The sequence below is a fragment of the Crinia signifera genome, chromosome 9 (assembly GCF_055691185.1).
Source record: "Crinia signifera chromosome 9, ASM5569118v1, whole genome shotgun sequence".
NCBI lineage: Eukaryota > Metazoa > Chordata > Amphibia > Anura > Myobatrachidae > Crinia > Crinia signifera.
Window position 1 is genome coordinate 43,338,973 of NC_139225.1, and position 144,179 is coordinate 43,483,151.

The following is a 144,179-nucleotide window of genomic DNA, read 5'->3' on the forward strand; positions in this document are numbered from 1 at the left end:
GAATACCTTGTGCTGGCCAACCATTCGCAAGGCGGGTTAGATTGACCGGCAAGGATTGAAATTCGCATCCGAGCGAATATCGTATCTATCTATCTTATCTATCTATCTTATCTATCTATAAAAAACTGAATACCTGGTACCGGCCAACCATTCGCAAGGCGGGTTAGATTGACCAGCAAGGATTGGAATTCGCATTCGAGCGAATATCGTATCTATCTATCTTATCTATCTATCTTATCTATCTATAAAAAACTGAATGCCTGGTACCGGCCAACCATTCGCAAGGCGGGTTAGATTGACCGGCAAGGATTGAAATTCGCATCCGAGCGAATATCATATCTATCTATCTTATCTATCTATAAAAAACTGAATGCCTGGTACCGGCCAACCATTCGCAAGGCGGGTTAGATTGACCGGCAAGGATTGAAATTCGCATCCGAGCGAATATCTTATCTATCTATCTTATCTATCTATCTTATCTATCTATAAAAAACTGAATACCTGGTACCGGCCAACCATTCGCAAGGCGGGTTAGATTGACCGGCAAGGATTGAAATTCGCATCCGAGCGAATATCGTATCTAACTATCTTATCTATCTTATCTATCTATAAAAAACTGTATGGCTGGTGCCGGCAAATCATTCGCAAGGCGGGGTTAGGGTGACCGGCAAGGATTCAAATTCACATCCGAGCAAGTCAACCTGAACAAGGGCCTATGGCCTATGGATTGGCTAGACACGTTTTTTAGTGTGAATGTATACCGGGTACATATTATCAGTAATTAATATTATTAATTACCTGTCTTGTGTCTCCTGTGTCGGTACTTCGTCATTGATCGTTGTCTTGAATCGAAGTTTGCAGTTACCTAAAAAAATAAGAAAAGAGGTGTGATAATATGTTCTCGATACACATTGACACAAAAAAAGGCACTATACTGTATCAATCAATCTATCTATCTATCTTATCTATCTTATCTATCTATAAAAAACTGAATACCTTGTGCTGGCCAACCATTCGCAAGGCGGGTTAGATTGACCGGCAAGGATTGAAATTCGCATCCGAGCGAATATCGTATCTATCTATCTTATCTATCTATCTTATCTATCTATAAAAAACTGAATACCTGGTACCGGCCAACCATTCGCAAGGCGGGTTAGATTGACCGGCAAGGATTGAAATTCGCATCCGAGCGAATATCATATCTATCTATCTTATCTATCTATAAAAAACTGAATGCCTGGTACCGGCCAACCATTCGCAAGGCGGGTTAGATTGACCGGCAAGGATTGAAATTCGCATCCGAGCGAATATCTTATCTATCTATCTTATCTATCTTATCTATCTATAAAAAACTGAATACCTGGTACCGGCCAACCATTCGCAAGGCGGGTTAGATTGACCGGCAAGGATTGAAATTCGCATCCGAGCGAATATCGTATCTATCTATCTTATCTATCTATAAAAAACTGTATGGCTGGTGCCGGCAAATCATTCGCAAGGCGGGGTTAGGGTGACCGGCAAGGATTCAAATTCACATCCGAGCAAGTCAACCTGAACAAGGGCCTATGGCCTATGGATTGGCTAGACACGTTTTTTAGTGTGAATGTATACCGGGTACATATTATCAGTAATTAATATTATTAATTACCTTTCTTGTGTCTCCTGTGTCGGTACTTCGTCATTGATCGTTGTCTTGAATCGAAGTTTGCAGTTACCTAAAAAAATAAGAAAAGAGGTGTGATAATATGTTCTCGATACACATTGACACAAAAAAAGGCACTATACTGTATCAATCAATCTATCTATCTATCTTATCTATCTTATCTATCTATAAAAAACTGAATACCTTGTGCTGGCCAACCATTCGCAAGACGGGTTAGATTGACCGGCAAGGATTGAAATTCGCATCCGAGCGAATATCTTATCTATCTATCTTATCTATCTTATCTATCTATAAAAAACTGAATACCTGGTACCGGCCAACCATTCGCAAGGCGGGTTAGATTGACCAGCAAGGATTGAAATTCGCATTCGAGCGAATATCGTATCTATCTATCTTATCTATCTATCTTATCTATCTATAAAAAACTGAATACCTGGTACCGGCCAACCATTCGCAAGGCGGGTTAGATTGACCAGCAAGGATTGGAATTCGCATTCGAGCGAATATCGTATCTATCTATCTTATCTATCTATCTTATCTATCTATAAAAAACTGAATGCCTGGTACCGGCCAACCATTCGCAAGGCGGGTTAGATTGACTGGCAAGGATTGAAATTCGCATCCGAGCGAATATCATATCTATCTATCTTATCTATCTATAAAAAACTGAATGCCTGGTACCGGCCAACCATTCGCAAGGCGGGTTAGATTGACCGGCAAGGATTGAAATTCGCATCCGAGCGAATATCTTATCTATCTATCTTATCTATCTATAAAAAACTGAATACCTGGTACCGGCCAACCATTCGCAAGGCGGGTTAGATTGACCAGCAAGGATTGAAATTCGCATTCGAGCGAATATCGTATCTATCTATCTTATCTATCTATCTTATCTATCTATAAAAAACTGAATACCTGGTACCGGCCAACCATTCGCAAGGCGGGTTAGATTGACCAGCAAGGATTGAAATTCGCATTCGAGCGAATATCGTATCTATCTATCTATCTTATCTATCTATCTTATCTATCTATAAAAAACTGAATGCCTGGTACCGGCCAACCATTCGCAAGGCGGGTTAGATTGACCGGCAAGGATTGAAATTCGCATCCGAGCGAATATCATATCTATCTATCTTATCTATCTATAAAAAACTGAATGCCTGGTACCGGCCAACCATTCGCAAGGCGGGTTAGATTGACCGGCAAGGATTGAAATTCGCATCCGAGCGAATATCTTATCTATCTATCTTATCTATCTATCTTATCTATCTATAAAAAACTGAATACCTGGTACCGGCCAACCATTCGCAAGGCGGGTTAGATTGACCGGCAAGGATTGAAATTCGCATCCGAGCGAATATCGTATCTATCTATCTTATCTATCTTATCTATCTATAAAAAACTGTATGGCTGGTGCCGGCAAATCATTCGCAAGGCGGGGTTAGGGTGACCGGCAAGGATTCAAATTCACATCCGAGCAAGTCAACCTGAACAAGGGCCTATGGCCTATGGATTGGCTAGACACGTTTTTTAGTGTGAATGTATACCGGGTACATATTATCAGTAATTAATATTATTAATTACCTGTCTTGTGTCTCCTGTGTCGGTACTTCGTCATTGATCGTTGTCTTGAATCGAAGTTTGCAGTTACCTAAAAAAATAAGAAAAGAGGTGTGATAATATGTTCTCGATACACATTGACACAAAAAAAGGCACTATACTGTATCAATCAATCTATCTAACTATCTTATCTATCTTATCTATCTATAAAAAACTGAATACCTTGTGCTGGCCAACCATTCGCAAGGCGGGTTAGATTGACCGGCAAGGATTGAAATTCGCATCCGAGCGAATATCTTATCTATCTATCTTATCTATCTATAAAAAACTGAATACCTGGTACCGGCCAACCATTCGCAAGGCGGGTTAGATTGACCAGCAAGGATTGAAATTCGCATTCGAGCGAATATCGTATCTATCTATCTTATTTATCTATCTTATCTATCTATAAAAAACTGAATACCTGGTACCGGCCAACCATTCGCAAGGCGGGTTAGATTGACCAGCAAGGATTGAAATTCGCATTCGAGCGAATATCGTATCTATCTATCTTATCTATCTATAAAAAACTGAATGCCTGGTACCGGCCAACCATTCGCAAGGCGGGTTAGATTGACCGGCAAGGATTGAAATTCGCATCCGAGCGAATATCATATCTATCTATCTTATCTATCTATAAAAAACTGAATGCCTGGTACCGGCCAACCATTCGCAAGGCGGGTTAGATTGACCGGCAAGGATTGAAATTCGCATCCGAGCGAATATCTTATCTATCTATCTTATCTATCTATCTTATCTATCTATAAAAAACTAAATACCTGGTACCGGCCAACCATTCGCAAGGCGGGTTAGATTGACCGGCAAGGATTGAAATTCGCATCCGAGCGAATATTGTATCTATCTATCTTATCTATCTTATCTATCTATAAAAAACTGTATGGCTGGTGCCGGCAAATCATTCGCAAGGCGGGGTTAGGGTGACCGGCAAGGATTCAAATTCACATCCGAGCAAGTCAACCTGAACAAGGGCCTATGGCCTATGGATTGGCTAGACACGTTTTTTAGTGTGAATGTATACCGGGTACATATTATCAGTAATTAATATTATTAATTACCTGTCTTGTGTCTCCTGTGTCGGTACTTCGTCATTGATCGTTGTCTTGAATCGAAGTTTGCAGTTACCTAAAAAAATAAGAAAAGAGGTGTGATAATATGTTCTCGATACACATTGACACAAAAAAAGGCACTATACTGTATCAATCAATCTATCTATCTATCTTATCTATCTTATCTATCTATAAAAAACTGAATACCTTGTGCTGGCCAACCATTCGCAAGACGGGTTAGATTGACCGGCAAGGATTGAAATTCGCATCCGAGCGAATATCTTATCTATCTATCTTATCTATCTTATCTATCTATAAAAAACTGAATACCTGGTACCGGCCAACCATTCGCAAGGCGGGTTAGATTGACCAGCAAGGATTGAAATTCGCATTCGAGCGAATATCGTATCTATCTATCTTATCTATCTATCTTATCTATCTATAAAAAACTGAATACCTGGTACCGGCCAACCATTCGCAAGGCGGGTTAGATTGACCAGCAAGGATTGGAATTCGCATTCGAGCGAATATCGTATCTATCTATCTTATCTATCTATCTTATCTATCTATAAAAAACTGAATGCCTGGTACCGGCCAACCATTCGCAAGGCGGGTTAGATTGACCGGCAAGGATTGAAATTCGCATCCGAGCGAATATCATATCTATCTATCTTATCTATCTATAAAAAACTGAATGCCTGGTACCGGCCAACCATTCGCAAGGCGGGTTAGATTGACCGGCAAGGATTGAAATTCGCATCCGAGCGAATATCTTATCTATCTATCTTATCTATCTATAAAAAACTGAATACCTGGTACCGGCCAACCATTCGCAAGGCGGGTTAGATTGACCAGCAAGGATTGAAATTCGCATTCGAGCGAATATCGTATCTATCTATCTTATCTATCTATCTTATCTATCTATAAAAAACTGAATACCTGGTACCGGCCAACCATTCGCAAGGCGGGTTAGATTGACCAGCAAGGATTGAAATTCGCATTCGAGCGAATATCGTATCTATCTATCTATCTATCTTATCTATCTATCTTATCTATCTATAAAAAACTGAATGCCTGGTACCGGCCAACCATTCGCAAGGCGGGTTAGATTGACCGGCAAGGATTGAAATTCGCATCCGAGCGAATATCATATCTATCTATCTTATCTATCTATAAAAAACTGAATGCCTGGTACCGGCCAACCATTCGCAAGGCGGGTTAGATTGACCGGCAAGGATTGAAATTCGCATCCGAGCGAATATCTTATCTATCTATCTTATCTATCTATCTTATCTATCTATAAAAAACTGAATACCTGGTACCGGCCAACCATTCGCAAGGCGGGTTAGATTGACCGGCAAGGATTGAAATTCGCATCCGAGCGAATATCGTATCTATCTATCTTATCTATCTTATCTATCTATAAAAAACTGTATGGCTGGTGCCGGCAAATCATTCGCAAGGCGGGGTTAGGGTGACCGGCAAGGATTCAAATTCACATCCGAGCAAGTCAACCTGAACAAGGGCCTATGGCCTATGGATTGGCTAGACACGTTTTTTAGTGTGAATGTATACCGGGTACATATTATCAGTAATTAATATTATTAATTACCTGTCTTGTGTCTCCTGTGTCGGTACTTCGTCATTGATCGTTGTCTTGAATCGAAGTTTGCAGTTACCTAAAAAAATAAGAAAAGAGGTGTGATAATATGTTCTCGATACACATTGACACAAAAAAAGGCACTATACTGTATCAATCAATCTATCTAACTATCTTATCTATCTTATCTATCTATAAAAAACTGAATACCTTGTGCTGGCCAACCATTCGCAAGGCGGGTTAGATTGACCGGCAAGGATTGAAATTCGCATCCGAGCGAATATCTTATCTATCTATCTTATCTATCTATAAAAAACTGAATACCTGGTACCGGCCAACCATTCGCAAGGCGGGTTAGATTGACCAGCAAGGATTGAAATTCGCATTCGAGCGAATATCGTATCTATCTATCTTATTTATCTATCTTATCTATCTATAAAAAACTGAATACCTGGTACCGGCCAACCATTCGCAAGGCGGGTTAGATTGACCAGCAAGGATTGAAATTCGCATTCGAGCGAATATCGTATCTATCTATCTTATCTATCTATAAAAAACTGTATGCCTGGTACCGGCCAACCATTCGCAAGGCGGGTTAGATTGACCGGCAAGGATTGAAATTCGCATCCGAGCGAATATCATATCTATCTATCTTATCTATCTATAAAAAACTGAATGCCTGGTACCGGCCAACCATTCGCAAGGCGGGTTAGATTGACCGGCAAGGATTGAAATTCGCATCCGAGCGAATATCTTATCTATCTATCTTATCTATCTATCTTATCTATCTATAAAAAACTAAATACCTGGTACCGGCCAACCATTCGCAAGGCGGGTTAGATTGACCGGCAAGGATTGAAATTCGCATCCGAGCGAATATTGTATCTATCTATCTTATCTATCTTATCTATCTATAAAAAACTGTATGGCTGGTGCCGGCAAATCATTCGCAAGGCGGGGTTAGGGTGACCGGCAAGGATTCAAATTCACATGCGAGCAAGTCAACCTGAACAAGGGCCTATGGCCTATGGATTGGCTAGACACGTTTTTTAGTGTGAATGTATACCGGGTACATATTATCAGTAATTAATATTATTAATTACCTGTCTTGTGTCTCCTGTGTCGGTACTTCGTCATTGATCGTTGTCTTGAATCGAAGTTTGCAGTTACCTAAAAAAATAAGAAAAGAGGTGTGATAATATGTTCTCGATACACATTGACACAAAAAAAGGCACTATACTGTATCAATCAATCTATCTATCTATCTTATCTATCTTATCTATCTATAAAAAACTGAATACCTTGTGCTGGCCAACCATTCGCAAGGCGGGTTAGATTGACCGGCAAGGATTGAAATTCGCATCCGAGCGAATATCTTATCTATCTATCTTATCTATCTATCTTATCTATCTATAAAAAACTGAATACCTGGTACCGGCCAACCATTCGCAAGGCGGGTTAGATTGACCAGCAAGGATTGAAATTCGCATTCGAGCGAATATCGTATCTATCTATCTTATCTATCTTATCTATCTATAAAAAACTGAATGCCTGGTACCGGCCAACCATTCGCAAGGCGGGTTAGATTGACCGGCAAGGATTGAAATTCGCATCCGAGCGAATATCGTATCTATCTTATCTATCTATCTTATCTATCTATAAAAAACTGAATGCCTGGTACCGGACAACCATTCGCAAGGCGGGTTAGATTGACCGGCAAGGATTGAAATTCGCATCCGAGCGAATATCATATCTATCTATCTTATCTATCTATAAAAAACTGAATGCCTGGTACCGGCCAACCATTCGCAAGGCGGGTTAGATTGACCGGCAATGATTGAAATTCGCATCCGAGCGAATATCTTATCTATCTGTCTTATCTATCTATCTTATCTATCTATAAAAAACTGAATACCTGGTACCGGCCAACCATTCGCAAGGCGGGTTAGATTGACCGGCAAGGATTGAAATTCGCATCCGAGCAAATATCGTATCTATCTATCTTATCTATCTTATCTATCTATAAAAAACTGTATGGCTGGTGCCGGCAAATCATTCGCAAGGCGGGGTTAGGGTGACCGGCAAGGATTCAAATTCACATCCGAGCAAGTCAACCTGAACAAGGGCCTATGGCCTATGGATTGGCTAGACACGTTTTTTAGTGTGAATGTATACCGGGTACATATTATCAGTAATTAATATTATTAATTACCTGTCTTGTGTCTCCTGTGTCGGTACTTCGTCATTGATCGTTGTCTTGAATCGAAGTTTGCAGTTACCTAAAAAAATAAGAAAAGAGGTGTGATAATATGTTCTCGATACACATTGACACAAAAAAAGGCACTATACTGTATCAATCAATCTATCTATCTTATCTATCTTATCTATCTATAAAAAACTGAATACCTTGTGCTGGCCAACCATTCGCAAGGCGGGTTAGATTGACCGGCAAGGATTGAAATTCGCATCCGAGCGAATATCTTATCTATCTATCTTATCTATCTTATCTATCTATAAAAAAGAGGATTTTGGTACTTACCGGTAAATCCATTTCTCTGAGATCAGCAGGGACCACTGGAATCACATCGGGTATTAGAGCTGGGAATGCTGGGAGCTAGGCACTTCTTAATAATAATTAGGGGATACTGGCTCCTCCCCTCTAAGACCCACAATCCCCCAGTGAGGAAATTGGCCCACCAGAGGAAAGGGTTACAGAACAAAACCATAATACAACCATACATACAACACGCAGATATCGGACCGGGCTGCAACAGCAACCACAACAGGCAGAATCCAACAGCCGGGCGGGTGTCCAGTGGTCCCTGCTGATCTCAGAGAAATGGATTTACCGGTAAGTACCAAAATCCTCTTTTCTCTGACATGCAGCAGGGACCACTGGAATCACATCGGGGAGGTTCCAAAGACCAAGCCACGGGAGGGAGAGTGCTGGGGATTCTGTAAGACCAGACGACCAAAAGCTGAATCTGAAGTTGCAAAAGTATCGAACTGGTAAAACTTAACAAACGTGTTCTGAGACGACCAAGTGGCCGCTCTGCACAACTGAGAGATGGTAGCCCCTCTCTCAGCAGCCCACGACGTACTCACCGATCTGGTAGAGTGAGCTGTTACGGAGACAGGAGGCACCTGTCCCGCATGAAGATAAGCACTACGGATCGTCCACTTGATCCATCGTGCAATTGTCTGTTTTGACGCAGGCCACCCCCTGCGGAATGCGTCATAGAGAACAAATAAAGAATCCGATTTGCGTATAGACCTGGTTCTCTTGACGTAAATCCGAAGAGCCCTGACCACGTCCAAGGAGGATTGCTCCGGTGATTCTCCTTGAAAAGCTGGAACCACGATAGGCTGGTTTATGTGGTATGAGGATACCACCTTCTGAAGGAACCCTGCCTGGGTACGCAGCTCTGCTCTGTCCTCGTGGAAAATTAGATACGGGGGCTTGCTTGACAGAGCACCCAGCTCTGAAACTCTGCGAGCTGAGGCCAGGGCCAGTAAAAGAACTGTTTTCCAGCACAAGAACTTCAGTTCCACCCTGTTCAGTGGCTCAAATGTCTCAGACCTCAAGAAGGCTAGTACCAAGTCCAGATCCCAAGGAGCTGTGGGAGACACGAAGGGAGGCTGAACTCGGAGAACCCCTTGAAAAAATGTTTGTACCTCAGGAATGAGGGCCAATCTCCTCTGAAAGAGAATAGACAAGGCCGAGACCTGGACCTTGAGAGAACCCAGTCTCAGACCCCCATCCAACCCCTTCTGTAAGAACAACAGAAGGCGGGACAATTTGAATACCCGGAATGGCCAGCCCTTACCCTCGCACCAACCCGCATATGAGCGCCATATTCTGTGATAATGCGCTGCTGAGGCGGGCTTCCGGGCCCTTAACATCGTAGGGATTACAGCTCTTGGAATTCCCCTCTCCCGCAAGACCTCGGTCTCAACAGCCACGCCGTCAAATGTAGCTGTGGCAGATTCTGATGAAAGAAGGGTCCTTGAAGGAGCAGATCCGGTCTGAGGGGCAACCGAACTGGCTCGTCTGCCAGTAACATCTGGATGTCTGAGAACCACGTCCTGCGAGGCCACCAGGGTGCTATGAGAATAGCCTGCACTGGCTCCCTCTTGAGTCTCTTCAGTACTTGGCCCAGAAGTGGAAGTGGCGGGAACAGGTAGACAAAGCTGAACTCCCACGGGGTCGACAGAGCGTCCGCCGCTATGGCCTGAGGGTCTCTTGTACGAGCCACGTACGTTGGTAGTTGGTGGTTCTTTCGAGACGCCATCAGGTCCACCTCGGGAACTCCCCACCTGTCGGTGAGTTCCCGAAACACCTCGGGGTTGAGAGACCACTCGCCTGGGTGAAGGTCCTCCCTGCTGAGGAAGTCGGCCTCTAGATTTTCCCGACCTGGAAGGAACACTGCTAGCAGAACTACTCCTGATCGTTCTGCCCACTGAAGAACCTTCTTTACCTCCTTCATGGCCATGCTGCTCCTCGTGCCGCCCTGCCTGTTCACATAGGCGACTGCCGTGGCATTGTCCGACCTTATCTTTATGTGTTGACCCTGAAGGAACTCCTGAGCCTCCAACAGAGCATTGTAGATGGCTCTGATCTCCAACACATTGATGGACAAGCGCCTCTCCTGCAGGTCCCACCTGCCCTGGAGGCAGAGATGAAGTACTACGGCACCCCAGCCGCGTAGACTTGCGTCCGTTGTCAATACAATCCAGTCCTGGACTGCAAACCGACGACCCTCTATTAGATTCCTTCTGTGTCTCCACCACAGTAGTGAATGTCTTGCCTCGGCCGACAAGAGGATTCTTTTGTGCAGATTCAGGTGCGAGCCCGCACCCTTTCTGAGAAGATCCAACTGAAACGGTCTTGAGTGGAAACGTCCCCACGTCAGAGCTGGGAAGGCTGACACCATCTTCCCTAGCAGCTGAGTGCACAGATGGAGGCTGATCCTCTGTGGAAGTAAGATCCTCTGCACTAGGTGCAAGATAGCCTGGATCTTGTCTTCCGGCAGGAAGATTCTCAGAGACTCCGTGTCTAGCCAAAGGCCTAGGAACAAGATCCTCCTGGATGGAACTAAAGAGGATTTCTTGAAATTCATTATCCACCCCAGGCTGGTGAGCGCCTGAGTGGTTAACCTCGCATGACTCTCCAGTAACTCCCTCGATGGGGCCTTGATTAGGAGGTCGTCGAGATAGGGAATTATTGTCACCCCTTGACATCTGAGGTATGCGACTGCTACTGATAGAGTCTTGGTGAATACTCTGGGCGCTGAAGATAATCCGAAGGGCAGAGCCCTGAACTGAAAATTATCCCGACCGATGGCAAAACGAAGAAAGGCCTGGTGAGGGATGCAAATCGGGATGTGTAGGTAAGCATCCTTGATATCCAATGATATCATGTACTCCCCTGGCTCCAAAGAAGCAATCACTGAGTGGATTGATTCCATCTTGAATGGTTGATACGAGACTAACAGATTCAAAGGCTTCAGGTTGAGAATGGGCCTGACTGACCCATCCGGCTTGGGGACTACAAAGAGGGTTGAGTAGAACCCTGTGTTCCTTTGAGTTGCTGGGACCGGCATGATGACCTGAGCCTCCAGCAAGATCCGAATGGCTTCTAGCAGGCTCGTTCTCTTTTCCTGAGATGTTGGCAGAGTCGTTGTGAAGAATCGAACCGGAGGAGTGGAGTCGAACTGAATCCGGTACCCTTCTGATACCACTCTGCGAACCCAAGGATCCTCCGAAAGGGAGAACCATTGGGTTCCGAAGGCCAACAGACGGGCACCTACTGGTAAACTGTTGACTGAAGCTGGTAAACCGTCATGCCACCGGCTTCTGCTGGGGCTTAGGTTCCTGGGCTCTTGGAGCAGCCTGAGGGCGGGCTCTGGCTCTGGACCCTCTAGAGGACTGGAAACCTCTTCCTCTACCCCGAAAGGTGCGCTGAGTCCGAAAGGACTGAAAAGACGGACCTGCGAACTGTCTTCTGGGAGGAGGAGGAGCAGCCGACGGTAAAAATGCCGACTTCCCTCCCGTCGCCTGTGAGATCCATTTGTCTAATTCAGGCCCGAAAAGGATGTCCCCGGAAAAGGGAAGACCCTCCACAGCCCTTTTAGACTCCGCGTCCGCCTGCCAAGAGCGAAGCCAGAGGGCCCGCCGTGCAGAAATGGCGCTAGCTGATATTCTGGAAGAGATTAAGGATACATCCTTAGCCGCCTCTCCTAAGAACATAGCAGACTCCTTAACATGTTCAGCCAAGCAACGAATCTCATCTATAGGCATACCTGATTCCAATCCTTCAATGATTAGCTCCGCCCATTTAACATTTGCCCTATTTACCCAGGCCGAGACTATTGCCGGTCTGAGTTGAGTCCCTGCTGCTACATAAATGGCCTTGAGAGTAGCCTCCAATTTTCTATCTGAGGGATCTTTCAAGGCTGAAGCCCCTGGGACTGGCAGAGTTGTTTTCTTGGACAGACGGGAAACTGAGGTGTCCACCGGAGGTGGAGTCTCCCACTTGCTTAGGGCCGCAGGCTCAAAAGGATACAGAGAAGGGAAGCGTCTGGGAATCTGAAAACGTTTGTCCGGATTCCTCCATGCAGCCAGAAGCTGATCCTGATTTGGACAAGGAAAGACCACTGATGTCTTCTGAACCCCTCCAAACAGATCAAACTCCTGTGGCTCTGGTCTGGGATCCTCCGGTAAACGAAGAACCTCCTTTACCGCCATAATGAGAGCCTCTATCCCTAAAGGAGTCGGCTCTCCCTCAGGAATGACATCCTGAACCTCTTCCCATTCACCATCCTCCATTTCGTGAAATGGATCTTGTTCCTCCTCTAAATCATCTTCCACAATAATAGCCTGATAAGGTCGCTTATTGCTAGATGTAGAAGGCCTCTCTGGTCTGGACATGGAGTTAGCTAACCCCTCCACCGACCTTGCTAGGGCTGTAGCCCAAGATGGCTCCGCTCTGCGAGCCAGCGCCAATTCAGAAGTGAGCTTTGACATAGTACCCACTAAGGTAGAGGCCCACTGGGGCGCCTGAGACCCCGCCAGTGATGCAGATTCAGCACCTGAACATGACTGACAAACAGTGGCATTACCCTCAGCTGTGTATTGAGAAAACTTAGCTGTACAGACAGTACAAGCAAAAACCTTCTGAGAGGCTTTGGATTTGCCCGTCATGATCCCTGCTCGCCCGGTCCAACACCAGCGCGCGATACAGGTGCAAACACACACACACACTGAGTACAGATACACCTCTCACAAGCCGAAAACCTCAGGGTTCTGTGAGACCTGGAGGAGAATGAGCCCTATTAGTGACAATACAGCGCAAAACACTGTGTCAGTAATAAAACTTTTAGAGCCTTCCAAGCTGCAGTAACCTGTGAACAGGAAAGAGTCAGCTTACTGTGTATCTGTGTAATGGCCGCGCCATGCCGGCCTCCGTTTTACAGCGTGTCCCCTCTCCCTCTGCTTAGCCAACCTGTGGCGTTCTGACAACGTCCAGAGACACCCGCTTGCTAGCGCTCACCCCTGCAATACCTCCGGCACTTATTACAGCCGCGTGGTATAGTACAGCGATACGCGCCTTGCAAGATGGCGGCGCCTCACTCGCTGCAGAGACCCGCGCACAGCGCGGCTGACGGAGAAGCAGGGGACGGCGTGTGGCAAGTGCGCTCAGCGCTCTACTCACCACCGGAGGCTTCCTTCGTGACTGGCGTCCCCTTTGCTGGAGGGGCGGCAGGAGCACGGAACCCGTGCAGGCAGGCACCTTTAGTGAGGTCCTGACTGACGACCTGGAACTCCAGGGGCGCTGAATGCCCGGACCCACACCTTTCAGTAGGTGGGGAAGGGATTCTATCAAGTAAAGATGAAAAAATTCTATTGAAAAGCCAAAGCTAGAAAAATGTGCAGGAGCAGAAAAAACTGTGACCTAACTCCCTGGCACAATTTTCTCACTGGGGGATTGTGGGTCTTAGAGGGGAGGAGCCAGTATCCCCTAATTATTATTAAGAAATGCCTAGCTCCCAGCATTCCCAGCTCTAATACCCGATGTGATTCCAGTGGTCCCTGCTGCATGTCAGAGAAAAACTGAATACCTGGTACCGGCCAACCATTCGCAAGGCGGGTTAGATTGACCAGCAAGGATTGAAATTCGCATTCGAGCGAATATCGTATCTATCTATCTTATCTATCTATCTTATCTATCTATAAAAAACTGAATACCTGGTACCGGCCAACCATTCGCAAGGCGGGTTAGATTGACCAGCAAGGATTGAAATTCGCATTCGAGCGAATATCGTATCTATCTATCTATCTTATCTATCTATCTTATCTATCTATAAAAAACTGAATGCCTGGTACCGGCCAACCATTCGCAAGGCGGGTTAGATTGACCGGCAAGGATTGAAATTCGCATCCGAGCGAATATCATATCTATCTATCTTATCTATCTATAAAAAACTGAATGCCTGGTAGCGGCCAACCATTCGCAAGGCGGGTTAGATTGACCGGCAAGGATTGAAATTCGCATCCAAGCGAATATCTTATCTATCTATCTTATCTATCTATCTTATCTATCTATAAAAAACTGAATACCTGGTACCGGCCAACCATTCGCAAGGCGGGTTAGATTGACCGGCAAGGATTGAAATTCGCATCCGAGCGAATATCGTATCTATCTATCTTATCTATCTTATCTATCTATAAAAAACTGTATGGCTGGTGCCGGCAAATCATTCGCAAGGCGGGGTTAGGGTGACCGGCAAGGATTCAAATTCACATCCGAGCAAGTCAACCTGAACAAGGGCCTATGGCCTATGGATTGGCTAGACACGTTTTTTAGTGTGAATGTATACCGGGTACATATTATCAGTAATTAATATTATTAATTACCTGTCTTGTGTCTCCTGTGTCGGTACTTCGTCATTGATCGTTGTCTTGAATCGAAGTTTGTAGTTACCTAAAAAAATAAGAAAAGAGGTGTGATAATATGTTCTCGATACACATTGACACAAAAAAAGGCACTATACTGTATCAATCAATCTATCTATCTATCTTATCTATCTTATCTATCTATAAAAAACTGAATACCTTGTGCTGGCCAACCATTCGCAAGGCGGGTTAGATTGACCGGCAAGGATTGAAATTCGCATCCGAGCGAATATCTTATCTATCTATCTTATCTATCTTATCTATCTATAAAAAACTGAATACCTGGTACCGGCCAACCATTCGCAAGGCGGGTTAGATTGACCAGCAAGGATTGAAATTCGCATTCGAGCGAATATCGTATCTATCTATCTTATCTATCTATCTTATCTATCTATAAAAAACTGAATACCTGGTACCGGCCAACCATTCGCAAGGCGGGTTAGATTGACCAGCAAGGATTGAAATTCGCATTCGAGCGAATATCGTATCTATCTATCTTATCTATCTATCTTATCTATCTATAAAAAACTGAATGCCTGGTACCGGCCAACCATTCGCAAGGCGGGTTAGATTGACCGGCAAGGATTGAAATTCGCATCCGAGCGAATATCATATCTATCTATCTTATCTATCTATAAAAAACTGAATGCCTGGTACCGGCCAACCATTCGCAAGGCGGGTTAGATTGACCGGCAAGGATTGAAATTCGCATCCGAGCGAATATCTTATCTATCTATCTTATCTATCTATCTTATCTATCTATAAAAAACTTAATACCTGGTACCGGCCAACCATTCGCAAGGCGGGTTAGATTGACCGGCAAGGATTGAAATTCGCATCCGAGCGAATATCGTATCTATCTATCTTATCTATCTTATCTATCTATAAAAAACTATATGGCTGGTGCCGGCAAATCATTCGCAAGGCGGGGTTAGGGTGACCGGCAAGGATTCAAATTCACATCCGAGCAAGTCAACCTGAACAAGGGCCTATGGCCTATGGATTGGCTAGACACGTTTTTTAGTGTGAATGTATACCGGGTACATATTATCAGTAATTAATATTATTAATTACCTGTCTTGTGTCTCCTGTGTCGGTACTTCGTCATTGATCGTTGTCTTGAATCGAAGTTTGTAGTTACCTAAAAAAATAAGAAAAGAGGTGTGATAATATGTTCTCGATACACATTGACACAAAAAAAGGCACTATACTGTATCAATCAATCTATCTATCTATCTTATCTATCTATAAAAAACTGAATACCTTGTGCTGGCCAACCATTCGCAAGGCGGGTTAGATTGACCGGCAAGGATTGAAATTCGCATCCGAGCGAATATCTTATCTATCTATCTTATCTATCTTATCTATCTATAAAAAACTGAATACCTGGTACCGGCCAACCATTCGCAAGGCGGGTTAGATTGACCAGCAAGGATTGAAATTCGCATTCGAGCGAATATCGTATCTATCTATCTTATCTATCTATCTTATCTATCTATAAAAAACTGAATACCTGGTACCGGCCAACCATTCGCAAGGCGGGTTAGATTGACCAGCAAGGATTGAAATTCGCATTCGAGCGAATATCGTATCTATCTATCTTATCTATCTTATCTGTCTATAAAAAACTGAATGCCTGGTACCGGCCAACCATTCGCAAGGCGGGTTAGATTGACCGGCAAGGATTGAAATTCGCATCCGAGCGAATATCATATCTATCTATCTTATCTATCTTATCTATCTATAAAAAACTGAATACCTGGTACCGGCCAACCATTCGCAAGGCGGGTTAGATTGACCGGCAAGGATTGAAATTCGCATCCGAGCGAATATCGTATCTATCTATCTTATCTATCTTATCTATCTATAAAAAACTGTATGGCTGGTGCCGGCAAATCATTCGCAAGGCGGGGTTAGGGTGACCGGCAAGGATTCAAATTCACATCCGAGCAAGTCAACCTGAACAAGGGCCTATGGCCTATGGATTGGCTAGACACGTTTTTTAGTGTGAATGTATACCGGGTACATATTATCAGTAATTAATATTATTAATTACCTGTCTTGTGTCTCCTGTGTCGGTACTTCGTCATTGATCGTTGTCTTGAATCGAAGTTTGCAGTTACCTAAAAAAATAAGAAAAGAGGTGTGATAATATGTTCTCGATACACATTGACACAAAAAAAGGCACTATACTGTATCAATCAATCTATCTATCTTATCTATCTTATCTATCTATAAAAAACTGAATACCTTGTGCTGGCCAACCATTCGCAAGGCGGGTTAGATTGACCGGCAAGGATTGAAATTCGCATCCGAGCGAATATCTTATCTATCTATCTTATCTATCTTATCTATCTATAAAAAACTGAATACCTGGTACCGGCCAACCATTCGCAAGGCGGGTTAGATTGACCAGCAAGGATTGAAATTCGCATTCGAGCGAATATCGTATCTATCTATCTTATCTATCTATAAAAAACTGAATACCTGGTACCGGCCAACCATTCGCAAGGCGGGTTAGATTGACCAGCAAGGATTGAAATTCGCATTCGAGCGAATATCGTATCTATCTATCTTATCTATCTTATCTATCTATAAAAAACTGAATGCCTGGTACGGCCAACCATTCGCAAGGCGGGTTAGATTGACCGGCAAGGATTGAAATTCGCATCCGAGCGAATATCATATCTATCTATCTTATCTATCTATAAAAAACTGAATGCCTGGTACCGGCCAACCATTCGCAAGGCGGGTTAGATTGACCGGTAAGGATTGAAATTCGCATCCGAGCGAATATCATATCTATCTATCTTATCTATCTTATCTGTCTATAAAAAACTGAATGCCTGGTACCGGCCAACCATTCGCAAGGCGGGTTAGATTGACCGGCAAGGATTAAAATTCGCATCCGAGCGAATATCTTATCTATCTATCTTATCTATCTATCTTATCTATCTATAAAAAACTGAATACCTGGTACCGGCCAACCATTCGCAAGGCGGGTTAGATTGACCGGCAAGGATTGAAATTCGCATCCGAGCGAATATCGTATCTATCTATCTTGTCTATCTTATCTATCTATAAAATACTGTATGGCTGGTGCCGGCAAATCATTCGCAAGGCGGGGTTAGGGTGACCGGCAAGGATTCAAATTCACATCCGAGCAAGTCAACCTGAACAAGGGCCTATGGCCTATGGATTGGCTAGACACGTTTTTTAGTGTGAATGTATACCGGGTACATATTATCAGTAATTAATATTATTAATTACCTGTCTTGTGTCTCCTGTGTCGGTACTTCGTCATTGATCGTTGTCTTGAATCGAAGTTTGCAGTTACCTAAAAAAATAAGAAAAGAGGTGTGATAATATGTTCTCGATACACATTGACACAAAAAAGGCACTATACTGTATCAATCAATCTATCTATCTATCTTATCTATCTTATCTATCTATAAAAAACTGAATACCTTGTGCTGGCCAACCATTCGCAAGGCGGGTTAGATTGACCGGCAAGGATTGAAATTCGCATCCGAGCGAATATCTTATCTATCTATCTTATCTATCTTATCTATCTATAAAAAACTGAATACCTGGTACCGGCCAACCATTCGCAAGGCGGGTTAGATTGACCAGCAAGGATTGAAATTCGCATTCGAGCGAATATCGTATCTATCTATCTTATCTATCTATCTTATCTATCTATAAAAAACTGAATACCTGGTACCGGCCAACCATTCGCAAGGCGGGTTAGATTGACCAGCAAGGATTGAAATTCGCATTCGAGCGAATATCGTATCTATCTATCTTATCTATCTATCTTATCTATCTATAAAAAACTGAATGCCTGGTACCGGCCAACCATTCGCAAGGCGGGTTAGATTGACCGGCAAGGATTGAAATTCGCATCCGAGCGAATATCATATCTATCTATCTTATCTATCTATAAAAAACTGAATGCCTGGTAGCGGCCAACCATTCGCAAGGCGGGTTAGATTGACCGGCAAGGATTGAAATTCGCATCCGAGCGAATATCTTATCTATCTATCTTATCTATCTATCTTATCTATCTATAAAAAACTGAATACCTGGTACCGGCCAACCATTCGCAAGGCGGGTTAGATTGACCGGCAAGGATTGAAATTCGCATCCGAGCGAATATCGTATCTATCTATCTTATCTATCTTATCTATCTATAAAAAACTGTATGGCTGGTGCCGGCAAATCATTCGCAAGGCGGGGTTAGGGTGACCGGCAAGGATTCAAATTCACATCCGAGCAAGTCAACCTGAACAAGGGCCTATGGCCTATGGATTGGCTAGACACGTTTTTTAGTGTGAATGTATACCGGGTACATATTATCAGTAATTAATATTATTAATTACCTGTCTTGTGTCTCCTGTGTCGGTACTTCGTCATTGATCGTTGTCTTGAATCGAAGTTTGTAGTTACCTAAAAAAATAAGAAAAGAGGTGTGATAATATGTTCTCGATACACATTGACACAAAAAAAGGCACTATACTGTATCAATCAATCTATCTATCTATCTTATCTATCTTATCTATCTATAAAAAACTGAATACCTTGTGCTGGCCAACCATTCGCAAGGCGGGTTAGATTGACCAGCAAGGATTGAAATTCGCATCCGAGCGAATATCTTATCTAACTATCTTATCTATCTTATCTATCTATAAAAAACTGAATACCTGGTACCGGCCAACCATTCGCAAGGCGGGTTAGATTGACCAGCAAGGATTGAAATTCGCATTCGAGCGAATATCGTATCTATCTATCTTATCTATCTATCTTATCTATCTATAAAAAACTGAATACCTGGTACCGGCCAACCATTCGCAAGGCGGGTTAGATTGACCAGCAAGGATTGAAATTCGCATTCGAGCGAATATCGTATCTATCTATCTTATCTATCTTATCTGTCTATAAAAAACTGAATGCCTGGTACCGGCCAACCATTCGCAAGGCGGGTTAGATTGACCGGCAAGGATTGAAATTCGCATCCGAGCGAATATCATATCTATCTATCTTATCTATCTATAAAAAACTGAATGCCTGGTACCGGCCAACCATTCGCAAGGCGGGTTAGATTGACCGGCAAGGATTGAAATTCGCATCCGAGCGAATATCATATCTATCTATCTTATCTATAAAAAACTGAATGCCTGGTACCGGCCAACCATTCGCAAGGCGGGTTAGATTGACCGGCAAGGATTGAAATTCGCATTCGAGCGAATATCGTATCTATCTATCTTATCTATCTTATCTATCTATAAAAAACTGTATGGCTGGTGCCGGCAAATCATTCGCAAGGCGGGGTTAGGGTGACCGGCAAGGATTCAAATTCACATCCGAGCAAGTCAACCTGAACAAGGGCCTATGGCCTATGGATTGGCTAGACACGTTTTTTTAGTGTGAATGTATACCGGGTACATATTATCAGTAATTAATATTATTAATTACCTGTCTTGTGTCTCCTGTGTCGGTACTTCGTCATTGATCGTTGTCTTGAATCGAAGTTTGCAGTTACCTAAAAAAATAAGAAAAGAGGTGTGATAATATGTTCTCGATACACATTGACACAAAAAAAGGCACTATACTGTATCAATCAATCTATCTATCTATCTTATCTATCTATAAAAAACTGAATACCTTGTGCTGGCCAACCATTCGCAAGGCGGGTTAGATTGACCGGCAAGGACTGAAATTCGCATCCGAGCGAATATCGTATCTATCTATCTTATCTATCTATCTTATCTATCTATAAAAAACTGAATACCTGGTACCGGCCAACCATTCGCAAGGCGGGTTAGATTGACCAGCAAGGATTGGAATTCGCATTCGAGCGAATATCGTATCTATCTATCTTATCTATCTATCTTATCTATCTATAAAAAACTGAATGCCTGGTACCGGCCAACCATTCGCAAGGCGGGTTAGATTGACCGGCAAGGATTGAAATTCGCATCCGAGCGAATATCATATCTATCTATCTTATCTATCTATAAAAAACTGAATGCCTGGTACCGGCCAACCATTCGCAAGGCGGGTTAGATTGACCGGCAAGGATTGAAATTCGCATCCGAGCGAATATCTTATCTATCTATCTTATCTATCTATCTTATCTATCTATAAAAAACTGAATACCTGGTACCGGCCAACCATTCGCAAGGCGGGTTAGATTGACCGGCAAGGATTGAAATTCGCATCCGAGCGAATATCGTATCTATCTTATCTATCTTATCTATCTATAAAAAACTGTATGGCTGGTGCAGGCAAATCATTCGCAAGGCGGGGTTAGGGTGACCGGCAAGGATTCAAATTCACATCCGAGCAAGTCAACCTGAACAAGGGCCTCTGGCCTATGGATTGGCTAGACACGTTTTTTAGTGTGAATGTATACCGGGTACATATTATCAGTAATTAATATTATTAATTACCTGTCTTGTGTCTCCTGTGTCGGTACTTCGGCATTGATCGTTGTCTTGAATCGAAGTTTGCAGTTACCTAAAAAAATAAGAAAAGAGGTGTGATAATATGTTCTCGATACACATTGACACAAAAAAAGGCACTATACTGTATCAATCAATCTATCTATCTATCTTATCTATCTTATCTATCTATAAAAAACTGAATACCTTGTGCTGGCCAACCATTCGCAAGGCGGGTTAGATTGACCGGCAAGGATTGAAATTCGCATCCGAGCGAATATCGTATCTATCTATCTTATCTATCTTATCTATCTATAAAAAACTGTATGGCTGGTGCCGGCAAATCATTCGCAAGGCGGGGTTAGGGTGACCGGCAAGGATTCAAATTCACATCCGAGCAAGTCAACCTGAACAAGGGCCTATGGCCTATGGATTGGCTAGACACGTTTTTTAGTGTGAATGTATACCGGGTACATATTATCAGTAATTAATATTATTAATTACCTGTCTTGTGTCTCCTGTGTCGGTACTTCGTCATTGATCGTTGTCTTGAATCGAAGTTTGCAGTTACCTAAAAAAATAAGAAAAGAGGTGTGATAATATGTTCTCGATACACATTGACACAAAAAAAGGCACTATACTGTATCAATCAATCTATCTATCTATCTTATCTATCTATAAAAAACTGAATACCTTGTGCTGGCCAACCATTCGCAAGGCGGGTTAGATTGACCGGCAAGGATTGAAATTCGCATCCGAGCGAATATCTTATCTATCTATCTTATCTATCTATAAAAAACTGAATACCTGGTACCGGCCAACCATTCGCAAGGCGGGTTAGATTGACCAGCAAGGATTGAAATTCGCATTCGAGCGAATATCGTATCTATCTATCTTATCTATCTATCTTATCTATCTATAAAAAACTGAATACCTGGTACCGGCCAACCATTCGCAAGGCGGGTTAGATTGACCAGCAAGGATTGGAATTCGCATTCGAGCGAATATCGTATCTATCTATCTTATCTATCTATCTTATCTATCTATAAAAAACTGAATGCCTGGTACCGGCCAACCATTCGCAAGGCGGGTTAGATTGACCGGCAAGGATTGAAATTCGCATCCGAGCGAATATCATATCTATCTATCTTCTCTATCTATAAAAAACTGAATGCCTGGTACCGGCCAACCATTCGCAAGGCGGGTTAGATTGACCGGCAAGGATTGAAATTCGCATCCGAGCGAATATCTTATCTATCTATCTTATCTATCTATCTTATCTATCTATAAAAAACTGAATACCTGGTACCGGCCAACCATTCGCAAGGCGGGTTAGATTGACCGGCAAGGATTGAAATTCGCATCCGAGCGAATATCGTATCTATCTATCTTATCTATCTTATCTATCTATAAAAAACTGTATGGCTGGTGCCGGCAAATCATTCGCAAGGCGGGGTTAGGGTGACCGGCAAGGATTCAAATTCACATCCGAGCAAGTCAACCTGAACAAGGGCCTATGGCCTATGGATTGGCTAGACACGTTTTTTAGTGTGAATGTATACCGGGTACATATTATCAGTAATTAATATTATTAATTACCTGTCTTGTGTCTCCTGTGTCGGTACTTCGTCATTGATCGTTGTCTTGAATCGAAGTTTGCAGTTACCTAAAAAAATAAGAAAAGAGGTGTGATAATATGTTCTCGATACACATTGACACAAAAAAAGGCACTATACTGTATCAATCAATCTATCTATCTATCTTATCTATCTTATCTATCTATAAAAAACTGAATACCTTGTGCTGGCCAACCATTCGCAAGGTGGGTTAGATTGACCGGCAAGGATTGAAATTCGGATCCGAGCGAATATCTTATCTATCTATCTTATCTATCTTATCTATCTATAAAAAACTAAATACCTGGTACCGGCCAACCATTCGCAAGGCGGGTTAGATTGACCAGCAAGGATTGAAATTCGCATTAGAGCGAATATCGTATCTATCTATCTTATCTATCTATCTTATCTATCTATAAAAAACTGAATACCTGGTACCGGCCAACCATTCGCAAGGCGGGTTAGATTGACCAGCAAGGATTGAAATTCGCATTCGAGCGAATATCTTATCTATCTATCTTATCTATCTATCTTATCTATCTATAAAAAACTGAATACCTGGTACCGGCCAACCATTCGCAAGGCGGGTAAGATTGACCGGCAAGGATTGAAATTCGCATCCGAGCGAATATCATATCTATCTATCTTATCTGTGAGGTTATCAGATTCACTGTAAATCTGTAATTACTATATTTTATTAGGTGTAGTAATTAATGTACTATTTTAGTCCGTCGGTACCCTCTTGTTCTCCATATATGTCTATATACCCCTATATGTGTGTGTAGTTCCAGATCATATATTATTAGGCTGTATAATCCCACCTCAAATGTAATGTCTGTATTTCCCAGGACTTTATTCATGTAAGCATTGTACCATTGGCAATCTCCCCAGGGGGGTTTACAATTCTTTGTAAACCTCTGGGCTCTAGCAGACTTTGTGGAACCGGCCACCACAGGGGGTGATCAGCCCATAATGTAATCAGCCGATTATTGTTCCTGCTGTTTACATGAGGGGGATAGCTGAAGGACAATCACCACAGGGGGTGATCAAATTCCCCTACTATCAACAGGAGGGTTGTCCACAGGGGGTGACCACCACATAATGTAATCAGACTGTGTTTTATATCTTGGGTTGACTCTGCTATGCATATCTTGGCCACTTCCAGACTTTCTGGAACCGACCCCAGCAGGGGGCAGAAGCAGATGGGCAGCAGCAGTACCTGGGAGGGGGGATAAACCTGACTTGAATCCACCAATAGGGATTGAGTGCAAGCCCACTGATGGTATGGAGAAGCGTGGGAAATTGGAAGTTTTTAAAATGACTGGCACACAAGCCAGGAGGAGAATTTGATGGACTGTCCTGGACTAAGAGGTTATGCTCTGTCTGGGTATCGTGTGGACTTTCTGCTATCACAGCTGTGTGGATAAGTGATAGTTTGCCCTGTGGAACTGATCTGGGACTGTGACTATACAAGGACTGGCTGTTTGGGCCTGCTACCTGAATATCTTTCTACTCTGCAATTTACATTTGCCACTGTTTATTGTCTATTTGTGCGTGCTGTGGAAAATAAACCATTCTTCTGGTTTCATCTGCTCGGTGTCTGAGTGATTGAGGAACTCGTACCCTCACATTATCTATCTATAAAAAACTGAATGCCTGGTACCGGCCAACCATTCGCAAGGCGGGTTAGATTGACCGGCAAGGATTGAAATTCGCATCCGAGCGAATATCGTATCTATCTATCTTATCTATCTTATCTATCTATAAAAAACTGTATGGCTGGTGCCGGCAAATCATTCGCAAGGCGGGGTTAGGGTGACCGGCAAGGATTCAAATTCACATCCGAGCAAGTCAACCTGAACAAGGGCCTATGGCCTATGGATTGGCTAGACACGTTTTTTAGTGTGAATGTATACCGGGTACATATTATCAGTAATTAATATTATTAATTACCTGTCTTGTGTCTCCTGTGTCGGTACTTCGTCATTGATCGTTGTCTTGAATCGAAGTTTGCAGTTACCTAAAAAAATAAGAAAAGGTGTGATAATATGTTCTCGATACACATTGACACAAAAAAAGGCACTATACTGTATCAATCAATCTATCTATCTATCTTATCTATCTTATCTATCTATAAAAAACTGAATACCTTGTGCTGGCCAACCATTCGCAAGGCGGGTTAGATTGACCGGCAAGGATTGAAATACGCATCCGAGCGAATATCTTATCTATCTATCTTATCTATCTATAAAAAACTGAATACCTGGTACCGGCCAACCATTCGCAAGGCGGGTTAGATTGACCAGCAAGGTTTGAAATTCGCATTCGAGCGAATATCGTATCTATCTATCTTATCTATCTATCTTATCTATCTATAAAAAACTGAATACCTGGTACCGGCCAACCATTCGCAAGGCGGGTTAGATTGACCAGCAAGGATTGGAATTCGCATTCGAGCGAATATCGTATCTATCTATCTTATCTATCTATCTTATCTATCTATAAAAAACTGAATGCCTGGTACCGGCCAACCATTCTCAAGGCGGGTTAGATTGACCGGCAAGGATTGAAATTCGCATCCGAGCGAATATCATATCTATCTATCTTATCTATCTATAAAAAACTGAATGCCTGGTACCGGCCAACCATTCGCAAGGCGGGTTAGATTGACCGGCAAGGATTGAAATTCGCATCCGAGCGAATATCTTATCTATCTATCTTATCTATCTATCTTATCTATCTATAAAAAACTGAATACCTGGTACCGGCCAACCATTCGCAAGGCGGGTTAGATTGACCGGCAAGGATTGAAATTCGCATCCGAGCGAATATCGTATCTATCTATCTTATCTATCTTATCTATCAATAAAAAACTGTATGGCTGGTGCCGGCAAATCATTCGCAAGGCGGGGTTAGGGTGACCGGCAAGGATTCAAATTCACATCCGAGCAAGTGAACCTGAACAAGGGCCTATGGCCTATGGATTGGCTAGACACGTTTTTTAGTGTGAATGTATACCGGGTACATATTATCAGTAATTAATATTATTAATTACCTGTCTTGTGTCTCCTGTGTCGGTACTTCGTCATTGATCGTTGTCTTGAATCGAAGTTTGCAGTTACCTAAAAAAATAAGAAAAGAGGTGTGATAATATGTTCTCGATACACATTGACACAAAAAAAGGCACTATACTGTATCAATCAATATATCTATCTATCTTATCTATCTTATCTATCTATAAAAAACTGAATACCTTGTGCTGGCCAACCATTCGCAAGGCGGGTTAGATTGACCGGCAAGGATTGAAATTCGCATCCGAGCGAATATCTTATCTATCTATCTTATCTATCTTATCTATCTATAAAAAACTGAATACCTGGTACCGGCCAACCATTCGCAAGGCGGGTTAGATTGACCAGCAAGGATTGAAATTCGCATTCGAGCGAATATCGTATCTATCTATCTTATCTATCTATCTTATCTATCTATAAAAAACTGAATACCTGGTACCGGCCAACCATTCGCAAGGCGGGTTAGATTGACCAGCAAGGATTGGAATTCGCATTCGAGCGAATATCGTATCTATCTATCTTATCTATCTATAAAAAACTGAATGCCTGGTACCGGCCAACCATTCGCAAGGCGGGTTAGATTGACCGGCAAGGATTGAAATTCGCATCCGAGCGAATATCATATCTATCTATCTTATCTAACTATAAAAAACTGAATGCCTGGTACCGGCCAACCATTCGCAAGGCGGGTTAGATTGACCGGCAAGGATTGAAATTCGCATCCGAGCGAATATCGTATCTATCTATCTTATCTATCTATCTTATCTATCTATAAAAAACTGAATACCTGGTACCGGCCAACCATTCGCAAGGCGGATTAGATTGACCGGCAAGGATTGAAATTCGCATCCGAGCGAATATCGTATCTATCTATCTTATCTATCTTATCTATCTATAAAAAACTATATGGCTGGTGCCGGCAAATCATTCGCAAGGCGGGGTTAGGGTGACCGGCAAGGATTCAAATTCACATCCGAGCAAGTCAACCTGAACAAGGGCCTATGGCCTATGGATTGGCTAGACACGTTTTTTAGTGTGAATGTATACCGGGTACATATTATCAGTAATTAATATTATTAATTACCTGTCTTGTGTCTCCTGTGTCGGTACTTCGTCATTGATCGTTGTCTTGAATCGAAGTTTGCAGTTACCTAAAAAAATAAGAAAAGAGGTGTGATAATATGTTCTCGATACACATTGACACAAAAAAAGGCACTATACTGTATCAATCAATCTATCTATCTTATCTATCTTATCTATCTATAAAAAACTGAATACCTGGTACCGGCCAACCATTCGCAAGGCGGGTTAGATTGACCAGCAAGGATTGAAATTCGCATTCGAGCGAATATCGTATCTATCTATCTTATCTATCTATAAAAAACTGAATACCTGGTACCGGCCAACCATTCGCAAGGCGGGTTAGATTGACCAGCAAGGATTGAAATTCGCATTCGAGCGAATATCGTATCTATCTATCTTATCTATCTATCTTATCTATCTATAAAAAACTGAATGCCTGGTACCGGCCAACCATTCGCAAGGCGGGTTAGATTGACCGGCAAGGATTGAAATTCGCATCCGAGCGAATATCATATCTATCTATCTTATCTATCTATAAAAAACTGAATGCCTGGTACCGGCCAACCATTCGCAAGGCGGGTTAGATTGACCGGCAAGGATTGAAATTCGCATCCGAGCGAATATCTTATCTATCTATCTTATCTATCTATCTTATCTATCTATAAAAAACTGAATACCTGGAACCGGCCAACCATTCGCAAGGCGGGTTAGATTGACCGGCAAGGATTGAAATTCGCATCCGAGCGAATATCGTATCTATCTATCTTATCTATCTTATCTATCTATAAAAAACTGTATGGCTGGTGCCGGCAAATCATTCGCAAGGCGGGGTTAGGGTGACCGGCAAGGATTCAAATTCACATCCGAGCAAGTCAACCTGAACAAGGGCCTATGGCCTATGGATTGGCTAGACACGTTTTTTAGTGTGAATGTATACCGGGTACATATTATCAGTAATTAATATTATTAATTACCTGTCTTGTGTCTCCTGTGTCGGTACTTCGTCATTGATCGTTGTCTTGAATCGAAGTTTGCAGTTACCTAAAAAAATAAGAAAAGAGGTGTGATAATATGTTCTCGATACACATTGACACAAAAAAAGGCACTATACTGTATCAATCAATCTATCTATCTATCTTATCTATCTATAAAAAACTGAATACCTTGTGCTGGCCAACCATTCGCAAGGCGGGTTAGATTGACCGGCAAGGATTGAAATTCGCATCCGAGCGAATATCTTATCTATCTATCTTATCTATCTATAAAAAACTGAATACCTGGTACCGGCCAACCATTCGCAAGGCGGGTTAGATTGACCAGCAAGGATTGAAATTCGCATTCGAGCGAATATCGTATCTATCTATCTTATCTATCTATCTTATCTATCTATAAAAAACTGAATACCTGGTACCGGCCAACCATTCGCAAGGCGGGTTAGATTGACCAGCAAGGATTGGAATTCGCATTCGAGCGAATATCGTATCTATCTATCTTATCTATCTATCTTATCTATCTATAAAAAACTGAATGCCTGGTACCGGCCAACCATTCGCAAGGCGGGTAAGATTGACCGGCAAGGATTGAAATTCGCATCCGAGCGAATATCATATCTATCTATCTTATCTATCTATAAAAAACTGAATGCCTGGTACCGGCCAACCATTCGCAAGGCGGGTTAGATTGACCGGCAAGGATTGAAATTCGCATCCGAGCGAATATCTTATCTATCTATCTTATCTATCTATCTTATCTATCTATAAAAAACTGAATACCTGGTACCGGCCAACCATTCGCAAGGCGGGTTAGATTGACCGGCAAGGATTGAAATTCGCATCCGATCGAATATCGTATCTATCTATCTTATCTATCTTATCTATCTATAAAAAACTGTATGGCTGGTGCCGGCAAATCATTCGCAAGGCGGGGTTAGGGTGACCGGCAAGGATTCAAATTCACATCCGAGCAAGTGAACCTGAACAAGGGCCTATGGCCTATGGATTGGCTAGACACGTTTTTTAGTGTGAATGTATACCGGGTACATATTATCAGTAATTAATATTATTAATTACCTGTCTTGTGTCTCCTGTGTCGGTACTTCGTCATTGATCGTTGTCTTGAATCGAAGTTTGCAGTTACCTAAAAAAATAAGAAAAGAGGTGTGATAATATGTTCTCGATACACATTGACACAAAAAAAGGCACTATACTGTATCAATCAATATATCTATCTATCTTATCTATCTTATCTATCTATAAAAAACTGAATACCTTGTGCTGGCCAACCATTCGCAAGGCGGGTTAGATTGACCGGCAAGGATTGAAATTCGCATCCGAGCGAATATCTTATCTATCTATCTTATCTATCTTATCTATCTATAAAAAACTGAATACCTGGTACCGGCCAACCATTCGCAAGGCGGGTTAGATTGACCAGCAAGGATTGAAATTCGCATTCGAGCGAATATCGTATCTATCTATCTTATCTATCTATCTTATCTATCTATAAAAAACTGAATACCTGGTACCGGCCAACCATTCGCAAGGCGGGTTAGATTGACCAGCAAGGATTGGAATTCGCATTCGAGCGAATATCGTATCTATCTATCTTATCTATCTATCTTAGCTATCTATAAAAAACTGAATGCCTGGTACCGGCCAACCATTCGCAAGGCGGGTTAGATTGACCGGCAAGGATTGAAATTCGCATCCGAGCGAATATCATATCTATCTATCTTATCTAACTATAAAAAACTGAATGCCTGGTACCGGCCAACCATTCGCAAGGCGGGTTAGATTGACCGGCAAGGATTGAAATTCGCATCCGAGCGAATATCGTATCTATCTATCTTATCTATCTATCTTATCTATCTATAAAAAACTGAATACCTGGTACCGGCCAACCATTCGCAAGGCGGATTAGATTGACCGGCAAGGATTGAAATTCGCATCCGAGCGAATATCGTATCTATCTATCTTATCTATCTTATCTATCTATAAAAAACTATATGGCTGGTGCCGGCAAATCATTCGCAAGGCGGGGTTAGGGTGACCGGCAAGGATTCAAATTCACATCCGAGCAAGTCAACCTGAACAAGGGCCTATGGCCTATGGATTGGCTAGACACGTTTTTTAGTGTGAATGTATACCGGGTACATATTATCAGTAATTAATATTATTAATTACCTGTCTTGTGTCTCCTGTGTCGGTACTTCGTCATTGATCGTTGTCTTGAATCGAAGTTTGCAGTTACCTAAAAAAATAAGAAAAGAGGTGTGATAATATGTTCTCGATACACATTGACACAAAAAAAGGCACTATACTGTATCAATCAATCTATCTATCTTATCTATCTTATCTATCTATAAAAAACTGAATACCTGGTACCGGCCAACCATTCGCAAGGCGGGTTAGATTGACCAGCAAGGATTGAAATTCGCATTCGAGCGAATATCGTATCTATCTATCTTATCTATCTATAAAAAACTGAATACCTGGTACCGGCCAACCATTCGCAAGGCGGGTTAGATTGACCAGCAAGGATTGAAATTCGCATTCGAGCGAATATCGTATCTATCTATCTTATCTATCTATCTTATCTATCTATAAAAAACTGAATGCCTGGTACCGGCCAACCATTCGCAAGGCGGGTTAGATTGACCGGCAAGGATTGAAATTCGCATCCGAGCGAATATCATATCTATCTATCTTATCTATCTATAAAAAACTGAATGCCTGGTACCGGCCAACCATTCGCAAGGCGGGTTAGATTGACCGGCAAGGATTGAAATTCGCATCCGAGCGAATATCTTATCTATCTATCTTATCTATCTATCTTATCTATCTATAAAAAACTGAATACCTGGTACCGGCCAACCATTCGCAAGGCGGGTTAGATTGACCGGCAAGGATTGAAATTCGCATCCGAGCGAATATCGTATCTATCTATCTTATCTATCTTATCTATCTATAAAAAACTGTATGGCTGGTGCCGGCAAATCATTCGCAAGGCGGGGTTAGGGTGACCGGCAAGGATTCAAATTCACATCCGAGCAAGTCAACCTGAACAAGGGCCTATGGCCTATGGATTGGCTAGACACGTTTTTTAGTGTGAATGTATACCGGGTACATATTATCAGTAATTAATATTATTAATTACCTGTCTTGTGTCTCCTGTGTCGGTACTTCGTCATTGATCGTTGTCTTGAATCGAAGTTTGCAGTTACCTAAAAAAATAAGAAAAGAGGTGTGATAATATGTTCTCGATACACATTGACACAAAAAAAGGCACTATACTGTATCAATCAATCTATCTATCTATCTTATCTATCTATAAAAAACTGAATACCTTGTGCTGGCCAACCATTCGCAAGGCGGGTTAGATTGACCGGCAAGGATTGAAATTCGCATCCGAGCGAATATCTTATCTATCTATCTTATCTATCTATAAAAAACTGAATACCTGGTACCGGCCAACCATTCGCAAGGCGGGTTAGATTGACCAGCAAGGATTGAAATTCGCATTCGAGCGAATATCGTATCTATCTATCTTATCTATCTATCTTATCTATCTATAAAAAACTGAATACCTGGTACCGGCCAACCATTCGCAAGGCGGGTTAGATTGACCAGCAAGGATTGGAATTCGCATTCGAGCGAATATCGTATCTATCTATCTTATCTATCTATCTTATCTATCTATAAAAAACTGAATGCCTGGTACCGGCCAACCATTCGCAAGGCGGGTTAGATTGACCGGCAAGGATTGAAATTCGCATCCGAGCGAATATCATATCTATCTATCTTATCTATCTATAAAAAACTGAATGCCTGGTACCGGCCAACCATTCGCAAGGCGGGTTAGATTGACCGGCAAGGATTGAAATTCGCATCCGAGCGAATAACTTATCTATCTATCTTATCTATCTATCTTATCTATCTATAAAAAACTGAATACCTGGTACCGGCCAACCATTCGCAAGGCGGGTTAGATTGACCGGCAAGGATTGAAATTCGCATCCGAGCGAATATCGTATCTATCTATCTTATCTATCTTATCTATCTATAAAAAACTGTATGGCTGGTGCCGGCAAATCATTCGCAAGGCGGGGTTAGGGTGACCGGCAAGGATTCAAATTCACATCCGAGCAAGTCAACCTGAACAAGGGCCTATGGCCTATGGATTGGCTAGACACGTTTTTTAGTGTGAATGTATACCGGGTACATATTATCAGTAATTAATATTATTAATTACCTGTCTTGTGTCTCCTGTGTCGGTACTTCGTCATTGATCGTTGTCTTGAATCGAAGTTTGCAGTTACCTAAAAAAATAAGAAAAGAGGTGTGATAATATGTTCTCGATACACATTGACACAAAAAAAGGCACTATACTGTATCAATCAATCTATCTATCTATCTTATCTATCTTATCTATCTATAAAAAACTGAATACCTTGTGCTGGCCAACCATTCGCAAGGCGGGTTAGATTGACCGGCAAGGATTGAAATTCGCATCCGAGCGAATATCTTATCTATCTATCTTATCTATCTTATCTATCTATAAAAAACTGAATACCTGGTACCGGCCAACCATTCGCAAGGCGGGTTAGATTGACCAGCAAGGATTGAAATTCGCATTCGAGCGAATATCGTATCTATCTATCTTATCTATCTATCTTATCTATCTATAAAAAACTGAATACCTGGTACCGGCCAACCATTCGCAAGGCGGGTTAGATTGACCAGCAAGGATTGAAATTCGCATTCGAGCGAATATCGTATCTATCTATCTTATCTATCTATCTTATCTATCTATAAAAAACTGAATGCCTGGTACCGGCCAACCATTCGCAAGGCGGGTTAGATTGACCGGCAAGGATTGAAATTCGCATCCGAGCGAATATCATATCTATCTATCTTATCTATCTATAAAAAACGGAATGCCTGGTAGCGGCCAACCATTCGCAAGGCGGGTTAGATTGACCGGCAAGGATTGAAATTCGCATCCGAGCGAATATCTTATCTATCTATCTTATCTATCTAACTTATCTATCTATAAAAAACTGAATACCTGGTACCGGCCAACCATTCGCAAGGCGGGTTAGATTGACCGGCAAGGATTGAAATTCGCATCCGAGCGAATATCGTATCTATCTATCTTATCTATCTTATCTATCTATAAAAAACTGTATGGCTGGTGCCGGCAAATCATTCGCAAGGCGGGGTTAGGGTGACCGGCAAGGATTCAAATTCACATCCGAGCAAGTCAACCTGAACAAGGGCCTATGGCCTATGGATTGGCTAGACACGTTTTTTAGTGTGAATGTATACCGGGTACATATTATCAGTAATTAATATTATTAATTACCTGTCTTGTGTCTCCTGTGTCGGTACTTCGTCATTGATCGTTGTCTTGAATCGAAGTTTGTAGTTACCTAGAAAAATAAGAAAAGAGGTGTGATAATATGTTCTCGATACACATTGACACAAAAAAAGGCACTATACTGTATCAATCAATCTATCTATGTATCTTATCTATCTTATCTATCTATAAAAAACTGAATACCTTGTGCTGGCCAACCATTCGCAAGGCGGGTTAGATTGACCGGCAAGGATTGAAATTCGCATCCGAGCGAATATCTTATCTAACTATCTTATCTATCTTATCTATCTATAAAAAACTGAATACCTGGTACCGGCCAACCATTCGCAAGGCGGGTTAGATTGACCAGCAAGGATTGAAATTCGCATTCGAGCGAATATCGTATCTATCTATCTTATCTATCTATCTTATCTATCTATAAAAAACTGAATACCTGGTACCGGCCAACCATTCGCAAGGCGGGTTAGATTGACCAGCAAGGATTGAAATTCGCATTCGAGCGAATATCGTATCTATCTATCTTATCTATCTTATCTGTCTATAAAAAACTGAATGCCTGGTACCGGCCAACCATTCGCAAGGCGGGTTAGATTGACCGGCAAGGATTGAAATTCGCATCCGAGCGAATATCATATCTATCTATCTTATCTATCTTATCTATCTATAAAAAACTGAATACCTGGTACCGGCCAACCATTCGCAAGGCGGGTTAGATTGACCGGCAAGGATTGAAATTCGCATCCGAGCGAATATCGTATCTATCTATCTTATCTATCTTATCTATCTATAAAAAACTGTATGGCTGGTGCCGGCAAATCATTCGCAAGGCGGGGTTAGGGTGACCGGCAAGGATTCAAATTCACATCCGAGCAAGTCAACCTGAACAAGGGCCTATGGCCTATGGATTGGCTAGACACGTTTTTTAGTGTGAATGTATACCGGGTACATATTATCAGTAATTAATATTATTAATTACCTGTCTTGTGTCTCCTGTGTCGGTACTTCGTCATTGATCGTTGTCTTGAATCGAAGTTTGCAGTTACCTAAAAAAATAAGAAAAGAGGTGTGATAATATGTTCTCGATACACATTGACACAAAAAAAGGCACTATACTGTATCAATCAATCTATCTATCTTATCTATCTTATCTATCTATAAAAAACTGAATACCTTGTGCTGGCCAACCATTCGCAAGGCGGGTTAGATTGACCGGCAAGGATTGAAATTCGCATCCGAGCGAATATCTTATCTATCTATCTTATCTATCTTATCTATCTATAAAAAACTGAATACCTGGTACCGGCCAACCATTCGCAAGGCGGGTTAGATTGACCAGCAAGGATTGAAATTCGCATTCGAGCGAATATCGTATCTATCTATCTTATCTATCTATAAAAAACTGAATACCTGGTACCGGCCAACCATTCGCAAGGCGGGTTAGATTGACCAGCAAGGATTGAAATTCGCATTCGAGCGAATATCGTATCTATCTTATCTATCTTATCTATCTATAAAAAACTGAATGCCTGGTACGGCCAACCATTCGCAAGGCGGGTTAGATTGACCGGCAAGGATTGAAATTCGCATCCGAGCGAATATCATATCTATCTATCTTATCTATCTATAAAAAACTGAATGCCTGGTACCGGCCAACCATTCGCAAGGCGGGTTAGATTGACCGGTAAGGATTGAAATTCGCATCCGAGCGAATATCATATCTATCTATCTTATCTATCTTATCTGTCTATAAAAAACTGAATGCCTGGTACCGGCCAACCATTCGCAAGGCGGGTTAGATTGACCGGCAAGGATTGAAATTCGCATCCGAGCGAATATCTTATCTATCTATCTTATCTATCTATCTTATCTATCTATAAAAAACTGAATACCTGGTACCGGCCAACCATTCGCAAGGCGGGTTAGATTGACCGGCAAGGATTGAAATTCGCATCCGAGCGAATATCGTATCTATCTATCTTGTCTATCTTATCTATCTATAAAATACTGTATGGCTGGTGCCGGCAAATCATTCGCAAGGCGGGGTTAGGGTGACCGGCAAGGATTCAAATTCACATCCGAGCAAGTCAACCTGAACAAGGGCCTATGGCCTATGGATTGGCTAGACACGTTTTTTAGTGTGAATGTATACCGGGTACATATTATCAGTAATTAATATTATTAATTACCTGTCTTGTGTCTCCTGTGTCGGTACTTCGTCATTGATCGTTGTCTTGAATCGAAGTTTGCAGTTACCTAAAAAAATAAGAAAAGAGGTGTGATAATATGTTCTCGATACACATTGACACAAAAAAAGGCACTATACTGTATCAATCAATCTATCTATCTATCTTATCTATCTTATCTATCTATAAAAAACTGAATACCTTGTGCTGGCCAACCATTCGCAAGGCGGGTTAGATTGACCGGCAAGGATTGAAATTCGCATCCGAGCGAATATCTTATCTATCTATCTTATCTATCTTATCTATCTATAAAAAACTGAATACCTGGTACCGGCCAACCATTCGCAAGGCGGGTTAGATTGACCAGCAAGGATTGAAATTCGCATTCGAGCGAATATCGTATCTATCTATCTTATCTATCTATCTTATCTATCTATAAAAAACTGAATACCTGGTACCGGCCAACCATTCGCAAGGCGGGTTAGATTGACCAGCAAGGATTGAAATTCGCATTCGAGCGAATATCGTATCTATCTATCTTATCTATCTATCTTATCTATCTATAAAAAACTGAATGCCTGGTACCGGCCAACCATTCGCAAGGCGGGTTAGATTGACCGGCAAGGATTGAAATTCGCATCCGAGCGAATATCATATCTATCTATCTTATCTATCTATAAAAAACTGAATGCCTGGTAGCGGCCAACCATTCGCAAGGCGGGTTAGATTGACCGGCAAGGATTGAAATTCGCATCCGAGCGAATATCTTATCTATCTTATCTATCTATCTTATCTATCTATAAAAAACTGAATACCTGGTACCGGCCAACCATTCGCAAGGCGGGTTAGATTGACCGGCAAGGATTGAAATTCGCATCCGAGCGAATATCGTATCTATCTATCTTATCTATCTTATCTATCTATAAAAAACTGTATGGCTGGTGCCGGCAAATCATTCGCAAGGCGGGGTTAGGGTGACCGGCAAGGATTCAAATTCACATCCGAGCAAGTCAACCTGAACAAGGGCCTATGGCCTATGGATTGGCTAGACACGTTTTTTAGTGTGAATGTATACCGGGTACATATTATCAGTAATTAATATTATTAATTACCTGTCTTGTGTCTCCTGTGTCGGTACTTCGTCATTGATCGTTGTCTTGAATCGAAGTTTGTAGTTACCTAAAAAAATAAGAAAAGAGGTGTGATAATATGTTCTCGATACACATTGACACAAAAAAAGGCACTATACTGTATCAATCAATCTATCTATCTATCTTATCTATCTTATCTATCTATAAAAAACTGAATACCTTGTGCTGGCCAACCATTCGCAAGGCGGGTTAGATTGACCAGCAAGGATTGAAATTCGCATCCGAGCGAATATCTTATCTAACTATCTTATCTATCTTATCTATCTATAAAAAACTGAATACCTGGTACCGGCCAACCATTCGCAAGGCGGGTTAGATTGACCAGCAAGGATTGAAATTCGCATTCGAGCGAATATCGTATCTATCTATCTTATCTATCTATCTTATCTATCTATAAAAAACTGAATACCTGGTACCGGCCAACCATTCGCAAGGCGGGTTAGATTGACCAGCAAGGATTGAAATTCGCATTCGAGCGAATATCGTATCTATCTATCTTATCTATCTTATCTGTCTATAAAAAACTGAATGCCTGGTACCGGCCAACCATTCGCAAGGCGGGTTAGATTGACCGGCAAGGATTGAAATTCGCATCCGAGCGAATATCATATCTATCTATCTTATCTATCTATAAAAAACTGAATGCCTGGTACCGGCCAACCATTCGCAAGGCGGGTTAGATTGACCGGCAAGGATTGAAATTCGCATCCGAGCGAATATCATATCTATCTATCTTATCTATAAAAAACTGAATGCCTGGTACCGGCCAACCATTCGCAAGGCGGGTTAGATTGACCGGCAAGGATTGAAATTCGCATTCGAGCGAATATCGTATCTATCTATCTTATCTATCTTATCTATCTATAAAAAACTGTATGGCTGGTGCCGGCAAATCATTCGCAAGGCGGGGTTAGGGTGACCGGCAAGGATTCAAATTCACATCCGAGCAAGTCAACCTGAACAAGGGCCTATGGCCTATGGATTGGCTAGACACGTTTTTTTAGTGTGAATGTATACCGGGTACATATTATCAGTAATTAATATTATTAATTACCTGTCTTGTGTCTCCTGTGTCGGTACTTCGTCATTGATCGTTGTCTTGAATCGAAGTTTGCAGTTACCTAAAAAAATAAGAAAAGAGGTGTGATAATATGTTCTCGATACACATTGACACAAAAAAAGCACTATACTGTATCAATCAATCTATCTATCTATCTTATCTATCTATAAAAAACTGAATACCTTGTGCTGGCCAACCATTCGCAAGGCGGGTTAGATTGACCGGCAAGGACTGAAATTCGCATCCGAGCGAATATCGTATCTATCTATCTTATCTATCTATCTTATCTATCTATAAAAAACTGAATACCTGGTACCGGCCAACCATTCGCAAGGCGGGTTAGATTGACCAGCAAGGATTGGAATTCGCATTCGAGCGAATATCGTATCTATCTATCTTATCTATCTATCTTATCTATCTATAAAAAACTGAATGCCTGGTACCGGCCAACCATTCGCAAGGCGGGTTAGATTGACCGGCAAGGATTGAAATTCGCATCCGAGCGAATATCATATCTATCTATCTTATCTATCTATAAAAAACTGAATGCCTGGTACCGGCCAACCATTCGCAAGGCGGGTTAGATTGACCGGCAAGGATTGAAATTCGCATCCGAGCGAATATCTTATCTATCTATCTTATCTATCTATCTTATCTATCTATAAAAAACTGAATACCTGGTACCGGCCAACCATTCGCAAGGCGGGTTAGATTGACCGGCAAGGATTGAAATTCGCATCCGAGCGAATATCGTATCTATCTTATCTATCTTATCTATCTATAAAAAACTGTATGGCTGGTGCAGGCAAATCATTCGCAAGGCGGGGTTAGGGTGACCGGCAAGGATTCAAATTCACATCCGAGCAAGTCAACCTGAACAAGGGCCTCTGGCCTATGGATTGGCTAGACACGTTTTTTAGTGTGAATGTATACCGGGTACATATTATCAGTAATTAATATTATTAATTACCTGTCTTGTGTCTCCTGTGTCGGTACTTCGGCATTGATCGTTGTCTTGAATCGAAGTTTGCAGTTACCTAAAAAAATAAGAAAAGAGGTGTGATAATATGTTCTCGATACACATTGACACAAAAAAAGGCACTATACTGTATCAATCAATCTATCTATCTATCTTATCTATCTTATCTATCTATAAAAAACTGAATACCTTGTGCTGGCCAACCATTCGCAAGGCGGGTTAGATTGACCGGCAAGGATTGAAATTCGCATCCGAGCGAATATCGTATCTATCTATCTTATCTATCTTATCTATCTATAAAAAACTGTATGGCTGGTGCCGGCAAATCATTCGCAAGGCGGGGTTAGGGTGACCGGCAAGGATTCAAATTCACATCCGAGCAAGTCAACCTGAACAAGGGCCTATGGCCTATGGATTGGCTAGACACGTTTTTTAGTGTGAATGTATACCGGGTACATATTATCAGTAATTAATATTATTAATTACCTGTCTTGTGTCTCCTGTGTCGGTACTTCGTCATTGATCGTTGTCTTGAATCGAAGTTTGCAGTTACCTAAAAAAATAAGAAAAGAGGTGTGATAATATGTTCTCGATACACATTGACACAAAAAAAGGCACTATACTGTATCAATCAATCTATCTATCTATCTTATCTATCTATAAAAAACTGAATACCTTGTGCTGGCCAACCATTCGCAAGGCGGGTTAGATTGACCGGCAAGGATTGAAATTCGCATCCGAGCGAATATCTTATCTATCTATCTTATCTATCTATAAAAAACTGAATACCTGGTACCGGCCAACCATTCGCAAGGCGGGTTAGATTGACCAGCAAGGATTGAAATTCGCATTCGAGCGAATATCGTATCTATCTATCTTATCTATCTATCTTATCTATCTATAAAAAACTGAATACCTGGTACCGGCCAACCATTCGCAAGGCGGGTTAGATTGACCAGCAAGGATTGGAATTCGCATTCGAGCGAATATCGTATCTATCTATCTTATCTATCTATCTTATCTATCTATAAAAAACTGAATGCCTGGTACCGGCCAACCATTCGCAAGGCGGGTTAGATTGACCGGCAAGGATTGAAATTCGCATCCGAGCGAATATCATATCTATCTATCTTCTCTATCTATAAAAAACTGAATGCCTGATACCGGCCAACCATTCGCAAGGCGGGTTAGATTGACCGGCAAGGATTGAAATTCGCATCCGAGCGAATATCTTATCTATCTATCTTATCTATCTATCTTATCTATCTATAAAAAACTGAATACCTGGTACCGGCCAACCATTCGCAAGGCGGGTTAGATTGACCGGCAAGGATTGAAATTCGCATCCGAGCGAATATCGTATCTATCTATCTTATCTATCTTATCTATCTATAAAAAACTGTATGGCTGGTGCCGGCAAATCATTCGCAAGGCGGGGTTAGGGTGACCGGCAAGGATTCAAATTCACATCCGAGCAAGTCAACCTGAACAAGGGCCTATGGCCTATGGATTGGCTAGACACGTTTTTTAGTGTGAATGTATACCGGGTACATATTATCAGTAATTAATATTATTAATTACCTGTCTTGTGTCTCCTGTGTCGGTACTTCGTCATTGATCGTTGTCTTGAATCGAAGTTTGCAGTTACCTAAAAAAATAAGAAAAGAGGTGTGATAATATGTTCTCGATACACATTGACACAAAAAAAGGCACTATACTGTATCAATCAATCTATCTATCTATCTTATCTATCTTATCTATCTATAAAAAACTGAATACCTTGTGCTGGCCAACCATTCGCAAGGTGGGTTAGATTGACCGGCAAGGATTGAAATTCGGATCCGAGCGAATATCTTATCTATCTATCTTATCTATCTTATCTATCTATAAAAAACTGAATACCTGGTACCGGCCAACCATTCGCAAGGCGGGTTAGATTGACCAGCAAGGATTGAAATTCGCATTAGAGCGAATATCGTATCTATCTATCTTATCTATCTATCTTATCTATCTATAAAAAACTGAATACCTGGTACCGGCCAACCATTCGCAAGGCGGGTTAGATTGACCAGCAAGGATTGAAATTCGCATTCGAGCGAATATCTTATCTATCTATCTTATCTATCTATCTTATCTATCTATAAAAAACTGAATACCTGGTACCGGCCAACCATTCGCAAGGCGGGTAAGATTGACCGGCAAGGATTGAAATTCGCATCCGAGCGAATATCATATCTATCTATCTTATCTGTGAGGTTATCAGATTCACTGTAAATCTGTAATTACTATATTTTATTAGGTGTAGTAATTAATGTACTATTTTAGTCCGTCGGTACCCTCTTGTTCTCCATATATGTCTATATACCCCTATATGTGTGTGTAGTTCCAGATCATATATTATTAGGCTGTATAATCCCACCTCAAATGTAATGTCTGTATTTCCCAGGACTTTATTCATGTAAGCATTGTACCATTGGCAATCTCCCCAGGGGGGTTTACAATTCTTTGTAAACCTCTGGGCTCTAGCAGACTTTGTGGAACCGGCCACCACAGGGGGTGATCAGCCCATAATGTAATCAGCCGATTATTGTTCCTGCTGTTTACATGAGGGGGATAGCTGAAGGACAATCACCACAGGGGGTGATCAAATTCCCCTACTATCAACAGGAGGGTTGTCCACAGGGGGTGACCACCACATAATGTAATCAGACTGTGTTTTATATCTTGGGTTGACTCTGCTATGCATATCTTGGCCACTTCCAGACTTTCTGGAACCGACCCCAGCAGGGGGCAGAAGCAGATGGGCAGCAGCAGTACCTGGGAGGGGGGATAAACCTGACTTGAATCCACCAATAGGGATTGAGTGCAAGCCCACTGATGGTATGGAGAAGCGTGGGAAATTGGAAGTTTTTAAAATGACTGGCACACAAGCCAGGAGGAGAATTTGATGGACTGTCCTGGACTAAGAGGTTATGCTCTGTCTGGGTATCGTGTGGACTTTCTGCTATCACAGCTGTGTGGATAAGTGATAGTTTGCCCTGTGGAACTGATCTGGGACTGTGACTATACAAGGACTGGCTGTTTGGGCCTGCTACCTGAATATCTTTCTACTCTGCAATTTACATTTGCCACTGTTTATTGTCTATTTGTGCGTGCTGTGGAAAATAAACCATTCTTCTGGTTTCATCTGCTCGGTGTCTGAGTGATTGAGGAACTCGTACCCTCACATTATCTATCTATAAAAAACTGAATGCCTGGTACCGGCCAACCATTCGCAAGGCGGGTTAGATTGACCGGCAAGGATTGAAATTCGCATCCGAGCGAATATCGTATCTATCTATCTTATCTATCTTATCTATCTATAAAAAACTGTATGGCTGGTGCCGGCAAATCATTCGCAAGGCGGGGTTAGGGTGACCGGCAAGGATTCAAATTCACATCCGAGCAAGTCAACCTGAACAAGGGCCTATGGCCTATGGATTGGCTAGACACGTTTTTTAGTGTGAATGTATACCGGGTACATATTATCAGTAATTAATATTATTAATTACCTGTCTTGTGTCTCCTGTGTCGGTACTTCGTCATTGATCGTTGTCTTGAATCGAAGTTTGCAGTTACCTAAAAAAATAAGAAAAGGTGTGATAATATGTTCTCGATACACATTGACACAAAAAAAGGCACTATACTGTATCAATCAATCTATCTATCTATCTTATCTATCTTATCTATCTATAAAAAACTGAATACCTTGTGCTGGCCAACCATTCGCAAGGCGGGTTAGATTGACCGGCAAGGATTGAAATACGCATCCGAGCGAATATCTTATCTATCTATCTTATCTATCTATAAAAAACTGAATACCTGGTACCGGCCAACCATTCGCAAGGCGGGTTAGATTGACCAGCAAGGATTGAAATTCGCATTCGAGCGAATATCGTATCTATCTATCTTATCTATCTATCTTATCTATCTATAAAAAACTGAATACCTGGTACCGGCCAACCATTCGCAAGGCGGGTTAGATTGACCAGCAAGGATTGGAATTCGCATTCGAGCGAATATCGTATCTATCTATCTTATCTATCTATCTTATCTATCTATAAAAAACTGAATGCCTGGTACCGGCCAACCATTCGCAAGGCGGGTTAGATTGACCGGCAAGGATTGAAATTCGCATCCGAGCGAATATCATATCTATCTATCTTATCTATCTATAAAAAACTGAATGCCTGGTACCGGCCAACCATTCGCAAGGCGGGTTAGATTGACCGGCAAGGATTGAAATTCGCATCCGAGCGAATATCTTATCTATCTATCTTATCTATCTATCTTATCTATCTATAAAAAACTGAATACCTGGTACCGGCCAACCATTCGCAAGGCGGGTTAGATTGACCGGCAAGGATTGAAATTCGCATCCGAGCGAATATCGTATCTATCTATCTTATCTATCTTATCTATCTATAAAAAACTGTATGGCTGGTGCCGGCAAATCATTCGCAAGGCGGGGTTAGGGTGACCGGCAAGGATTCAAATTCACATCCGAGCAAGTGAACCTGAACAAGGGCCTATGGCCTATGGATTGGCTAGACACGTTTTTTAGTGTGAATGTATACCGGGTACATATTATCAGTAATTAATATTATTAATTACCTGTCTTGTGTCTCCTGTGTCGGTACTTCGTCATTGATCGTTGTCTTGAATCGAAGTTTGCAGTTACCTAAAAAAATAAGAAAAGAGGTGTGATAATATGTTCTCGATACACATTGACACAAAAAAAGGCACTATACTGTATCAATCAATATATCTATCTATCTTATCTATCTTATCTATCTATAAAAAACTGAATACCTTGTGCTGGCCAACCATTCGCAAGGCGGGTTAGATTGACCGGCAAGGATTGAAATTCGCATCCGAGCGAATATCTTATCTATCTATCTTATCTATCTTATCTATCTATAAAAAACTGAATACCTGGTACCGGCCAACCATTCGCAAGGCGGGTTAGATTGACCAGCAAGGATTGAAATTCGCATTCGAGCGAATATCGTATCTATCTATCTTATCTATCTATCTTATCTATCTATAAAAAACTGAATACCTGGTACCGGCCAACCATTCGCAAGGCGGGTTAGATTGACCAGCAAGGATTGGAATTCGCATTCGAGCGAATATCGTATCTATCTATCTTATCTATCTATCTTAGCTATCTATAAAAAACTGAATGCCTGGTACCGGCCAACCATTCGCAAGGCGGGTTAGATTGACCGGCAAGGATTGAAATTCGCATCCGAGCGAATATCATATCTATCTATCTTATCTAACTATAAAAAACTGAATGCCTGGTACCGGCCAACCATTCGCAAGGCGGGTTAGATTGACCGGCAAGGATTGAAATTCGCATCCGAGCGAATATCGTATCTATCTATCTTATCTATCTATCTTATCTATCTATAAAAAACTGAATACCTGGTACCGGCCAACCATTCGCAAGGCGGATTAGATTGACCGGCAAGGATTGAAATTCGCATCCGAGCGAATATCGTATCTATCTATCTTATCTATCTTATCTATCTATAAAAAACTATATGGCTGGTGCCGGCAAATCATTCGCAAGGCGGGGTTAGGGTGACCGGCAAGGATTCAAATTCACATCCGAGCAAGTCAACCTGAACAAGGGCCTATGGCCTATGGATTGGCTAGACACGTTTTTTAGTGTGAATGTATACCGGGTACATATTATCAGTAATTAATATTATTAATTACCTGTCTTGTGTCTCCTGTGTCGGTACTTCGTCATTGATCGTTGTCTTGAATCGAAGTTTGCAGTTACCTAAAAAAATAAGAAAAGAGGTGTGATAATATGTTCTCGATACACATTGACACAAAAAAAGGCACTATACTGTATCAATCAATCTATCTATCTTATCTATCTTATCTATCTATAAAAAACTGAATACCTGGTACCGGCCAACCATTCGCAAGGCGGGTTAGATTGACCAGCAAGGATTGAAATTCGCATTCGAGCGAATATCGTATCTATCTATCTTATCTATCTATAAAAAACTGAATACCTGGTACCGGCCAACCATTCGCAAGGCGGGTTAGATTGACCAGCAAGGATTGAAATTCGCATTCGAGCGAATATCGTATCTATCTATCTTATCTATCTATCTTATCTATCTATAAAAAACTGAATGCCTGGTACCGGCCAACCATTCGCAAGGCGGGTTAGATTGACCGGCAAGGATTGAAATTCGCATCCGAGCGAATATCATATCTATCTATCTTATCTATCTATAAAAAACTGAATGCCTGGTACCGGCCAACCATTCGCAAGGCGGGTTAGATTGACCGGCAAGGATTGAAATTCGCATCCGAGCGAATATCTTATCTATCTATCTTATCTATCTATCTTATCTATCTATAAAAAACTGAATACCTGGTACCGGCCAACCATTCGCAAGGCGGGTTAGATTGACCGGCAAGGATTGAAATTCGCATCCGAGCGAATATCGTATCTATCTATCTTATCTATCTTATCTATCTATAAAAAACTGTATGGCTGGTGCCGGCAAATCATTCGCAAGGCGGGGTTAGGGTGACCGGCAAGGATTCAAATTCACATCCGAGCAAGTCAACCTGAACAAGGGCCTATGGCCTATGGATTGGCTAGACACGTTTTTTAGTGTGAATGTATACCGGGTACATATTATCAGTAATTAATATTATTAATTACCTGTCTTGTGTCTCCTGTGTCGGTACTTCGTCATTGATCGTTGTCTTGAATCGAAGTTTGCAGTTACCTAAAAAAATAAGAAAAGAGGTGTGATAATATGTTCTCGATACACATTGACACAAAAAAAGGCACTATACTGTATCAATCAATCTATCTATCTATCTTATCTATCTATAAAAAACTGAATACCTTGTGCTGGCCAACCATTCGCAAGGCGGGTTAGATTGACCGGCAAGGATTGAAATTCGCATCCGAGCGAATATCTTATCTATCTATCTTATCTATCTATAAAAAACTGAATACCTGGTACCGGCCAACCATTCGCAAGGCGGGTTAGATTGACCAGCAAGGATTGAAATTCGCATTCGAGCGAATATCGTATCTATCTATCTTATCTATCTATCTTATCTATCTATAAAAAACTGAATACCTGGTACCGGCCAACCATTCGCAAGGCGGGTTAGATTGACCAGCAAGGATTGGAATTCGCATTCGAGCGAATATCGTATCTATCTATCTTATCTATCTATCTTATCTATCTATAAAAAACTGAATGCCTGGTACCGGCCAACCATTCGCAAGGCGGGTTAGATTGACCGGCAAGGATTGAAATTCGCATCCGAGCGAATATCATATCTATCTATCTTATCTATCTATAAAAAACTGAATGCCTGGTACCGGCCAACCATTCGCAAGGCGGGTTAGATTGACCGGCAAGGATTGAAATTCGCATCCGAGCGAATATCTTATCTATCTATCTTATCTATCTATCTTATCTATCTATAAAAAACTGAATACCTGGTACCGGCCAACCATTCGCAAGGCGGGTTAGATTGACCGGCAAGGATTGAAATTCGCATCCGATCGAATATCGTATCTATCTATCTTATCTATCTTATCTATCTATAAAAAACTGTATGGCTGGTGCCGGCAAATCATTCGCAAGGCGGGGTTAGGGTGACCGGCAAGGATTCAAATTCACATCCGAGCAAGTGAACCTGAACAAGGGCCTATGGCCTATGGATTGGCTAGACACGTTTTTTAGTGTGAATGTATACCGGGTACATATTATCAGTAATTAATATTATTAATTACCTGTCTTGTGTCTCCTGTGTCGGTACTTCGTCATTGATCGTTGTCTTGAATCGAAGTTTGCAGTTACCTAAAAAAATAAGAAAAGAGGTGTGATAATATGTTCTCGATACACATTGACACAAAAAAAGGCACTATACTGTATCAATCAATATATCTATCTATCTTATCTATCTTATCTATCTATAAAAAACTGAATACCTTGTGCTGGCCAACCATTCGCAAGGCGGGTTAGATTGACCGGCAAGGATTGAAATTCGCATCCGAGCGAATATCTTATCTATCTATCTTATCTATCTTATCTATCTATAAAAAACTGAATACCTGGTACCGGCCAACCATTCGCAAGGCGGGTTAGATTGACCAGCAAGGATTGAAATTCGCATTCGAGCGAATATCGTATCTATCTATCTTATCTATCTATCTTATCTATCTATAAAAAACTGAATACCTGGTACCGGCCAACCATTCGCAAGGCGGGTTAGATTGACCAGCAAGGATTGGAATTCGCATTCGAGCGAATATCGTATCTATCTATCTTATCTATCTATCTTAGCTATCTATAAAAAACTGAATGCCTGGTACCGGCCAACCATTCGCAAGGCGGGTTAGATTGACCGGCAAGGATTGAAATTCGCATCCGAGCGAATATCATATCTATCTATCTTATCTAACTATAAAAAACTGAATGCCTGGTACCGGCCAACCATTCGCAAGGCGGGTTAGATTGACCGGCAAGGATTGAAATTCGCATCCGAGCGAATATCGTATCTATCTATCTTATCTATCTATCTTATCTATCTATAAAAAACTGAATACCTGGTACCGGCCAACCATTCGCAAGGCGGATTAGATTGACCGGCAAGGATTGAAATTCGCATCCGAGCGAATATCGTATCTATCTATCTTATCTATCTTATCTATCTATAAAAAACTATATGGCTGGTGCCGGCAAATCATTCGCAAGGCGGGGTTAGGGTGACCGGCAAGGATTCAAATTCACATCCGAGCAAGTCAACCTGAACAAGGGCCTATGGCCTATGGATTGGCTAGACACGTTTTTTAGTGTGAATGTATACCGGGTACATATTATCAGTAATTAATATTATTAATTACCTGTCTTGTGTCTCCTGTGTCGGTACTTCGTCATTGATCGTTGTCTTGAATCGAAGTTTGCAGTTACCTAAAAAAATAAGAAAAGAGGTGTGATAATATGTTCTCGATACACATTGACACAAAAAAAGGCACTATACTGTATCAATCAATCTATCTATCTTATCTATCTTATCTATCTATAAAAAACTGAATACCTGGTACCGGCCAACCATTCGCAAGGCGGGTTAGATTGACCAGCAAGGATTGAAATTCGCATTCGAGCGAATATCGTATCTATCTATCTTATCTATCTATAAAAAACTGAATACCTGGTACCGGCCAACCATTCGCAAGGCGGGTTAGATTGACCAGCAAGGATTGAAATTCGCATTCGAGCGAATATCGTATCTATCTATCTTATCTATCTATCTTATCTATCTATAAAAAACTGAATGCCTGGTACCGGCCAACCATTCGCAAGGCGGGTTAGATTGACCGGCAAGGATTGAAATTCGCATCCGAGCGAATATCATATCTATCTATCTTATCTATCTATAAAAAACTGAATGCCTGGTACCGGCCAACCATTCGCAAGGCGGGTTAGATTGACCGGCAAGGATTGAAATTCGCATCCGAGCGAATATCTTATCTATCTATCTTATCTATCTATCTTATCTATCTATAAAAAACTGAATACCTGGTACCGGCCAACCATTCGCAAGGCGGGTTAGATTGACCGGCAAGGATTGAAATTCGCATCCGAGCGAATATCGTATCTATCTATCTTATCTATCTTATCTATCTATAAAAAACTGTATGGCTGGTGCCGGCAAATCATTCGCAAGGCGGGGTTAGGGTGACCGGCAAGGATTCAAATTCACATCCGAGCAAGTCAACCTGAACAAGGGCCTATGGCCTATGGATTGGCTAGACACGTTTTTTAGTGTGAATGTATACCGGGTACATATTATCAGTAATTAATATTATTAATTACCTGTCTTGTGTCTCCTGTGTCGGTACTTCGTCATTGATCGTTGTCTTGAATCGAAGTTTGCAGTTACCTAAAAAAATAAGAAAAGAGGTGTGATAATATGTTCTCGATACACATTGACACAAAAAAAGGCACTATACTGTATCAATCAATCTATCTATCTATCTTATCTATCTATAAAAAACTGAATACCTTGTGCTGGCCAACCATTCGCAAGGCGGGTTAGATTGACCGGCAAGGATTGAAATTCGCATCCGAGCGAATATCTTATCTATCTATCTTATCTATCTATAAAAAACTGAATACCTGGTACCGGCCAACCATTCGCAAGGCGGGTTAGATTGACCAGCAAGGATTGAAATTCGCATTCGAGCGAATATCGTATCTATCTATCTTATCTATCTATCTTATCTATCTATAAAAAACTGAATACCTGGTACCGGCCAACCATTCGCAAGGCGGGTTAGATTGACCAGCAAGGATTGGAATTCGCATTCGAGCGAATATCGTATCTATCTATCTTATCTATCTATCTTATCTATCTATAAAAAACTGAATGCCTGGTACCGGCCAACCATTCGCAAGGCGGGTTAGATTGACCGGCAAGGATTGAAATTCGCATCCGAGCGAATATCATATCTATCTATCTTATCTATCTATAAAAAACTGAATGCCTGGTACCGGCCAACCATTCGCAAGGCGGGTTAGATTGACCGGCAAGGATTGAAATTCGCATCCGAGCGAATAACTTATCTATCTATCTTATCTATCTATCTTATCTATCTATAAAAAACTGAATACCTGGTACCGGCCAACCATTCGCAAGGCGGGTTAGATTGACCGGCAAGGATTGAAATTCGCATCCGAGCGAATATCGTATCTATCTATCTTATCTATCTTATCTATCTATAAAAAACTGTATGGCTGGTGCCGGCAAATCATTCGCAAGGCGGGGTTAGGGTGACCGGCAAGGATTCAAATTCACATCCGAGCAAGTCAACCTGAACAAGGGCCTATGGCCTATGGATTGGCTAGACACGTTTTTTAGTGTGAATGTATACCGGGTACATATTATCAGTAATTAATATTATTAATTACCTGTCTTGTGTCTCCTGTGTCGGTACTTCGTCATTGATCGTTGTCTTGAATCGAAGTTTGCAGTTACCTAAAAAAATAAGAAAAGAGGTGTGATAATATGTTCTCGATACACATTGACACAAAAAAAGGCACTATACTGTATCAATCAATCTATCTATCTATCTTATCTATCTTATCTATCTATAAAAAACTGAATACCTTGTGCTGGCCAACCATTCGCAAGGCGGGTTAGATTGACCGGCAAGGATTGAAATTCGCATCCGAGCGAATATCTTATCTATCTATCTTATCTATCTTATCTATCTATAAAAAACTGAATACCTGGTACCGGCCAACCATTCGCAAGGCGGGTTAGATTGACCAGCAAGGATTGAAATTCGCATTCGAGCGAATATCGTATCTATCTATCTTATCTATCTATCTTATCTATCTATAAAAAACTGAATACCTGGTACCGGCCAACCATTCGCAAGGCGGGTTAGATTGACCAGCAAGGATTGAAATTCGCATTCGAGCGAATATCGTATCTATCTATCTTATCTATCTATCTTATCTATCTATAAAAAACTGAATGCCTGATACCGGCCAACCATTCGCAAGGCGGGTTAGATTGACCGGCAAGGATTGAAATTCGCATCCGAGCGAATATCATATCTATCTATCTTATCTATCTATAAAAAACGGAATGCCTGGTAGCGGCCAACCATTCGCAAGGCGGGTTAGATTGACCGGCAAGGATTGAAATTCGCATCCGAGCGAATATCTTATCTATCTATCTTATCTATCTAACTTATCTATCTATAAAAAACTGAATACCTGGTACCGGCCAACCATTCGCAAGGCGGGTTAGATTGACCGGCAAGGATTGAAATTCGCATCCGAGCGAATATCGTATCTATCTATCTTATCTATCTTATCTATCTATAAAAAACTGTATGGCTGGTGCCGGCAAATCATTCGCAAGGCGGGGTTAGGGTGACCGGCAAGGATTCAAATTCACATCCGAGCAAGTCAACCTGAACAAGGGCCTATGGCCTATGGATTGGCTAGACACGTTTTTTAGTGTGAATGTATACCGGGTACATATTATCAGTAATTAATATTATTAATTACCTGTCTTGTGTCTCCTGTGTCGGTACTTCGTCATTGATCGTTGTCTTGAATCGAAGTTTGTAGTTACCTAGAAAAATAAGAAAAGAGGTGTGATAATATGTTCTCGATACACATTGACACAAAAAAAGGCACTATACTGTATCAATCAATCTATCTATGTATCTTATCTATCTTATCTATCTATAAAAAACTGAATACCTTGTGCTGGCCAACCATTCGCAAGGCGGGTTAGATTGACCGGCAAGGATTGAAATTCGCATCCGAGCGAATATCTTATCTAACTATCTTATCTATCTTATCTATCTATAAAAAACTGAATACCTGGTACCGGCCAACCATTCGCAAGGCGGGTTAGATTGACCAGCAAGGATTGAAATTCGCATTCGAGCGAATATCGTATCTATCTATCTTATCTATCTATCTTATCTATCTATAAAAAACTGAATACCTGGTACCGGCCAACCATTCGCAAGGCGGGTTAGATTGACCAGCAAGGATTGAAATTCGCATTCGAGCGAATATCGTATCTATCTATCTTATCTATCTTATCTGTCTATAAAAAACTGAATGCCTGGTACCGGCCAACCATTCGCAAGGCGGGTTAGATTGACCGGCAAGGATTGAAATTCGCATCCGAGCGAATATCATATCTATCTATCTTATCTATCTATAAAAAACTGAATGCCTGGTACCGGCCAACCATTCGCAAGGCGGGTTAGATTGACCGGCAAGGATTGAAATTCGCATCCGAGCGAATATCATATCTATCTATCTTATCTATAAAAAACTGAATGCCTGGTACCGGCCAACCATTCGCAAGGCGGGTTAGATTGACCGGCAAGGATTGAAATTCGCATTCGAGCGAATATCGTATCTATCTATCTTATCTATCTTATCTATCTATAAAAAACTGTATGGCTGGTGCCGGCAAATCATTCGCAAGGCGGGGTTAGGGTGACCGGCAAGGATTCAAATTCACATCCGAGCAAGTCAACCTGAACAAGGGCCTATGGCCTATGGATTGGCTAGACACGTTTTTTAGTGTGAATGTATACCGGGTACATATTATCAGTAATTAATATTATTAATTACCTGTCTTGTGTCTCCTGTGTCGGTACTTCGTCATTGATCGTTGTCTTGAATCGAAGTTTGCAGTTACCTAAAAAAATAAGAAAAGAGGTGTGATAATATGTTCTCGATACACATTGACACAAAAAAAGGCACTATACTGTATCAATCAATCTATCTATCTATCTTATCTATCTATAAAAAACTGAATACCTTGTGCTGGCCAACCATTCGCAAGGCGGGTTAGATTGACCGGCAAGGATTGAAATTCGCATCCGAGCGAATATCGTATCTATCTATCTTATCTATCTATCTTATCTATCTATAAAAAACTGAATACCTGGTACCGGCCAACCATTCGCAAGGCGGGTTAGATTGACCAGCAAGGACTGGAATTCGCATTCGAGCGAATATCGTATCTATCTATCTTATCTATCTATCTTATCTATCTATAAAAAACTGAATGCCTGGTACCGGCCAACCATTCGCAAGGCGGGTTAGATTGACCGGCAAGGATTGAAATTCGCATCCGAGCGAATATCTTATCTATCTATCTTATCTATCTATCTTATCTATCTATAAAAAACTGAATACCTGGTACCGGCCAACCATTCGCAAGGCGGGTTAGATTGACCGGCAAGGATTGAAATTCGCATCCGAGCGAATATCGTATCTATCTTATCTATCTATAAAAAACTGTATGGCTGGTGCCGGCAAATCATTCGCAAGGCGGGGTTAGGGTGACCGGCAAGGATTCAAATTCACATCCGAGCAAGTCAACCTGAACAAGGGCCTATGGCCTATGGATTGGCTAGACACGTTTTTTAGTGTGAATGTATACCGGGTACATATTATCAGTAATTAATATTATTAATTACCTGTCTTGTGTCTCCTGTGTCGGTACTTCGTCATTGATCGTTGTCTTGAATCGAAGTTTGCAGTTACCTAAAAAAATAAGAAAAGAGGTGTGATAATATGTTCTCGATACACATTGACACAAAAAAAGGCACTATACTGTATCAATCAATCTATCTATCTATCTTATCTATCTATAAAAAACTGAATACCTTGTGCTGGCCAACCATTCGCAAGGCGGGTTAGATTGACCGGCAAGGATTGAAATTCGCATCCGAGCGAATATCTTATCTATCTATCTTATCTATCTATAAAAAACTGAATACCTGGTACCGGCCAACCATTCGCAAGGCGGGTTAGATTGACCAGCAAGGATTGAAATTCGCATTCGAGCGAATATCGTATCTATCTATCTTATCTATCTATCTTATCTATCTATAAAAAACTGAATACCTGGTACCGGCCAACCATTCGCAAGGCGGGATAGATTGACCAGCAAGGATTGGAATTCGCATTCGAGCGAATATCGTATCTATCTATCTTATCTATCTATCTTATCTATCTATAAAAAACTGAATGCCTGGTACCGGCCAACCATTCGCAAGGCGGGTTAGATTGACCGGCAAGGATTGAAATTCGCATCCGAGCGAATATCATATCTATCTATCTTATCTATCTATAAAAAACTGAATGCCTGGTACCGGCCAACCATTCGCAAGGCGGGTTAGATTGACCGGCAAGGATTGAAATTCGCATCCGAGCGAATATCTTATCTATCTATCTTATCTATCTATCTTATCTATCTATAAAAAACTGAATACCTGGTACCGGCCAACCATTCGCAAGGCGGGTTAGATTGACCGGCAAGGATTGAAATTCGCATCCGAGCGAATATCGTATCTATCTATCTTATCTATCTTATCTATCTATAAAAAACTGTATGGCTGGTGCCGGCAAATCATTCGCAAGGCGGGGTTAGGGTGACCGGCAAGGATTCAAATTCACATCCGAGCAAGTCAACCTGAACAAGGGCCTATGGCCTATGGATTGGCTAGACACGTTTTTTAGTGTGAATGTATACCGGGTACATATTATCAGTAATTAATATTATTAATTACCTGTCTTGTGTCTCCTGTGTCGGTACTTCGTCATTGATCGTTGTCTTGAATCGAAGTTTGCAGTTACCTAAAAAAATAAGAAAAGAGGTGTGATAATATGTTCTCGATACACATTGACACAAAAAAAGGCACTATACTGTATCAATCAATCTATCTATCTTATCTATCTTATCTATCTATAAAAAACTGAATACCTTGTGCTGGCCAACCATTCGCAAGGTGGGTTAGATTGACCGGCAAGGATTGAAATTCGCATCCGAGCGAATATCTTATCTATCTATCTTATCTATCTTATCTATCTATAAAAAACTGAATACCTGGTACCGGCCAACCATTCGCAAGGCGGGTTAGATTGACCAGCAAGGATTGAAATTCGCATTCGAGCGAATATCGTATCTATCTATCTATCTTATCTATCTATCTTATCTATCTATAAAAAACTGAATACCTGGTACCGGCCAACCATTCGCAAGGCGGGTTAGATTGACCAGCAAGGATTGGAATTCGCATTCGAGCGAATATCGTATCTATCTATCTTATCTATCTATCTTATCTATCTATAAAAAACTGAATGCCTGGTACCGGCCAACCATTCGCAAGGCGGGTTAGATTGACCGGCAAGGATTGAAATTCGCATCCGAGCGAATATCATATCTATCTATCTTATCTATCTATAAAAAACTGAATGCCTGGTACCGGCCAACCATTCGCAAGGCGGGTTAGATTGACCGGCAAGGATTGAAATTCGCATCCGAGCGAATATCTTATCTATCTTATCTATCTATCTTATCTATCTATAAAAAACTGAATACCTGGTACCGGCCAACCATTCGCAAGGCGGGTTAGATTGACCGGCAAGGATTGAAATTCGCATCCGAGCGAATATCGTATCTATCTATCTTATCTATCTTATCTATCTATAAAAAACTGTATGGCTGGTGCCGGCAAATCATTCGCAAGGCGGGGTTAGGGTGACCGGCAAGGATTCAAATTCACATCCGAGCAAGTCAACCTGAACAAGGGCCTATGGCCTATGGATTGGCTAGACACGTTTTTTAGTGTGAATGTATACCGGGTACATATTATCAGTAATTAATATTATTAATTACCTGTCTTGTGTCTCCTGTGTCGGTACTTCGTCATTGATCGTTGTCTTGAATCGAAGTTTGCAGTTACCTAAAAAAATAAGAAAAGAGGTGTGATAATATGTTCTCGATACACATTGACACAAAAAAAAAAAAACTATACTGTATCAATCAATCTATCTATCTATCTTATCTATCTTATCTATCTATAAAAAACTGAATACCTTGTGCTGGCCAACCATTCGCAAGGCGGGTTAGATTGACCGGCAAGGATTGAAATTCGCATCCGAGCGAATATCTTATCTATCTATCTTATCTATCTTATCTATCTATAAAAAACTGAATACCTGGTACCGGCCAACCATTCGCAAGGCGGGTTAGATTGACCAGCAAGGATTGAAATTCGCATTCGAGCGAATATCGTATCTATCTTATCTATCTATCTTATCTATCTATAAAAAACTGAATACCTGGTACCGGCCAACCATTCGCAAGGCAGGTTAGATTGACCAGCAAGGATTGAAATTCGCATTCGAGCGAATATCGTATCTATCTATCTTATCTATCTATAAAAAACTGAATGCCTGGTACCGGCCAACCATTCGCAAGGCGGGTTAGATTGACCGGCAAGGATTGAAATTCGCATCCGAGCGAATATCATATCTATCTATCTTCTCTATCTATAAAAAACTGAATGCCTGGTACCGGCCAACCATTCGCAAGGCGGGTTAGATTGACCGGCAAGGATTGAAATTCGCATCCGAGCGAATATCTTATCTTTCTATCTTATCTATCTTATCTATCTATAAAAAACTGAATGCCTGGTACCGGCCAACCATTCGCAAGGCGGGTTAGATTGACCGGCAAGGATTGAAATTCGCATCCGAGCGAATATCATATCTATCTATCTTCTCTATCTATAAAAAACTGAATGCCTGGTACCGGCCAACCATTCGCAAGGCGGGTTAGATTGACCGGCAAGGATTGAAATTCGCATCCGAGCGAATATCTTATCTATCTATCTTATCTATCTATCTTATCTATCTATAAAAAACTGAATACCTGGTACCGGCCAACCATTCGCAAGGCGGGTTAGATTGACCGGCAAGGATTGAAATTCGCATCCGAGCGAATATCATATCTATCTATCTTATCTATCTTATCTATCTATAAAAAACTGTATGGCTGGTGCCGGCAAATCATTCGCAAGGCGGGGTTAGGGTGACCGGCAAGGATTCAAATTCACATCCGAGCAAGTCAACCTGAACAAGGGCCTATGGCCTATGGATTGGCTAGACACGTTTTTTAGTGTGAATGTATACCGGGTACATATTATCAGTAATTAATATTATTAATTACCTGTCTTGTGTCTCCTGTGTCGGTACTTCGTCATTGATCGTTGTCTTGAATCGAAGTTTGCAGTTACCTAAAAAAATAAGAAAAGAGGTGTGATAATATGTTCTCGATACACATTGACACAAAAAAAGGCACTATACTGTATCAATCAATCTATCTATCTATCTATCTTATCTATCTTATCTATCTATAAAAAACTGAATACCTTGTGCTGGCCAACCATTCGCAAGGTGGGTTAGATTGACCGGCAAGGATTGAAATTCGCGTCCGAGCGAATATCTTATCTATCTATCTTATCTATCTTATCTATCTATAAAAAACTGAATACCTGGTACCGGCCAACCATTCGCAAGGCGGGTTAGATTGACCAGCAAGGATTGAAATTCGCATTCGAGCGAATATCGTATCTATCTATCTTATCTATCTATCTTATCTATCTATAAAAAAACTGAATACCTGGTACCGGCCAACCATTCGCAAGGCGGGTTAGATTGACCAGCAAGGATTGAAATTCGCATTCGAGCGAATATCGTATCTATCTATCTTATCTATCTATCTTATCTATCTATAAAAAACTGAATGCCTGGTACCGGCCAACCATTCGCAAGGCGGGTTAGATTGACCGGCAAGGATTGAAATTCGCATCCGAGCGAATATCTTATCTATCTATCTTATCTATCTATCTTATCTATCTATAAAAAACTGAATACCTGGTACCGGCCAACCATTCGCAAGGCGGGTTAGATTGACCGGCAAGGATTGAAATTCGCATCCGAGCAAATATCGTATCTAACTATCTTATCTATCTTATCTATCTATAAAAAACTGTATGGCTGGTGCCGGCAAATCATTCGCAAGGCGGGGTTAGGGTGACCGGCAAGGATTCAAATTCACATCCGAGCAAGTCAACCTGAACAAGGGCCGATGGCCTATGGATTGGCTAGACACGTTTTTTAGTGTGAATGTATACCGGGTACATATTATCAGTAATTAATATTATTAATTACCTGTCTTGTGTCTCCTGTGTCGGTACTTCGTCATTGATCGTTGTCTTGAATCGAAGTTTGCAGTTACCTAAAAAAATAAGAAAAGAGGTGTGATAATATGTTCTCGATACACATTGACACAAAAAAAGGCACTATACTGTATCAATCAATCTATCTATCTATCTTATCTATCTTATCTATCTATAAAAAACTGAATACCTTGTGCTGGCCAACCATTCGCAAGGCGGGTTAGATTGACCGGCAAGGATTGAAATTCGCATCCGAGCGAATATCGTATCTATCTATCTTATCTATCTATCTTATCTATCTATAAAAAACTGAATACCTGGTACCGGCCAACCATTCGCAAGGCGGGTTAGATTGACCAGCAAGGATTGGAATTCGCATTCGAGCGAATATCGTATCTATCTATCTTATCTATCTATCTTATCTATCTATAAAAAACTGAATGCCTGGTACCGGCCAACCATTCGCAAGGCGGGTTAGATTGACCGGCAAGGATTGAAATTCGCATCCGAGCGAATATCATATCTATCTATCTTATCTATCTATAAAAAACTGAATGCCTGGTACCGGCCAACCATTCGCAAGGCGGGTTAGATTGACCGGCAAGGATTGAAATTCGCATCCGAGCGAATATCTTATCTATCTATCTTATCTATCTATCTTATCTATCTATAAAAAACTGAATACCTGGTACCGGCCAACCATTTGCAAGGCGGGTTAGATTGACCGGCAAGGATTGAAATTCGCATCCGAGCGAATATCGTATCTATCTATCTTATCTATCTTATCTATCTATAAAAAACTGTATGGCTGGTGCCGGCAAATTATTCGCAAGGCGGGGTTAGGGTGACCGGCAAGGATTCAAATTCACATCCGAGCAAGTCAACCTGAACAAGGGCCTCTGGCCTATGGATTGGCTAGACATGTTTTTTAGTGTGAATGTATACCGGGTACATATTATCAGTAATTAATATTATTAATTACCTGTCTTGTGTCTCCTGTGTCGGTACTTCGTCATTGATCGTTGTCTTGAATCGAAGTTTGCAGTTACCTAAAAAAATAAGAAAAGAGGTGTGATAATATGTTCTCGATACACATTGACACAAAAAAGGCACTATACTGTATCAATCAATCTATCTATCTATCTTATCTATCTTATCTATCTATAAAAAACTGAATACCTTGTGCTGGCCAACCATTCGCAAGGCGGGTTAGATTGACCGGCAAGGATTGAAATTCGCATCCGAGCGAATATCTTATCTATCTATCTTATCTATCTTATCTATCTATAAAAAACTGAATACCTGGTACCGGCCAACCATTCGCAAGGCGGGTTAGATTGACCAGCAAGGATTGAAATTCGCATTCGAGCGAATATCGTATCTATCTTATCTATCTATCTTATCTATCTATAAAAAACTGAATACCTGGTACCGGCCAACCATTCGCAAGGCAGGTTAGATTGACCAGCAAGGATTGAAATTCGCATTCGAGCGAATATCGTATCTATCTATCTTATCTAACTTATCTATCTATAAAAAACTGAATGCCTGGTACCGGCCAACCATTCGCAAGGCGGGTTAGATTGACCGGCAAGGATTGAAATTCGCATCCGAGCGAATATCATATCTATCTATCTTATCTATCTATAAAAAACTGAATGCCTGGTACCGGCCAACCATTCGCAAGGCGGGTTAGATTGACCGGCAAGGATTGAAATTCGCATCCGAGCGAATATCTTATCTATCTATCTTATCTATCTATCTTATCTATCTATAAAAAACTGAATACCTGGTACCGGCCAACCATTCGCAAGGCGGGTTAGATTGACCGGCAAGGATTGAAATTCGCATCCGAGCGAATATCGTATCTATCTATCTTATCTATCTTATCTATCTATAAAAAACTGTATGGCTGGTGCTGGCAAATCATTCGCAAGGCGGGGTTAGGGTGACCGGCAAGGATTCAAATTCACATCCGAGCAAGTCAACCTGAACAAGGGCCTATGGCCTATGGATTGGCTAGACACGTTTTTTAGTGTGAATGTATACCGGGTACATATTATCAGTAATTAATATTATTAATTACCTGTCTTGTGTCTCCTGTGTCGGTACTTCGTCATTGATCGTTGTCTTGAATCGAAGTTTGCAGTTACCTAAAAAAATAAGAAAAGAGGTGTGATAATATGTTCTCGATACACATTGACACAAAAAAAGGCACTATACTGTATCAATCAATCTATCTATCTATCTTATCTATCTTATCTATCTTATCTATCTATAAAAAACTGAATACCTTGTGCTGGCCAACCATTCGCAAGGTGGGTTAGATTAACCGGCAAGGATTGAAATTCGCGTCCGAGCGAATATCTTATCTATCTATCTATCTTATCTATCTTATCTATCTATAAAAAACTGAATACCTGGTACCGGCCAACCATTCGCAAGGCGGGTTAGATTGACCAGCAAGGATTGAAATTCGCATTCGAGCGAATATCGTATCTATCTATCTTATCTATCTATCTTATCTATCTATAAAAAAACTGAATACCTGGTACCGGCCAACCATTCGCAAGGCGGGTTAGATTGACCAGCAAGGATTGAAATTCGCATTCGAGCGAATATCGTATCTATCTATCTTATCTATCTATCTTATCTATCTATAAAAAACTGAATGCCTGGTACCGGCCAACCATTCGCAAGGCGGGTTAGATTGACCGGCAAGGATTGAAATTCGCATCCGAGCGAATATCTTATCTATCTATCTTATCTATCTATCTTATCTATCTATAAAAAACTGAATACCTGGTACTGGCCAACCATTCGCAAGGCGGGTTAGATTGACCGGCAAGGATTGAAATTCGCATCCGAGCGAATATCGTATCTAACTATCTTATCTATCTTATCTATCTATAAAAAACTGTATGGCTGGTGCCGGCAAATCATTCGCAAGGCGGGGTTAGGGTGACCGGCAAGGATTCAAATTCACATCCGAGCAAGTCAACCTGAACAAGGGCCTATGGCCTATGGATTGGCTAGACACGTTTTTTAGTGTGAATGTATACCGGGTACATATTATCAGTAATTAATATTATTAATTACCTGTCTTGTGTCTCCTGTGTCGGTACTTCGTCATTGATCGTTGTCTTGAATCGAAGTTTGCAGTTACCTAAAAAAATAAGAAAAGAGGTGTGATAATATGTTCTCGATACACATTGACACAAAAAAAGGCACTATACTGTATCAATCAATCTATCTATCTATCTTATCTATCTTATCTATCTATAAAAAACTGAATACCTTGTGCTGGCCAACCATTCGCAAGGCGGGTTAGATTGACCGGCAAGGATTGAAATTCGCATCCGAGCGAATATCGTATCTATCTATCTTATCTATCTATCTTATCTATCTATAAAAAACTGAATACCTGGTACCGGCCAACCATTCGCAAGGCGGGTTAGATTGACCAGCAAGGATTGGAATTCGCATTCGAGCGAATATCGTATCTATCTATCTTATCTATCTATCTTATCTATCTATAAAAAACTGAATGCCTGGTACCGGCCAACCATTCGCAAGGCGGGTTAGATTGACCGGCAAGGATTGAAATTCGCATCCGAGCGAATATCATATCTATCTATCTTATCTATCTATAAAAAACTGAATGCCTGGTACCGGCCAACCATTCGCAAGGCGGGTTAGATTGACCGGCAAGGATTGAAATTCGCATCCGAGCGAATATCTTATCTATCTATCTTATCTATCTATCTATAAAAAACTGAATACCTGGTACCGGCCAACCATTTGCAAGGCGGGTTAGATTGACCGGCAAGGATTGAAATTCGCATCCGAGCGAATATCGTATCTATCTATCTTATCTATCTTATCTATCTATAAAAAACTGTATGGCTGGTGCCGGCAAATCATTCGCAAGGCGGGGTTAGGGTGACCGGCAAGGATTCAAATTCACATCCGAGCAAGTCAACCTGAACAAGGGCCTCTGGCCTATGGATTGGCTAGACACGTTTTTTAGTGTGAATGTATACCGGGTACATATTATCAGTAATTAATATTATTAATTACCTGTCTTGTGTCTCCTGTGTCGGTACTTCGTCATTGATCGTTGTCTTGAATCGAAGTTTGCAGTTACCTAAAAAAATAAGAAAAGAGGTGTGATAATATGTTCTCGATACACATTGACACAAAAAAAGGCACTATACTGTATCAATCAATCTATCTATCTATCTTATCTATCTTATCTATCTATAAAAAACTGAATACCTTGTGCTGGCCAACCATTCGCAAGGCGGGTTAGATTGACCGGCAAGGATTGAAATTCGCATCCGAGCGAATATCTTATCTATCTATCTTATCTATCTATAAAAAACTGAATACCTGGTACCGGCCAACCATTCGCAAGGCGGGTTAGATTGACCAGCAAGGATTGAAATTCGCATTCGAGCGAATATCGTATCTATCTTATCTATCTATCTTATCTATCTATAAAAAACTGAATACCTGGTACCGGCCAACCATTCGCAAGGCAGGTTAGATTGACCAGCAAGGATTGAAATTCGCATTCGAGCGAATATCGTATCTATCTATCTTATCTAACTTATCTATCTATAAAAAACTGAATGCCTGGTACCGGCCAACCATTCGCAAGGCGGGTTAGATTGACCGGCAAGGATTGAAATTCGCATCCGAGCGAATATCATATCTATCTATCTTATCTATCTATAAAAAACTGAATGCCTGGTACCGGCCAACCATTCGCAAGGCAGGTTAGATTGACCGGCAAGGATTGAAATTCGCATCCGAGCGAATATCTTATCTATCTATCTTATCTATCTATCTTATCTATCTATAAAAAACTGAATACCTGGTACCGGCCAACCATTCGCAAGGCGGGTTAGATTGACCGGCAAGGATTGAAATTCGCATCCGAGCGAATATCGTATCTATCTATCTTATCTATCTTATCTATCTATAAAAAACTGTATGGCTGGTGCCGGCAAATCATTCGCAAGGCGGGGTTAGGGTGACCGGCAAGGATTCAAATTCACATCCGAGCAAGTCAACCTGAACAAGGGCCTATGGCCTATGGATTGGCTAGACACGTTTTTTAGTGTGAATGTATACCGGGTACATATTATCAGTAATTAATATTATTAATTACCTGTCTTGTGTCTCCTGTGTCGGTACTTCGTCATTGATCGTTGTCTTGAATCGAAGTTTGCAGTTACCTAAAAAAATAAGAAAAGAGGTGTGATAATATGTTCTCGATACACATTGACACAAAAAAAGGCACTATACTGTATCAATCAATCTATCTATCTATCTTATCTATCTTATCTATCTATAAAAAACTGAATACCTTGTGCTGGCCAACCATTCGCAAGGCGGGTTAGATTGACCGGCAAGGATTGAAATTCGCATCCGAGCGAATATCTTATCTATCTATCTTATCTATCTATAAAAAACTGAATACCTGGTACCGGCCAACCATTCGCAAGGCGGGTTAGATTGACCAGCAAGGATTGAAATTCGCATTCGAGCGAATATCGTATCTATCTATCTTATCTATCTATCTTATCTATCTATAAAAAACTGAATGCCTGGTACCGGCCAACCATTCGCAAGGCGGGTTAGATTGACCGGCAAGGATTGAAATTCGCATCCGAGCGAATATCATATCTATCTATCTTATCTATCTATAAAAAACTGAATGCCTGGTACCGGCCAACCATTCGCAAGGCGGGTTAGATTGACCGGCAAGGATTGAAATTCGCATCCGAGCGAATATCTTATCTATCTATCTTATCTATCTATCTTATCTATCTATAAAAAACTGAATACCTGGTACCGGCCAACCATTCGCAAGGCGGATTAGATTGACCGGCAAGGATTGAAATTCGCATCCGAGCGAATATCGTATCTATCTATCTTATCTATCTTATCTATCTATAAAAAACTATATGGCTGGTGCCGGCAAATCATTCGCAAGGCGGGGTTAGGGTGACCGGCCAGGATTCAAATTCACATCCGAGCAAGTCAACCTGAACAAGGGCCTATGGCCTATGGATTGGCTAGACACGTTTTTTAGTGTGAATGTATACCGGGTACATATTATCAGTAATTAATATTATTAATTACCTGTCTTGTGTCTCCTGTGTCGGTACTTCGTCATTGATCGTTGTCTTGAATCGAAGTTTGCAGTTACCTAAAAAAATAAGAAAAGAGGTGTGATAATATGTTCTCGATACACATTGACACAAAAAAAGGCACTATACTGTATCAATCAATCTATCTTATCTATCTTATCTATCTATAAAAAACTGAATACCTTGTGCTGGCCAACCATTCGCAAGGTGGGTTAGATTGACCGGCAAGGATTGAAATTCGCATCCGAGCGAATATCTTATCTATCTATCTTATCTATCTTATCTATCTATAAAAAACTGAATACCTGGTACCGGCCAACCATTCGCAAGGCGGGTTAGATTGACCAGCAAGGATTGAAATTCGCATTCGAGCGAATATCGTATCTATCTATCTTATCTATCTATCTTATCTATCTATAAAAAACTGAATACCTGGTACCGGCCAACCATTCGCAAGGCGGGTTAGATTGACCAGCAAGGATTGAAATTCGCATTCGAGCGAATATCGTATCTATCTATCTTATCTATCTTATCTATCTATAAAAAACTGAATGCCTGGTACCGGCCAACCATTCGCAAGGCGGGTTAGATTGACCGGCAAGGATTGAAATTCGCATCCGAGCGAATATCATATCTATCTATCTTATCTATCTATAAAAAACTGAATGCCTGGTACCGGCCAACCATTCGCAAGGCGGGTTAGATTGACCGGCAAGGATTGAAATTCGCATCCGAGCGAATATCTTATCTATCTATCTTATCTATCTTATCTATCTATAAAAAACTGAATACCTGGTACCGGCCAACCATTCGCAAGGCGGGTTAGATTGACCGGCAAGGATTGAAATTCGCATCCGAGCGAATATCATACAGTATCTATCTATCTTATCTATCTATAAAAAACTGAATGCCTGGTACCGGCCAACCATTCGCAAGGCGGGTTAGATTGACCGGCAAGGATTGAAATTCGCATCCGAGCGAATATCTTATCTATCTATCTTATCTATCTTATCTATCTATAAAAAACTGAATACCTGGTACCGGCCAACCATTCGCAAGGCGGGTTAGATTGACCAGCAAGGATTGAAATTCGCATTCGAGCGAATATCGTATCTATCTTATCTATCTATCTTATCTATCTATAAAAAACTAAATACCTGGTACCGGCCAACCATTCGCAAGGCAGGTTAGATTGACCAGCAAGGATTGAAATTCGCATTCGAGCGAATATCGTATCTATCTATCTTATCTATCTTATCTATCTATAAAAAACTGAATGCCTGGTACCGGCCAACCATTCGCAAGGCGGGTTAGATTGACCGGCAAGGATTGAAATTCGCATCCGAGCGAATATCATATCTATCTATCTTCTCTATCTATAAAAAACTGAATGCCTGGTACCGGCCAACCATTCGCAAGGCGGGTTAGATTGACCGGCAAGGATTGAAATTCGCATCCGAGCGAATATCTTATCTATCTATCTTATCTATCTATAAAAAACTGAATACCTGGTACCGGCCAACCATTCGCAAGGCGGGTTAGATTGACCGGCAAGGATTGAAATTCGCATCCGAGCGAATATCGTATCTATCTATCTTATCTATCTTATCTATCTATAAAAAACTGTATGGCTGGTGCCGGCAAATCATTCGCAAGGCGGGGTTAGGGTGACCGGCAAGGATTCAAATTCACATCCGAGCAAGTCAACCTGAACAAGGGCCTCTGGCCTATGGATTGGCTAGACACGTTTTTTAGTGTGAATGTATACCGGGTACATATTATCAGTAATTAATATTATTAATTACCTGTCTTGTGTCTCCTGTGTCGGTACTTCGTCATTGATCGTTGTCTTGAATCGAAGTTTGCAGTTACCTAAAAAAATAAGAAAAGAGGTGTGATAATATGTTCTCGATACACATTGACACAAAAAAAGGCACTATACTGTATCAATCAATCTATCTATCTATCTTATCTATCTTATCTATCTATAAAAAACTGAATACCTTGTGCTGGCCAACCATTCGCAAGGCGGGTTAGATTGACCGGCAAGGATTGAAATTCGCATCCGAGCGAATATCTTATCTATCTATCTTATCTATCTATAAAAAACTGAATACCTGGTACCGGCCAACCATTCGCAAGGCGGGTTAGATTGACCAGCAAGGATTGAAATTCGCATTCGAGCGAATATCGTATCTATCTTATCTATCTATCTTATCTATCTATAAAAAACTGAATACCTGGTACCGGCCAACCATTCGCAAGGCAGGTTAGATTGACCAGCAAGGATTGAAATTCGCATTCGAGCGAATATCGTATCTATCTATCTTATCTAACTTATCTATCTATAAAAAACTGAATGCCTGGTACCGGCCAACCATTCGCAAGGCGGGTTAGATTGACCGGCAAGGATTGAAATTCGCATCCGAGCGAATATCATATCTATCTATCTTATCTATCTATAAAAAACTGAATGCCTGGTACCGGCCAACCATTCGCAAGGCAGGTTAGATTGACCGGCAAGGATTGAAATTCGCATCCGAGCGAATATCTTATCTATCTATCTTATCTATCTATCTTATCTATCTATAAAAAACTGAATACCTGGTACCGGCCAACCATTCGCAAGGCGGGTTAGATTGACCGGCAAGGATTGAAATTCGCATCCGAGCGAATATCGTATCTATCTATCTTATCTATCTTATCTATCTATAAAAAACTGTATGGCTGGTGCCGGCAAATCATTCGCAAGGCGGGGTTAGGGTGACCGGCAAGGATTCAAATTCACATCCGAGCAAGTCAACCTGAACAAGGGCCTATGGCCTATGGATTGGCTAGACACGTTTTTTAGTGTGAATGTATACCGGGTACATATTATCAGTAATTAATATTATTAATTACCTGTCTTGTGTCTCCTGTGTCGGTACTTCGTCATTGATCGTTGTCTTGAATCGAAGTTGCAGTTACCTAAAAAAATAAGAAAAGAGGTGTGATAATATGTTCTCGATACACATTGACACAAAAAAAGGCACTATACTGTATCAATCAATCTATCTATCTATCTTATCTATCTTATCTATCTATAAAAAACTGAATACCTTGTGCTGGCCAACCATTCGCAAGGCGGGTTAGATTGACCGGCAAGGATTGAAATTCGCATCCGAGCGAATATCTTATCTATCTATCTTATCTATCTATAAAAAACTGAATACCTGGTACCGGCCAACCATTCGCAAGGCGGGTTAGATTGACCAGCAAGGATTGAAATTCGCATTCGAGCGAATATCGTATCTATCTATCTTATCTATCTATCTTATCTATCTATAAAAAACTGAATGCCTGGTACCGGCCAACCATTCGCAAGGCGGGTTAGATTGACCGGCAAGGATTGAAATTCGCATCCGAGCGAATATCATATCTATCTATCTTATCTATCTATAAAAAACTGAATGCCTGGTACCGGCCAACCATTCGCAAGGCGGGTTAGATTGACCGGCAAGGATTGAAATTCGCATCCGAGCGAATATCTTATCTATCTATCTTATCTATCTATCTTATCTATCTATAAAAAACTGAATACCTGGTACCGGCCAACCATTCGCAAGGCGGATTAGATTGACCGGCAAGGATTGAAATTCGCATCCGAGCGAATATCGTATCTATCTATCTTATCTATCTTATCTATCTATAAAAAACTATATGGCTGGTGCCGGCAAATCATTCGCAAGGCGGGGTTAGGGTGACCGGCCAGGATTCAAATTCACATCCGAGCAAGTCAACCTGAACAAGGGCCTATGGCCTATGGATTGGCTAGACACGTTTTTTAGTGTGAATGTATACCGGGTACATATTATCAGTAATTAATATTATTAATTACCTGTCTTGTGTCTCCTGTGTCGGTACTTCGTCATTGATCGTTGTCTTGAATCGAAGTTTGCAGTTACCTAAAAAAATAAGAAAAGAGGTGTGATAATATGTTCTCGATACACATTGACACAAAAAAAGGCACTATACTGTATCAATCAATCTATCTTATCTATCTTATCTATCTATAAAAAACTGAATACCTTGTGCTGGCCAACCATTCGCAAGGTGGGTTAGATTGACCGGCAAGGATTGAAATTCGCATCCGAGCGAATATCTTATCTATCTATCTTATCTATCTTATCTATCTATAAAAAACTGAATACCTGGTACCGGCCAACCATTCGCAAGGCGGGTTAGATTGACCAGCAAGGATTGAAATTCGCATTCGAGCGAATATCGTATCTATCTATCTTATCTATCTATCTTATCTATCTATAAAAAACTGAATACCTGGTACCGGCCAACCATTCGCAAGGCGGGTTAGATTGACCAGCAAGGATTGAAATTCGCATTCGAGCGAATATCGTATCTATCTATCTTATCTATCTTATCTATCTATAAAAAACTGAATGCCTGGTACCGGCCAACCATTCGCAAGGCGGGTTAGATTGACCGGCAAGGATTGAAATTCGCATCCGAGCGAATATCATATCTATCTATCTTATCTATCTATAAAAAACTGAATGCCTGGTACCGGCCAACCATTCGCAAGGCGGGTTAGATTGACCGGCAAGGATTGAAATTCGCATCCGAGCGAATATCTTATCTATCTATCTTATCTATCTTATCTATCTATAAAAAACTGAATACCTGGTACCGGCCAACCATTCGCAAGGCGGGTTAGATTGACCGGCAAGGATTGAAATTCGCATCCGAGCGAATATCATACAGTATCTATCTATCTTATCTATCTATAAAAAACTGAATGCCTGGTACCGGCCAACCATTCGCAAGGCGGGTTAGATTGACCGGCAAGGATTGAAATTCGCATCCGAGCGAATATCTTATCTATCTATCTTATCTATCTTATCTATCTATAAAAAACTGAATACCTGGTACCGGCCAACCATTCGCAAGGCGGGTTAGATTGACCAGCAAGGATTGAAATTCGCATTCGAGCGAATATCGTATCTATCTTATCTATCTATCTTATCTATCTATAAAAAACTAAATACCTGGTACCGGCCAACCATTCGCAAGGCAGGTTAGATTGACCAGCAAGGATTGAAATTCGCATTCGAGCGAATATCGTATCTATCTATCTTATCTATCTTATCTATCTATAAAAAACTGAATGCCTGGTACCGGCCAACCATTCGCAAGGCGGGTTAGATTGACCGGCAAGGATTGAAATTCGCATCCGAGCGAATATCATATCTATCTATCTTCTCTATCTATAAAAAACTGAATGCCTGGTACCGGCCAACCATTCGCAAGGCGGGTTAGATTGACCGGCAAGGATTGAAATTCGCATCCGAGCGAATATCTTATCTATCTATCTTATCTATCTATAAAAAACTGAATACCTGGTACCGGCCAACCATTCGCAAGGCGGGTTAGATTGACCGGCAAGGATTGAAATTCGCATCCGAGCGAATATCGTATCTATCTATCTTATCTATCTTATCTATCTATAAAAAACTGTATGGCTGGTGCCGGCAAATCATTCGCAAGGCGGGGTTAGGGTGACCGGCAAGGATTCAAATTCACATCCGAGCAAGTCAACCTGAACAAGGGCCTATGGCCTATGGATTGGCTAGACATGTTTTTTAGTGTGAATGTATACCGGGTACATATTATCAGTAATTAATATTATTAATTACCTGTCTTGTGTCTCCTGTGTCGGTACTTCGTCATTGATCGTTGTCTTGAATCGAAGTTTGCAGTTACCTAAAAAAATAAGAAAAGAGGTGTGATAATATGTTCTCGATACACATTGACACAAAAAAAGGCACTATACTGTATCAATCAATCTATCTATCTATCTATCTTATCTATCTTATCTATCTATAAAAAACTGAATACCTTGTGCTGGCCAACCATTCGCAAGGTGGGTTAGATTGACCGGCAAGGATTGAAATTCGCGTCCGAGCGAATATCTTATCTATCTATCTTATCTATCTTATCTATCTATAAAAAACTGAATACCTGGTACCGGCCAACCATTCGCAAGGCGGGTTAGATTGACCAGCAAGGATTGAAATTCGCATTCGAGCGAATATCGTATCTATCTATCTTATCTATCTATCTTATCTATCTATAAAAAAACTGAATACCTGGTACCGGCCAACCATTCGCAAGGCGGGTTAGATTGACCAGCAAGGATTGAAATTCGCATTCGAGCGAATATCGTATCTATCTATCTTATCTATCTATCTTATCTATCTATAAAAAACTGAATGCCTGGTACCGGCCAACCATTCGCAAGGCGGGTTAGATTGACCGGCAAGGATTGAAATTCGCATCCGAGCGAATATCTTATCTATCTATCTTATCTATCTATCTTATCTATCTATAAAAAACTGAATACCTGGTACCGGCCAACCATTCGCAAGGCGGGTTAGATTGACCGGCAAGGATTGAAATTCGCATCCGAGCGAATATCGTATCTAACTATCTTATCTATCTTATCTATCTATAAAAAACTGTATGGCTGGTGCCGGCAAATCATTCGCAAGGCGGGGTTAGGGTGACCGGCAAGGATTCAAATTCACATCCGAGCAAGTCAACCTGAACAAGGGCCTATGGCCTATGGATTGGCTAGACACGTTTTTTAGTGTGAATGTATACCGGGTACATATTATCAGTAATTAATATTATTAATTACCTGTCTTGTGTCTCCTGTGTCGGTACTTCGTCATTGATCGTTGTCTTGAATCGAAGTTTGCAGTTACCTAAAAAAATAAGAAAAGAGGTGTGATAATATGTTCTCGATACACATTGACACAAAAAAGGCACTATACTGTATCAATCAATCTATCTATCTTATCTATCTTATCTATCTATAAAAAACTGAATACCTTGTGCTGGCCAACCATTCGCAAGGCGGGTTAGATTGACCGGCAAGGATTGAAATTCGCATCCGAGCGAATATCGTATCTATCTATCTTATCTATCTATCTTATCTATCTATAAAAAACTGAATACCTGGTACCGGCCAACCATTCGCAAGGCGGGTTAGATTGACCAGCAAGGATTGGAATTCGCATTCGAGCGAATATCGTATCTATCTATCTTATCTATCTATCTTATCTATCTATAAAAAACTGAATGCCTGGTACCGGCCAACCATTCGCAAGGCGGGTTAGATTGACCGGCAAGGATTGAAATTCGCATCCGAGCGAATATCATATCTATCTATCTTATCTATCTATAAAAAACTGAATGCCTGGTACCGGCCAACCATTCGCAAGGCGGGTTAGATTGACCGGCAAGGATTGAAATTCGCATCCGAGCGAATATCTTATCTATCTATCTTATCTATCTATCTTATCTATCTATAAAAAACTGAATACCTGGTACCGGCCAACCATTCGCAAGGCGGGTTAGATTGACCGGCAAGGATTGAAATTCGCATCCGAGCGAATATCGTATCTATCTATCTTATCTATCTTATCTATCTATAAAAAACTGTATGGCTGGTGCCGGCAAATCATTCGCAAGGCGGGGTTAGGGTGACCGGCAAGGATTCAAATTCACATCCGAGCAAGTCAACCTGAACAAGGGCCTCTGGCCTATGGATTGGCTAGACACGTTTTTTAGTGTGAATGTATACCGGGTACATATTATCAGTAATTAATATTATTAATTACCTGTCTTGTGTCTCCTGTGTCGGTACTTCGTCATTGATCGTTGTCTTGAATCGAAGTTTGCAGTTACCTAAAAAAATAAGAAAAGAGGTGTGATAATATGTTCTCGATACACATTGACACAAAAAAGGCACTATACTGTATCAATCAATCTATCTATCTTATCTATCTTATCTATCTATAAAAAACTGAATACCTTGTGCTGGCCAACCATTCGCAAGGCGGGTTAGATTGACCGGCAAGGATTGAAATTCGCATCCGAGCGAATATCGTATCTATCTATCTTATCTATCTATCTTATCTATCTATAAAAAACTGAATACCTGGTACCGGCCAACCATTCGCAAGGCGGGTTAGATTGACCAGCAAGGATTGGAATTCGCATTCGAGCGAATATCGTATCTATCTATCTTATCTATCTATCTTATCTATCTATAAAAAACTGAATGCCTGGTACCGGCCAACCATTCGCAAGGCGGGTTAGATTGACCGGCAAGGATTGAAATTCGCATCCGAGCGAATATCATATCTATCTATCTTATCTATCTATAAAAAACTGAATGCCTGGTACCGGCCAACCATTCGCAAGGCGGGTTAGATTGACCGGCAAGGATTGAAATTCGCATCCGAGCGAATATCTTATCTATCTATCTTATCTATCTATCTTATCTATCTATAAAAAACTGAATACCTGGTACCGGCCAACCATTCGCAAGGCGGGTTAGATTGACCGGCAAGGATTGAAATTCGCATCCGAGCGAATATCGTATCTATCTATCTTATCTATCTTATCTATCTATAAAAAACTGTATGGCTGGTGCCGGCAAATCATTCGCAAGGCGGGGTTAGGGTGACCGGCAAGGATTCAAATTCACATCCGAGCAAGTCAACCTGAACAAGGGCCTCTGGCCTATGGATTGGCTAGACACGTTTTTTAGTGTGAATGTATACCGGGTACATATTATCAGTAATTAATATTATTAATTACCTGTCTTGTGTCTCCTGTGTCGGTACTTCGTCATTGATCGTTGTCTTGAATCGAAGTTTGCAGTTACCTAAAAAAATAAGAAAAGAGGTGTGATAATATGTTCTCGATACACATTGACACAAAAAAAAGGCACTATACTGTATCAATCAATCTATCTATCTATCTTATCTATCTTATCTATAAAAAACTGAATACCTTGTGCTGGCCAACCATTCGCAAGGCGGGTTAGATTGACCGGCAAGGATTGAAATTCGCATCCGAGCGAATATCTTATCTATCTATCTTATCTATCTTATCTATCTATAAAAAACTGAATACCTGGTACCGGCCAACCATTCGCAAGGCGGGTTAGATTGACCAGCAAGGATTGAAATTCGCATTCGAGCGAATATCGTATCTATCTTATCTATCTATCTTATCTATCTATAAAAAACTGAATACCTGGTACCGGCCAACCATTCGCAAGGCAGGTTAGATTGACCAGCAAGGATTGAAATTCGCATTCGAGCGAATATCGTATCTATCTATCTTATCTATCTTATCTATCTATAAAAAACTGAATGCCTGGTACCGGCCAACCATTCGCAAGGCGGGTTAGATTGACCGGCAAGGATTGAAATTCGCATCCGAGCGAATATCATATCTATCTATCTTATCTATCTATAAAAAACTGAATGCCTGGTACCGGCCAACCATTCGCAAGGCGGGTTAGATTGACCGGCAAGGATTGAAATTCGCATCCGAGCGAATATCTTATCTATCTATCTTATCTATCTATCTTATCTATCTATAAAAAACTGAATACCTGGTACCGGCCAACCATTCGCAAGGCGGGTTAGATTGACCGGCAAGGATTGAAATTCGCATCCGAGCGAATATCGTATCTATCTATCTTATCTATCTTATCTATCTATAAAAAACTGTATGGCTGGTGCCGGCAAATCATTCGCAAGGCGGGGTTAGGGTGACCGGCAAGGATTCAAATTCACATCCGAGCAAGTCAACCTGAACAAGGGCCTATGGCCTATGGATTGGCTAGACACGTTTTTTAGTGTGAATGTATACCGGGTACATATTATCAGTAATTAATATTATTAATTACCTGTCTTGTGTCTCCTGTGTCGGTACTTCGTCATTGATCGTTGTCTTGAATCGAAGTTTGCAGTTACCTAAAAAAATAAGAAAAGAGGTGTGATAATATGTTGTCGATACACATTGACACAAAAAAAGGCACTATACTGTATCAATCAATCTATCTATCTTATCTATCTTATCTATCTATAAAAAACTGAATACCTTGTGCTGGCCAACCATTCGCAAGGCGGGTTAGATTGACCGGCAAGGATTGAAATTCGCATCCGAGCGAATATCTTATCTATCTATCTTATCTATCTTATCTATCTATAAAAAACTGAATACCTGGTACCGGCCAACCATTCGCAAGGCGGGTTAGATTGACCAGCAAGGATTGAAATTCGCATTCGAGCGAATATCGTATCTATCTATCTTATCTATCTATAAAAAACTGAATACCTGGTACCGGCCAACCATTCGCAAGGCGGGTTAGATTGACCAGCAAGGATTGGAATTCGCATTCGAGCGAATATCGTATCTATCTATCTTATCTATCTTATCTATCTATAAAAAACTGAATGCCTGGTACCGGCCAACCATTCGCAAGGCGGGTTAGATTGACCGGCAAGGATTGAAATTCGCATCCGAGCGAATATCATATCTATCTATCTTATCTATCTATAAAAAACTGAATGCCTGGTACCGGCCAACCATTCGCAAGGCGGGTTAGATTGACCGGCAAGGATTGAAATTCGCATCCGAGCGAATATCTTATCTATCTATCTTATCTATCTATCTTATCTATCTATAAAAAACTGAATACCTGGTACCGGCCAACCATTCGCAAGGCGGATTAGATTGACCGGCAAGGATTGAAATTCGCATCCGAGCGAATATCGTATCTATCTATCTTATCTATCTTATCTATCTATAAAAAACTATATGGCTGGTGCCGGCAAATCATTCGCAAGGCGGGGTTAGGGTGACCGGCAAGGATTCAAATTCACATCCGAGCAAGTCAACCTGAACAAGGGCCTATGGATTGGCTAGACACGTTTTTTAGTGTGAATGTATACCGGGTACATATTATCAGTAATTAATATTATTAATTACCTGTCTTGTGTCTCCTGTGTCGGTACTTCGTCATTGATCGTTGTCTTGAATCGAAGTTTGCAGTTACCTAAAAAAATAAGAAAAGAGGTGTGATAATATGTTCTCGATACACATTGACACAAAAAAAGGCACTATACTGTATCAATCAATCTATCTATCTATCTTATCTATCTTATCTATCTATAAAAAACTGAATACCTTGTGCTGGCCAACCATTCGCAAGGTGGGTTAGATTGACCGGCAAGGATTGAAATTCGCATCCGAGCGAATATCTTATCTATCTATCTTATCTATCTTATCTATCTATAAAAAACTGAATACCTGGTACCGGCCAACCATTCGCAAGGCGGGTTAGATTGACCAGCAAGGATTGAAATTCGCATTCGAGCGAATATCGTATCTATCTATCTTATCTATCTATCTTATCTATCTATAAAAAACTGAATACCTGGTACCGGCCAACCATTCGCAAGGCGGGTTAGATTGACCAGCAAGGATTGAAATTCGCATTCAAGCGAATATCGTATCTATCTATCTTATCTATCTTATCTATCTATAAAAAACTGAATGCCTGGTACCGGCCAACCATTCGCAAGGCGGGTTAGATTGACCGGCAAGGATTGAAATTCGCATCCGAGCGAATATCTTATCTATCTATCTTATCTATCTATCTTATCTATCTATAAAAAACTGAATACCTGGTACCGGCCAACCATTCGCAAGGCGGGTTAGATTGACCGGCAAGGATTGAAATTCGCATCCGAGCGAATATCATATCTGTCTATCTTATCTATCTATAAAAAACTGAATGCCTGGTACCGGCCAACCATTCGCAAGGCGGGTTAGATTGACCGGCAAGGATTGAAATTCGCATCCGAGCGAATATCTTATCTATCTATCTTATCTATCTATCTTATCTATCTATAAAAAACTGAATACCTGGTACCGGCCAACCATTCGCAAGGCGGGTTAGATTGACCGGCAAGGATTGAAATTCGCATCCGAGCGAATATCGTATCTATCTATCTTATCTATCTTATCTATCTATAAAAAACTGTATGGCTGGTGCCGGCAAATCATTCGCAAGGCGGGGTTAGGGTGACCGGCAAGGATTCAAATTCACATCCGAGCAAGTCAACCTGAACAAGGGCCTATGGCCTATGGATTGGCTAGACACGTTTTTTAGTGTGAATGTATACCGGGTACATATTATCAGTAATTAATATTATTAATTACCTGTCTTGTGTCTCCTGTGTCGGTACTTCGTCATTGATCGTTGTCTTGAATCGAAGTTTGCAGTTACCTAAAAAAATAAGAAAAGAGGTGTGATAATATGTTCTCGATACACATTGACACAAAAAAAGGCACTATACTGTATCAATCAATCTATCTATCTATCTTATCTATCTTATCTATCTATAAAAAACTGAATACCTTGTGCTGGCCAACCATTCGCAAGGCGGGTTAGATTGACCGGCAAGGATTGAAATTCGCATCCGAGCGAATATCTTATCTATCTATTTTATCTATCTTATCTATCTATAAAAAACTGAATACCTGGTACCGGCCAACCATTCGCAAGGCGGGTTAGATTGACCAGCAAGGATTGAAATTCGCATTCGAGCGAATATCGTATCTATCTATCTTATCTATCTATCTTATCTATCTATAAAAAACTGAATACCTGGTACCGGCCAACCATTCGCAAGGCGGGTTAGATTGACCAGCAAGGATTGAAATTCGCATTCGAGCGAATATCGTATCTATCTATCTTATCTATCTATCTTATCTATCTATAAAAAACTGAATGCCTGGTACCGGCCAACCATTCGCAAGGCGGGTTAGATTGACCGGCAAGGATTGAAATTCGCATCCGAGCGAATATCATATCTATCTATCTTATCTATCTATAAAAAACTGAATGCCTGGTACCGGCCAACCATTCGCAAGGCGGGTTAGATTGACCGGCAAGGATTGAAATTCGCATCCGAGCGAATATCTTATCTATCTATCTTATCTATCTATCTTATCTATCTATAAAAAACTGAATACCTGGTACCGGCCAACCATTCGCAAGGCGGGTTAGATTGACCGGCAAGGATTGAAATTCGCATCCGAGCGAATATCGTATCTATCTATCTTATCTATCTTATCTATCTATAAAAAACTGTATGGCTGGTGCCGGCAAATCATTCGCAAGGCGGGGTTAGGGTGACCGGCAAGGATTCAAATTCACATCCGAGCAAGTCAACCTGAACAAGGGCCTATGGCCTATGGATTGGCTAGACACGTTTTTTAGTGTGAATGTATACCGGGTACATATTATCAGTAATTAATATTATTAATTACCTGTCTTGTGTCTCCTGTGTCGGTACTTCGTCATTGATCGTTGTCTTGAATCGAAGTTTGCAGTTACCTAAAAAAATAAGAAAAGAGGTGTGATAATATGTTCTCGATACACATTGACACAAAAAAAGGCACTATACTGTATCAATCAATCTATCTATCTATCTTATCTATCTTATCTATCTATAAAAAACTGAATACCTTGTGCTGGCCAACCATTCGCAAGGCGGGTTAGATTGACCGGCAAGGATTGAAATTCGCATCCGAGCGAATATCTTATCTATCTATCTTATCTATCTATAAAAAACTGAATACCTGGTACCGGCCAACCATTCGCAAGGCGGGTTAGATTGACCAGCAAGGATTGAAATTCGCATTCGAGCGAATATCGTATCTATCTATCTTATCTATCTATCTTATCTATCTATAAAAAACTGAATACCTGGTACCGGCCAACCATTCGCAAGGCGGGTTAGATTGACCAGCAAGGATTGAAATTCGCATTCGAGCGAATATCGTATCTATCTATCTTATCTATCTTATCTATCAATAAAAAACTGAATGCCTGGTACCGGCCAACCATTCGCAAGGCGGGTTAGATTGACCGGCAAGGATTGAAATTCGCATCCGAGCGAATATCATATCTATCTATCTTATCTATCTATAAAAAACTGAATGCCTGGTACCGGCCAACCATTCGCAAGGCGGGTTAGATTGACCGGCAAGGATTGAAATTCGCATCCGAGCGAATATCTTATCTATCTATCTTATCTATCTATCTTATCTATCTATAAAAAACTGAATACCTGGTACCGGCCAACCATTCGCAAGGCGGGTTAGATTGACCGGCAAGGATTGAAATTCGCATCCGAGCGAATATCGTATCTATCTATCTTATCTATCTTATCTATCTATAAAAAACTGTATGGCTGGTGCCGGCAAATCATTCGCAAGGCGGGGTTAGGGTGACCGGCAAGGATTCAAATTCACATGCGAGCAAGTCAACCTGAACAAGGGCCTATGGCCTATGGATTGGCTAGACACGTTTTTTAGTGTGAATGTATACCGGGTACATATTATCAGTAATTAATATTATTAATTACCTGTCTTGTGTCTCCTGTGTCGGTACTTCGTCATTGATCGTTGTCTTGAATCGAAGTTTGCAGTTACCTAAAAAAATAAGAAAAGAGGTGTGATAATATGTTCTCGATACACATTGACACAAAAAAAGGCACTATACTGTATCAATCAATCTATCTATCTATCTTATCTATCTATAAAAAACTGAATACCTTGTGCTGGCCAACCATTCGCAAGGCGGGTTAGATTGACCGGCAAGGATTGAAATTCGCATCCGAGCGAATATCGTATCTATCTATCTTATCTATCTTATCTATCTATAAAAAACTGAATACCTGGTACCGGCCAACCATTCGCAAGGCGGGTTAGATTGACCGGCAAGGATTGAAATTCGCGTCCGAGCGAATATCTTATCTATCTATCTTATCTATCTATAAAAAACTGAATACCTGGTACCGGCCAACCATTCGCAAGGCGGGTTAGATTGACCAGCAAGGATTGAAATTCGCATTCGAGCGAATATCGTATCTATCTATCTTACCTATCTATCTTATCTATCTATAAAAAAACTGAATACCTGGTACCGGCCAACCATTCGCAAGGCGGGTTAGATTGACCAGCAAGGATTGAAATTCGCATTCGAGCGAATATCGTATCTATCTATCTTATCTATCTATCTATCTTATCTATCTATAAAAAACTGAATGCCTGGTACCGGCCAACCATTCGCAAGGCGGGTTAGATTGACCGGCAAGGATTGAAATTCGCATCCGAGCGAATATCTTATCTATCTATCTTATCTATCTATAAAAAACTGAATACCTGGTACCGGCCAACCATTCGCAAGGCGGGTTAGATTGACCGGCAAGGATTGAAATTCGCATCCGAGCGAATATCGTATCTAACTATCTTATCTATCTTATCTATCTATAAAAAACTGTATGGCTGGTGCCGGCAAATCATTCGCAAGGCGGGGTTAGGGTGACCGGCAAGGATTCAAATTCACATCCGAGCAAGTCAACCTGAACAAGGGCCTATGGCCTATGGATTGGCTAGACACGTTTTTTAGTGTGAATGTATACCGGGTACATATTATCAGTAATTAATATTATTAATTACCTGTCTTGTGTCTCCTGTGTCGGTACTTCGTCATTGATCGTTGTCTTGAATCGAAGTTTGCAGTTACCTAAAAAAATAAGAAAAGAGGTGTGATAATATGTTCTCGATACACATTGACACAAAAAAAGGCACTATACTGTATCAATCAATCTATCTATCTATCTTATCTATCTTATCTATCTATAAAAAACTGAATACCTTGTGCTGGCCAACCATTCGCAAGGCGGGTTAGATTGACCGGCAAGGATTGAAATTCGCATCCGAGCGAATATCGTATCTATCTATCTTATCTATCTATCTTATCTATCTATAAAAAACTGAATACCTGGTACCGGCCAACCATTCGCAAGGCGGGTTAGATTGACCAGCAAGGATTGGAATTCGCATTCGAGCGAATATCGTATCTATCTATCTTATCTATCTATCTTATCTATCTATAAAAAACTGAATGCCTGGTACCGGCCAACCATTCGCAAGGCGGGTTAGATTGACCGGCAAGGATTGAAATTCGCATCCGAGCGAATATCATATCTATCTATCTTATCTATCTATAAAAAACTGAATGCCTGGTACCGGCCAACCATTCGCAAGGCGGGTTAGATTGACCGGCAAGGATTGAAATTCGCATCCGAGCGAATATCTTATCTATCTATCTTATCTATCTATCTTATCTATCTATAAAAAACTGAATACCTGGTACCGGCCAACCATTCGCAAGGCGGGTTAGATTGACCGGCAAGGATTGAAATTCGCATCCGAGCGAATATCGTATCTATCTATATTATCTATCTTATCTATCTATAAAAAACTGTATGGCTGGTGCCGGCAAATCATTCGCAAGGCGGGGTTAGGGTGACCGGCAAGGATTCAAATTCACATCCGAGCAAGTCAACCTGAACAAGGGCCTATGGCCTATGGATTGGCTAGACACGTTTTTTAGTGTGAATGTATACCGGGTACATATTATCAGTAATTAATATTATTAATTACCTGTCTTGTGTCTCCTGTGTCGGTACTTCGTCATTGATCGTTGTCTTGAATCGAAGTTTGCAGTTACCTAAAAAAATAAGAAAAGAGGTGTGATAATATGTTCTCGATACACATTGACACAAAAAAAGGCACTATACTGTATCAATCAATCTATCTATCTTATCTATCTTATCTATCTATAAAAAACTGAATACCTTGTGCTGGCCAACCATTCGCAAGGCGGGTTAGATTGACCGGCAAGGATTGAAATTCGCATCCGAGCGAATATCGTATCTATCTATCTTATCTATCTATCTTATCTATCTATAAAAAACTGAATACCTGGTACCGGCCAACCATTCGCAAGGCGGGTTAGATTGACCAGCAAGGATTGGAATTCGCATTCGAGCGAATATCGTATCTATCTATCTTATCTATCTATCTTATCTATCTATAAAAAACTGAATGCCTGGTACCGGCCAACCATTCGCAAGGCGGGTTAGATTGACCGGCAAGGATTGAAATTCGCATCCGAGCGAATATCATATCTATCTATCTTATCTATCTATAAAAAACTGAATGCCTGGTACCGGCCAACCATTCGCAAGGCGGGTTAGATTGACCGGCAAGGATTGAAATTCGCATCCGAGCGAATATCTTATCTATCTATCTTATCTATCTATCTTATCTATCTATAAAAAACTGAATACCTGGTACCGGCCAACCATTCGCAAGGCGGGTTAGATTGACCGGCAAGGATTGAAATTCGCATCCGAGCGAATATCGTATCTATCTATCTTATCTATCTTATCTATCTATAAAAAACTGTATGGCTGGTGCCGGCAAATCATTCGCAAGGCGGGGTTAGGGTGACCGGCAAGGATTCAAATTCACATCCGAGCAAGTCAACCTGAACAAGGGCCTCTGGCCTATGGATTGGCTAGACACGTTTTTTTAGTGTGAATGTATACCGGGTACATATTATCAGTAATTAATATTATTAATTACCTGTCTTGTGTCTCCTGTGTCGGTACTTCGTCATTGATCGTTGTCTTGAATCGAAGTTTGCAGTTACCTAAAAAAATAAGAAAAGAGGTGTGATAATATGTTCTCGATACACATTGACACAAAAAAAAGGCACTATACTGTATCAATCAATCTATCTATCTATCTTATCTATCTTATCTATAAAAAACTGAATACCTTGTGCTGGCCAACCATTCGCAAGGCGGGTTAGATTGACCGGCAAGGATTGAAATTCGCATCCGAGCGAATATCTTATCTATCTATCTTATCTATCTTATCTATCTATAAAAAACTGAATACCTGGTACCGGCCAACCATTCGCAAGGCGGGTTAGATTGACCAGCAAGGATTGAAATTCGCATTCGAGCGAATATCGTATCTATCTTATCTATCTATCTTATCTATCTATAAAAAACTGAATACCTGGTACCGGCCAACCATTCGCAAGGCAGGTTAGATTGACCAGCAAGGATTGAAATTCGCATTCGAGCGAATATCGTATCTATCTATCTTATCTATCTTATCTATCTATAAAAAACTGAATGCCTGGTACCGGCCAACCATTCGCAAGGCGGGTTAGATTGACCGGCAAGGATTGAAATTCGCATCCGAGCGAATATCATATCTATCTATCTTATCTATCTATAAAAAACTGAATGCCTGGTACCGGCCAACCATTCGCAAGGCGGGTTAGATTGACCGGCAAGGATTGAAATTCGCATCCGAGCGAATATCTTATCTATCTATCTTATCTATCTATCTTATCTATCTATAAAAAACTGAATACCTGGTACCGGCCAACCATTCGCAAGGCGGGTTAGATTGACCGGCAAGGATTGAAATTCGCATCCGAGCGAATATCGTATCTATCTATCTTATCTATCTTATCTATCTATAAAAAACTGTATGGCTGGTGCCGGCAAATCATTCGCAAGGCGGGGTTAGGGTGACCGGCAAGGATTCAAATTCACATCCGAGCAAGTCAACCTGAACAAGGGCCTATGGCCTATGGATTGGCTAGACACGTTTTTTAGTGTGAATGTATACCGGGTACATATTATCAGTAATTAATATTATTAATTACCTGTCTTGTGTCTCCTGTGTCGGTACTTCGTCATTGATCGTTGTCTTGAATCGAAGTTTGCAGTTACCTAAAAAAATAAGAAAAGAGGTGTGATAATATGTTGTCGATACACATTGACACAAAAAAAGGCACTATACTGTATCAATCAATCTATCTATCTATCTTATCTATCTTATCTATCTATAAAAAACTGAATACCTTGTGCTGGCCAACCATTCGCAAGGCGGGTTAGATTGACCGGCAAGGATTGAAATTCGCATCCGAGCGAATATCTTATCTATCTATCTTATCTATCTTATCTATCTATAAAAAACTGAATACCTGGTACCGGCCAACCATTCGCAAGGCGGGTTAGATTGACCAGCAAGGATTGAAATTCGCATTCGAGCGAATATCGTATCTATCTATCTTATCTATCTATAAAAAACTGAATACCTGGTACCGGCCAACCATTCGCAAGGCGGGTTAGATTGACCAGCAAGGATTGGAATTCGCATTCGAGCGAATATCGTATCTATCTATCTTATCTATCTATCTTATCTATCTATAAAAAACTGAATGCCTGGTACCGGCCAACCATTCGCAAGGCGGGTTAGATTGACCGGCAAGGATTGAAATTCGCATCCGAGCGAATATCATATCTATCTATCTTATCTATCTATAAAAAACTGAATGCCTGGTACCGGCCAACCATTCGCAAGGCGGGTTAGATTGACCGGCAAGGATTGAAATTCGCATCCGAGCGAATATCTTATCTATCTATCTTATCTATCTATCTTATCTATCTATAAAAAACTGAATACCTGGTACCGGCCAACCATTCGCAAGGCGGATTAGATTGACCGGCAAGGATTGAAATTCGCATCCGAGCGAATATCGTATCTATCTATCTTATCTATCTTATCTATCTATAAAAAACTATATGGCTGGTGCCGGCAAATCATTCGCAAGGCGGGGTTAGGGTGACCGGCAAGGATTCAAATTCACATCCGAGCAAGTCAACCTGAACAAGGGCCTATGGATTGGCTAGACACGTTTTTTAGTGTGAATGTATACCGGGTACATATTATCAGTAATTAATATTATTAATTACCTGTCTTGTGTCTCCTGTGTCGGTACTTCGTCATTGATCGTTGTCTTGAATCGAAGTTTGCAGTTACCTAAAAAAATAAGAAAAGAGGTGTGATAATATGTTCTCGATACACATTGACACAAAAAAAGGCACTATACTGTATCAATCAATCTATCTATCTATCTTATCTATCTTATCTATCTATAAAAAACTGAATACCTTGTGCTGGCCAACCATTCGCAAGGTGGGTTAGATTGACCGGCAAGGATTGAAATTCGCATCCGAGCGAATATCTTATCTATCTATCTTATCTATCTTATCTATCTATAAAAAACTGAATACCTGGTACCGGCCAACCATTCGCAAGGCGGGTTAGATTGACCAGCAAGGATTGAAATTCGCATTCGAGCAAATATCGTATCTATCTATCTTATCTATCTATCTTATCTATCTATAAAAAACGGAATACCTGGTACCGGCCAACCATTCGCAAGGCGGGTTAGATTGACCAGCAAGGATTGAAATTCGCATTCAAGCGAATATCGTATCTATCTATCTTATCTATCTTATCTATCTATAAAAAACTGAATGCCTGGTACCGGCCAACCATTCGCAAGGCGGGTTAGATTGACCGGCAAGGATTGAAATTCGCATCCGAGCGAATATCATATCTATCTATCTTATCTATCTATAAAAAACTGAATGCCTGGTACCGGCCAACCATTCGCAAGGCGGGTTAGATTGACCGGCAAGGATTGAAATTCGCATCCGAGCGAATATCTTATCTATCTATCTTATCTATCTATCTTATCTATCTATAAAAAACTGAATACCTGGTACCGGCCAACCATTCGCAAGGCGGGTTAGATTGACCGGCAAGGATTGAAATTCGCATCCGAGCGAATATCGTATCTATCTATCTTATCTATCTTATCTATCTATAAAACACTGTATGGCTGGTGCCGGCAAATCATTCGCAAGGCGGGGTTAGGGTGACCGGCAAGGATTCAAATTCACATCCGAGCAAGTCAACCTGAACAAGGGCCTATGGCCTATGGATTGGCTAGACACGTTTTTTAGTGTGAATGTATACCGGGTACATATTATCAGTAATTAATATTATTAATTACCTGTCTTGTGTCTCCTGTGTCGGTACTTCGTCATTGATCGTTGTCTTGAATCGAAGTTTGCAGTTACCTAAAAAAATAAGAAAAGAGGTGTGATAATATGTTCTCGATACACATTGACACAAAAAAAGGCACTATACTGTATCAATCAATCTATCTATCTATCTTATCTATCTTATCTATCTATAAAAAACTGAATACCTTGTGCTGGCCAACCATTCGCAAGGTGGGTTAGATTGACCGGCAAGGATTGAAATTCGCATCCGAGCGAATATCTTATCTATCTATCTTATCTATCTTATCTATCTATAAAAAACTGAATACCTGGTACCGGCCAACCATTCGCAAGGCGGGTTAGATTGACCAGCAAGGATTGAAATTCGCATTCGAGCGAATATCGTATCTATCTATCTTATCTATCTATCTTATCTATCTATAAAAAACTGAATACCTGGTACCGGCCAACCATTCGCAAGGCGGGTTAGATTGACCAGCAAGGATTGAAATTCGCATTCGAGCGAATATCGTATCTATCTATCTTATCTATCTATCTTATCTATCTATAAAAAACTGAATGCCTGGTACCAGCCAACCATTCGCAAGGCGGGTTAGATTGACCGGCAAGGATTGAAATTCGCATCCGAGCGAATATCATATCTATCTATCTTATCTATCTATAAAAAACTGAATGCCTGGTACCGGCCAACCATTCGCAAGGCGGGTTAGATTGACCGGCAAGGATTGAAATTCGCATCCGAGCGAATATCTTATCTATCTATCTTATCTATCTATCTTATCTATCTATAAAAAACTGAATACCTGGTACCGGCCAACCATTCGCAAGGCGGGTTAGATTGACCGGCAAGGATTGAAATTCGCATCCGAGCGAATATCGTATCTATCTATCTTATCTATCTTATCTATCTATAAAAAACTGTATGGCTGGTGCCGGCAAATCATTCGCAAGGCGGGGTTAGGGTGACCGGCAAGGATTCAAATTCACATCCGAGCAAGTCAACCTGAACAAGGGCCTATGGCCTATGGATTGGCTAGACACGTTTTTTAGTGTGAATGTATACCGGGTACATATTATCAGTAATTAATATTATTAATTACCTGTCTTGTGTCTCCTGTGTCGGTACTTCGTCATTGATCGTTGTCTTGAATCGAAGTTTGCAGTTACCTAAAAAAATAAGAAAAGAGGTGTGATAATATGTTCTCGATACACATTGACACAAAAAAAGGCACTATACTGTATCAATCAATCTATCTATCTATCTTATCTATCTTATCTATCTATAAAAAACTGAATACCTTGTGCTGGCCAACCATTCGCAAGGCGGGTTAGATTGACCGGCAAGGATTGAAATTCGCATCCGAGCGAATATCTTATCTATCTATCTTATCTATCTTATCTATCTATAAAAAACTGAATACCTGGTACCGGCCAACCATTCGCAAGGCGGGTTAGATTGACCAGCAAGGATTGAAATTCGCATTCGAGCGAATATCGTATCTATCTATCTTATCTATCTATCTTATCTATCTATAAAAAACTGAATACCTGGTACCGGCCAACCATTCGCAAGGCGGGTTAGATTGACCAGCAAGGATTGAAATTCGCATTCGAGCGAATATCGTATCTATCTATCTTATCTATCTATCTTATCTATCTATAAAAAACTGAATGCCTGGTACCGGCCAACCATTCGCAAGGCGGGTTAGATTGACCGGCAAGGATTGAAATTCGCATCCGAGCGAATATCATATCTATCTATCTTATCTATCTATAAAAAACTGAATGCCTGGTACCGGCCAACCATTCGCAAGGCGGGTTAGATTGACCGGCAAGGATTGAAATTCGCATCCGAGCGAATATCTTATCTATCTATCTTATCTATCTATCTTATCTATCTATAAAAAACTGAATACCTGGTACCGGCCAACCATTCGCAAGGCGGGTTAGATTGACCGGCAAGGATTGAAATTCGCATCCGAGCGAATATCGTATCTATCTATCTTATCTATCTTATCTATCTATAAAAAACTGTATGGCTGGTGCCGGCAAATCATTCGCAAGGCGGGGTTAGGGTGACCGGCAAGGATTCAAATTCACATCCGAGCAAGTCAACCTGAACAAGGGCCTATGGCCTATGGATTGGCTAGACACGTTTTTTAGTGTGAATGTATACCGGGTACATATTATCAGTAATTAATATTATTAATTACCTGTCTTGTGTCTCCTGTGTCGGTACTTCGTCATTGATCGTTGTCTTGAATCGAAGTTTGCAGTTACCTAAAAAAATAAGAAAAGAGGTGTGATAATATGTTCTCGATACACATTGACACAAAAAAAGGCACTATACTGTATCAATCAATCTATCTATCTATCTTATCTATCTTATCTATCTATAAAAAACTGAATACCTTGTGCTGGCCAACCATTCGCAAGGCGGGTTAGATTGACCGGCAAGGATTGAAATTCGCATCCGAGCGAATATCTTATCTATCTATCTTATCTATCTATAAAAAACTGAATACCTGGTACCGGCCAACCATTCGCAAGGCGGGTTAGATTGACCAGCAAGGATTGAAATTCGCATTCGAGCGAATATCGTATCTATCTATCTTATCTATCTATCTTATCTATCTATAAAAAACTGAATACCTGGTACCGGCCAACCATTCGCAAGGCGGGTTAGATTGACCAGCAAGGATTGAAATTCGCATTCGAGCGAATATCGTATCTATCTATCTTATCTATCTTATCTATCTATAAAAAACTGAATGCCTGGTACCGGCCAACCATTCGCAAGGCGGGTTAGATTGACCGGCAAGGATTGAAATTCGCATCCGAGCGAATATCATATCTATCTATCTTATCTATCTATAAAAAACTGAATGCCTGGTACCGGCCAACCATTCGCAAGGCGGGTTAGATTGACCGGCAAGGATTGAAATTCGCATCCGAGCGAATATCTTATCTATCTATCTATCTTATCTATCTATCTTATCTATCTATAAAAAACTGAATACCTGGTACCGGCCAACCATTCGCAAGGCGGGTTAGATTGACCGGCAAGGATTGAAATTCGCATCCGAGCGAATATCGTATCTATCTATCTTATCTATCTTATCTATCTATAAAAAACTGTATGGCTGGTGCCGGCAAATCATTCGCAAGGCGGGGTTAGGGTGACCGGCAAGGATTCAAATTCACATGCGAGCAAGTCAACCTGAACAAGGGCCTATGGATTGGCTAGACACGTTTTTTAGTGTGAATGTATACCGGGTACATATTATCAGTAATTAATATTATTAATTACCTGTCTTGTGTCTCCTGTGTCGGTACTTCGTCATTGATCGTTGTCTTGAATCGAAGTTTGCAGTTACCTAAAAAAATAAGAAAAGAGGTGTGATAATATGTTCTCGATACACATTGACACAAAAAAAGGCACTATACTGTATCAATCAATCTATCTATCTATCTTATCTATCTATAAAAAACTGAATACCTTGTGCTGGCCAACCATTCGCAAGGCGGGTTAGATTGACCGGCAAGGATTGAAATTCGCATCCGAGCGAATATCGTATCTATCTATCTTATCTATCTTATCTATCTATAAAAAACTGAATACCTGGTACCGGCCAACCATTCGCAAGGCGGGTTAGATTGACCGGCAAGGATTGAAATTCGCGTCCGAGCGAATATCTTATCTATCTATCTTATCTATCTTATCTATCTATAAAAAACTGAATACCTGGTACCGGCCAACCATTCGCAAGGCGGGTTAGATTGACCAGCAAGGATTGAAATTCGCATTCGAGCGAATATCGTATCTATCTATCTTATCTATCTATCTTATCTATCTATAAAAAAACTGAATACCTGGTACCGGCCAACCATTCGCAAGGCGGGTTAGATTGACCAGCAAGGATTGAAATTCGCATTCGAGCAAATATCGTATCTATCTATCTTATCTATCTATCTTATCTATCTATAAAAAACTGAATGCCTGGTACCGGCCAACCATTCGCAAGGCGGGTTAGATTGACCGGCAAGGATTGAAATTCGCATCCGAGCGAATATCTTATCTATCTATCTTATCTATCTATAAAAAACTGAATACCTGGTACCGGCCAACCATTCGCAAGGCGGGTTAGATTGACCGGCAAGGATTGAAATTCGCATCCGAGCGAATATCGTATCTAACTATCTTATCTATCTTATCTATCTATAAAAAACTGTATGGCTGGTGCCGGCAAATCATTCGCAAGGCGGGGTTAGGGTGACCGGCAAGGATTCAAATTCACATCCGAGCAAGTCAACCTGAACAAGGGCCTATGGCCTATGGATTGGCTAGACACGTTTTTTAGTGTGAATGTATACCGGGTACATATTATCAGTAATTAATATTATTAATTACCTGTCTTGTGTCTCCTGTGTCGGTACTTCGTCATTGATCGTTGTCTTGAATCGAAGTTTGCAGTTACCTAAAAAAATAAGAAAAGAGGTGTGATAATATGTTCTCGATACACATTGACACAAAAAAAGGCACTATACTGTATCAATCAATCTATCTATCTATCTTATCTATCTTATCTATCTATAAAAAACTGAATACCTTGTGCTGGCCAACCATTCGCAAGGCGGGTTAGATTGACCGGCAAGGATTGAAATTCGCATCCGAGCGAATATCGTATCTATCTATCTTATCTATCTATCTTATCTATCTATAAAAAACTGAATACCTGGTACCGGCCAACCATTCGCAAGGCGGGTTAGATTGACCAGCAAGGATTGGAATTCGCATTCGAGCGAATATCGTATCTATCTATCTTATCTATCTATCTTATCTATCTATAAAAAACTGAATGCCTGGTACCGGCCAACCATTCGCAAGGCGGGTTAGATTGACCGGCAAGGATTGAAATTCGCATCCGAGCGAATATCATATCTATCTATCTATAAAAAACTGAATGCCTGGTACCGGCCAACCATTCGCAAGGCGGGTTAGATTGACCGGCAAGGATTGAAATTCGCATCCGAGCGAATATCTTATCTATCTATCTTATCTATCTATCTTATCTATCTATAAAAAACTGAATACCTGGTACCGGCCAACCATTCGCAAGGCGGGTTAGATTGACCGGCAAGGATTGAAATTCGCATCCGAGCGAATATCGTATCTATCTATCTTATCTATCTTATCTATCTATAAAAAACTGTATGGCTGGTGCCGGCAAATCATTCGCAAGGCGGGGTTAGGGTGACCGGCAAGGATTCAAATTCACATCCGAGCAAGTCAACCTGAACAAGGGCCTATGGCCTATGGATTGGCTAGACACGTTTTTTAGTGTGATTGTATACCGGGTACATATTATCAGTAATTAATATTATTAATTACCTGTCTTGTGTCTCCTGTGTCGGTACTTCGTCATTGATCGTTGTCTTGAATCGAAGTTTGCAGTTACCTAAAAAAATAAGAAAAGAGGTGTGATAATATGTTCTCGATACACATTGACACAAAAAAAGGCACTATACTGTATCAATCAATCTATCTATCTATCTTATCTATCTATAAAAAACTGAATACCTTGTGCTGGCCAACCATTCGCAAGGCGGGTTAGATTGACCGGCAAGGATTGAAATTCGCATCCGAGCGAATATCTTATCTATCTATCTTATCTATCTTATCTATCTATAAAAAACTGAATACCTGGTACCGGCCAACCATTCGCAAGGCGGGTTAGATTGACCAGCAAGGATTGAAATTCGCATTCGAGCGAATATCGTATCTATCTATCTTATCTATCTATCTTATCTATCTATAAAAAACTGAATACCTGGTACCGGCCAACCATTCGCAAGGCGGGTTAGATTGACCAGCAAGGATTGAAATTAGCATTCGAGCGAATATCGTATCTATCTATCTTATCTATCTATAAAAAACTGAATGCCTGGTACCGGCCAACCATTCGCAAGGCGGGTTAGATTGACCGGCAAGGATTGAAATTCGCATCCGAGCGAATATCATATCTATCTATCTTATCTATCTATAAAAAACTGAATGCCTGGTACCGGCCAACCATTCGTAAGGCGGGTTAGATTGACCGGCAAGGATTGAAATTCGCATCCGAGCGAATATCTTATCTATCTATCTTATCTATCTATCTTATCTATCTATAAAAAACTGAATACCTGGTACCGGCCAACCATTCGCAAGGCGGGTTAGATTGACCGGCAAGGATTGAAATTCGCATCCGAGCGAATATCGTATCTATCTATCTTATCTATCTTATCTATCTATAAAAAACTGTATGGCTGGTGCCGGCAAATCATTCGCAAGGCGGGGTTAGGGTGACCGGCAAGGATTCAAATTCACATCCGAGCAAGTCAACCTGAACAAGGGCCTATGGCCTATGGATTGGCTAGACACGTTTTTTAGTGTGAATGTATACCGGGTACATATTATCAGTAATTAATATTATTAATTACCTGTCTTGTGTCTCCTGTGTCGGTACTTCGTCATTGATCGTTGTCTTGAATCGAAGTTTGCAGTTACCTAAAAAAATAAGAAAAGAGGTGTGATAATATGTTCTCGATACACATTGACACAAAAAAAGGCACTATACTGTATCAATCAATCTATCTATCTATCTATCTTATCTATCTTATCTATCTATAAAAAACTGAATACCTTGTGCTGGCCAACCATTCGCAAGGCGGGTTAGATTGACCGGCAAGGATTGAAATTCGCATCCGAGCGAATATCTTATCTATCTATCTTATCTATCTATAAAAAACTGAATACCTGGTACCGGCCAACCATTCGCAAGGCGGGTTAGATTGACCAGCAAGGATTGAAATTCGCATTCGAGCGAATATCGTATCTATCTATCTTATCTATCTTATCTATCTATAAAAAACTGAATGCCTGGTACCGGCCAACCATTCGCAAGGCGGGTTAGATTGACCGGCAAGGATTGAAATTCGCATCCAAGCGAATATCATATCTATCTATCTTATCTATCTATAAAAAACTGAATGCCTGGTACCGGCCAACCATTCGCAAGGCGGGTTAGATTGACCGGCAAGGATTGAAATTCGCATCCGAGCGAATATCTTATCTATCTATCTTATCTATCTATCTTATCTATCTATAAAAAACTGAATACCTGGTACCGGCCAACCATTCGCAAGGCGGGTTAGATTGACCGGCAAGGATTGAAATTCGCATCCGAGCGAATATCGTATCTATCTATCTTATCTATCTTATCTATCTATAAAAAACTGTATGGCTGGTGCCGGCAAATCATTCGCAAGGCGGGGTTAGGGTGACCGGCAAGGATTCAAATTCACATGCGAGCAAGTCAACCTGAACAAGGGCCTATGGCCTATGGATTGGCTAGACACGTTTTTTAGTGTGAATGTATACCGGGTACATATTATCAGTAATTAATATTATTAATTACCTGTCTTGTGTCTCCTGTGTCGGTACTTCGTCATTGATCGTTGTCTTGAATCGAAGTTTGCAGTTACCTAAAAAAATAAGAAAAGAGGTGTGATAATATGTTCTCGATACACATTGACACAAAAAAAGGCACTATACTGTATCAATCAATCTATCTATCTATCTTATCTATCTATAAAAAACTGAATACCTTGTGCTGGCCAACCATTCGCAAGGCGGGTTAGATTGACCGGCAAGGATTGAAATTCGCATCCGAGCGAATATCGTATCTATCTATCTTATCTATCTTATCTATCTATAAAAAACTGAATACCTGGTACCGGCCAACCATTCGCAAGGCGGGTTAGATTGACCGGCAAGGATTGAAATTCGCGTCCGAGCGAATATCTTATCTATCTATCTTATCTATCTTATCTATCTATAAAAAACTGAATACCTGGTACCGGCCAACCATTCGCAAGGCGGGTTAGATTGACCAGCAAGGATTGAAATTCGCATTCGAGCGAATATCGTATCTATCTATCTTATCTATCTATCTTATCTATCTATAAAAAAACTGAATACCTGGTACCGGCCAACCATTCGCAAGGCGGGTTAGATTGACCAGCAAGGATTGAAATTCGCATTCGAGCAAATATCGTATCTATCTATCTTATCTATCTATCTTATCTATCTATAAAAAACTGAATGCCTGGTACCGGCCAACCATTCGCAAGGCGGGTTAGATTGACCGGCAAGGATTGAAATTCGCATCCGAGCGAATATCTTATCTATCTATCTTATCTATCTATAAAAAACTGAATACCTGGTACCGGCCAACCATTCGCAAGGCGGGTTAGATTGACCGGCAAGGATTGAAATTCGCATCCGAGCGAATATCGTATCTAACTATCTTATCTATCTTATCTATCTATAAAAAACTGTATGGCTGGTGCCGGCAAATCATTCGCAAGGCGGGGTTAGGGTGACCGGCAAGGATTCAAATTCACATCCGAGCAAGTCAACCTGAACAAGGGCCTATGGCCTATGGATTGGCTAGACACGTTTTTTAGTGTGAATGTATACCGGGTACATATTATCAGTAATTAATATTATTAATTACCTGTCTTGTGTCTCCTGTGTCGGTACTTCGTCATTGATCGTTGTCTTGAATCGAAGTTTACAGTTACCTAAAAAAATAAGAAAAGAGGTGTGATAATATGTTCTCGATACACATTGACACAAAAAAAGGCACTATACTGTATCAATCAATCTATCTATCTATCTTATCTATCTTATCTATCTATAAAAAACTGAATACCTTGTGCTGGCCAACCATTCGCAAGGCGGGTTAGATTGACCGGCAAGGATTGAAATTCGCATCCGAGCGAATATCGTATCTATCTATCTTATCTATCTATCTTATCTATCTATAAAAAACTGAATACCTGGTACCGGCCAACCATTCGCAAGGCGGGTTAGATTGACCAGCAAGGATTGGAATTCGCATTCGAGCGAATATCGTATCTATCTATCTTATCTATCTATCTTATCTATCTATAAAAAACTGAATGCCTGGTACCGGCCAACCATTCGCAAGGCGGGTTAGATTGACCGGCAAGGATTGAAATTCGCATCCGAGCGAATATCATATCTATCTATCTTATCTATCTATAAAAAACTGAATGCCTGGTACCGGCCAACCATTCGCAAGGCGGGTTAGATTGACCGGCAAGGATTGAAATTCGCATCCGAGCGAATATCTTATCTATCTATCTTATCTATCTATCTTATCTATCTATAAAAAACTGAATACCTGGTACCGGCCAACCATTCGCAAGGCGGGTTAGATTGACCGGCAAGGATTGAAATTCGCATCCGAGCGAATATCGTATCTATCTATCTTATCTATCTTATCTATCTATAAAAAACTGTATGGCTGGTGCCGGCAAATCATTCGCAAGGCGGGGTTAGGGTGACCGGCAAGGATTCAAATTCACATCCGAGCAAGTCAACCTGAACAAGGGCCTATGGCCTATGGATTGGCTAGACACGTTTTTTAGTGTGAATGTATACCGGGTACATATTATCAGTAATTAATATTATTAATTACCTGTCTTGTGTCTCCTGTGTCGGTACTTCGTCATTGATCGTTGTCTTGAATCGAAGTTTGCAGTTACCTAAAAAAAAAAGAAAAGAGGTGTGATAATATGTTCTCGATACACATTGACACAAAAAAAGGCACTATACTGTATCAATCAATCTATCTATCTATCTTATCTATCTATAAAAAACTGAATACCTTGTGCTGGCCAACCATTCGCAAGGCGGGTTAGATTGACCGGCAAGGATTGAAATTCGCATCCGAGCGAATATCTTATCTATCTATCTTATCTATCTTATCTATCTATAAAAAACTGAATACCTGGTACCGGCCAACCATTCGCAAGGCGGGTTAGATTGACCAGCAAGGATTGAAATTCGCATTCGAGCGAATATCGTATCTATCTATCTTATCTATCTATCTTATCTATCTATAAAAAACTGAATACCTGGTACCGGCCAACCATTCGCAAGGCGGGTTAGATTGACCAGCAAGGATTGAAATTCGCATTCGAGCGAATATCGTATCTATCTATCTTATCTATCTATAAAAAACTGAATGCCTGGTACCGGCCAACCATTCGCAAGGCGGGTTAGATTGACCGGCAAGGATTGAAATTCGCATCCGAGCGAATATCATATCTATCTATCTTATCTATCTATAAAAAACTGAATGCCTGGTACCGGCCAACCATTCGCAAGGCGGGTTAGATTGACCGGCAAGGATTGAAATTCGCATCCGAGCGAATATCTTATCTATCTATCTTATCTATCTATCTTATCTATCTATAAAAAACTGAATACCTGGTACCGGCCAACCATTCGCAAGGCGGGTTAGATTGACCGGCAAGGATTGAAATTCGCATCCGAGCGAATATCGTATCTATCTATCTTATCTATCTTATCTATCTATAAAAAACTGTATGGCTGGTGCCGGCAAATCATTCGCAAGGCGGGGTTAGGGTGACCGGCAAGGATTCAAATTCACATCCGAGCAAGTCAACCTGAACAAGGGCCTATGGCCTATGGATTGGCTAGACACGTTTTTTAGTGTGAATGTACACCGGGTACATATTATCAGTAATTAATATTATTAATTACCTGTCTTGTGTCTCCTGTGTCGGTACATCGTCATTGATCGTTGTCTTGAATCGAAGTTTGCAGTTACCTAAAAAAATAAGAAAAGAGGTGTGATAATATGTTCTCGATACACATTGACACAAAAAAAGGCACTATACTGTATCAATCAATCTATCTATCTATCTTATCTATCTTATCTATCTATAAAAAACTGAATACCTTGTGCTGGCCAACCATTCGCAAGGCGGGTTAGATTGACCGGCAAGGATTGAAATTCGCATCCGAGCGAATATCTTATCTATCTATCTTATCTATCTATAAAAAACTGAATACCTGGTACCGGCCAACCATTCGCAAGGCGGGTTAGATTGACCAGCAAGGATTGAAATTCGCATTCGAGCGAATATCGTATCTATCTATCTTATCTATCTTACCTATCTATAAAAAACGGAATGCCTGGTACCGGCCAACCATTCGCAAGGCGGGTTAGATTGACCGGCAAGGATTGAAATTCGCATCCGAGCGAATATCATATCTATCTATCTTATCTATCTATAAAAAACTGAATGCCTGGTACCGGCCAACCATTCGCAAGGCGGGTTAGATTGACCGGCAAGGATTGAAATTCGCATCCGAGCGAATATCTTATCTATCTATCTTATCTATCTATCTTATCTATCTATAAAAAACTGAATACCTGGTACCGGCCAACCATTCGCAAGGCGGGTTAGATTGACCGGCAAGGATTGAAATTCGCATCCGAGCGAATATCGTATCTATCTATCTTATCTATCTTATCTATCTATAAAAAACTGTATGGCTGGTGCCGGCAAATCATTCGCAAGGCGGGGTTAGGGTGACCGGCAAGGATTCAAATTCACATGCGAGCAAGTCAACCTGAACAAGGGCCTATGGCCTATGGATTGGCTAGACACGTTTTTTAGTGTGAATGTATACCGGGTACATATTATCAGTAATTAATATTATTAATTACCTGTCTTGTGTCTCCTGTGTCGGTACTTCGTCATTGATCGTTGTCTTAAATCGAAGTTTGCAGTTACCTAAAAAAATAAGAAAAGAGGTGTGATAATATGTTCTCGATACACATTGACACAAAAAAAGGCACTATACTGTATCAATCAATCTATCTATCTATCTTATCTATCTATAAAAAACTGAATACCTTGTGCTGGCCAACCATTCGCAAGGCGGGTTAGATTGACCGGCAAGGATTGAAATTCGCATCCGAGCGAATATCTTATCTATCTATCTTATCTATCTTATCTATCTATAAAAAACTGAATACCTGGTACCGGCCAACCATTCGCAAGGCGGGTTAGATTGACCGGCAAGGATTGAAATTTGCGTCCGAGCGAATATCTTATCTATCTATCTTATCTATCTTATCTATCTATAAAAAACTGAATACCTGGTACCGGCCAACCATTCGCAAGGCGGGTTAGATTGACCAGCAAGGATTGAAATTCGCATTCGAGCGAATATCGTATCTATCTATCTTATCTATCTATCTTATCTATCTATAAAAAAACTGAATACCTGGTACCGGCCAACCATTCGCAAGGCGGGTTAGATTGACCAGCAAGGATTGAAATTCGCATTCGAGCGAATATCGTATCTATCTATCTTATCTATCTATCTTATCTATCTATAAAAAACTGAATGCCTGGTAACGGCCAACCATTCGCAAGGCGGGTTAGATTGACCGGCAAGGATTGAAATTCGCATCCGAGCGAATATCTTATCTATCTATCTTATCTATCTATCTTATCTATCTATAAAAAACTGAATACCTGGTACCGGCCAACCATTCGCAAGGCGGGTTAGATTGACCGGCAAGGATTGAAATTCGCATCCGAGCGAATATCGTATCTAACTATCTTATCTATCCTATCTATCTATAAAAAACTGTATGGCTGGTGCCGGCAAATCATTCGCAAGGCGGGGTTAGGGTGACCGGCAAGGATTCAAATTCACATCCGAGCAAGTCAACCTGAACAAGGGCCTATGGCCTATGGATTGGCTAGACACGTTTTTTAGTGTGAATGTATACCGGGTACATATTATCAGTAATTAATATTATTAATTACCTGTCTTGTGTCTCCTGTGTCGGTACTTCGTCATTGATCGTTGTCTTGAATCGAAGTTTGCAGTTACCTAAAAAAATAAGAAAAGAGGTGTGATAATATGTTCTCGATACACATTGACACAAAAAAAGGCACTATACTGTATCAATCAATCTATCTATCTATCTTATCTATCTTATCTATCTATAAAAAACTGAATACCTTGTGCTGGCCAACCATTCGCAAGGCGGGTTAGATTGACCGGCAAGGATTGAAATTCGCATCCGAGCGAATATCGTATCTATCTATCTTATCTATCTATCTTATCTATCTATAAAAAACTGAATACCTGGTACCGGCCAACCATTCGCAAGGCGGGTTAGATTGACCAGCAAGGATTGGAATTCGCATTCGAGCGAATATCGTATCTATCTATCTTATCTATCTATCTTATCTATCTATAAAAAACTGAATGCCTGGTACCGGCCAACCATTCGCAAGGCGGGTTAGATTGACCGGCAAGGATTGAAATTCGCATCCGAGCGAATATCATATCTATCTATCTTATCTATCTATAAAAAACTGAATGCCTGGTACCGGCCAACCATTCGCAAGGCGGGTTAGATTGACCGGCAAGGATTGAAATTCGCATCCGAGCGAATATCTTATCTATCTATCTTATCTATCTATCTTATCTATCTATAAAAAACTGAATACCTGGTACCGGCCAACCATTCGCAAGGCGGGTTAGATTGACCGGCAAGGATTGAAATTCGCATCCGAGCGAATATCGTATCTATCTATCTTATCTATCTTATCTATCTATAAAAAACTGTATGGCTGGTGCCGGCAAATCATTCGCAAGGCGGGGTTAGGGTGACCGGCAAGGATTCAAATTCACATCCGAGCAAGTCAACCTGAACAAGGGCCTCTGGATTATGGATTGGCTAGACACGTTTTTTAGTGTGAATGTATACCGGGTACATATTATCAGTAATTAATATTATTAATTACCTGTCTTGTGTCTCCTGTGTCGGTACTTCGTCATTGATCGTTGTCTTGAATCGAAGTTTGCAGTTACCTAAAAAAATAAGAAAAGAGGTGTGATAATATGTTCTCGATACACATTGACACAAAAAAAGGCACTATACTGTATCAATCAATCTATCTATCTATCTTATCTATCTTATCTATCTATAAAAAACTGAATACCTTGTGCTGGCCAACCATTCGCAAGGCGGGTTAGATTGACCGGCAAGGATTGAAATTCGCATCCGAGCGAATATCTTATCTATCTATCTTATCTATCTTATCTATCTATAAAAAACTGAATACCTGGTACCGGCCAACCATTCGCAAGGCGGGTTAGATTGACCAGCAAGGATTGAAATTCGCATTCGAGCGAATATCGTATCTATCTTATCTATCTATCTTATCTATCTATAAAAAACTGAATACCTGGTACCGGCCAACCATTCGCAAGGCAGGTTAGATTGACCAGCAAGGATTGAAATTCGCATTCGAGCGAATATCGTATCTATCTATCTTATCTATCTTATCTATCTATAAAAAACTGAATGCCTGGTACCGGCCAACCATTCGCAAGGCGGGTTAGATTGACCGGCAAGGATTGAAATTCGCATCCGAGCGAATATCATATCTATCTATCTTATCTATCTATAAAAAACTGAATGCCTGGTACCGGCCAACCATTCGCAAGGCGGGTTAGATTGACCGGCAAGGATTGAAATTCGCATCCGAGCGAATATCTTATCTATCTATCTTATCTATCTTATCTATCTATAAAAAACTGAATACCTGGTACCGGCCAACCATTCGCAAGGCGGGTTAGATTGACCGGCAAGGATTGAAATTCGCATCCGAGCGAATATCGTATCTATCTATCTTATCTATCTATAAAAAACTGTATGGCTGGTGCCGGCAAATCATTCGCAAGGCGGGGTTAGGGTGACCGGCAAGGATTCAAATTCACATCCGAGCAAGTCAACCTGAACAAGGGCCTATGGCCTATGGATTGGCTAGACACGTTTTTTAGTGTGAATGTATACCGGGTACATATTATCAGTAATTAATATTATTAATTACCTGTCTTGTGTCTCCTGTGTCGGTACTTCGTCATTGATCGTTGTCTTGAATCGAAGTTTGCAGTTACCTAAAAAAATAAGAAAAGAGGTGTGATAATATGTTCTCGATACACATTGACACAAAAAAAGGCACTATACTGTATCAATCAATCTATCTATCTATCTTATCTATCTTATCTATCTATAAAAAACTGAATACCTTGTGCTGGCCAACCATTCGCAAGACGGGTTAGATTGACCGGCAAGGATTGAAATTCGCATCCGAGCGAATATCTTATCTATCTATCTTATCTATCTTATCTATCTATAAAAAACTGAATACCTTGTACCGGCCAACCATTCGCAAGGCGGGTTAGATTGACCAGCAAGGATTGAAATTCGCATTCGAGCGAATATCGTATCTATCTATCTTATCTATCTTATCTATCTATAAAAAACTGAATACCTGGTACCGGCCAACCATTCGCAAGGCGGGTTAGATTGACCAGCAAGGATTGGAATTCGCATTCGAGCGAATATCGTATCTATCTATCTTATCTATCTATCTTATCTATCTATAAAAAACTGAATGCCTGGTACCGGCCAACCATTCGCAAGGCGGGTTAGATTGACCGGCAAGGATTGAAATTCGCATCCGAGCGAATATCATATCTATCTATCTTATCTATCTATAAAAAACTGAATGCCTGGTACCGGCCAACCATTCGCAAGGCGGGTTAGATTGACCGGCAAGGATTGAAATTCGCATCCGAGCGAATATCTTATCTATCTATCTTATCTATCTTATCTATCTATAAAAAACTGAATACCTGGTACCGGCCAACCATTCGCAAGGCGGGTTAGATTGACCGGCAAGGATTGAAATTCGCATCCGAGCGAATATCGTATCTATCTATCTTATCTATCTATAAAAAACTGTATGGCTGGTGCCGGCAAATCATTCGCAAGGCGGGGTTAGGGTGACCGGCAAGGATTCAAATTCACATCCGAGCAAGTCAACCTGAACAAGGGCCTATGGCCTATGGATTGGCTAGACACGTTTTTTAGTGTGAATGTATACCGGGTACATATTATCAGTAATTAATATTATTAATTACCTGTCTTGTGTCTCCTGTGTCGGTACTTCGTCATTGATCGTTGTCTTGAATCGAAGTTTGCAGTTACCTAAAAAAATAAGAAAAGAGGTGTGATAATATGTTCTCGATACACATTGACACAAAAAAAGGCACTATACTGTATCAATCAATCTATCTATCTATCTTATCTATCTTATCTATCTATAAAAAACTGAATACCTTGTGCTGGCCAACCATTCGCAAGACGGGTTAGATTGACCGGCAAGGATTGAAATTCGCATCCGAGCGAATATCTTATCTATCTATCTTATCTATCTTATCTATCTATAAAAAACTGAATACCTGGTACCGGCCAACCATTCGCAAGGCGGGTTAGATTGACCAGCAAGGATTGAAATTCGCATTCGAGCGAATATCGTATCTATCTATCTTATCTATCTATCTTATCTATCTATAAAAAACTGAATACCTGGTACCGGCCAACCATTCGCAAGGCGGGTTAGATTGACCAGCAAGGATTGGAATTCGCATTCGAGCGAATATCGTATCTATCTATCTTATCTATCTATCTTATCTATCTATAAAAAACTGAATGCCTGGTACCGGCCAACCATTCGCAAGGCGGGTTAGATTGACCGGCAAGGATTGAAATTCGCATCCGAGCGAATATCATATCTATCTATCTTATCTATCTATAAAAAACTGAATGCCTGGTACCGGCCAACCATTCGCAAGGCGGGTTAGATTGATCGGCAAGGATTGAAATTCGCATCCGAGCGAATATCATATCTATCTATCTTATCTATCTATCTTATCTATCTATAAAAAACTGAATACCTGGTACCGGCCAACCATTCGCAAGGCGGATTAGATTGACCGGCAAGGATTGAAATTCGCATCCGAGCGAATATCGTATCTATCTATCTTATCTATCTTATCTATCTATAAAAAACTATATGGCTGGTGCCGGCAAATCATTCGCAAGGCGGGGTTAGGGTGACCGGCAAGGATTCAAATTCACATCCGAGCAAGTCAACCTGAACAAGGGCCTATGGCCTATGGATTGGCTAGACACGTTTTTTAGTGTGAATGTATACCGGGTACATGTTATCAGTAATTAATATTATTAATTACCTGTCTTGTGTCTCCTGTGTCGGTACTTCGTCATTGATCGTTGTCTTGAATCGAAGTTTGCAGTTACCTAAAAAAATAAGAAAAGAGGTGTGATAATATGTTCTCGATACACATTGACACAAAAAAAGGCACTATACTGTATCAATCAATCTATCTATCTATCTTATCTATCTTATCTATCTATAAAAAACTGAATACCTTGTGCTGGCCAACCATTCGCAAGGTGGGTTAGATTGACCGGCAAGGATTGAAATTCGCATCCGAGCGAATATCTTATCTATCTATCTTATCTATCTTATCTATCTATAAAAAACTGAATACCTGGTACCGGCCAACCATTCGCAAGGCGGGTTAGATTGACCAGCAAGGATTGAAATTCGCATTCGAGCGAATATCGTATCTATCTATCTTATCTATCTATCTTATCTATCTATAAAAAACTGAATACCTGGTACCGGCCAACCATTCGCAAGGCGGGTTAGATTGACCAGCAAGGATTGAAATTCGCATTCGAGCGAATATCGTATCTATCTATCTTATCTATCTATCTTATCTATCTATAAAAAACTGAATGCCTGGTACCAGCCAACCATTCGCAAGGCGGGTTAGATTGACCGGCAAGGATTGAAATTCGCATCCGAGCGAATATCATATCTATCTATCTTATCTATCTATAAAAAACTGAATGCCTGGTACCGGCCAACCATTCGCAAGGCGGGTTAGATTGACCGGCAAGGATTGAAATTCGCATCCGAGCGAATATCTTATCTATCTATCTTATCTATCTTATCTATCTATAAAAAACTGAATACCTGGTACCGGCCAACCATTCGCAAGGCGGGTTAGATTGACCGGCAAGGATTGAAATTCGCATCCGAGCGAATATCGTATCTATCTATCTTATCTATCTTATCTATCTATAAAAAACTGTATGGCTGGTGCCGGCAAATCATTCGCAAGGCGGGGTTAGGGTGACCGGCAAGGATTCAAATTCACATCCGAGCAAGTCAACCTGAACAAGGGCCTATGGCCTATGGATTGGCTAGACACGTTTTTTAGTGTGAATGTATACCGGGTACATATTATCAGTAATTAATATTATTAATTACCTGTCTTGTGTCTCCTGTGTCGGTACTTCGTCATTGATCGTTGTCTTGAATCGAAGTTTGCAGTTACCTAAAAAAATAAGAAAAGAGGTGTGATAATATGTTCTCGATACACATTGACACAAAAAAAGGCACTATACTGTATCAATCAATCAATCTATCTATCTTATCTATCTTATCTATCTATAAAAAACTGAATACCTTGTGCTGGCCAACCATTCGCAAGGCGGGTTAGATTGACCGGCAAGGATTGAAATTCGCATCCGAGCGAATATCTTATCTATCTATCTTATCTATCTTATCTATCTATAAAAAACTGAATACCTGGTACCGGCCAACCATTCGCAAGGCGGGTTAGATTGACCAGCAAGGATTGAAATTCGCATTCGAGCGAATATCGTATCTATCTATCTTATCTATCTATCTTATCTATCTATAAAAAACTGAATACCTGGTACCGGCCAACCATTCGCAAGGCGGGTTAGATTGACCAGCAAGGATTGAAATTCGCATTCGAGCGAATATCGTATCTATCTATCTTATCTATCTATCTTATCTATCTATAAAAAACTGAATGCCTGGTACCGGCCAACCATTCGCAAGGCCGGGTTAGATTGACCGGCAAGGATTGAAATTCGCATCCGAGCGAATATCATATCTATCTATCTTATCTATCTATAAAAAACTGAATGCCTGGTACCGGCCAACCATTCGCAAGGCGGGTTAGATTGACCGGCAAGGATTGAAATTCGCATCCGAGCGAATATCTTATCTATCTATCTTATCTATCTATCTTATCTATCTATAAAAAACTGAATACCTGGTACCGGCCAACCATTCGCAAGGCGGGTTAGATTGACCGGCAAGGATTGAAATTCGCATCCGAGCGAATATCGTATCTATCTATCTTATCTATCTTATCTATCTATAAAAAACTGTATGGCTGGTGCCGGCAAATCATTCGCAAGGCGGGGTTAGGGTGACCGGCAAGGATTCAAATTCACATCCGAGCAAGTCAACCTGAACAAGGGCCTATGGCCTATGGATTGGCTAGACACGTTTTTTAGTGTGAATGTATACCGGGTACATATTATCAGTAATTAATATTATTAATTACCTGTCTTGTGTCTCCTGTGTCGGTACTTCGTCATTGATCGTTGTCTTGAATCGAAGTTTGCAGTTACCTAAAAAAATAAGAAAAGAGGTGTGATAATATGTTCTCGATACACATTGACACAAAAAAAGGCACTATACTGTATCAATCAATCTATCTATCTTATCTATCTTATCTATCTATAAAAAACTGAATACCTTGTGCTGGCCAACCATTCGCAAGGCGGGTTAGATTGACCGGCAAGGATTGAAATTCGCATCCGAGCGAATATCTTATCTATCTATCTTATCTATCTATAAAAAACTGAATACCTGGTACCGGCCAACCATTCGCAAGGCGGGTTAGATTGACCAGCAAGGATTGAAATTCGCATTCGAGCGAATATCGTATCTATCTATCTTATCTATCTATCTTATCTATCTATAAAAAACTGAATACCTGGTACCGGCCAACCATTCGCAAGGCGGGTTAGATTGACCAGCAAGGATTGAAATTCGCATTCGAGCGAATATCGTATCTATCTATCTTATCTATCTTATCTATCTATAAAAAACTGAATGCCTGGTACCGGCCAACCATTCGCAAGGCGGGTTAGATTGACCGGCAAGGATTGAAATTCGCATCCGAGCGAATATCTTATCTATCTATCTTATCTATCTATCTTATCTATCTATAAAAAACTGAATACCTGGTACCGGCCAACCATTCGCAAGGCGGGTTAGATTGACCGGCAAGGATTGAAATTCGCATCCGAGCGAATATCGTATCTATCTATCTTATCTATCTTATCTATCTATAAAAAACTGTATGGCTGGTGCCGGCAAATCATTCGCAAGGCGGGGTTAGGGTGACCGGCAAGGATTCAAATTCACATCCGAGCAAGTCAACCTGAACAAGGGCCTATGGCCTATGGATTGGCTAGACACGTTTTTTAGTGTGAATGTATACCGGGTACATATTATCAGTAATTAATATTATTAATTACCTGTCTTGTGTCTCCTGTGTCGGTACTTCGTCATTGATCGTTGTCTTGAATCGAAGTTTGCAGTTACCTAAAAAAATAAGAAAAGAGGTGTGATAATATGTTCTCGATACACATTGACACAAAAAAAGGCACTATACTGTATCAATCAATCTATCTATCTTATCTATCTTATCTATCTATAAAAAACTGAATACCTTGTGCTGGCCAACCATTCGCAAGGCGGGTTAGATTGACCGGCAAGGATTGAAATTCGCATCCGAGCGAATATCTTATCTATCTATCTTATCTATCTATAAAAAACTGAATACCTGGTACCGGCCAACCATTCGCAAGGCGGGTTAGATTGACCAGCAAGGATTGAAATTCGCATTCGAGCGAATATCGTATCTATCTATCTTATCTATCTATCTTATCTATCTATAAAAAACTGAATACCTGGTACCGGCCAACCATTCGCAAGGCGGGTTAGATTGACCAGCAAGGATTGAAATTCGCATTCGAGCGAATATCGTATCTATCTATCTTATCTATCTTATCTATCTATAAAAAACTGAATGCCTGGTACCGGCCAACCATTCGCAAGGCGGGTTAGATTGACCGGCAAGGATTGAAATTCGCATCCGAGCGAATATCATATCTATCTATCTTATCTATCTATAAAAAACTGAATGCCTGGTACCGGCCAACCATTCGCAAGGCGGGTTAGATTGACCGGCAAGGATTGAAATTCGCATCCGAGCGAATATCTTATCTATCTATCTTATCTATCTATCTTATCTATCTATAAAAAACTGAATACCTGGTACCGGCCAACCATTCGCAAGGCGGGTTAGATTGACCGGCAAGGATTGAAATTCGCATCCGAGCGAATATCGTATCTATCTATCTTATCTATCTTATCTATCTATAAAAAACTGTATGGCTGGTGCCGGCAAATCATTCGCAAGGCGGGGTTAGGGTGACCGGCAAGGATTCAAATTCACATGCGAGCAAGTCAACCTGAACAAGGGCCTATGGCCTATGGATTGGCTAGACACGTTTTTTAGTGTGAATGTATACCGGGTACATATTATCAGTAATTAATATTATTAATTACCTGTCTTGTGTCTCCTGTGTCGGTACTTCGTCATTGATCGTTGTCTTGAATCGAAGTTTGCAGTTACCTAAAAAAATAAGAAAAGAGGTGTGATAATATGTTCTCGATACACATTGACACAAAAAAAGGCACTATACTGTATCAATCAATCTATCTATCTTATCTATCTTATCTATCTATAAAAAACTGAATACCTTGTGCTGGCCAACCATTCGCAAGGCGGGTTAGATTGACCGGCAAGGATTGAAATTCGCATCCGAGCGAATATCTTATCTATCTATCTTATCTATCTATAAAAAACTGAATACCTGGTACCGGCCAACCATTCGCAAGGCGGGTTAGATTGACCAGCAAGGATTGAAATTCGCATTCGAGCGAATATCGTATCTATCTATCTTATCTATCTATCTTATCTATCTATAAAAAACTGAATACCTGGTACCGGCCAACCATTCGCAAGGCGGGTTAGATTGACCAGCAAGGATTGAAATTCGCATTCGAGCGAATATCGTATCTATCTATCTTATCTATCTTATCTATCTATAAAAAACTGAATGCCTGGTACCGGCCAACCATTCGCAAGGCGGGTTAGATTGACCGGCAAGGATTGAAATTCGCATCCGAGCGAATATCATATCTATCTATCTTATCTATCTATAAAAAACTGAATGCCTGGTACCGGCCAACCATTCGCAAGGCGGGTTAGATTGACCGGCAAGGATTGAAATTCGCATCCGAGCGAATATCTTATCTATCTATCTTATCTATCTATCTTATCTATCTATAAAAAACTGAATACCTGGTACCGGCCAACCATTCGCAAGGCGGGTTAGATTGACCGGCAAGGATTGAAATTCGCATCCGAGCGAATATCGTATCTATCTATCTTATCTATCTTATCTATCTATAAAAAACTGTATGGCTGGTGCCGGCAAATCATTCGCAAGGCGGGGTTAGGGTGACCGGCAAGGATTCAAATTCACATGCGAGCAAGTCAACCTGAACAAGGGCCTATGGCCTATGGATTGGCTAGACACGTTTTTTAGTGTGAATGTATACCGGGTACATATTATCAGTAATTAATATTATTAATTACCTGTCTTGTGTCTCCTGTGTCGGTACTTCGTCATTGATCGTTGTCTTGAATCGAAGTTTGCAGTTACCTAAAAAAATAAGAAAAGAGGTGTGATAATATGTTCTCGATACACATTGACACAAAAAAAGGCACTATACTGTATCAATCAATCTATCTATCTATCTTATCTATCTATAAAAAACTGAATACCTTGTGCTGGCCAACCATTCGCAAGGCGGGTTAGATTGACCGGCAAGGATTGAAATTCGCATCCGAGCGAATATCGTATCTATCTATCTTATCTATCTTATCTATCTATAAAAAACTGAATACCTGGTACCGGCCAACCATTCGCAAGGCGGGTTAGATTGACCGGCAAGGATTGAAATTCGCGTCCGAGCGAATATCTTATCTATCTATCTTATCTATCTTATCTATCTATAAAAAACTGAATACCTGGTACCGGCCAACCATTCGCAAGGCGGGTTAGATTGACCAGCAAGGATTGAAATTCGCATTCGAGCGAATATCGTATCTATCTATCTTATCTATCTATCTTATCTATCTATAAAAAAACTGAATACCTGGTACCGGCCAACCATTCGCAAGGCGGGTTAGATTGACCAGCAAGGATTGAAATTCGCATTCGAGCAAATATCGTATCTATCTATCTTATCTATCTATCTTATCTATCTATAAAAAACTGAATGCCTGGTACCGGCCAACCATTCGCAAGGCGGGTTAGATTGACCGGCAAGGATTGAAATTCGCATCCGAGCGAATATCTTATCTATCTATCTTATCTATCTATAAAAAACTGAATACCTGGTACCGGCCAACCATTCGCAAGGCGGGTTAGATTGACCGGCAAGGATTGAAATTCGCATCCGAGCGAATATCGTATCTAACTATCTTATCTATCTTATCTATCTATAAAAAACTGTATGGCTGGTGCCGGCAAATCATTCGCAAGGCGGGGTTAGGGTGACCGGCAAGGATTCAAATTCACATCCGAGCAAGTCAACCTGAACAAGGGCCTATGGCCTATGGATTGGCTAGACACGTTTTTTAGTGTGAATGTATACCGGGTACATATTATCAGTAATTAATATTATTAATTACCTGTCTTGTGTCTCCTGTGTCGGTACTTCGTCATTGATCGTTGTCTTGAATCGAAGTTTGCAGTTACCTAAAAAAATAAGAAAAGAGGTGTGATAATATGTTCTCGATACACATTGACACAAAAAAAGGCACTATACTGTATCAATCAATCTATCTATCTATCTTATCTATCTTATCTATCTATAAAAAACTGAATACCTTGTGCTGGCCAACCATTCGCAAGGCGGGTTAGATTGACCGGCAAGGATTGAAATTCGCATCCGAGCGAATATCGTATCTATCTATCTTATCTATCTATCTTATCTATCTATAAAAAACTGAATACCTGGTACCGGCCAACCATTCGCAAGGCGGGTTAGATTGACCAGCAAGGATTGGAATTCGCATTCGAGCGAATATCGTATCTATCTATCTTATCTATCTATCTTATCTATCTATAAAAAACTGAATGCCTGGTACCGGCCAACCATTCGCAAGGCGGGTTAGATTGACCGGCAAGGATTGAAATTCGCATCCGAGCGAATATCATATCTATCTATCTTATCTATCTATAAAAAACTGAATGCCTGGTACCGGCCAACCATTCGCAAGGCGGGCTAGATTGACCGGCAAGGATTGAAATTCGCATCCGAGCGAATATCTTATCTATCTATCTTATCTATCTTATCTATCTATAAAAAACTGAATACCTGGTACCGGCCAACCATTCGCAAGGCGGGTTAGATTGACCGGCAAGGATTGAAATTCGCGTCCGAGCGAATATCTTATCTATCTATCTTATCTATCTTATCTATCTATAAAAAACTGAATACCTGGTACCGGCCAACCATTCGCAAGGCGGGTTAGATTGACCAGCAAGGATTGAAATTCGCATTCGAGCGAATATCGTATCTATCTATCTTATCTATCTATCTTATCTATCTATAAAAAAACTGAATACCTGGTACCGGCCAACCATTCGCAAGGCGGGTTAGATTGACCAGCAAGGATTGAAATTCGCATTCGAGCAAATATCGTATCTATCTATCTTATCTATCTATCTTATCTATCTATAAAAAACTGAATGCCTGGTACCGGCCAACCATTCGCAAGGCGGGTTAGATTGACCGGCAAGGATTGAAATTCGCATCCGAGCGAATATCTTATCTATCTATCTTATCTATCTATAAAAAACTGAATACCTGGTACCGGCCAACCATTCGCAAGGCGGGTTAGATTGACCGGCAAGGATTGAAATTCGCATCCGAGCGAATATCGTATCTAACTATCTTATCTATCTTATCTATCTATAAAAAACTGTATGGCTGGTGCCGGCAAATCATTCGCAAGGCGGGGTTAGGGTGACCGGCAAGGATTCAAATTCACATCCGAGCAAGTCAACCTGAACAAGGGCCTATGGCCTATGGATTGGCTAGACACGTTTTTTAGTGTGAATGTATACCGGGTACATATTATCAGTAATTAATATTATTAATTACCTGTCTTGTGTCTCCTGTGTCGGTACTTCGTCATTGATCGTTGTCTTGAATCGAAGTTTGCAGTTACCTAAAAAAATAAGAAAAGAGGTGTGATAATATGTTCTCGATACACATTGACACAAAAAAAGGCACTATACTGTATCAATCAATCTATCTATCTATCTTATCTATCTTATCTATCTATAAAAAACTGAATACCTTGTGCTGGCCAACCATTCGCAAGGCGGGTTAGATTGACCGGCAAGGATTGAAATTCGCATCCGAGCGAATATCGTATCTATCTATCTTATCTATCTATCTTATCTATCTATAAAAAACTGAATACCTGGTACCGGCCAACCATTCGCAAGGCGGGTTAGATTGACCAGCAAGGATTGGAATTCGCATTCGAGCGAATATCGTATCTATCTATCTTATCTATCTATCTTATCTATCTATAAAAAACTGAATGCCTGGTACCGGCCAACCATTCGCAAGGCGGGTTAGATTGACCGGCAAGGATTGAAATTCGCATCCGAGCGAATATCATATCTATCTATCTTATCTATCTATAAAAAACTGAATGCCTGGTACCGGCCAACCATTCGCAAGGCGGGCTAGATTGACCGGCAAGGATTGAAATTCGCATCCGAGCGAATATCTTATCTATCTATCTTATCTATCTATCTTATCTATCTATAAAAAACTGAATACCTGGTACCGGCCAACCATTCGCAAGGCGGGTTAGATTGACCGGCAAGGATTGAAATTCGCATCCGAGCGAATATCGTATCTATCTATCTTATCTATCTTATCTATCTATAAAAAACTGTATGGCTGGTGCCGGCAAATCATTCGCAAGGCGGGGTTAGGGTGACCGGCAAGGATTCAAATTCACATCCGAGCAAGTCAACCTGAACAAGGGCCTATGGCCTATGGATTGGCTAGACACGTTTTTTAGTGTGAATGTATACCGGGTACATATTATCAGTAATTAATATTATTAATTACCTGTCTTGTGTCTCCTGTGTCGGTACTTCGTCATTGATCGTTGTCTTGAATCGAAGTTTGCAGTTACCTAAAAAAATAAGAAAAGAGGTGTGATAATATGTTCTCGATACACATTGACACAAAAAAAGGCACTATACTGTATCAATCAATCTATCTATCTATCTTATCTATCTATAAAAAACTGAATACCTTGTGCTGGCCAACCATTCGCAAGGCGGGTTAGATTGACCGGCAAGGATTGAAATTCGCATCCGAGCGAATATCTTATCTATCTATCTTATCTATCTTATCTATCTATAAAAAACTGAATACCTGGTACCGGCCAACCATTCGCAAGGCGGGTTAGATTGACCAGCAAGGATTGAAATTCGCATTCGAGCGAATATCGTATCTATCTATCTTATCTATCTATCTTATCTATCTATAAAAAACTGAATACCTGGTACCGGCCAACCATTCGCAAGGCGGGTTAGATTGACCAGCAAGGATTGAAATTCGCATTCGAGCGAATATCGTATCTATCTATCTTATCTATCTATAAAAAACTGAATGCCTGGTACCGGCCAACCATTCGCAAGGCGGGTTAGATTGACCGGCAAGGATTGAAATTCGCATCCGAGCGAATATCATATCTATCTATCTTATCTATCTATAAAAAACTGAATGCCTGGTACCGGCCAACCATTCGCAAGGCGGGTTAGATTGACCGGCAAGGATTGAAATTCGCATCCGAGCGAATATCTTATCTATCTATCTTATCTATCTATCTTATCTATCTATAAAAAACTGAATACCTGGTACCGGCCAACCATTCGCAAGGCGGGTTAGATTGACCGGCAAGGATTGAAATTCGCATCCGAGCGAATATCGTATCTATCTATCTTATCTATCTTATCTATCTATAAAAAACTGTATGGCTGGTGCCGGCAAATCATTCGCAAGGCGGGGTTAGGGTGACCGGCAAGGATTCAAATTCACATCCGAGCAAGTCAACCTGAACAAGGGCCTATGGCCTATGGATTGGCTAGACACGTTTTTTAGTGTGAATGTATACCGGGTACATATTATCAGTAATTAATATTATTAATTACCTGTCTTGTGTCTCCTGTGTCGGTACTTCGTCATTGATCGTTGTCTTGAATCGAAGTTTGCAGTTACCTAAAAAAATAAGAAAAGAGGTGTGATAATATGTTCTCGATACACATTGACACAAAAAAAGGCACTATACTGTATCAATCAATCTATCTATCTATCTTATCTATCTTATCTATCTATAAAAAACTGAATACCTTGTGCTGGCCAACCATTCGCAAGGCGGGTTAGATTGACCGGCAAGGATTGAAATTCGCATCCGAGCGAATATCTTATCTATCTATCTTATCTATCTATAAAAAACTGAATACCTGGTACCGGCCAACCATTCGCAAGGCGGGTTAGATTGACCAGCAAGGATTGAAATTCGCATTCGAGCGAATATCGTATCTATCTATCTTATCTATCTATCTTATCTATCTATAAAAAACTGAATACCTGGTACCGGCCAACCATTCGCAAGGCGGGTTAGATTGACCAGCAAGGATTGAAATTCGCATTCGAGCGAATATCGTATCTATCTATCTTATCTATCTTATCTATCTATAAAAAACTGAATGCCTGGTACCGGCCAACCATTCGCAAGGCGGGTTAGATTGACCGGCAAGGATTGAAATTCGCATCCGAGCGAATATCATATCTATCTATCTTATCTATCTATAAAAAACTGAATGCCTGGTACCGGCCAACCATTCGCAAGGCGGGTTAGATTGACCGGCAAGGATTGAAATTCGCATCCGAGCGAATATCTTATCTATCTATCTTATCTATCTATCTTATCTATCTATAAAAAACTGAATACCTGGTACCGGCCAACCATTCGCAAGGCGGGTTAGATTGACCGGCAAGGATTGAAATTCGCATCCGAGCGAATATCGTATCTATCTATCTTATCTATCTTATCTATCTATAAAAAACTGTATGGCTGGTGCCGGCAAATCATTCGCAAGGCGGGGTTAGGGTGACCGGCAAGGATTCAAATTCAAATGCGAGCAAGTCAACCTGAACAAGGGCCTATGGCCTATGGATTGGCTAGACACGTTTTTTAGTGTGAATGTATACCGGGTACATATTATCAGTAATTAATATTATTAATTACCTGTCTTGTGTCTCCTGTGTCGGTACTTCGTCATTGATCGTTGTCTTGAATCGAAGTTTGCAGTTACCTAAAAAAATAAGAAAAGAGGTGTGATAATATGTTCTCGATACACATTGACACAAAAAAAGGCACTATACTGTATCAATCAATCTATCTATCTATCTTATCTATCTATAAAAAACTGAATACCTTGTGCTGGCCAACCATTCGCAAGGCGGGTTAGATTGACCGGCAAGGATTGAAATTCGCATCCGAGCGAATAGCTTATCTATCTATCTTATCTATCTTATCTATCTATAAAAAACTGAATACCTGGTACCGGCCAACCATTCGCAAGGCGGGTTAGATTGACCGGCAAGGATTGAAATTTGCGTCCGAGCGAATATCTTATCTATCTATCTTATCTATCTTATCTATCTATAAAAAACTGAATACCTGGTACCGGCCAACCATTCGCAAGGCGGGTTAGATTGACCAGCAAGGATTGAAATTCGCATTCGAGCGAATATCGTATCTATCTATCTTATCTATCTATCTTATCTATCTATAAAAAAACTGAATACCTGGTACCGGCCAACCATTCGCAAGGCGGGTTAGATTGACCAGCAAGGATTGAAATTCGCATTCGAGCGAATATCGTATCTATCTATCTTATCTATCTATCTTATCTATCTATAAAAAACTGAATGCCTGGTACCGGCCAACCATTCGCAAGGCGGGTTAGATTGACTGGCAAGGATTGAAATTCGCATCCGAGCGAATATCTTATCTATCTATCTTATCTATCTATCTTATCTATCTATAAAAAACTGAATACCTGGTACCGGCCAACCATTCGCAAGGCGGGTTAGATTGACTGGCAAGGATTGAAATTCGCATCCGAGCGAATATCGTATCTAACTATCTTATCTATCTTATCTATCTATAAAAAACTGTATGGCTGGTGCCGGCAAATCATTCGCAAGGCGGGGTTAGGGTGACCGGCAAGGATTCAAATTCACATCCGAGCAAGTCAACCTGAACAAGGGCCTATGGCCTATGGATTGGCTAGACACGTTTTTTAGTGTGAATGTATACCGGGTACATATTATCAGTAATTAATATTATTAATTACCTGTCTTGTGTCTCCTGTGTCGGTACTTCGTCATTGATCGTTGTCTTGAATCGAAGTTTGCAGTTACCTAAAAAAATAAGAAAAGAGGTGTGATAATATGTTCTCGATACACATTGACACAAAAAAAGGCACTATACTGTATCAATCAATCTATCTATCTATCTTATCTATCTTATCTATCTATAAAAAACTGAATACCTTGTGCTGGCCAACCATTCGCAAGGCGGGTTAGATTGACCGGCAAGGATTGAAATTCGCATCCGAGCGAATATCGTATCTATCTATCTTATCTATCTATCTTATCTATCTATAAAAAACTGAATACCTGGTACCGGCCAACCATTCGCAAGGCGGGTTAGATTGACCAGCAAGGATTGGAATTCGCATTCGAGCGAATATCGTATCTATCTATCTTATCTATCTATCTTATCTATTTATAAAAAACTGAATGCCTGGTACCGGCCAACCATTCGCAAGGCGGGTTAGATTGACTGGCAAGGATTGAAATTCGCATGCGAGCGAATATCATATCTATCTATCTTATCTATCTATAAAAAACTGAATGCCTGGTACCGGCCAACCATTCGCAAGGCGGGTTAGATTGACCGGCAAGGATTGAAATTCGCATCCGAGCGAATATCTTATCTATCTATCTTATCTATCTATCTTATCTATCTATAAAAAACTGAATACCTGGTACCGGCCAACCATTCGCAAGGCGGGTTAGATTGACCAGCAAGGATTGAAATTCGCATTCGAGCGAATATCGTATCTATCTATCTTATCTATCTATCTTATCTATCTATAAAAAAACTGAATACCTGGTACCGGCCAACCATTCGCAAGGCGGGTTAGATTGACCAGCAAGGATTGAAATTCGCATTCGAGCAAATATCGTATCTATCTATCTTATCTATCTATCTTATCTATCTATAAAAAACTGAATGCCTGGTACCGGCCAACCATTCGCAAGGCGGGTTAGATTGACCGGCAAGGATTGAAATTCGCATCCGAGCGAATATCTTATCTATCTATCTTATCTATCTATAAAAAACTGAATACCTGGTACCGGCCAACCATTCGCAAGGCGGGTTAGATTGACCGGCAAGGATTGAAATTCGCATCCGAGCGAATATCGTATCTAACTATCTTATCTATCTTATCTATCTATAAAAAACTGTATGGCTGGTGCCGGCAAATCATTCGCAAGGCGGGGTTAGGGTGACCGGCAAGGATTCAAATTCACATCCGAGCAAGTCAACCTGAACAAGGGCCTATGGCCTATGGATTGGCTAGACACGTTTTTTAGTGTGAATGTATACCGGGTACATATTATCAGTAATTAATATTATTAATTACCTGTCTTGTGTCTCCTGTGTCGGTACTTCGTCATTGATCGTTGTCTTGAATCGAAGTTTGCAGTTACCTAAAAAAATAAGAAAAGAGGTGTGATAATATGTTCTCGATACACATTGACACAAAAAAAGGCACTATACTGTATCAATCAATCTATCTATCTATCTTATCTATCTTATCTATCTATAAAAAACTGAATACCTTGTGCTGGCCAACCATTCGCAAGGCGGGTTAGATTGACCGGCAAGGATTGAAATTCGCATCCGAGCGAATATCGTATCTATCTATCTTATCTATCTATCTTATCTATCTATAAAAAACTGAATACCTGGTACCGGCCAACCATTCGCAAGGCGGGTTAGATTGACCAGCAAGGATTGGAATTCGCATTCGAGCGAATATCGTATCTATCTATCTTATCTATCTATCTTATCTATCTATAAAAAACTGAATGCCTGGTACCGGCCAACCATTCGCAAGGCGGGTTAGATTGACCGGCAAGGATTGAAATTCGCATCCGAGCGAATATCATATCTATCTATCTTATCTATCTATAAAAAACTGAATGCCTGGTACCGGCCAACCATTCGCAAGGCGGGCTAGATTGACCGGCAAGGATTGAAATTCGCATCCGAGCGAATATCTTATCTATCTATCTTATCTATCTATCTTATCTATCTATAAAAAACTGAATACCTGGTACCGGCCAACCATTCGCAAGGCGGGTTAGATTGACCGGCAAGGATTGAAATTCGCATCCGAGCGAATATCGTATCTATCTATCTTATCTATCTTATCTATCTATAAAAAACTGTATGGCTGGTGCCGGCAAATCATTCGCAAGGCGGGGTTAGGGTGACCGGCAAGGATTCAAATTCACATCCGAGCAAGTCAACCTGAACAAGGGCCTATGGCCTATGGATTGGCTAGACACGTTTTTTAGTGTGAATGTATACCGGGTACATATTATCAGTAATTAATATTAATAATTACCTGTCTTGTGTCTCCTGTGTCGGTACTTCGTCATTGATCGTTGTCTTGAATCGAAGTTTGCAGTTACCTAAAAAAATAAGAAAAGAGGTGTGATAATATATTCTCGATACACATTGACACAAAAAAGGCACTATACTGTATCAATCAATCTATCTATCTATCTTATCTATCTATAAAAAACTGAATACCTTGTGCTGGCCAACCATTCGCAAGGCGGGTTAGATTGACCGGCAAGGATTGAAATTCGCATCCGAGCGAATATCTTATCTATCTATCTTATCTATCTTATCTATCTATAAAAAACTGAATACCTGGTACCGGCCAACCATTCGCAAGGCGGGTTAGATTGACCAGCAAGGATTGAAATTCGCATTCGAGCGAATATCGTATCTATCTATCTTATCTATCTATCTTATCTATCTATAAAAAACTGAATACCTGGTACCGGCCAACCATTCGCAAGGCGGGTTAGATTGACCAGCAAGGATTGAAATTCGCATTCGAGCGAATATCGTATCTATCTATCTTATCTATCTATAAAAAACTGAATGCCTGGTACCGGCCAACCATTCGCAAGGCGGGTTAGATTGACCGGCAAGGATTGAAATTCGCATCCGAGCGAATATCATATCTATCTATCTTATCTATCTATAAAAAACTGAATGCCTGGTACCGGCCAACCATTCGCAAGGCGGGTTAGATTGACCGGCAAGGATTGAAATTCGCATCCGAGCGAATATCTTATCTATCTATCTTATCTATCTATCTTATCTATCTATAAAAAACTGAATACCTGGTACCGGCCAACCATTCGCAAGGCGGGTTAGATTGACCGGCAAGGATTGAAATTCGCATCCGAGCGAATATCGTATCTATCTATCTTATCTATCTTATCTATCTATAAAAAACTGTATGGCTGGTGCCGGCAAATCATTCGCAAGGCGGGGTTAGGGTGACCGGCAAGGATTCAAATTCACATCCGAGCAAGTCAACCTGAACAAGGGCCTATGGCCTATGGATTGGCTAGACACGTTTTTTAGTGTGAATGTATACCGGGTACATATTATCAGTAATTAATATTATTAATTACCTGTCTTGTGTCTCCTGTGTCGGTACTTCGTCATTGATCGTTGTCTTGAATCGAAGTTTGCAGTTACCTAAAAAAATAAGAAAAGAGGTGTGATAATATGTTCTCGATACACATTGACACAAAAAAAGGCACTATACTGTATCAATCAATCTATCTATCTATCTTATCTATCTTATCTATCTATAAAAAACTGAATACCTTGTGCTGGCCAACCATTCGCAAGGCGGGTTAGATTGACCGGCAAGGATTGAAATTCGCATCCGAGTGAATATCTTATCTATCTATCTTATCTATCTATAAAAAACTGAATACCTGGTACCGGCCAACCATTCGCAAGGCGGGTTAGATTGACCAGCAAGGATTGAAATTCGCATTCGAGCGAATATCGTATCTATCTATCTTATCTATCTATCTTATCTATCTATAAAAAACTGAATACCTGGTACCGGCCAACCATTCGCAAGGCTGGTTAGATTGACCAGCAAGGATTGAAATTCGCATTCGAGCGAATATCGTATCTATCTATCTTATCTATCTTATCTATCTATAAAAAACTGAATGCCTGGTACCGGCCAACCATTCGCAAGGCGGGTTAGATTGACCGGCAAGGATTGAAATTCGCATCCGAGCGAATATCATATCTATCTATCTTATCTATCTATAAAAAACTGAATGCCTGGTACCGGCCAACCATTCGCAAGGCGGGTTAGATTGACCGGCAAGGATTGAAATTCGCATCCGAGCGAATATCTTATCTATCTATCTTATCTATCTATCTTATCTATCTATAAAAAACTGAATACCTGGTACCGGCCAACCATTCGCAAGGCGGGTTAGATTGACCGGCAAGGATTGAAATTCGCATCCGAGCGAATATCGTATCTATCTATCTTATCTATCTTATCTATCTATAAAAAACTGTATGGCTGGTGCCGGCAAATCATTCGCAAGGCGGGGTTAGGGTGACCGGCAAGGATTCAAATTCACATGCGAGCAAGTCAACCTGAACAAGGGCCTATGGCCTATGGATTGGCTAGACACGTTTTTTAGTGTGAATGTATACCGGGTACATATTATCAGTAATTAATATTATTAATTACCTGTCTTGTGTCTCCTGTGTCGGTACTTCGTCATTGATCGTTGTCTTGAATCGAAGTTTGCAGTTACCTAAAAAAATAAGAAAAGAGGTGTGATAATATGTTCTCGATACACATTGACACAAAAAAAGGCACTATACTGTATCAATCAATCTATCTATCTATCTTATCTATCTTATCTATCTATAAAAAACTGAATACCTTGTGCTGGCCAACCATTCGCAAGGCGGGTTAGATTGACCGGCAAGGATTGAAATTCGCATCCGAGCGAATATCTTATCTATCTATCTTATCTATCTATCTTATCTATCTATAAAAAACTGAATACCTGGTACCGGCCAACCATTCGCAAGGCGGGTTAGATTGACCGGCAAGGATTGAAATTCGCATCCGAGCGAATATCGTATCTATCTATCTTATCTATCTTATCTATCTATAAAAAACTGTATGGCTGGTGCCGGCAAATCATTCGCAAGGCGGGGTTAGGGTGACCGGCAAGGATTCAAATTCACATCCGAGCAAGTCAACCTGAACAAGGGCCTATGGCCTATGGATTGGCTAGACACGTTTTTTAGTGTGAATGTATACCGGGTACATATTATCAGTAATTAATATTATTAATTACCTGTCTTGTGTCTCCTGTGTCGGTACTTCGTCATTGATCGTTGTCTTGAATCGAAGTTTGCAGTTACCTAAAAAAATAAGAAAAGAGGTGTGATAATATGTTCTCGATACACATTGACACAAAAAAAGGCACTATACTGTATCAATCAATCTATCTATCTATCTTATCTATCTTATCTATCTATAAAAAACTGAATACCTTGTGCTGGCCAACCATTCGCAAGGCGGGTTAGATTGACCGGCAAGGATTGAAATTCGCATCCGAGCGAATATCGTATCTATCTATCTTATCTATCTATCTTATCTATCTATAAAAAACTGAATACCTGGTACCGGCCAACCATTCGCAAGGCGGGTTAGATTGACCAGCAAGGATTGGAATTCGCATTCGAGCGAATATCGTATCTATCTATCTTATCTATCTATCTTATCTATTTATAAAAAACTGAATGCCTGGTACCGGCCAACCATTCGCAAGGCGGGTTAGATTGACTGGCAAGGATTGAAATTCGCATGCGAGCGAATATCATATCTATCTATCTTATCTATCTATAAAAAACTGAATGCCTGGTACCGGCCAACCATTCGCAAGGCGGGTTAGATTGACCGGCAAGGATTGAAATTCGCATCCGAGCGAATATCTTATCTATCTATCTTATCTATCTATCTTATCTATCTATAAAAAACTGAATACCTGGTACCGGCCAACCATTCGCAAGGCGGGTTAGATTGACCAGCAAGGATTGAAATTCGCATTCGAGCGAATATCGTATCTATCTATCTTATCTATCTATCTTATCTATCTATAAAAAAACTGAATACCTGGTACCGGCCAACCATTCGCAAGGCGGGTTAGATTGACCAGCAAGGATTGAAATTCGCATTCGAGCAAATATCGTATCTATCTATCTTATCTATCTATCTTATCTATCTATAAAAAACTGAATGCCTGGTACCGGCCAACCATTCGCAAGGCGGGTTAGATTGACCGGCAAGGATTGAAATTCGCATCCGAGCGAATATCTTATCTATCTATCTTATCTATCTATAAAAAACTGAATACCTGGTACCGGCCAACCATTCGCAAGGCGGGTTAGATTGACCGGCAAGGATTGAAATTCGCATCCGAGCGAATATCGTATCTAACTATCTTATCTATCTTATCTATCTATAAAAAACTGTATGGCTGGTGCCGGCAAATCATTCGCAAGGCGGGGTTAGGGTGACCGGCAAGGATTCAAATTCACATCCGAGCAAGTCAACCTGAACAAGGGCCTATGGCCTATGGATTGGCTAGACACGTTTTTTAGTGTGAATGTATACCGGGTACATATTATCAGTAATTAATATTATTAATTACCTGTCTTGTGTCTCCTGTGTCGGTACTTCGTCATTGATCGTTGTCTTGAATCGAAGTTTGCAGTTACCTAAAAAAATAAGAAAAGAGGTGTGATAATATGTTCTCGATACACATTGACACAAAAAAAGGCACTATACTGTATCAATCAATCTATCTATCTATCTTATCTATCTTATCTATCTATAAAAAACTGAATACCTTGTGCTGGCCAACCATTCGCAAGGCGGGTTAGATTGACCGGCAAGGATTGAAATTCGCATCCGAGCGAATATCGTATCTATCTATCTTATCTATCTATCTTATCTATCTATAAAAAACTGAATACCTGGTACCGGCCAACCATTCGCAAGGCGGGTTAGATTGACCAGCAAGGATTGGAATTCGCATTCGAGCGAATATCGTATCTATCTATCTTATCTATCTATCTTATCTATCTATAAAAAACTGAATGCCTGGTACCGGCCAACCATTCGCAAGGCGGGTTAGATTGACCGGCAAGGATTGAAATTCGCATCCGAGCGAATATCATATCTATCTATCTTATCTATCTATAAAAAACTGAATGCCTGGTACCGGCCAACCATTCGCAAGGCGGGCTAGATTGACCGGCAAGGATTGAAATTCGCATCCGAGCGAATATCTTATCTATCTATCTTATCTATCTATCTTATCTATCTATAAAAAACTGAATACCTGGTACCGGCCAACCATTCGCAAGGCGGGTTAGATTGACCGGCAAGGATTGAAATTCGCATCCGAGCGAATATCGTATCTATCTATCTTATCTATCTTATCTATCTATAAAAAACTGTATGGCTGGTGCCGGCAAATCATTCGCAAGGCGGGGTTAGGGTGACCGGCAAGGATTCAAATTCACATCCGAGCAAGTCAACCTGAACAAGGGCCTATGGCCTATGGATTGGCTAGACACGTTTTTTAGTGTGAATGTATACCGGGTACATATTATCAGTAATTAATATTAATAATTACCTGTCTTGTGTCTCCTGTGTCGGTACTTCGTCATTGATCGTTGTCTTGAATCGAAGTTTGCAGTTACCTAAAAAAATAAGAAAAGAGGTGTGATAATATATTCTCGATACACATTGACACAAAAAAGGCACTATACTGTATCAATCAATCTATCTATCTATCTTATCTATCTATAAAAAACTGAATACCTTGTGCTGGCCAACCATTCGCAAGGCGGGTTAGATTGACCGGCAAGGATTGAAATTCGCATCCGAGCGAATATCTTATCTATCTATCTTATCTATCTTATCTATCTATAAAAAACTGAATACCTGGTACCGGCCAACCATTCGCAAGGCGGGTTAGATTGACCAGCAAGGATTGAAATTCGCATTCGAGCGAATATCGTATCTATCTATCTTATCTATCTATCTTATCTATCTATAAAAAACTGAATACCTGGTACCGGCCAACCATTCGCAAGGCGGGTTAGATTGACCAGCAAGGATTGAAATTCGCATTCGAGCGAATATCGTATCTATCTATCTTATCTATCTATAAAAAACTGAATGCCTGGTACCGGCCAACCATTCGCAAGGCGGGTTAGATTGACCGGCAAGGATTGAAATTCGCATCCGAGCGAATATCATATCTATCTATCTTATCTATCTATAAAAAACTGAATGCCTGGTACCGGCCAACCATTCGCAAGGCGGGTTAGATTGACCGGCAAGGATTGAAATTCGCATCCGAGCGAATATCTTATCTATCTATCTTATCTATCTATCTTATCTATCTATAAAAAACTGAATACCTGGTACCGGCCAACCATTCGCAAGGCGGGTTAGATTGACCGGCAAGGATTGAAATTCGCATCCGAGCGAATATCGTATCTATCTATCTTATCTATCTTATCTATCTATAAAAAACTGTATGGCTGGTGCCGGCAAATCATTCGCAAGGCGGGGTTAGGGTGACCGGCAAGGATTCAAATTCACATCCGAGCAAGTCAACCTGAACAAGGGCCTATGGCCTATGGATTGGCTAGACACGTTTTTTAGTGTGAATGTATACCGGGTACATATTATCAGTAATTAATATTATTAATTACCTGTCTTGTGTCTCCTGTGTCGGTACTTCGTCATTGATCGTTGTCTTGAATCGAAGTTTGCAGTTACCTAAAAAAATAAGAAAAGAGGTGTGATAATATGTTCTCGATACACATTGACACAAAAAAAGGCACTATACTGTATCAATCAATCTATCTATCTATCTTATCTATCTTATCTATCTATAAAAAACTGAATACCTTGTGCTGGCCAACCATTCGCAAGGCGGGTTAGATTGACCGGCAAGGATTGAAATTCGCATCCGAGTGAATATCTTATCTATCTATCTTATCTATCTATAAAAAACTGAATACCTGGTACCGGCCAACCATTCGCAAGGCGGGTTAGATTGACCAGCAAGGATTGAAATTCGCATTCGAGCGAATATCGTATCTATCTATCTTATCTATCTATCTTATCTATCTATAAAAAACTGAATACCTGGTACCGGCCAACCATTCGCAAGGCTGGTTAGATTGACCAGCAAGGATTGAAATTCGCATTCGAGCGAATATCGTATCTATCTATCTTATCTATCTTATCTATCTATAAAAAACTGAATGCCTGGTACCGGCCAACCATTCGCAAGGCGGGTTAGATTGACCGGCAAGGATTGAAATTCGCATCCGAGCGAATATCATATCTATCTATCTTATCTATCTATAAAAAACTGAATGCCTGGTACCGGCCAACCATTCGCAAGGCGGGTTAGATTGACCGGCAAGGATTGAAATTCGCATCCGAGCGAATATCTTATCTATCTATCTTATCTATCTATCTTATCTATCTATAAAAAACTGAATACCTGGTACCGGCCAACCATTCGCAAGGCGGGTTAGATTGACCGGCAAGGATTGAAATTCGCATCCGAGCGAATATCGTATCTATCTATCTTATCTATCTTATCTATCTATAAAAAACTGTATGGCTGGTGCCGGCAAATCATTCGCAAGGCGGGGTTAGGGTGACCGGCAAGGATTCAAATTCACATGCGAGCAAGTCAACCTGAACAAGGGCCTATGGCCTATGGATTGGCTAGACACGTTTTTTAGTGTGAATGTATACCGGGTACATATTATCAGTAATTAATATTATTAATTACCTGTCTTGTGTCTCCTGTGTCGGTACTTCGTCATTGATCGTTGTCTTGAATCGAAGTTTGCAGTTACCTAAAAAAATAAGAAAAGAGGTGTGATAATATGTTCTCGATACACATTGACACAAAAAAAGGCACTATACTGTATCAATCAATCTATCTATCTATCTTATCTATCTTATCTATCTATAAAAAACTGAATACCTTGTGCTGGCCAACCATTCGCAAGGCGGGTTAGATTGACCGGCAAGGATTGAAATTCGCATCCGAGCGAATATCTTATCTATCTATCTTATCTATCTATCTTATCTATCTATAAAAAACTGAATACCTGGTACCGGCCAACCATTCGCAAGGCGGGTTAGATTGACCGGCAAGGATTGAAATTCGCATCCGAGCGAATATCGTATCTATCTATCTTATCTATCTTATCTATCTATAAAAAACTGTATGGCTGGTGCCGGCAAATCATTCGCAAGGCGGGGTTAGGGTGACCGGCAAGGATTCAAATTCACATCCGAGCAAGTCAACCTGAACAAGGGCCTATGGCCTATGGATTGGCTAGACACGTTTTTTAGTGTGAATGTATACCGGGTACATATTATCAGTAATTAATATTATTAATTACCTGTCTTGTGTCTCCTGTGTCGGTACTTCGTCATTGATCGTTGTCTTGAATCGAAGTTTGCAGTTACCTAAAAAAATAAGAAAAGAGGTGTGATAATATGTTCTCGATACACATTGACACAAAAAAAGGCACTATACTGTATCAATCAATCTATCTATCTATCTTATCTATCTTATCTATCTATAAAAAACTGAATACCTTGTGCTGGCCAACCATTCGCAAGGCGGGTTAGATTGACCGGCAAGGATTGAAATTCGCATCCGAGTGAATATCTTATCTATCTATCTTATCTATCTATAAAAAACTGAATACCTGGTACCGGCCAACCATTCGCAAGGCGGGTTAGATTGACCAGCAAGGATTGAAATTCGCATTCGAGCGAATATCGTATCTATCTATCTTATCTATCTATCTTATCTATCTATAAAAAACTGAATACCTGGTACCGGCCAACCATTCGCAAGGCGGGTTAGATTGACCAGCAAGGATTGAAATTCGCATTCGAGCGAATATCGTATCTATCTATCTTATCTATCTTATCTATCTATAAAAAACTGAATGCCTGGTACCGGCCAACCATTCGCAAGGCGGGTTAGATTGACCGGCAAGGATTGAAATTCGCATCCGAGCGAATATCATATCTATCTATCTTATCTATCTATAAAAAACTGAATGCCTGGTACCGGCCAACCATTCGCAAGGCGGGTTAGATTGACCGGCAAGGATTGAAATTCGCATCCGAGCGAATATCTTATCTATCTATCTTATCTATCTATCTTATCTATCTATAAAAAACTGAATACCTGGTACCGGCCAACCATTCGCAAGGCGGGTTAGATTGACCGGCAAGGATTGAAATTCGCATCCGAGCGAATATCGTATCTATCTATCTTATCTATCTTATCTATCTATAAAAAACTGTATGGCTGGTGCCGGCAAATCATTCGCAAGGCGGGGTTAGGGTGACCGGCAAGGATTCAAATTCACATGCGAGCAAGTCAACCTGAACAAGGGCCTATGGCCTATGGATTGGCTAGACACGTTTTTTAGTGTGAATGTATACCGGGTACATATTATCAGTAATTAATATTATTAATTACCTGTCTTGTGTCTCCTGTGTCGGTACTTCGTCATTGATCGTTGTCTTGAATCGAAGTTTGCAGTTACCTAAAAAAATAAGAAAAGAGGTGTGATAATATGTTCTCGATACACATTGACACAAAAAAAGGCACTATACTGTATCAATCAATCTATCTATCTATCTTATCTATCTATAAAAAACTGAATACCTTGTGCTGGCCAACCATTCGCAAGGCGGGTTAGATTGACCGGCAAGGATTGAAATTCGCATCCGAGCGAATATCATATCTATCTATCTTATCTATCTATAAAAAACTGAATGCCTGGTACCGGCCAACCATTCGCAAGGCGGGTTAGATTGACCGGCAAGGATTGAAATTCGCATCCGAGCGAATATCTTATCTATCTATCTTATCTATCTATCTTATCTATCTATAAAAAACTGAATACCTGGTACCGGCCAACCATTCGCAAGGCGGGTTAGATTGACCGGCAAGGATTGAAATTCGCATCCGAGCGAATATCGTATCTATCTATCTTATCTATCTTATCTATCTATAAAAAACTGTATGGCTGGTGCCGGCAAATCATTCGCAAGGCGGGGTTAGGGTGACCGGCAAGGATTCAAATTCACATCCGAGCAAGTCAACCTGAACAAGGGCCTATGGCCTATGGATTGGCTAGACACGTTTTTTAGTGTGAATGTATACCGGGTACATATTATCAGTAATTAATATTATTAATTACCTGTCTTGTGTCTCCTGTGTCGGTACTTCGTCATTGATCGTTGTCTTGAATCGAAGTTTGCAGTTACCTAAAAAAATAAGAAAAGAGGTGTGATAATATGTTCTCGATACACATTGACACAAAAAAGGCACTATACTGTATCAATCAATCTATCTATCTATCTTATCTATCTTATCTATCTATAAAAAACTGAATACCTTGTGCTGGCCAACCATTCGCAAGGCGGGTTAGATTGACCGGCAAGGATTGAAATTCGCATCCGAGTGAATATCTTATCTATCTATCTTATCTATCTATAAAAAACTGAATACCTGGTACCGGCCAACCATTCGCAAGGCGGGTTAGATTGACCAGCAAGGATTGAAATTCGCATTCGAGCGAATATCGTATCTATCTATCTTATCTATCTATCTTATCTATCTATAAAAAACTGAATACCTGGTACCGGCCAACCATTCGCAAGGCGGGTTAGATTGACCAGCAAGGATTGAAATTCGCATTCGAGCGAATATCGTATCTATCTATCTTATCTATCTTATCTATCTATAAAAAACTGAATGCCTGGTACCGGCCAACCATTCGCAAGGCGGGTTAGATTGACCGGCAAGGATTGAAATTCGCATCCGAGCGAATATCATATCTATCTATCTTATCTATCTATAAAAAACTGAATGCCTGGTACCGGCCAACCATTCGCAAGGCGGGTTAGATTGACCGGCAAGGATTGAAATTCGCATCCGAGCGAATATCTTATCTATCTATCTTATCTATCTATCTTATCTATCTATAAAAAACTGAATACCTGGTACCGGCCAACCATTCGCAAGGCGGGTTAGATTGACCGGCAAGGATTGAAATTCGCATCCGAGCGAATATCGTATCTATCTATCTTATCTATCTTATCTATCTATAAAAAACTGTATGGCTGGTGCCGGCAAATCATTCGCAAGGCGGGGTTAGGGTGACCGGCAAGGATTCAAATTCACATGCGAGCAAGTCAACCTGAACAAGGGCCTATGGCCTATGGATTGGCTAGACACGTTTTTTAGTGTGAATGTATACCGGGTACATATTATCAGTAATTAATATTATTAATTACCTGTCTTGTGTCTCCTGTGTCGGTACTTCGTCATTGATCGTTGTCTTGAATCGAAGTTTGCAGTTACCTAAAAAAATAAGAAAAGAGGTGTGATAATATGTTCTCGATACACATTGACACAAAAAAAGGCACTATACTGTATCAATCAATCTATCTATCTATCTTATCTATCTATAAAAAACTGAATACCTTGTGCTGGCCAACCATTCGCAAGGCGGGTTAGATTGACCGGCAAGGATTGAAATTCGCATCCGAGCGAATAACTTATCTATCTATCTTATCTATCTTATCTATCTATAAAAAACTGAATACCTGGTACCGGCCAACCATTCGCAAGGCGGGTTAGATTGACCGGCAAGGATTGAAATTTGCGTCCGAGCGAATATCTTATCTATCTATCTATCTTATCTATCTTATCTATCTATAAAAAACTGAATACCTGGTACCGGCCAACCATTCGCAAGGCGGGTTAGATTGACCAGCAAGGATTGAAATTCGCATTCGAGCGAATATCGTATCTATCTATCTTATCTATCTATCTTATCTATCTATCTTATCTATCTATAAAAAAACTGAATACCTGGTACCGGCCAACCATTCGCAAGGCGGGTTAGATTGACCAGCAAGGATTGAAATTCGCATTCGAGCGAATATCGTATCTATCTATCTTATCTATCTATCTTATCTATCTATAAAAAACTGAATGCCTGGTACCGGCCAACCATTCGCAAGGCGGGTTAGATTGACCGGCAAGGATTGAAATTCGCATCCGAGCGAATATCTTATCTATCTATCTTATCTATCTATCTTATCTATCTATAAAAAACTGAATACCTGGTACCGGCCAACCATTCGCAAGGCGGGTTAGATTGACCGGCAAGGATTGAAATTCGCATCCGAGCGAATATCGTATCTAACTATCTTATCTATCTTATCTATCTATAAAAAACTGTATGGCTGGTGCCGGCAAATCATTCGCAAGGCGGGGTTAGGGTGACCGGCAAGGATTCAAATTCACATCCGAGCAAGTCAACCTGAACAAGGGCCTATGGCCTATGGATTGGCTAGACACGTTTTTTAGTGTGAATGTATACCGGGTACATATTATCAGTAATTAATATTATTAATTACCTGTCTTGTGTCTCCTGTGTCGGTACTTCGTCATTGATCGTTGTCTTGAATCGAAGTTTGCAGTTACCTAAAAAAATAAGAAAAGAGGTGTGATAATATGTTCTCGATACACATTGACACAAAAAAAGGCACTATACTGTATCAATCAATCTATCTATCTATCTTATCTATCTTATCTATCTATAAAAAACTGAATACCTTGTGCTGGCCAACCATTCGCAAGGCGGGTTAGATTGACCGGCAAGGATTGAAATTCGCATCCGAGCGAATATCGTATCTATCTATCTTATCTATCTATCTTATCTATCTATAAAAAACTGAATACCTGGTACCGGCCAACCATTCGCAAGGCGGGTTAGATTGACCAGCAAGGATTGGAATTCGCATTCGAGCGAATATCGTATCTATCTATCTTATCTATCTATCTTATCTATCTATAAAAAACTGAATGCCTGGTACCGGCCAACCATTCGCAAGGCGGGTTAGATTGACCGGCAAGGATTGAAATTCGCATCCGAGCGAATATCATATCTATCTATCTTATCTATCTATAAAAAACTGAATGCCTGGTACCGGCCAACCATTCGCAAGGCGGGTTAGATTGACCGGCAAGGATTGAAATTCGCATCCGAGCGAATATCTTATCTATCTATCTTATCTATCTATAAAAAACTGAATACCTGGTACCGGCCAACCATTCGCAAGGCGGGTTAGATTGACCAGCAAGGATTGAAATTCGCATTCGAGCGAATATCGTATCTATCTATCTTATCTATCTATCTTATCTATCTATAAAAAACTGAATACCTGGTACCGGCCAACCATTCGCAAGGCTGGTTAGATTGACCAGCAAGGATTGAAATTCGCATTCGAGCGAATATCGTATCTATCTATCTTATCTATCTTATCTATCTATAAAAAACTGAATGCCTGGTACCGGCCAACCATTCGCAAGGCGGGTTAGATTGACCGGCAAGGATTGAAATTCGCATCCGAGCGAATATCATATCTATCTATCTTATCTATCTATAAAAAACTGAATGCCTGGTACCGGCCAACCATTCGCAAGGCGGGTTAGATTGACCGGCAAGGATTGAAATTCGCATCCGAGCGAATATCTTATCTATCTATCTTATCTATCTATCTTATCTATCTATAAAAAACTGAATACCTGGTACCGGCCAACCATTCGCAAGGCGGGTTAGATTGACCGGCAAGGATTGAAATTCGCATCCGAGCGAATATCGTATCTATCTATCTTATCTATCTTATCTATCTATAAAAAACTGTATGGCTGGTGCCGGCAAATCATTCGCAAGGCGGGGTTAGGGTGACCGGCAAGGATTCAAATTCACATGCGAGCAAGTCAACCTGAACAAGGGCCTATGGCCTATGGATTGGCTAGACACGTTTTTTAGTGTGAATGTATACCGGGTACATATTATCAGTAATTAATATTATTAATTACCTGTCTTGTGTCTCCTGTGTCGGTACTTCGTCATTGATCGTTGTCTTGAATCGAAGTTTGCAGTTACCTAAAAAAATAAGAAAAGAGGTGTGATAATATGTTCTCGATACACATTGACACAAAAAAAGGCACTATACTGTATCAATCAATCTATCTATCTATCTTATCTATCTTATCTATCTATAAAAAACTGAATACCTTGTGCTGGCCAACCATTCGCAAGGCGGGTTAGATTGACCGGCAAGGATTGAAATTCGCATCCGAGCGAATATCTTATCTATCTATCTTATCTATCTATCTTATCTATCTATAAAAAACTGAATACCTGGTACCGGCCAACCATTCGCAAGGCGGGTTAGATTGACCGGCAAGGATTGAAATTCGCATCCGAGCGAATATCGTATCTATCTATCTTATCTATCTTATCTATCTATAAAAAACTGTATGGCTGGTGCCGGCAAATCATTCGCAAGGCGGGGTTAGGGTGACCGGCAAGGATTCAAATTCACATCCGAGCAAGTCAACCTGAACAAGGGCCTATGGCCTATGGATTGGCTAGACACGTTTTTTAGTGTGAATGTATACCGGGTACATATTATCAGTAATTAATATTATTAATTACCTGTCTTGTGTCTCCTGTGTCGGTACTTCGTCATTGATCGTTGTCTTGAATCGAAGTTTGCAGTTACCTAAAAAAATAAGAAAAGAGGTGTGATAATATGTTCTCGATACACATTGACACAAAAAAAGGCACTATACTGTATCAATCAATCTATCTATCTATCTTATCTATCTTATCTATCTATAAAAAACTGAATACCTTGTGCTGGCCAACCATTCGCAAGGCGGGTTAGATTGACCGGCAAGGATTGAAATTCGCATCCGAGTGAATATCTTATCTATCTATCTTATCTATCTATAAAAAACTGAATACCTGGTACCGGCCAACCATTCGCAAGGCGGGTTAGATTGACCAGCAAGGATTGAAATTCGCATTCGAGCGAATATCGTATCTATCTATCTTATCTATCTATCTTATCTATCTATAAAAAACTGAATACCTGGTACCGGCCAACCATTCGCAAGGCGGGTTAGATTGACCAGCAAGGATTGAAATTCGCATTCGAGCGAATATCGTATCTATCTATCTTATCTATCTTATCTATCTATAAAAAACTGAATGCCTGGTACCGGCCAACCATTCGCAAGGCGGGTTAGATTGACCGGCAAGGATTGAAATTCGCATCCGAGCGAATATCATATCTATCTATCTTATCTATCTATAAAAAACTGAATGCCTGGTACCGGCCAACCATTCGCAAGGCGGGTTAGATTGACCGGCAAGGATTGAAATTCGCATCCGAGCGAATATCTTATCTATCTATCTTATCTATCTATCTTATCTATCTATAAAAAACTGAATACCTGGTACCGGCCAACCATTCGCAAGGCGGGTTAGATTGACCGGCAAGGATTGAAATTCGCATCCGAGCGAATATCGTATCTATCTATCTTATCTATCTTATCTATCTATAAAAAACTGTATGGCTGGTGCCGGCAAATCATTCGCAAGGCGGGGTTAGGGTGACCGGCAAGGATTCAAATTCACATGCGAGCAAGTCAACCTGAACAAGGGCCTATGGCCTATGGATTGGCTAGACACGTTTTTTAGTGTGAATGTATACCGGGTACATATTATCAGTAATTAATATTATTAATTACCTGTCTTGTGTCTCCTGTGTCGGTACTTCGTCATTGATCGTTGTCTTGAATCGAAGTTTGCAGTTACCTAAAAAAATAAGAAAAGAGGTGTGATAATATGTTCTCGATACACATTGACACAAAAAAAGGCACTATACTGTATCAATCAATCTATCTATCTATCTTATCTATCTATAAAAAACTGAATACCTTGTGCTGGCCAACCATTCGCAAGGCGGGTTAGATTGACCGGCAAGGATTGAAATTCGCATCCGAGCGAATATCATATCTATCTATCTTATCTATCTATAAAAAACTGAATGCCTGGTACCGGCCAACCATTCGCAAGGCGGGTTAGATTGACCGGCAAGGATTGAAATTCGCATCCGAGCGAATATCTTATCTATCTATCTTATCTATCTATCTTATCTATCTATAAAAAACTGAATACCTGGTACCGGCCAACCATTCGCAAGGCGGGTTAGATTGACCGGCAAGGATTGAAATTCGCATCCGAGCGAATATCGTATCTATCTATCTTATCTATCTTATCTATCTATAAAAAACTGTATGGCTGGTGCCGGCAAATCATTCGCAAGGCGGGGTTAGGGTGACCGGCAAGGATTCAAATTCACATCCGAGCAAGTCAACCTGAACAAGGGCCTATGGCCTATGGATTGGCTAGACACGTTTTTTAGTGTGAATGTATACCGGGTACATATTATCAGTAATTAATATTATTAATTACCTGTCTTGTGTCTCCTGTGTCGGTACTTCGTCATTGATCGTTGTCTTGAATCGAAGTTTGCAGTTACCTAAAAAAATAAGAAAAGAGGTGTGATAATATGTTCTCGATACACATTGACACAAAAAAGGCACTATACTGTATCAATCAATCTATCTATCTATCTTATCTATCTTATCTATCTATAAAAAACTGAATACCTTGTGCTGGCCAACCATTCGCAAGGCGGGTTAGATTGACCGGCAAGGATTGAAATTCGCATCCGAGTGAATATCTTATCTATCTATCTTATCTATCTATAAAAAACTGAATACCTGGTACCGGCCAACCATTCGCAAGGCGGGTTAGATTGACCAGCAAGGATTGAAATTCGCATTCGAGCGAATATCGTATCTATCTATCTTATCTATCTATCTTATCTATCTATAAAAAACTGAATACCTGGTACCGGCCAACCATTCGCAAGGCGGGTTAGATTGACCAGCAAGGATTGAAATTCGCATTCGAGCGAATATCGTATCTATCTATCTTATCTATCTTATCTATCTATAAAAAACTGAATGCCTGGTACCGGCCAACCATTCGCAAGGCGGGTTAGATTGACCGGCAAGGATTGAAATTCGCATCCGAGCGAATATCATATCTATCTATCTTATCTATCTATAAAAAACTGAATGCCTGGTACCGGCCAACCATTCGCAAGGCGGGTTAGATTGACCGGCAAGGATTGAAATTCGCATCCGAGCGAATATCTTATCTATCTATCTTATCTATCTATCTTATCTATCTATAAAAAACTGAATACCTGGTACCGGCCAACCATTCGCAAGGCGGGTTAGATTGACCGGCAAGGATTGAAATTCGCATCCGAGCGAATATCGTATCTATCTATCTTATCTATCTTATCTATCTATAAAAAACTGTATGGCTGGTGCCGGCAAATCATTCGCAAGGCGGGGTTAGGGTGACCGGCAAGGATTCAAATTCACATGCGAGCAAGTCAACCTGAACAAGGGCCTATGGCCTATGGATTGGCTAGACACGTTTTTTAGTGTGAATGTATACCGGGTACATATTATCAGTAATTAATATTATTAATTACCTGTCTTGTGTCTCCTGTGTCGGTACTTCGTCATTGATCGTTGTCTTGAATCGAAGTTTGCAGTTACCTAAAAAAATAAGAAAAGAGGTGTGATAATATGTTCTCGATACACATTGACACAAAAAAAGGCACTATACTGTATCAATCAATCTATCTATCTATCTTATCTATCTATAAAAAACTGAATACCTTGTGCTGGCCAACCATTCGCAAGGCGGGTTAGATTGACCGGCAAGGATTGAAATTCGCATCCGAGCGAATAACTTATCTATCTATCTTATCTATCTTATCTATCTATAAAAAACTGAATACCTGGTACCGGCCAACCATTCGCAAGGCGGGTTAGATTGACCGGCAAGGATTGAAATTTGCGTCCGAGCGAATATCTTATCTATCTATCTATCTTATCTATCTTATCTATCTATAAAAAACTGAATACCTGGTACCGGCCAACCATTCGCAAGGCGGGTTAGATTGACCAGCAAGGATTGAAATTCGCATTCGAGCGAATATCGTATCTATCTATCTTATCTATCTATCTTATCTATCTATCTTATCTATCTATAAAAAAACTGAATACCTGGTACCGGCCAACCATTCGCAAGGCGGGTTAGATTGACCAGCAAGGATTGAAATTCGCATTCGAGCGAATATCGTATCTATCTATCTTATCTATCTATCTTATCTATCTATAAAAAACTGAATGCCTGGTACCGGCCAACCATTCGCAAGGCGGGTTAGATTGACCGGCAAGGATTGAAATTCGCATCCGAGCGAATATCTTATCTATCTATCTTATCTATCTATCTTATCTATCTATAAAAAACTGAATACCTGGTACCGGCCAACCATTCGCAAGGCGGGTTAGATTGACCGGCAAGGATTGAAATTCGCATCCGAGCGAATATCGTATCTAACTATCTTATCTATCTTATCTATCTATAAAAAACTGTATGGCTGGTGCCGGCAAATCATTCGCAAGGCGGGGTTAGGGTGACCGGCAAGGATTCAAATTCACATCCGAGCAAGTCAACCTGAACAAGGGCCTATGGCCTATGGATTGGCTAGACACGTTTTTTAGTGTGAATGTATACCGGGTACATATTATCAGTAATTAATATTATTAATTACCTGTCTTGTGTCTCCTGTGTCGGTACTTCGTCATTGATCGTTGTCTTGAATCGAAGTTTGCAGTTACCTAAAAAAATAAGAAAAGAGGTGTGATAATATGTTCTCGATACACATTGACACAAAAAAAGGCACTATACTGTATCAATCAATCTATCTATCTATCTTATCTATCTTATCTATCTATAAAAAACTGAATACCTTGTGCTGGCCAACCATTCGCAAGGCGGGTTAGATTGACCGGCAAGGATTGAAATTCGCATCCGAGCGAATATCGTATCTATCTATCTTATCTATCTATCTTATCTATCTATAAAAAACTGAATACCTGGTACCGGCCAACCATTCGCAAGGCGGGTTAGATTGACCAGCAAGGATTGGAATTCGCATTCGAGCGAATATCGTATCTATCTATCTTATCTATCTATCTTATCTATCTATAAAAAACTGAATGCCTGGTACCGGCCAACCATTCGCAAGGCGGGTTAGATTGACCGGCAAGGATTGAAATTCGCATCCGAGCGAATATCATATCTATCTATCTTATCTATCTATAAAAAACTGAATGCCTGGTACCGGCCAACCATTCGCAAGGCGGGTTAGATTGACCGGCAAGGATTGAAATTCGCATCCGAGCGAATATCTTATCTATCTATCTTATCTATCTATCTTATCTATCTATAAAAAACTGAATACCTGGTACCGGCCAACCATTCGCAAGGCGGGTTAGATTGACCGGCAAGGATTGAAATTCGCATCCGAGCGAATATCGTATCTATCTATCTTATCTATCTTATCTATCTATAAAAAACTGTATGGCTGGTGCCGGCAAATCATTCGCAAGGCGGGGTTAGGGTGACCGGCAAGGATTCAAATTCACATCCGAGCAAGTCAACCTGAACAAGGGCCTCTGGATTATGGATTGGCTAGACACGTTTTTTAGTGTGAATGTATACCGGGTACATATTATCAGTAATTAATATTATTAATTACCTGTCTTGTGTCTCCTGTGTCGGTACTTCGTCATTGATCGTTGTCTTGAATCGAAGTTTGCAGTTACCTAAAAAAATAAGAAAAGAGGTGTGATAATATGTTCTCGATACACATTGACACAAAAAAAGGCACTATACTGTATCAATCAATCTATCTATCTATCTTATCTATCTTATCTATCTATAAAAAACTGAATACCTTGTGCTGGCCAACCATTCGCAAGGCGGGTTAGATTGACCGGCAAGGATTGAAATTCGCATCCGAGCGAATATCTTATCTATCTATCTTATCTATCTATCTTATCTATCTATAAAAAACTGAATACCTGGTACCGGCCAACCATTCGCAAGGCGGGTTAGATTGACCAGCAAGGATTGAAATTCGCATTCGAGCGAATATCGTATCTATCTTATCTATCTATCTTATCTATCTATAAAAAACTGAATACCTGGTACCGGCCAACCATTCGCAAGGCAGGTTAGATTGACCAGCAAGGATTGAAATTCGCATTCGAGCGAATATCGTATCTATCTATCTTATCTATCTTATCTATCTATAAAAAACTGAATGCCTGGTACCGGCCAACCATTCGCAAGGCGGGTTAGATTGACCGGCAAGGATTGAAATTCGCATCCGAGCGAATATCATATCTATCTATCTTATCTATCTATAAAAAACTGAATGCCTGGTACCGGCCAACCATTCGCAAGGCGGGTTAGATTGACCGGCAAGGATTGAAATTCGCATCCGAGCGAATATCTTATCTATCTATCTTATCTATCTTATCTATCTATAAAAAACTGAATACCTGGTACCGGCCAACCATTCGCAAGGCGGGTTAGATTGACCGGCAAGGATTGAAATTCGCATCCGAGCGAATATCGTATCTATCTATCTTATCTATCTATAAAAAACTGTATGGCTGGTGCCGGCAAATCATTCGCAAGGCGGGGTTAGGGTGACCGGCAAGGATTCAAATTCACATCCGAGCAAGTCAACCTGAACAAGGGCCTATGGCCTATGGATTGGCTAGACACGTTTTTTAGTGTGAATGTATACCGGGTACATATTATCAGTAATTAATATTATTAATTACCTGTCTTGTGTCTCCTGTGTCGGTACTTCGTCATTGATCGTTGTCTTGAATCGAAGTTTGCAGTTACCTAAAAAAATAAGAAAAGAGGTGTGATAATATGTTCTCGATACACATTGACACAAAAAAAGGCACTATACTGTATCAATCAATCTATCTATCTATCTTATCTATCTTATCTATCTATAAAAAACTGAATACCTTGTGCTGGCCAACCATTCGCAAGACGGGTTAGATTGACCGGCAAGGATTGAAATTCGCATCCGAGCGAATATCTTATCTATCTATCTTATCTATCTTATCTATCTATAAAAAACTGAATACCTGGTACCGGCCAACCATTCGCAAGGTGGGTTAGATTGACCAGCAAGGATTGAAATTCGCATTCGAGCGAATATCGTATCTATCTTATCTATCTATCTTATCTATCTATAAAAAACTGAATGCCTGGTACCGGCCAACCATTCGCAAGGCGGGTTAGATTGACCGGCAAGGATTGAAATTCGCATCCGAGCGAATATCTTATCTATCTATCTTATCTATCTATCTTATCTATCTATAAAAAACTGAATACCTGGTACCGGCCAACCATTCGCAAGGCGGGTTAGATTGACCGGCAAGGATTGAAATTCGCATCCGAGCGAATATCGTATCTATCTATCTTATCTATCTTATCTATCTATAAAAAACTGTATGGCTGGTGCCGGCAAATCATTCGCAAGGCGGGGTTAGGGTGACCGGCAAGGATTCAAATTCACATCCGAGCAAGTCAACCTGAACAAGGGCCTCTGGATTATGGATTGGCTAGACACGTTTTTTAGTGTGAATGTATACCGGGTACATATTATCAGTAATTAATATTATTAATTACCTGTCTTGTGTCTCCTGTGTCGGTACTTCGTCATTGATCGTTGTCTTGAATCGAAGTTTGCAGTTACCTAAAAAAATAAGAAAAGAGGTGTGATAATATGTTCTCGATACACATTGACACAAAAAAAGGCACTATACTGTATCAATCAATCTATCTATCTATCTTATCTATCTTATCTATCTATAAAAAACTGAATACCTTGTGCTGGCCAACCATTCGCAAGACGGGTTAGATTGACCGGCAAGGATTGAAATTCGCATCCGAGCGAATATCTTATCTATCTATCTTATCTATCTTATCTATCTATAAAAAACTGAATACCTGGTACCGGCCAACCATTCGCAAGGCGGGTTAGATTGACCAGCAAGGATTGAAATTCGCATTCGAGCGAATATCGTATCTATCTATCTTATCTGTGAAGGAATTGCATTGGCGATAAGTGAATTGTGACATCCTCTACTCCACAGTAATTAATGTACATTTTAGCCCTATTGTTCCCTATGTATGTCTGTATTTCCCAGGACTTTATTCATGTAAGCCCCAATTGCGTATTACTTAAATATTGTAACTGTGTATGTGGAGACAAATGGTCCGGCTAGAAGCGACCAAATGCTTAGATTAGAATCTGTTCAGTTTGTGTATAGTTTTTGGTTCAGGGATCAAAGGACCTCTTTATAGGCTGTTTAGTAACAGAGACAGATAGTGGCAGAGACATACACTTCCCCCCCAAATAACAAGAGGCTAAGGATGGATAACACCAGGGTCAGTCTCCAGAGAAGAGATCTGTTCACATGAAGGTGTGAAATCCCTCACATACACAAGCTTCAAAGCCAGATGAAGGGAGTGAGTTAATCAGCCCCTGGACAGGTAATAGGAGACCCTGTTATATTCATACAACTGCACCCAGCATAGGAAGGGTTAAGAATTCCTGAGGGAGGGGGAGAGGGGTGCCTTTGGGATGTAAGTTGGTGTTTGCAGGAAGAGAGGGGAGAGATGTGAATGAGAGCTGAAGGAGAAGAGAGGAGGAAGGAGGTTAGTCGCAGTCTTAAGGTTCAGAGGTATGCTCTACCTGTGTCTTGTGGAACGCCTCATCCTCGCTTCTGTGGAGTTGCCAGTGTTTTGTGGACTTATACAGTTTTCTGCTATCACAGCTGTGTGGACAAGTGATAGTTTGCCCTGTGGAACTGATCTGGGACTGTGACTATACAAGGACTGTCTGTTTGGGCCTGCTACCTGAATATCTTTCTACTCTGCAATTTACCTTTGCCACTGTTTATTGTCTATTTGTGCGTGCTGTGGAAAATAAACCATTCTTCTGGTTTCATCTGCTCGGTGTCTGAGTGATTGAGGAACTCGTACCCTCACATTTGGCGGCAGCAGCGGGATCACTCAGACACCAACCTTCGAGCAACGAGTCATAAACACCTCAGGGAATGGATCCAGCACCACTATGCTACCGATACAGCAAAAAGGATCAACTGCAGGATCTGTGCCGTACGAGGCAGATTGAGTTTGAGGCATTGGACACCAGAGCAGCATTAATGGCAAAGCTGGCACAATGGGACCAAGAACACCCTGGACAGGAGGACGATGAGGACCCCGTCCTAGAGCGGAACGAGGTGCAGGGGGCCAACAGGACAAATGCTTCAGGGGCTGCGCTGCCTGTTGGAAATGCAGATCAGTTGCAGGACTTGCTGGCAGCTCTGGGACAAGGAGCCTCAGTTTTGGGAGCTGCATTGGGGTTGCAGTCCTCTATACCCACTACGGCAGCATCAGTAAGCCAGGTGGCCAGGCTGAGATATAATGACATCCCACCTTTTGATGATGCCGGTTCGGATATTGATACCCATTTGCAGATGTTTGAATCTGTTATGACTTTGCATGGAATTGAGGCAGCAGAGTGGCCTCGATTTCTGTTCCCCAGTCTGAGAGGAAGGGCTCTGGAAGCATTCCATGCCCTGAGCCCAGAGCAGGTGCTGGTATATGAGGAGGTACGAAGTGTCCTGCTTGCTAGATATGCGGTGACTGCTGAATCATACCGTGTGAAGTTTCGCACCATAACCCGAAAAGGCGATTCTTCATTTACAGAGTTTAATAACCTGTTGCGGAGGAACTGTGATAAGTGGCTGTCCGTGAAGCAGGCCCTTACTGTAAAAGATATTAAAAATGCTTTTATCTTGGAGCAGCTGCTGAACAAGATGCCTCTTGAGATCAGAGAATGGGTAGCAGATCGGACCCCTACCACCCCCGAGAAAGCGGCACAACTAGCGGACGAGTTCACAGCTAACAGGCCTCGGTGGAGAGGGGCCAACATCGAGGAAAAGACTAATCTCCGACGGGCCCAGCCAGATCGGGATCTACCGGCGGCCCCCCAACGCCCAGCTCCACAGCCCCCCAACCCCCGGCCTTGGGGACCCGAGCTACCAGGAGCCCGTCGCTGCTACAACTGTGACAAGGTGGGTCATGTCCGCCGAGATTGCCCCCGGGGAAGAGGACCATTTCCAGGTGCCCGACATGCCTTGCCTCGAGTAGCTGTGTGCCAGGAACCATCATTTGGGGGAGGGGGAGGGGAGTACTGTCCTGATGCGCCAGAGGCGGAGGAAGTAGTATACCAGGTGGAGGTGGTAGCAGCTATTGGAAAAGCCACCCCGGATAACATGAAGCCACATCTACAGCCTGTAAAAGTTAATGGGAAGGAACTGCAGGGGTTAAGAGATTCGGGTGCCTCCATCACCCTTATCCGCCCAGAATTAATCCCCCCCTGCCAACTACTGAAGCAACGGAAAATTAAGATCTCCATGGCAGGGGGGCAGATCACTGTCATCCCCATGGCCCGGGTACACTTGGATTGGGGTCAGGACTCTGGGGAAGTGAACGTGGGACTTCTGGAAGGGCTCCCCACCCATGTTATTCTAGGAAATGATTTGGGTGGTGGATTGGCCAGTTGTTTCGTGGGAGCTATCACCCGGAGCCAGTCACAGGCTGGAGAGATAGCACCTGAGGGCCCTCTCCCGCCAGCACCAGGAATTACTGCTACAGCCCCTGAGCCACCGCCGGTGAGTAACATGGTACCAGACTTGCTTGACTGTGACGTGAATCTGGGGGAGGTAGATAGAGTGGAATTTAGGGAAGCCCAACAAACAGATCCGTCCCTAGCTAGCCTCCGCAGGGCAGCAGGACGGAGTGATTGGGGAACTCAGGAGGATCGCATTCAGTGGGAGGAGGGGAGACTGTACAGGGTGCCAGCAAAAGCAGACCCATTAGAGCCCGAAGTCCCTAGGAAACAGTTAATTGTTCCCCAGCAGTACCGTGCGCGATTGCTAGCACTTGCCCATGACATCCCCTCAGCAGGCCATTTAGGGATTCGTAAAACCCGGGCCCGACTGCTGCGGCACTTCTTCTGGCCAGGAATAAACCAGGAGGTAAGACAGTATAGAGAGTCATGTGGGGTCTGTCAACGCCTCGGGGGACCCCCACGTCGTGTCCCCCTACAACCCATGCCTGTGATCAGTGAGCCATTCAGGAGAGTGGCCATGGACATTGTTGGGCCTTTTAAGAAACCGAGCAGAACAGGAAAGAAATACATACTGACTGTGGTTGACTATGCGACTAGGTACCCAGAGGCGGTGGCGCTGGCATCCATAGATGCTGAGCATATTGCCCAGGCTCTCATGGATATCTTTAGTCGTGTGGGATTTCCCGAAGAAGTGGTCACCGACCAAGGTGCGCAATTTCAAGGGGACTTACTGCAGACCATATGGGCCAAATTTGGGGTCCATCCCTTTCGCACTACTGCCTATCACCCCCAAACAAACGGATTGTGTGAGCGATTTAATGCGACCCTTAAGCAGTTGCTACGGGCATATGCTGAATCAGAGGGGGGAGACTGGGAGAAATCCTTGCAACAGCTTCTATTCGCATACCGCGAAGTAAGGCAAGATTCTACCGGGTTCTCCCCTTTTGAGTTACTATATGCCAGAAGGGTCCGGGGTCCTCTCGACTTAGTCAGGGAAAGCTGGGAAGGATCATTCCAGGAACCGGAGGTTCCGGTCTTAGAATATGTGGCCCAAATGAGGGAGAGACTGCAAAGGCTAATGCAGCTTGCGCATGACCATATGCTGGAGGCACAGGGAAGGCAGTGCAAGTATTACAACCAGCATGCACGTGAACGGGAGTTGGAAGTGGGTCAGAAAGTGATGGTACTGGTACCTGTACGAAAGCACAAGTTACAGGCGACCTGGGCAGGGCCATATACTGTAGTGGACCGACAGGGGCAGGTAGATTATATCATTGCCCTAGATCAAACCGGGAAGCGGGTGGGCACCTACCACATAAATAGATTAAAAAAAATATGTCACCAGGGAAATAGGGGCTGTGGCAATCTGCTGCCCACCAATGGATGACCCAGAGACTGACCCCATCCCTGACATTCTGGCAGCAACCAAGAAGGATGTGGGGGTGGAGGCCGTGCCCATAGGCACACAGTTAACTGAAACCCAGACCCGACAAATGAGGGAGGTTTTGGAGCTAGTGGGGCCTCAGTTCACTAGCAGGCCAGGACGCACTCATGTAGCAGCCCATCATGTCGACACCGGAGCAACTCGGCCCATTAGGCAACCAGCATATCGGCTGAATCCCGAGGTGCTCAATATGATGAAAAAAGAGGTAGACGAAATGCTGGCGCTTGGGGTCATTGTGCCATCAAATAGTCCCTGGGCCTCCAGCGTGGTCTTAGTGCCCAAGAAGGATGGGAGTACACGCTTCTGCGTGGACTATAGGAAGCTGAATGAGGTGACAGTGACAGACGCATACCCCATGCCCCGGGTAGATGAGCTGTTAGACAGGTTGGGGATGGCTCGCTATGTGTCCACCCTGGACCTTAGCAAGGGGTACTGGCAGATACCCCTTACCAGAGAGGCACAGGAGAGGTCAGCGTTCAATACCCCATTTGGGCTTTTTGAATTTACTGACATGCCCTTCGGGATGAAGAATGCCCCTGCCACCTTCCAGCGTACAGTAGATCGCATACTGACAGGGTGTCAGGAGTTTGCCCAGGCCTACCTGGATGATATAGCAATTTTTAGTGAGACCTGGGAGGATCATCTGCAGCATGTAGCCCAGGTTTTAGCAGAGATTAGCCAGGCAGGGTTGACAATCAGACCGGATAAGTGTCAGATGGGGATGGCAGAGGTGCTGTACCTTGGCCACAGGGTTGGGGGAGGCCGTATTCGTCCAGAACCAGCAAAAATTGAGGCCATTCTGAAGTGGCCTCACCCCACTAACCAAAAACAGGTACGTGCCTTCCTGGGCACAGCGGGGTACTATCGTAAATTTGTTCCTCAGTACAGCACCATTGCCAAACCACTGACTGACCTAACGACCAAAAAGTACACCCGAAACATTGACTGGACCCCTGACTGCGAGCAGGCTTTCTCCCAGCTTAAGGACATCTTGTCCCGGTCCCCAGTGTTAGCTGCCCCTGACTTCCGCCGGCGGTTCATTGTGCAAACAGATGCTTCAGCTTGTGGAATAGGAGCTGTGCTAAGTCAAATAGGGGAGGATGGGTGTGAGCACCCAGTTGCCTTTATTTCCCGAAAACTAGTTGCCCGCGAGATAGCCTACGCCACCATTGAAAAGGAGTGCCTAGCCATCGTCTGGGCACTAAAGAAGTTGCAGCCCTATGTGTATGGGCGTGAGTTTTCAGTGGTAACAGATCATAACCCCCTTAGTTTTCTACAACGTACAGCTGGAGACAATGGACGGTTACTGAGGTGGAGCTTAGCCCTACAACTGTACAACTTCTCTATTTCTCACAAAAAGGGTAAAGATCATGGAAACGCGGATGGCCTATCCCGTCAGCAGGAACCAGACCCAGTGCCACCTAACACCAGGAGACCAGCCCTTGCCATTACCCAGGACACCAGGAACATGGACTAAAATGTGGGGGAGGAAATGTGAAGGAATTGCATTGGCGATAAGTGAATTGTGACATCCTCTACTCCACAGTAATTAATGTACATTTTAGCCCTATTGTTCCCTATGTATGTCTGTATTTCCCAGGACTTTATTCATGTAAGCCCCAATTGCGTATTACTTAAATATTGTAACTGTGTATGTGGAGACAAATGGTCCGGCTAGAAGCGACCAAATGCTTAGATTAGAATCTGTTCAGTTTGTGTATAGTTTTTGGTTCAGGGATCAAAGGACCTCTTTATAGGCTGTTTAGTAACAGAGACAGATAGTGGCAGAGACATACACTTCCCCCCCAAATAACAAGAGGCTAAGGATGGATAACACCAGGGTCAGTCTCCAGAGAAGAGATCTGTTCACATGAAGGTGTGAAATCCCTCACATACACAAGCTTCAAAGCCAGATGAAGGGAGTGAGTTAATCAGCCCCTGGACAGGTAATAGGAGACCCTGTTATATTCATACAACTGCACCCAGCATAGGAAGGGTTAAGAATTCCTGAGGGAGGGGGAGAGGGGTGCCTTTGGGATGTAAGTTGGTGTTTGCAGGAAGAGAGGGGAGAGATGTGAATGAGAGCTGAAGGAGAAGAGAGGAGGAAGGAGGTTAGTCGCAGTCTTAAGGTTCAGAGGTATGCTCTACCTGTGTCTTGTGGAACGCCTCATCCTCGCTTCTGTGGAGTTGCCAGTGTTTTGTGGACTTATACAGTTTTCTGCTATCACAGCTGTGTGGACAAGTGATAGTTTGCCCTGTGGAACTGATCTGGGACTGTGACTATACAAGGACTGTCTGTTTGGGCCTGCTACCTGAATATCTTTCTACTCTGCAATTTACCTTTGCCACTGTTTATTGTCTATTTGTGCGTGCTGTGGAAAATAAACCATTCTTCTGGTTTCATCTGCTCGGTGTCTGAGTGATTGAGGAACTCGTACCCTCACATTATCTATCTATCTTATCTATCTATAAAAAACTGAATACCTGGTACCGGCCAACCATTCGCAAGGCGGGTTAGATTGACCAGCAAGGATTGGAATTCGCATTCGAGCGAATATCGTATCTATCTATCTTATCTATCTATCTTATCTATCTATAAAAAACTGAATGCCTGGTACCGGCCA

General features: G+C 41.0%; 1 protein-coding gene across 1 annotated transcript; it reads right to left on the reverse strand.

Moving 5' to 3' along the window:
* Positions 1 to 11,081: 11,081 nt before the first annotated feature.
* Positions 11,082 to 13,935, reverse strand: LOC146035505 (uncharacterized). Its single transcript, XM_083159000.1, has 2 exons — positions 13,644 to 13,935; positions 11,082 to 13,332 (listed from the first exon to the last, which is right to left on the reverse strand). The coding sequence occupies exon 2, from the start codon at positions 13,130 to 13,132 to the stop codon at positions 11,771 to 11,773; it is 1,362 nt and encodes a 453-aa protein (XP_083015126.1). The 5' UTR covers positions 13,133 to 13,332; positions 13,644 to 13,935; the 3' UTR covers positions 11,082 to 11,770.
* Positions 13,936 to 144,179: the final 130,244 nt, after the last annotated feature.

Bases quoted from the DNA above. Each gene is read 5' to 3' on its own strand.
- LOC146035505 (XM_083159000.1), bottom strand. From the start codon at position 13,132: ATGACGGGCAAATCCAAAGCCTCTCAGAAGGTTTTTGCTTGTACTGTC.